The 144,179-nt window shown below is 47.9% G+C and overlaps 1 protein-coding gene across 2 annotated transcripts; it reads left to right on the plus strand.

Moving 5' to 3' along the window:
- Positions 1-7,172: 7,172 nt before the first annotated feature.
- Positions 7,173-109,998, plus strand: KCNB1 (potassium voltage-gated channel subfamily B member 1). Of its 2 annotated transcripts, none has more exons than XM_041732907.1 (3): positions 7,173-7,584; positions 8,798-9,530; positions 99,230-109,998. In XM_041732907.1, the coding sequence occupies exons 2-3, from the start codon at positions 8,964-8,966 to the stop codon at positions 101,237-101,239; spliced, it is 2,577 nt and encodes an 858-aa protein (XP_041588841.1). In that variant the 5' UTR covers positions 7,173-7,584; positions 8,798-8,963; the 3' UTR covers positions 101,240-109,998. The 2 variants fall into 2 exon arrangements, with proteins under 2 accessions (XP_041588841.1, XP_041588842.1); XM_041732908.1 differs by lacking the exon at positions 7,173-7,584 and adding an exon at positions 8,023-8,076.
- Positions 109,999-144,179: the final 34,181 nt, after the last annotated feature.

Below are 144,179 nucleotides of genomic sequence, written 5' to 3' on the forward strand. Positions count from 1 at the left end.
TGGGATCGAGCCCCGCATTGGGCTCCCCACTCCATGCAGAGTCTGCTTCTCCCTCTCTCTCTGCCCCTCCCCCAACTCATGCTTGCTCTCTCTCTCTGGCAAATAAAGAAATAATAAAACAATAAAAAAAAAAAAAGAAATTGTTTTAGGGGCACCTGGCTAGCTTAGTTGGAATAGCATGGTAATCTTGATCTCCAGGTTGTGAGTTTGAGCCCCCAAAATAAGCAAATAAGATGGAACGTTTTTATGATTTCTTGTGGTGTTGTGAGTTGCCTAGGACTTTGATGGATAGTTCTTCTGCTGGTCTCACTTGGGGTCTCACATGTAGTTGCAGTCAGATGCCAGGTAGGGCAGCAACATCTGACATGGTGCATTGGCAGGGACAACTGACATGCTGTGCTCAGCTGAGATGCTAGAACGGCTGAGCCCCTCTCTCTTCCTATATAATTTCAGGGCTTTTCACTTTTCACGTGGCCCCTCCATGTGTTCTCTCCGGCAGGGTATTTGGGCTGCCTGCTTATGGCTCAGCTCTCGAAAGCACAAAAATAGATGCTGTCAGAACTTCTTTGGGGCTTAGGTCTGGCAATGGCATCACTTTTGCCGTATTCTGCTGGCAAATATGAGTCACAAGGCCAAGCCCAGAGTCAATGTGGATTGGAAGGGGACAAGGCTTGCCTACCCAGAGGCAGGTTTGTGGGGGGCCATCTTTGAGAAGCAGCTACCACTGGGCCAGAGGTTGAAAAATCTTTGCCTGGAATGTGGGGATGTAATGGTGAGTGAGGAAGCTGGAAAAGCAGACAAGGCAAGGGTCAGATAGAAGTTTCTATGTCCAAGTTTGTGGGGAAACAGAAGCACCCTCTCCTTGTGAGAAATAGGGAAGTATGCAGAATTCTGGCAACTGTCTCCCCAAAATCCCAAATGCCATCAGTTGTCACCCCATCGCCATGGAAGGGGATGATGGGGAGGAGCCTCAGAGCCCATCTAGGACTGGCCCTGTGTCAGAAGGGCCAGCACTCTCCCTCGAGGCTTGTCAGGTATTGTCTTCAGTCTGGAGACTCAGAGGCCATGGCAGAAACCAAGGCCTCAGTAGTGTTTAGAACAATCTTTTACATCCTGAAGGTAAAAATCAAATTAGCTACTCCCTGCTTAAAATTCTCCAATGTGCTTGACATAAAATCCAAACACCCTCCCACAGCCCTCACCTACATGATCTTTCTCCTCTGTTTTCTTCTCCTACCGTTCTTGAACCACTCTTGCCCTCACACACTCCACTCTGGCCACATCCATCATCTTCCATCTCCTTCAACCCTCCTGCCCCAAGGGCTTTGAACCTGCTCTCCCTTCTACTTTTATCTTGGAATGCCCCTCCCTGCTCCTTTATGGCTTGCTGTTTTCTCTGATTTACCACTCACTTGCAGCATCACCACCCCCTCCTTTCCATTGTTCTTACATTCATACTTTTCTTATTCCCTGCTCAGTGATTATCAATATTAGATTATTTTTAAATGTCTCTGTTTATGCCTCTCATTTAAATGTGAGCTACTGGAGGGCAGGTTGGCTTTATCACTCCTGTGTTCCCAGCATGCAACATGAGCTTGACACATAGTAGATGCTCAGGAAATATGCCCTAAGTGAACAAGTGGTCTTTTCCTCATCATGGGAGAGTTTGTCCTTTATCTTGCATGGTGAAGAGTCATGATGGTTTATTAGAAGGGGAGTGACAGGGCCAGACTTCTGCCCTTAAAGGCCTACCCTCGTAGCTCTGGGGAGATTGCATTGGGAGAAGAATAAAAGTAGGAGAGAAAGATCAGAGAAGAGGTAGATGAGACTGGGAAGAGGTGGACAAGGGCAGGGGAGAGGAGGTAGGAGAGATATCAGTCCCCAAAGGGCAGGAGAGCTGGATGTCAATGAAATGTATCTTACGAGAATCAGTTCATTAGCTCTTGATCTCTGTAGCTTTGATTTCTTCTTTTTGCTGACTCGCTCCTTTTCCATCACATCTTGGAGTTCCCAGGCCATCTGCAGGAAAGAGATATTACTTTACCTTTAATTGCTTTGCTGGAAGCCCATGCCTCGATCCATCCATACCTTGTATTTCATCACTTTTTGGCCGAAGACCCTGGGAGTCAATGGCTTTGGCAAAACCCAGGCTACAAAGGGGTTCAATGGACTATGTGCAGGTTTACCTATCTCCTTCTGTGGGGCCCTCTGGGGGCACCCATATTTCCTCCCAGGGAGGGAGCCAGGACTCAGCACAGAGCACTACATGTAATAAACACTCTAAAAGGTTAGGTAGTAGGTGAGTGGGAATGGCCAAGTGAGTGGATGGATGGGTGGATGGATGGATAGATGGATGGATGAGGGGGTAAGTGAGCAGTGGACAGATACATGAATATTTGGGCTGGATGACTGAGGGGGGTGAATGAGTAGGTAGATAGATGCATGGAAAAATGGCTGAGTGAGTAGGTTGGCAAGTAATTGGGTATATGGGTGAGTAGGTAGGTGAATGGGTAAATAAGTAAATAGGTAGATGCATGGATTAATGGTTGGGTGAATTAATGGTGGAAAGATGGGTAGTGGATAGGATATGTGAATGAATGGAAAGATGGACATGTGAGTACATGGATTGATAGATGAGTGGGGTAGATAAATAGTTGGGTGCGTAGTTGGATAGTTTGGTGGCTATATTGTTGGATAGTATATGGATGGTTGAATGAATGGCTGGGTTGATAGGTAGGTGGTGGGCAAAATATGGAAGAATAATGGGTAAACGTTTGGATTGTTAAGAAAACCAGGCTCATCCTTTACCAGGAGCCTGGGCCAGAAAACCCAGGGCTTGATAAAGGCTAGTGTAGAATGGGCACTAGAATCAGACACCTGGCCACTCAAGCATTACCCAACTGCTAATAAGTCTTTATATTAGAATATTCAGCCCAAGGGTGAGAGAGCTAGAAAGAATCTTAAATGAGGTCAGATACATGCAAAGCATTTAGTACAGTGCCTGATATATAGTAACTGCTCAATATCAGCTGCTACTATTATGGTTGTTGCTACTACTGTTCTATTAACGTATACTTACTAGTGTTAGGAATAGGTGCTAAGCACTTCATATGCAGTCTCTCATTAGTCTCCTCAGCAACTCTGGGGGGTGGATAGATTCTATCACTAGCCCCATTTTACTCATGATTATGATTATTATTATTGGGTGTGACAAAAGAGAAATAGGCGAGAAGACTAGAGTCTGAGCTGATGGAAAATCCCCCAGGGCTGCTAGAACTTTGGGCAAGGCCACAGCAAAGAGCAGTTGTCCTGAGTGACATCCACTCAGAGATGTCAATGATTTCCCTTGAGCCTTTGGGTACCCCCATAACTACCCTCATAAAGCAATTATTCCTTCCTAGGGGTCTGTGGGGGGGGGAGGGGATTAATTAATCTTGTTCAGTGCCCAGCAGTGCCAAGAAACCTACAGACCCTCAGTGGGATTATAAATAAGTAATGGCCGTTATTACGAAGTTTAAGAAGAAAAAACTGACTTCAAGTGGATGCATCTCTAACTGCTAGCACAGTTTAGAAGGGATCCACTTGTATTTACAGGGATGAGTTGGGCTGATTTGATATCATGCAGCCTCGATAAAAATCTCAACACCTCTCAGCAGGAAGTATGCTGAGAGGGCCTGAGCAGATGTGGTTTGTGACCTGGTGCTGGCACTCAGGTGCCCACTCTCTGGTTGACCTTTGGAATGCTGTTCCCCTTGAGAGGCTTTTTATTTTTCCCCATCTGTAAAATGACGTGGTTGTACTTGAACTCTTACCAGGGGACCCCCTTCTCTGTAAAACATTCTGAATTTTATTATTCTTTTTGCCGTTTCCTATAAGTTCATTTTCTTTTCCCCTGTGTCTTATAAGTACATTATAAGGAGATGGTAAACTTTTGGTTTGTGGAGAAAGGATTGTATCAATTGGACTCTTTGAAACATAAAAGAAAATCTCACAACTCCATCTGGTTTAGGTGAAAAGGGAGTATTTACTAGCTCACACAGCTGGAAAATCCAGAGGCAATGGCTCCAGGCATAACTGGATCCCGAAGCTCTAATGACATTGTCAGGACTCAATATCTCAATCTCTGGGCTCTATTTTCCCCTGAATTGGCTTTATTTCAAAGCAATCTCTCCTCTTACGATGGCAGAAAATTCTAGGAAATGAAAGGCCAGATGTTTTCAAATAGTTAGAGACTTTTCATTCAGAAAGTAAAAATTCTAAACTGTGTGCTATGCAAGGAAACAGAGGGAGACAGAGCTATTTCCTTTTTTTGCACTTCTAAGATCCAGGTGTATCTAGATGTTCTTTATCTAAATCTGGAGCCAGGGGATCCCTGGGTGGCTCAGCGGTTTAGTGCCTGCCTTTGGTCCAGGGAGCGATCCTGGAGTCCTGGGATCGAGTCCCACATCGGGCTCCCAGCATGGAGCCTGCTTGTCCCTCTGCCTGTGTCTCTACCTCTCTCTCTCTCTCTCTCTCTCTCTATGTCTATCATAAATAAATAAATCTTTAAAAAAAAAATAAATCTGGAGCCAAACTTAGTAGGACTTGGGCCACCCAGAGGGAAGAATCTGAATGACATGGAATTTCCAGCACTAGCCTTGGGTTTGGGGAATAATCTCCCCTGTCAGAGCCTCATGGCTGTGAAACTACCCACCCATCTTCATCACCATCATCCCAGTCCAAGCCCCTCACCTCTGGCCCGGACTGTTACAGATGCCTTGTGAGGTTTCTTCTTGCTGCCATCTTTGTCCCCCAGCATTCCATAATGCACACAGCAGCTGGAAGAATCACTTCAAAAAATATATAAGCACATGGGACTTCCCTGTGAAAAATTCTTTCATGGCTTCCCATCAGGATGAGAAAAAAAACTCAAATTCACTCCTTAACCTTGAGAATAAAATTCCAACAAGGCTCTGCATGGCCTAGTCCTATCTACCTCTCTAACCTCCCTTCCCAAGGCCATTTCCACCTTAGGGCCTTTACTCTTATTGTTTCCCCTGCCTGGAACCCCTTCCTCAGAACTTCACATGGTTGTCTTCTTCCTGACCTCAGGTTCTGAGCTTAGATATATCACCTTGAAGACCTCCCTGCCTGACCACCCTATCCAAAGTTACTGGCATCTCTCTCAGACATGCTTTATCACTGCCTCTTATTTCCTTTTCTTCATGGCATTTATCACAGCCCAAACAATCTGATTTATTTATTTAACTCATTTATTAACTGTATTCCCCACCAGGATATAAGTCTGTGAGCAGAGGGATTGTTTGTTTTATTCTGTTCACTGTATATCCAGCATCTAGAGTAATGTTTGGCATATAGTAGGTGCTCACTAATTATTGGTTGAGAGAATAGCATTTCCAGACCAGCAAATACCTTGGACTTTTAAAAAAATTAATCTAGGGTTTCTCAACCTTGGCACTATTAATATTCAGAGCTAGAGAATTATTTATTGTGGGTGTCCATCCCGTGCACTGGAGGATGTTTAGCAGCATCCCTGGCTTCTACCCACAAGATGATAACATCTTGGACAAGGATCATGATGATGGAGATGATGAAAAGTAAACAGATTTTTAAAAATATAATAATATTGGGTTCCTGGGTGGCTCAGTGGTTGAGTACCTGCCTTTGGCTCAGGATGTGATCCCAGGGACCTGGGATCAAGTCCTGCATTGGGCTCCCCACAGGGAACCTGCTTCTCCCTCTTCCTATGTCTCTGTCTCTCTCTGTGTGTCTCTCATGAATAAATAAACAAAAAAATTTTTTTAAATAAAAATATAGGGTCACCTGGGTGGCCCAGAGGTTTAGCACCTGCCTTTGACCCAGGATCAAGTCCCATATCAGGTTCCCTGCATGGAGCCTGCTTCTACCTCTGCCTCTGTGTGTGTGTGTCTCTTGTGAATAAATAAATACAATCTTAAAAAAAATAAAATAAAAATACAGTAATATTGAGGCACCTGGTGGCTCAGTCTGTTAAGTATCTGACTCTTAATTTAAGCTCAGGTCTTGATCTCAGGGTCATGAGTTCAAGCCCTGTGTTGGGCTCCATGCTGGGTGTGGAGCCTACTTTAATATATATATATATTATATATATATATATATATAATATATATAAAACATATAATATATATACATATATACAAAATATAATATATATATAGTAATATTATGTGTAACACTATGGAAATGAATTCCTTCATTTTATAAATGAAGAAAAGGGCCAGAGAGGGGAGGGGCTCTGTGGCTTAGGCCCAGCTTTCTCTTCCAAAGCAGGGGGCTTACTGTGTATCCCTATCACCTGCTTACTTGTCATGCAGTAAATATGCATTTGGAAGAATAAATGAGTAAACATGGGGCCCAACTATGGCATCCTTAGGGAAGCCTTGCTCACCTCTTTAGGTAAATCCTTTGGTTCTATATTCATTTCTGGAGATTATTTGATGGCTCCAGGGGAGATGGTTTCTTTCCCCAGCCTGGTACAGGACCAGGCACACAGTAAGCTCTCAACAAGCAGCTGCCCAAGGGAACATGAATAAATGAATAAATGAATGAATCACCAGGTTCAGCTGACCCCTCACACTCTCTTCCCCTCACCCTACTTTATTTTTCGTCGTAGCAGTTGCCACCAGCTGCCACACTGCATATTTATCTGTTGATCTATTTCATGGTCCACCTTCCTCCACTAGAATCCAGAATTCCACCCTAGAATTAGATCTTAGAATCTAGCATGGAAGCCCATGAAAGCAAGGGCTATTTAAAATTGCAATCTGCCCCCACCCCACCCCTGCCTCTCTCTCCTCTGCTTCCTTCTCCTCCCAGCGCTGATCACCGCCTGACATTTTCTTACTTTCTTGTTTTTCGTCTCTCCAGACAGCTCTACAAGGGCTGAGCGTTTGTGTTAGGTGCACAGCTGTTTCTCAGTCGCTTATGCTAGTGCCTCACACACAGTAGGCGCTCACCCCTGCCATCTTCACCTGACAAAGCAAGGCCGGATGGCGAGGCAGCCAGGGAAGGCAGCCCAGGTGGGAAGGGCCGGGCTGCCAGGTGCAGCTCCTTCGCCCAAAGCCGCAGCCCGCCCCCAGCCTCACCTGGCGGCTGGCCCGGGCAGGCAGGAGTTAAGCGGCGCGCACGCTTCCGACCCGCAGGTGGCGCCGTCCCGCCTCGGTGCCCGGCTCCAGGCGCTCCGAAGTGCGGGACAGAATCGCAGCCAGCGCAGAGCCTAAGCTCAGCCCCGACTTGTTGATCTCGCTCAGGCAGCAGCCGCCGCCGCCGCGGGAGCAGGAGCGGGAGCAGGAGCAGGAGGAGGTGGAGCAGGAGGCGCCGCCCGATCGCGGACCTGCCACCCGCGCCCCCCGGCGCTTGCCCGCGCCCCCCGCCTCGGAGAGGGCGCCCCGGCCCCGCGGCGCCTGCAGCCCTAGCGCGTCTCCTGCCCGGCCGGCGTAGGCCGGGCCCGGCCCGGCCCCGGGTCCGCCGCTGCCCGCGGGCGGGGGCGCCCGGGCGGCCGGGGCGATGCGCGGTCCCTGGCCCCGGGAAGCGGCCGCCCTGGGGGTGAGTGTTGAGGCGCGCGGCCAGCAGCGGGGACACAGGGGGACACGGGCAGGGGGCTCGCCTGCCGCGGTTCGGCCTGTTGGTCTACCCGGGCTCCGCGGCTTCAGGCCGGGGGAGGGGGGATGTATGGGGGCGGAGGGGGGGGGTCCGGGCAAGGGCTGGGGCCTGCGGGAGCGCGAGGGGAGAGGGCGTCAGGCTCACATGCTGGGGGGCTCCGGGTAGCCCCCGAAACCGCCAGCGCGCGGCGGGAGGAGGGCACGTTTTGAAAAGGCCAGAAAATTCAGCTCCTTTCCCCGCCTCCCACCTCCCCCACCCCTTCCCTTCCAAGCCCCGGGAAAGGCGCAGAACCCGGAGTTATAAAAAGCCATCGCAGGAGAGGAGCGAGGAGGAGGAGGAGGAGGAGGAGGAGGAGGGGGAAGGGGGCGGGGAAGGAGAGAAGGAAGGATGGAGCAGGTGGATCCGCAGGACTCTGCGCGCCCCTCCTGCGGTGGGGTAAGGGGCACGGAGGGAGGGGCCGGACTCCGCGCAGGTCTTGGCTTTGCATCTTCAGGGCTCACTTAGTTACCGGAGCGACCTCACGAGATGCTCCTGTGGCTTAGGGAGAGGGGTCGCTCCGGGACAGCGAGGCTGTCTTGACCACCCCATCAGTTGTGACCTCCGACAGGTGGGCAGCTGAGATCCCCCTAGAATTCCCCGAGTCTTTTAAGGTTCAGAAAAAGCAAACCCGCTGCTACCCTCTAGAACTCACATTCTAATTATTTAGTAGCAGGGGGAAGGAAAAGAGGAGAGATCTTAAAATATATATATATAAAGTTTTTCATGCAGTGCCCCTCTCTGCCCATCGCGGGGCCTGGTGCGGGACTCGACGGGGAGACCCGGAGAGAAGCGAGTTTCAGCACTCGACGGGGAGGACAGCGCCCCGGGCGCTGGGTCGGGCCTGGGCGGCAGAAACCCGGGGTGGGGCCTCCCGGATCCCCGAGCGCCTCTGGGGGGTGCCTCTCCCCGCCACCCATGGGGTGGGGCGGGCTTCAGCACCGGCGGGAGGGACAGCGCCAAGCAGTTCAGCGACCCCCCCGCCCCCACACCAGGCCCTGAGCCGCTTAAGCCCCGGGAAGGTCAAGGCCGGTTGGGGCCCCAGTGGAGAGGTGGGGAGGGGCCGCGCCCAGCTCCCAGCTCCCTGCTTGCTGACCCGCGTCCGCTTCCTGCCCTGCAGCGGTCGGGATGGAGGTGAGAAGACGGCCGTGACGCGCGCCCGCGTGGCCCCCTGCACCCCCAGCAGCCCACAGCGCGCCCTGCCCCCCTCCCCCGCAGCGGCCGGCCTCGCCGTCCAGTGACAGCGGCCTGGGGGGGCAGGGGGGGCGGGGGCGGCCGGACCAGCGATGCCGGCGGGCATGACGAAGCATGGCTCCCGCTCCACCAGCTCGCTGCCGCCTGAGCCCATGGAGATCGTGCGCAGCAAGGCGTGCTCGAGGCGCGTCCGCCTCAACGTCGGAGGTCTGGCCCACGAGGTGCTCTGGCGCACCCTGGACCGCCTGCCCCGCACGCGGCTGGGCAAGCTGCGCGACTGCAACACGCACGACTCGCTGCTCGAGGTGTGCGATGACTACAGCCTCGACGACAACGAGTACTTCTTCGACCGCCATCCGGGCGCCTTCACCTCCATCCTCAACTTCTACCGCACTGGGCGGCTGCACATGATGGAGGAGATGTGCGCGCTGAGCTTCAGCCAAGAGCTTGACTACTGGGGCATCGATGAAATCTACCTGGAATCCTGCTGCCAGGCCCGCTACCACCAGAAGAAGGAGCAGATGAATGAGGAGCTCAAGCGGGAGGCAGAGACCCTGCGGGAGCGGGAGGGGGAGGAGTTCGATAACACGTGCTGTGCAGAGAAGAGGAAGAAGCTCTGGGACCTTCTGGAGAAGCCCAATTCTTCCGTGGCTGCCAAGGTGAGTCTGGGATCTGCGGGCAGTTGCGCTGGGGGCTCTTGCCTGTGTCTGCAGATTGAGGACCACAGCTGGGCCTCTCTGGCTTAGTTCCCAAATAAGACCAGAAAGGGGGAGGGGCTGTAGCCCAGACCTCAGAGGTGAGGACCAACTCCTTCCACCTGCTCCCATTTGCACTGGTTACCTCATCCCTTCATTATTCAATACTTTATACCTCGACTCTGTTGGAGAAAAGGATTTGCAGAGACATAAAATCCCACAGCAAGAGGGTGGACACTGTGAATAAGAAGGCACAGAGGGATGATAAAGCCTTGCTGGGATGGAGTTGAGGTTGGTCTATATACATAAGGCTGGCTTGTGGAGTCCTAGACCCAGGTGGGAGGAGGGGGGTCACCTGCTATTCTAAGACTTATCCCTGTATTTATAACCCCACTTTGCCTCAAGGAAGACATGAAAGCAGCTTACAGACGTGCTCGGAGGACATTGAGATACTGTCAGGCAGTTTTAACATAAGTAAGAAAAATGAGGCAAAGGGACTCTGAGGGGTGGGTGTGTGCATGCATGACGCATGCAGCTGGCCAAGGATGCTTGTGGGCGATGGGTCACCCCTGGTTTGTTCTTTCTTTATTTATTTGGTGAGTTTATTCCAAGAATGATTTGGTGCTGCTTGTAAAGATGCTTTGGCTGTCAGAAGAGGATGTAAATTTTGAAATAAGAGAGAAAAATGAGGCAATGGGAAAAATGAAGCAGGAGGAGGCAGGAAGGCTTAGATCACACCAAGTGGGCCATTGTGCTCTTTGGTAAAGGCAGAGGCTATGATGGCCTGAGAAAGACTTGGGGTAGGGGGCCAGGCCAGGGAAGGGGGTCAGTGGTTGATGAGCTGCTGCTTTGTGTTGGGCTGGGTTCCAAGAATGCCTCAGAGAGATGAGGCCTGTCTTCAGGTGGCCAACGTGCTGGGGTGTAAATGACAACACAGTGTGTGCAGCGCTTTAAAAGAGGTTGCGTGAGGCCTAGGGGGAGCCAGAAAAGAGAAACGTTGATGTCAAAATCCAGGAAGACCTCGTTGGGAAAGACATGTTGAACATAACTCACTCTCGAAGAGTGGGGCCAAGAGCAGGTGGGGCTGGGGTGGGCAGGTAGGTAAATGTGTTCATGGAAAAAGGAACAAGGCAGGAGGAAACGTATATACCAGCATCGTGTATTTGCTCGGGCTGCCTCCTGTCCCACTTGGCCCCTCCTTGTGGGATCCCTCTGGCTTAGTTGGTCCTCACTGAAGGTATCTGAAGGGGACCTGTATCTGAAGGGGACCCTCTGAAGTCCTGAAGGTATCTGAAGGGGACACTGTATCTGAAGGGGACCTTCTGGAGTCCTTTCCCCAGACCTGACTCCTCTGGGAGAGGCCTCTGAGAGTAGATGCAGGAGGGGGTGGCTGGTAGGAAGGTAGAGGGAGGCCTAAAGATTTTCTCCTTTCCCTGGCAACCCCCAAAGAGAATGTAGAGATTTCTAGGCCTGGTTTCCTCTTCTGTGGGCTGCCTCTGACAGTAATCCTGCCCTAGGTTTTGTGTCCAGAAAGCCTCCCTCTTAAGACAGTCACTCACCCTTAACCGGCTTAGGATCAGCAGACTTATTTTGCTATTTCCAGGCCTGACACGAGTTCCTCCTACACATACCCTGTTGAGGCCCAAACATGACTCTTCCCCCTCCCTGTTCTGTCCCTAAGACATGAGAATGAGGGGCCTGGAGGGTTGAGCACCCTCCCAGAGAAGAAGCAAGCAAAGGGCTGTGTTTGGGTTGGCAGTCTGGCAGCAAGGGGAGTTCGGGCTTGCAAAAGGCGCTGTTTGGGAATAAACAGCCTCATCTTGCCCTCGGGTTAATCTGCTCGCAGGGACGAGCTTCATGACCTCTCTGTGATCCCAGGCTCAGGCTGTCAGTTCACATTCCTGGCAGATGGACGGTCTAGGACATTCTGCAACCAGAGCTGAAATGGGGAGGCAGGCAGGCTCATTGGTCCCTCAGTATAGAAACCCTGACCACCATTGATCAAACATTTACTGTGTATGGAATGTAACAATACAATTAGTCCTTACGCTAGCTCTCTGTTATTATCCCGTCTTTCACAAATAGGGAGGTTCAGAGAGGTTGAGTAACTTGCCTAAGGTCACACAGCAAGCAAACAGAAGTAGCCAGAAATTCAAACCCAAGTGTGATTTTTTTTTTAAATTTTTTTTTTTTCCAAGTGTGATTTTTGAAGATGTTCTTTCCATAATGATTAAATGCCACAGGCTTCTCCCCAGTTTCCCTACTTCTTCTTTTGCCCCCTGCAATCCATTGCCCGCACAGCAGCCAGAGTGAGCTTTTCAAAATATAAATTGGATCATGTTATTCATCTGCTTAAAATCCTCCAGAGGTTTCCCACCACATTCAGAATAAAATCCAAACCCTCCACCATGGCATACTAGACCCTACTGAGTCGGTCTCCATGTCCTCTCTGAGTTCATCTGTTCAACTCTCCTGTGGTTCACTGGGCTCCAGCCCCACTGGCTTCCTTGCTATTCCTTAAACAGGGCAGACATTAACCTACCTCAGGACTTTTGCACTTGCTATTCCTGCGGTCTGGAATGCTCTTTACCAGCTTGTCCGGTGGCCAACTGCTTCTCCTCATTCCTCATTTGAGCAAGTCTCTGCTCAAATGACCCCTCCTCAAAGAAACTTTCTTGATCCCTGTCTAAAACAGCCTTCTTCCTCTTTATCTCGGCAACCTCACTCAGTGTCTTCCCTGCATAGGCTTTAAGCGCCATCTAAAATTGTATTTGCTTCCTTTTCTTCCTCCGCCTCCAGAGTGTGAGCGCCTTGAGTTATATTCACTGCTCTGTTCCCAGCACCCATCAAGGTGCCTGGCCTAGAGGGGCTCCAAATAACTACATGTGGACCAAATGAATGGATCAAGCAATCAGTCAGTCAGTGTATGTCTGGTTTTGGAGATCTGTCTCTCATTCCTCACTGCCTGCCTGCAACCCAGCTTCCTAGGCCTCTGGCCTCCTCTGATCATCTGTACTCTGCCCACCCCACACCATCCATCCCCCAAGTTAGATGCCTTGCTTGTCAGAACAGCAAAGCCTATGGAAATTTCTCAGAGATCACAGAATGAAATGGTCAAATGGAGGATCATTTCTGGGTGGTTGTGAGATGTAAGAACAACCGTACCTTGTATGTTTAGAGCAAGGACAGACCAGGGCTCCAGGCCCAGTCCCACTACTTCCCCAGTTTCTGGCCTCAGATGGGTTCTTCACCTCTGCAAGCAAGCCCTCACCTTTTACCTATAAAATAGAGATAAAAGGCCTACCTTGCAGGGTCGTCATGAAATCATGTTTGTCAAGATTTAAAACAGTGCCTAGCACATCGGAGTAGGTGGAGCTTGTTGCTATAAATAGGATCAAGAGTCCTTTCTCTATGACTGGGTGGGCTGAGTTGCAACAAACTCTTTCCTTGCGATAGCAGTACGGGGAGACTGAGCTGATGCTGTTAATAATTGATGGGATGTTCTGGCAACGTGGAGACAAACCAAAGTACAGACTCTAGCCTTCACCATCAGGGGAGTGAAAATCAAAATCCATTAGGCAAAAGGCAGTGTGATTGATTCTTGTTTGGAAACTTGGGTCAGCCCCATCAGAGCGGCGAGGTTGTGGTCCTGGGCCACCACGGGGTTTCCGCTTTCTTGGAAAACTTTCCAGGCTTTTCTTAGCAGGATAGAGAGGGAAATAATTTGCCAGGCCAGGAGTATCTGCCCTCCCTGGAATAGTCTCAGGGCATGTATTTCGGTCTGATTGGCTACTATTGATTATGCCAGGTACGAATAGCAGTACTTTATATCCCCTATCTCATCGAAATATCCTCGACAATCCTATGGTAGTCTGCCAATGTGGACTACAAGTAACAGAATAGAAAACTCAAACTGTCTGAACCTCCTCTACAAGGAGGAAAATGCATCACCTCATGTAACAACAAAAATTTCCAAGATAGCTGGTTTCAGGTTAATGGCTCCAAGATGCCATTAGGATTCTAGAATATTTCCATCTTTCTGCTTCTCCAGCTGCTACTGGTGGCTTGGTCCTCAGGCTTGATGCCTCATGTTGCAAGATGGCTAATGTAGACCCATGAGGTCCAACCCATGAAGAGGGACAATTCATCCCATGTGCCACCTTTTTCCCTGAGAGGCAAACCTTTCCCAGGAGCCCCATCAGACTCCTTTTCAAATCCCATTGGCCAGGATCAGGTCACATGCTCATGCTCTCACTGCAGGGAAGCCAGGGCAGGCAAGTGTCTGGCATTTTCAGATGCAGGAAGAAATGGCTTCGATAAGTGATATTAAGACTCTTTCACAAAGAGGAAATTGAGGCTATGAGAGGTGAAATCACTTGCTGGAACTCACACAATTAAATGCTCAATAAATATTTGTTGAAGAAATGAAAATGGCAGAGCTAGGGTTTGAACCCCAGCTGGTGTGGTTCCCAGCCTGTGTTTCTTAATCCTGGAATCTTGGGCAGATCATTCAAGCTGTCTGAACTTTAGTGAGCTCATCAGCCAAATGGCATTTATAGCAATGCCCACCTCCTGGGGCTGTTTCGATGACTCAGCGAGATTTCAGATGTAATTATAATTTGCAAATGGAAAGTACTTTATAAATGTGAATAATGATAATAATTATATATTATTATATTCAAAAGTGGGAGTGGTCCTTATTTAAAGATAGTGGTCAGTGTTTTGCTCACCACAGATCTGATTAAGAATCATCTCTGGGTGAGGGTAGGGCACCTGGCTGTCTCAGTCAGAAGAGTGTGCAACTCTTGATCTCGGGGTTGTGAGTTGTAGCCCCATGTTGGGTATTGAGATTATTGAAAAATAAAATCTTAAAAAAATAATTAAAAAAAGAATCCTCTTTGGGCTCCTGCAGATGTGATTCAATTCTCAGATCCATAGCTTACCAGGAATACAGCCTTCCCTTCTCTGAGTCTTAGTTTTCTTATCTAGAAAATGAGAAATAAAATGGAGCCCACTGGAGAGGGCCACAAGGAGATAATCTACACAAAGTGTCTGGCACATGGTCAGCATTTGGTAAATGACAACAGCAATTATTAGCATTATCAGGGGATTCCTCTATGCTAGCTACACCCCTGGTTGGCAACATCTCCTGTTCCAGTGTTGTTGATTGCCGAATCACTGCCCGCCCCTTGAGATTTCATGCCTGTAATGTGATGATGCTTCTGTTTCCTTAACCTGAGCCAGGGGGATTCGTGTATTATCGTCAAGAAAAAATGAGGGGCGGGGGGCGGTAAAAATGAAAAAATGAGGGAAACCAACTTGGAATCTATGGGCCCCTTCAGTGCTCTGAGTCATCTGGCTGAGGCTCTTGCCAGCCCCAGGTTGGTCATCCTAGATGTTTGTGTTTATTCCTCAAAAACAATATTGTAGAGATCTGGAATCCTGGCTGTGGGGTCACACTGTCCTGGGTTGGAATCCCTGCCCTGCTATTTCCTAGCTCTGGACTTTAGACAAATCACTTCACCTCCCATAGCTTCCATTTCCAAATCTGTAGATGAATATGGCAATAAAACCCCCTTCACAGGGCTGCCCAAGGAACTAAGTATGATAGTGGATGCCAGGCATTAAAGCTGTGCTCCAGAAATCCAGTATCCCCATTTGATAAAAGGAAACACAGAGGATGCTTCAGCGACCTGCCTGGGTCACAACAAGTCAGTGAAAGCTGAGGGACCATTTCCAGGCCTTTGGGACCTCACTGGTATCCTCACCAAGGCTCAAAGATCTTTCCCCTCCTTTAGGAACTTTGACCAGGATCGTACCTTGGAAGCTGGTCTCTTGGGGGTTTTGAAAGGCTACGAAATGTGAAAATATGAAAATGCTTATGGAGGAGAAGTGTTGGCCAAATGAGCAGTTTGGCCAAAGCTTCATTAACTGAAAGAGAACAAGCATGCAGTCAACACCAACTCCATACCCAGCACTTTGTGTACTTCCTAGGCTTGATGTTAGCATGGACAGGAGCCCTGATTTTAGAGCTGGATTGCCCAAGTTCAAAGTCTGTCTGTTCCTTTCCTCACTAACTGTGTGATTTGTGACAAACTACTGTACCTCTCTTGGCCCCGTCCCTTCACTCATAAAGTGAGGTCAGTGACAGAGCCTGTCTCACTGAATTGCTACCAAATTAAATGAGTTAATCCATGCAAAGGGCCTGGCACATAGAAAGCCTTTGGTGACTTTTAGAGGGTTTTGTTGTTGTTGTTAATTGACATCGTCTTATTTAACCCTCCTGATGATCTTGCCAAATAAATAAGCTCCTTTAAAAAAAAATTCTTCTTTTAAAATGACGTGCTCATTGTAAGCTGAGGTTATATAACTTGTGCAACATCAGAGGGGGAGTTGGGGCTGAATGGGGACTCAGCCCCGTTAGAGGAGATGCAGTGTCCCACCCAAATCCTTTTAGCTCTTACCACTTTGGTGCCACCAGCCCAACTCCCACCTGCCAACACCTGCAGTTCTTTGCCTTTAGAAGGCTTCCTCTGGCCAGTGGTGTCCAGTAAGACAGGGACCTAGTGCCCTATCCAGAGCAGCCCTCAACTGCTGACCAATGAGGGAAGCTATATAAACACCCCAGCTTCTCACCCCTGGATAGGGGTGTAACGCAGAAGTGCCCGGTCCACACAGGGCCCTGGAGTTCCTGATGCCCACAGTAGTTCCTTGGCTGATAATACACCCTGTTTGGCTCTTTCCTTCCCCTGTCTCATGGCTCTTCTCCCCTACCAGTGTTTCTGGGATCACTTTCCACAGAAGCTACTTGGGACTTGGATCCTTATCTTAGGGTCTGATTTTTGGGGAACAAATCACAGATCTGTGGGAAATGTCACGTCTTCAGTGTCCTGGTTGTCTTGTGAGCTAACAGCATCTGCCAATAAAACCCCTACCGGAGATCCTCCTAAAAGAAGAAGGAAATCTCCCACCTGACTTGAGAATGTTCCTGGCTCCTGATCCATGATGACCTTGCCCCTAAAGGCTACCGAGTGGAACTACTGGAGACACAGGGTCAGCATTAAGCATTATTATTATTATTATTATTTGCATTAAGCATTATTTTAATAGGTAATTTAATCGATAAGGGCCCAATCTTCTCCCTGAGGAAGAGAGAGATTCTCTCTGGTAAAGTGTCTCTGGTAAAGGTGGGCATGACGAGGTGGAGCCAGGAAGTCAGAATTCACATGCTGATGTCCAGAGCACAGTTCTCCTTAAAATGTTTCCCTGGTAACATAAATAGCAAATAAAATGTGATGTTACCATGGGAGACAGGGGCCTGGGTTCAAATCCTACCTCTACCACCTCCTGGCTGTACAAGCTCACGAGGCACCTCCCCTCTGTAAGACTGGGAACTAGACCTAATAAATAGGGCGAACTTCACAGAGCGGTGGCGTTCATCCCTGCTGCACACTCAGATCACTTGAGCTTTGAAAAACATTTATGCCTGAGCATAAATGCTTATGCTTATGCCTGAGCCCCACAATTAGAACACAACCCCTAGATGATTTCTTGTTTTATTTCTGGCGAAATACATAAAACATTAAATTCACTGTCTTAACCATTTTTAAGTATATAGTTGAATGGTGTTAAGTATATTTACGTTGTTGTGCAACCCAGTCTCCAGAAATTTTTCATTTTGCAAAATTGAAACTCTGTATCTATTAAACAATAGCATTCCATTCCCCAGCCCTCAGCCTCTGCATCCACCATTCTGCTTTCTGTCTTAGAAGTTGACGGCTCTAGGTACCTCATATAAATGGAATCATGTAGTATTTGTCTGTTTGTGACTGGTTTATTTCACTCAGTGTGATGTCCTCAGGGTTCATCCACATAATAGCCTGTGTCAGGATTTTCTTCCTCTTTAAGGCTCAATAATACTCCATTGTAGTACTTACCACACTTGGTGTGACCATTTATCAGTCCATCAATGGTTGGCTTGCTTCCTTCCACCTTTTGGCTGCTGTGAATAATGCAACTTTGAACCTGGGTATACAAATATCTTCTCGAGACCCTACTTTTAATTCTTTTGGGTACATATCCAGTACTGGAATTGCTGGATCACGTGGTAATTCTTTTTTTTTTTTTTTTTTTGAGGGACCACCATACTATTTTCCCCAGCAGCTGTACCATTTTATATTCTCACCAAGAGGGCACAAGGGTTCCAGTTTCTCCACATCCTCACCAACACTTGGTATTTTCTGTTCTTTCGATAATAGCCATTCTTCTGGGTGTGAGGTGGTGTCTCATTGTGGTCTTGATTTGTGTTTCACTAATGGCAAGTGATGTTGAGAATCTTTTCATGTGCTTGCTGGCCATTTGCATGTTTCTTTAGAGAAATGTCTATTCAAGTAACTTCCCTTTTCTAATCAAGTTTGTTTTTTGTTGTTGAGTTGTAGAGTTCTTTATATATTCTGGATATTAACCTCTTATCAGATCTATGATCTGTACATATTTTTTCCCATTCTGTAGGGTGCCTTATCACTTGGGTGATTGAGTCTTTGATGCACCTAAATCTTTAATTTTGATCAAGTCCTATTTGTCCATTTTTTCTTTGGTTGCCTGTGTTTTTGGTGTCATATCCAAGAAGTCATTGCTTAATCTGATGTCATGAAGCTCTCCTCTTACCTTTTCTTCTAAGAGTTTTGTACTTTTAGGTCTTACATTGAGGTCTTTGACACATTTTGAGCTAATTTATATGTGTGGTATGAGGTAAGGGACCAACTTTATCCTTTCTCATGTGGGCGCCTGGTTTTTTTAGCTCCATTTGCTGCTCTGGATGACTGACTCTTGGGGAGAGCCCTAGGGCAGGGGGCATCAGAGGTCCTAACAGGCAAAGGACCTATGTGCATAGTGCCGGGGACATAGGGAGGTGCTGTCCGGGTAATTGTTGACAGAGATAAGGGATAGTCCCTGACATACCCAGCATGGCTCTACCATTCCTCTTCCATTCATGAAAGCTCTGTGGAATGCAAGTGAGAGAGAGGGAAATACAAGTGTGGGTGACACCTGTCCAGATTGTGACCACTTCTCACTGCCCCACTGCTGTGTTCCTAACTCAGATTCCCATCCTCTCCCATCTGAACCACTACAGGAGCCTCTTCCTGTCTGTGCTTCCACCTTCTCACCCCACCACACCCCACAGTCTGTCCCCCACACACAGCCAGAGGGACTTCTGTTAGTCAGATCTGCTCACTCCCCTGCTCAAAATCTTCCCATTACTCCCATCTCCCTCAGAGAAAAAAAACTCCGATCCTATCTATCATCTGCCTGCATCTAGCATGTTTCCCCTGTCCTCCAGAGGACACCCTTCCAACCTCCTTCCCTACCACTCTCCTTCTGTCCATCACTACAATCTACCCGCAGAGGCCTCTTTGTTATTCCTCAGGCATACCACTCCCCCACCTCAGGACCTTTGCATTTGCTGTTTCTTCTGCCCATAGTCTTCCTGTAGATATCCATATTGTTCAGATCTCAGTTCAGATGTCATCTTCTCAGCAAGGCAATCTCTGACCACCCTATAAAGTAGGACCCCCAGTGTTCTCCATTCCCTTCTCTTGCTTTACTCTTCTCCACCTGACATAGCATGCAATTTATTATGAAATCACTTTTTCTGTCCCCTACTTGGGTCCAAGCTTCAAAGAGGTGGGCTTTTGTCTCCATTGTTCTCTAATGTACCCCAAGTACCTAGAACAGTGCCTGCCACAGAGGAGGCACTCAAATAAAGGTTTGTCGAATGAATGAATGATGTTGTCCTAGAGATAATTTAGAATACACACTCCCAATTAAAAAAAGGAGGGATCCCTGGGTGGCGCAGCGGTTTGGCGCCTGCCTTTGGCCCGGGGCGCAATCCTGGAGACCCGGGATCGAATCCCACATCAGGCTCCCGGTGCAGAGCCTGCTTCTTCCTCCGCCTGTGTCTCTGCCTCTCTCTCTCTCTCTGTGTGACTATCATAAAAAAAAAAAAAAAAAAAAAAAAAAACCACACACTCCCAATTAAAAAAAGGAATTTGTTTACAAACTTTGGGGCTTTCATTGTTATTACTAACACATTTCTGGAAGTCAGACTCCCATCAACCTCTGCCACACTTGGGATGCAGAACGCAACGTTTCTCAACTGGAGCTCGACTTCTCAGCCTCAGCGCTATTGACATTTGGAGATGGACAATTCTTTGTTGTGAGGAGCTGTGCTGTGCACTGTGGGACGGTTAGCAGCAAACCTGGCCTCCACCCACTGGATGTTGCATGGGAAGTGGGCATGACAGAAATAAAGGACGAGCAGCTGCCAGGAGGATGTTGCAACATTCTAGGCAAGAGGAGATCGCAGCCTTGGCAGGCGGGAGGGAAGAGGAGTCCGTGAAGAGTGGTGGCTTTGGATATATGATGGATGTGGAGGCAGTACCTGGGCAGACACAAACCCTCAAGCTCCATGGCATGCCTAGTCCATGACATGCGTCTCAGGCCCTGGCCATTTTCTAGGTGTGAGTCCTTGAGCCACATGGCTCAGCTTCCCTGTCTATAAAATGGACCTAATCACAGCCCTACTGCATGAAGACCTTCTGAGGATTTTTTTTTAAGGTTTTATTTATTTATTCATGAGAGACACAGGCAGAGGGAGAAGTAGATTCCATGCAGGGAGCCCAACGTGGGACTCCATCCCAGGACTCCAGGATCACGCCCTGAGCTGAAGGCAGATGCTCAACTGCCGAGCCACCCAGGCATCCCAACCTTGTGAGGAATAGATAAGGTGAAATAGTAAATAACAACAAGAAACATGTAATGCCCACAAGACCAATATCAGATGTTATGATTATGATGGGCTCCGTTTATTCATTCACTGAGATTTGCTGAGCACCTACTGCATGCCAGGCACTGTGCCGAGTGCAGAGGACACAGTAGAGAACAAAATAAAGATCTCAGTCCTCATGGCACTGAGACTCCAGAAGGAGAGAGAGTGAAATCAGGCAAAGCATAAACAAAAACAGATACTGATTGGAGCAAGGTAACTGTGAAAAAGGAATCAGGAAATAATCAGGAAAAATGAACACAGACTGGATATTTGATGCTCTTGAGAAATTAATGCCATTTTTTAGGTATGATAATGTTACTGTGGTTATGTTTTAAAATAGTCATCTTTTAGAGATACAAGGTGAAATATTTTAGATGAAATTACAGGATCAAACAATGTAATATTTTGGTTGGTGATACACCATGAAGAAAGGTCAGCAGGAAGGGGAGAACATGTTTGGGTGGGGACTTTAACAGGAATGATCAGAAAAGGGCTCACCAAGAAGGAGCCAGTTAAGCAAAGACCTGCAGAAAAGGAGAGAGGGAGGTATGTGGACTCTGGGGGGAAGAGTGTTCCTGATGGAGAAAATAGCATGTGCTAAGGCCCTGGGTCAGGAGTATGTCTGGGTTAGTCAAGGAACAGCCAGGTGATCACTGGCTGGAAGCAGAGTGAGCCAGCAGGGAGCTGGGGGGATAAAATTAGAGGGGTGACCTTGTCTGTCACTGTTGGACCTTGGCCTTTCCACTGGGCCTCCACACTGGCCTCCCTACCTCTTGCCTTCCTCCTCCAGTCCATCCTATGTAGAGAACCAGACCCACCTTTCTCAAGTATAATCTGCTCATGTCACCCCCTTTCAAAAACCCTTCCGTGGTTCTTACTATTGCCAGGATAAAGTCCGAACTCCTTAGCTTGACTTTCAAGGCTCCAGCCAACCTCTCACCTTCACCTCCTCTCACACCTTCTCTGTGACCTCTCTGCCCATACCACACCCACCTTCTTGCATTCCCGGACCACTTCACCCTTCCCTAGTCCTGCTCCACACCTCTGCCCAGGCTGATTGTTCTGCCTTGCACCCCCTTCTTCCTCTTGTCTGCTGCAGCCTCTCTTTCCTCCCTTCACCACCCACATCCTCTTCAGGCAGCACTGGCTGCTCCCTCCTCTGTGCTCCAAAAACCTGGTGTTCATACCTTCTTCTCACAAAACACTGTGAAGAGTAGCTTATGGGCTGTTCTGTGGATGCCAGGCCTAGCCCACAGAGAGATGGGGATGCTTAAAAAAGCAGGCTCTGCAACCTGACTGCCTGGATTCAGATCCCAGCTCAGTGATGATTCAAGTTGTGTGTCCTTGGGGGGATGATTTAACTTCTCTGGGCTTTGACTTCGTGATCCATCATTTGGGGAGTCTCACAACAGCCAGGGTGACAGTTCTCTATGAAGCACTCAGAGCAGTCCCAGGCACTCAGCAAGTATTCAGTACAAGATAACTATTGTTGTTGTTGTTTTTGCATAAGTGTTAATAAACGTTTGTTGAGTGAATGAGTGAGCTTGCATGATTGTGTGATGACTGATCAGAGGAATCTCTCCTACAAAGCAAAGATCTCCCAGGTGTACCCCCCTCTTTCCTCCCACCTTCCTTGTCTCTACCTGCGCACTCCCATGCTCACACTTCCTAGGCCAGAAAGAAGTGACCTCTAGCCTTCCATCCACAGCGAGGAGACACAATTAAATTCGACATGTGAGGTGTTTTCCTCTACAACAAGGCCAGTCTCCACCATAATTGCCCACTGTGGCCTGGCAGGCGGACTCTGTCTGAGAGAATAATGTTACATTTGCCAATCGCACACCATCACTCACATCCACCAGGTAATGGACCTGGAATCAAACAGCTTCTAAAATTAGACCATCATATTTCACTAATTGCTGCTCAGGGTTTATCCTTGAGTCTTTCAAGGCCCGTATGATCCTTGGGCCCTTGACCTTGGTCAGCTCTGCCTCTGAGAGTCCTTGTAAACCCAAGTGTGCCAGTGACACAGCCCATGATTGCCCTGCCACGGGTGTGTGGGAAGCAAAAAGAAGATAGACATAAGATGATGATACTGGACCTGCCTTGCATTTGTTCATCATGCCTGGAATTCCCACTCTCTTTGAAGGGATCGATTTTCTTTTGTCTCCCACGCTATGGATATGTTTACACATCACTTATTATTCCTTGAAAATAGTGACTGCAATTTCATTCAGTCATCCTCTCCTCTTCCTGAGACAATCTTTCTGGTTTCCCAGTTAGCTTCCATTCTGGGCTTCTCTGGACCTTATAACTTTATGTGGGTGTATGTGCATGTTTTGAGGTCCTGCTTCAATGCCACCTGTTGTTTGTGTGACAAATATCCATTGTGTATTACTGTATTCTAGGCACTGTGCTGGGGGTTTGAGAAGCACTTGTGTATCTACTATTAGGATTCTTTTGGTTGCAGGTAACTGATAGCTCAAACAAACCTATGCAAAAAATGTAACTGAAAAGTCCTGGGTTAGGAATAGCTTCAGGCAAGGCTAGATCTAGGGACTTAATTATGCCATCAGTACTTGGTCTCTAATATCTCTAGGCTCTGGCTTCTCAGCAGGCTATACCAACACGACTGGAAAGATAAGTTCTGGCAACTCCAGACTTCCATCCTATGGGAAAAGCAAGTTTCTTTCCAAATAAATCCAGCAAAATCCATGGGTTGATTTTCATTGCTCATCTCCAAGCCAATCACTTTGCAAAGTCTGGATCACATCTTAGTGACTGGGCCTGGGAAGAGACCAAGAGATGGAAGTAAAAGAGGTGGTACCCTAAGGAGAGATTGAGGTACTGCTACGAAGAGAGGGGGGAATAAAAGTAAGCTGCAAAAATAATCCATAGCCCTCATGAAGTTTCTAGCCACCTGGAGGGAGATGGGCATTAAACAAATAAAAAAGTAAATGACAGGGCACCTGAGTGGCTCAGGGGTCTGAGCGTCTGCCTTTGGCTCAAGTTGTGATCCCGGGGTCCTGGGGTTGAGTCGCACATCAGGTTCCCCCGCAGGGAGCCTGCATCCCCCTCTGCCTATGTCTCTGTCTCTCTGTGTCTCTCATGAATAAATAAATAAAATCTTAAAAAAAAAAAAAAAGTAAATGACAATAACCACACAGCATAATCTGTATGCTGTGAAGGAGAGAAGCAAGATACTTTGATAGAGAACAACAGGGTGTGGTCAGAGAGGGCCTCTCGGTGCAGGTGGCCCTTTCTGAGAACTGAACTTGACTTCTCTCCTTCCCAAATTGCAGAAATGACCTTTCTTTCACATTCTGTCTTTCTCTCTTACATCATTTAGCAGGCTCCCTTTTGGATTCTATTTTCTTCTGAGTTTGTTTTATCTCCCCAAGTAAAGCAGGAAATTCTCAAAGTCTAGGACTGTATCTTCTTCATTTCTGTGTTCTAAAGCAGGGTGGGTGGGCTGCTCATTTAGTTCATAAAGTTGTATTGGAACACCTGCCACATTCATTTATTTACCTATCATCTAAGGCCGCTTTGAGTTACAATAGCATTTAGGGGAAAAGTTTGCTGACCTATATTTTGCCATAGCCCCAGGGCCTGATGCAGAGGAGGGGCCTTGTCAGAGGGGGTTTGTTGGAGGGCCGGAGGGAGGAAATGAAGGCACTAGCTAGCTGTGTGACCTTGAGCAGATTACTTAACCTCTCTGGGCCTCTGGCTCCATATCTTGCAATGCCAGCTGCCTCTTCTCATCCTTCAGATCTTGGCTCATGTGTCACCTGTTCAGAAGGGCCCTCCCTGACCTTGAATGACCAATTTGGATGTGGTGGCATTTATACTCTTTGCACGATAAAATGTCTCATGGTTTATTTTGAGGTTAGGCCCACCTAACCAGGGGCAGGCGTCCTTCCCCTCCTCTTCACCAATGTTTTCTCTTGTCTCCTATGCCACGTCCCTGGTAGGATAAAAGGAAAGAACTCTGGTTTGGAACTCTGGAGGCTTGGCTTCATAATCCCAACACTGTCACATATATGAGCTCTGAGAACCTGGGCAGACAGCCCTTCAGCTCTCTGGCCTCAGCTTTCCCAGCTGAAAAATGGGTGTGAGGTCTGGTAGCTCTGCCAAACAGGAAAGACCAGTGCACCAGAACGTCCAACATGGTGCCAGGCCAAGCGCAAGTGCTTTGTTCGCATTGTTGGTTTTCCTTTCCTCCTCCTTTTCTCGAGAGGGAGAGGGAAAGATGGTCTACCCCAAACCTTGCCAGAAGCCAGCCTCTGACTACGACACCTTGCCTGCTCAAATGCTTCATGCAGTGACTGTGCCAAGGAGTGGCCGGAAGGTAGGCAGTTTTATCTTACATAAAGCTCTATGCAAATGCGAACCAAGGCAAGTCCCATAGTCCAGCTCCCTCTCCTTCCACGTTGCTGGCCCCAAGCCCCACACCCCTCCATAAAAATGTTAGACCCTTGCTGGCCTCATGACTGGGAGAATAGACCAATCCAAAGGGGTAATTTTCCAGACAGATTGGAGAAGTCCATGTGTGCGTGCGTGTATGCTGGATGCCCCTAATTACTGAGCGATATGCTGGCAGGGCTGGCTATAGAATTTGAGGGGGTGTAGTGCAAACTGAAAATGCAGTCCCCCTTGTTCAAAAATTCATAAGAATTTCGAGACAGTGACAGCAGAGCGTGCAACCAGGCTCAGGGCCCTTCTAATCACAGGGCCTTGGGGGACCATGTAGACTGCACCCCCATAAAGGCAGCCCTGCCCACTAGGAAGAAAGACTCAGAAGTCTTGGGGGAGGAGCAGAAGATCCTTTAGTCCTGGAGAATCTGTCAAGGAAAAAGTGCCTCCTCAGGGACCTGGAACTCAGATGGCCACAGGGGCCAGGTAGGTAGTGTTAACAAGCAAAGCAGTTGGTTGGGAGAACTGTGATACCTCAATGAGCGAGACAGTTAACACTCAGCCTCCGTGTCAGGAAGCAGGGGCTGGAGCATACACGCCCATGGAAAGAGGCAGCTGCCATTCAGCTCCAGGCTGAGTTCTGGGCCCTGCCAGAGGTTTCCTTTTTCTTTTTTTCTTTTTTTCTTTTTTCTTTCTTTCTTTTTTTTTTTTTTTAAGAATTATTTATTTATTTGAGGGGCACCTGGGTGGTTAAGCATCTGCCTTTGACTCAGATCATGATCCTGGGGTCCTGGGATTGAGCCCTGCATCTACCTCCCTGCTCTGCAAGGACTCGCTGCTCCCTCTCCCTCTGCCTGCGGCTCGCCCCCTGCTTGTGCACGCTCTCTCTCTCTCTCTCCTCTCTGTCAAATAAATACCTACTGTTTTTAAAAAAGAATTATTTATTTATTTGAGAGAGAGTGCATATGCAAGTGGGGGGAAGGGCAGAGAGAGAGAAAGAGGGAGAGAAGCAGACTCCCCACTGAACGAGGAGCTCAGTGGAGTGTTCAATCTCACCACCCTGAGATCATGACCTGAGCCGAGATCAAGAGTTAGACATTTAACTGACTGAGCCACCCAGGCACCCCCAGAGATTTAATTTTTCATTTGAGATATCCCAAGTTATTAATATTGGCAAATAATTTTAAAAAATTAAAAACATTTGAATGGGCCAAATTGAATAGTCCTGTGAACCACTTTTAGCCGTTAGGGCGCTACTTTTTGGCCTTTGAGGCACAGAGCCTTCTGATGGCTAGAAATAGGAAGAGGAATTGTTTCTTGCCTCTGAGGCTCTCCATTCTAGAAGGAAGAAATGAGAACAGGGCTTGGGTGACAGAAGCAGCAGGTCCTCCTCCCCTCCCTCCTGGCAGCAAGCACAAGACAGGGTGGCAGGTGTTTGTTGAATGAATGACTGTCCCAACCACCTGGGACTTGGCTTCAAAATTCAAGGCACCCCCAGCTGGTGCCAACACAAGTCAGGGAAATGAATGGGTAAATCCTTAACTAATTAGCTAATAGGAACCAATGTTCCCCTATCCAACCTCCAACCAGAGCAGGATGAAAAGACTGCTATAAGGCTGTAAAAAGCACTGGATATTAAGTCAGTAAACTGAACTGGTTCTGATCCTCAGATTCCTCATCTGTAAAATGGGAATAGCGAGGTACCAGGGGTTGTCCAGAGGACTGAATGAGAAAAAGCATGTAAAGTGCTCAGCAAAGTGTCTGGTATGCAAAAAATATAAGCTGGTGTTATTTTCATTTTCATCTTCCTGTCCTCCCCATCTGAGCATTTGGCTTATTTCTAGGGGCTGCGGGCCCATGGAAGAGTGTGTTGTGTAGAATTAAGCTTTAGATCCTTGCAAAGTAGTGTTGGCTCTACAAAATCAGGCTGGGAAGCTTGAGCATTTAGGAATTCTTGGCAGAGACTGGGTCCCCAGGATGGGAATTCTGATGCTCAAGGTTGGAATTAACGCTGCTCGAGATCACAGCAGCGACGTTCGTGGTTGGGATGCTGGCATTCAGGGTCACAGTTCTGGGCTTCAGGGTTAGAAGGCTGTCATCCATTGTCAGAATCCTCAAATCTGTAATTGGACCCAAGGAGTACATGGCCAGGGTATTGCCACTTGTGATAGAAACTCTAGCAGGCAAGGTCGGAACGCTGACATTCCAGGCTGGAACTCATGTTTAGAGTCTGAATTTTGAAGGTCAAGGTCAGGACATTTCAGTGGCGTTCATGATTGCAATTCTGGCAGGCACATCAGAACCTCGGTGTTTGGAGTCAAAACTCTTGTCCCTGACTCATTATTTTGTGGGCCTTGTCCCTCATGTGTATCATTCATGCTTCATTGTCCACCCCCTTGGCAGCAGTTCCCGAAGAAATGCAAACCACAGAAGGTCCCCAAACCTCTATTTAGCTGGTGGGATTCTGTGACTTATGCCTCTTTCTTCTTGGTGTTTCTGACACCCATCCACTCAGGAGGTATCCTAGAGGTGACATGATCCTCAGGAAGGCAGCTGAGCAATGACTCCACTGCCTCACCCCTGCCCAAGACCCTGACCTGTTCTCAACCCCATTTTAATTTGCTTTTTCTTGCTGGTTGACCTGGAGCAGGCCCAGGGAAGCAGCCCTGCCAACCCCAGAGTGGGGGCAGGGCTCCTGAATGATCTCAGCGCCCTGTTCTCCAAAGAAAGGCAAACGGTGTCAGGCAAGGGTCCGAAAAGATGCCAAGGGCTTGTGGCTTCCCCACCTGGGAGATGTGTGGCTGGCAGCAGCTTGTGGGGAAGTGGAATACTGTGCTGGTTGGTCACTGTGGTCACTGTGAATGCACTTAGTGCCAGCAGGAGGGAGAGTTTCATTGATGGTGGGACCCGGAGGTGCTACAAAATCATCTTTAAACTCTACTTACACTGTGCAAGTGCCCGTGATGGACACTCAGTGGAAAGGTGGTTGATAGGGGCGAGTGGCCGGGTCTCATCCCCTAGTAAATGACTATAGCTCTACTCCCCCACCTTCATGCTCCCCCTCCCTCACCTTCTCACTCCCCCTCCCCCACCTTCATGCTCCATTCCTTTACCTTCCTTATTTTTTTCACGCCCTTTTCACTACCTGGTATATTATATGTTTATCTGGCTCATCTCACTACATTATAAGCTCCATCAGAGAGGGACTTGGGCAGGGTTTGCTTACCCTGTCAGTATTAAATCTGTGCCTAGCATATAGTAGTTACTAAATAAAATTTGTTGAGTGAATGAATGAATAGATGGATGGATGAATTTACCCTTCAGATATCGTCTTAGAGAGTTTTTTGGGCCTCATAGCATTTCACTGAGTCTGCCTCCCATCTTATCTACTCATCTATACAGACGTTTGGATGGGGGTGAGAGGAAGTGGTAGTAGGAAAGGGCATTAATTTCATGGCTCCATGGCTTCTCATTGCTCTCAGGATAATTTCCAAAACCTTTATCCTATTACCAAGGCCCTATATGAACTACTACCTACCTTCATATTACACACATTATATGGCTCTTATCTCCTTTCGCAGATCCTCAGAACTCCATTCTGAGTCTTACTTCGGGGCCCTTGCACATGCTGTGCTGACTAGAACAATCTTGCAGCCTCCACCTTGGCCCCCTTGACCACCTTAATTCATCTTTTCTTTTTTTTTTTTAAGATTTTATTTATTTATTCATAGACACAGAGAGAGAAGCAGAGACACAGGCAGAGGGAGAAGCAGGCTCCATGCAGGGAGCCTGATGTGGGACTCGATCCCGGGTCTCCAGGGTCACACCCCAGGCCACAGGCAGCGCCAAACCACTGGGCAACCCGGCTGCCTAATTCATCTTTTCTGACTCTACATAAGCATCCTTCTCTTGACTTCCCAAACTTGATGTCATTTCCCTCATGATGGGCCCTGGCATTTCTTCTAAAAATTTGTCATTACTTCCCCTTGGTCAATGTTTATGGATTCCAAAGTTCAACAATGGGGGATAATCTTCCCTGAACGGAGGTTTTTTATGAAGGAGGTGGCCAGATCCCCTTCCTTTCTACTCAGAAAACTGTAGAACCTGGGCTTCCCAAAGAGATTTCTTAGCTGCCTTCCAAAGCCTGTCCCATATAGCCCATCACCATGGGCGCCCTGTCCTTTCAGTTACTTCTCACCCTCCACCTGTCCAGGTTGAGAGTAGGGCCTCTCTGGGGACTCTGAGGAGTTCAGAGCTGCAACCCAGTCTGTTCCTTCTACCTGGAATACTTTTCCTCTCTTCTTTACTCAGTTATTGCCTGCTCACCTTGAAGCTTCCCCTCCTCCAGGAAGCCTTCTCTGATTTCTGAAAAGGTCAAATCCCCAGTTATGGTTTTCAAAGTTCTGTGTGCCTCTCTTGGGTGGCCCTTGTTCCCATTGTAATTTCATATCAAGGCAAAGAATGATCTGATTACTACTTGCCCTCCTTGACTCAGAGTAGACTGTGAGCTCCCAGATGGCAGGACTTGTCTGCTGTGTTTGTATGTCTCTCCCACACCTGGCACTGTGCCTCCCTCCCTGTAAGCATTCTGTAAAATTATGTTGGATAGGTGGGTGGGTGGGTGGATGGATGGATGGATAGATGGATGGATGAATGGATGAATTCAAAGGTTATCACAGTAGGCAGGAAGCAGACATCATACTCTTTTGGTGGGGAGTGGGTAAGATAGTCTGAAATATCTAGGTGAGACTCCAACCAGAAGTTTCTTACTATCCAAATTGAAAGGAATAAGGGCACCAAATATCTTTACAAATAGCCACATCTTCTCTGGTGCTCAAAATGTATTGAATGATAATTACAGTGTCTTTTATTTATTTTTTTTATTTTTTAATTTTTATTTATTTATGATAGTCACAGAGAGAGAGAGAGAGAGACGCAGAGACACAGGCAGAGGGAGAAGCAGGCTCCATGCACCGGGAGCCCGACGTGGGATTCGATCCCGGGTCTCCAGGATCGCGCCCTGGGCCAAAGGCAGGCGCCAAACCGCTGCGCCACCCACGGATCCCCTTACAGTGTCTTTTAAGAGCTTTAAACCAAAGGTCCGTACTTTGGTTCTAAAGGGTGCTATTGAATTTTCCTTAAGCAAATGCTGCATATAAAGACTCTAAACCCAGGAAACAGAAATTCTGAGGGATCCCAGTGAATTCACCAGAAATGTGGTTTATTATGAAGCCATACTACCTTTAGTGGCAAGTGAATATGGTTCAAATCTCAGTTCCCCACTAGTGCCAGTGGCCTTGGAAAGTCACTTCCCTCTCTGAACTGACATTTTCTCCAAACTCCATCCTATAACCACCATGGTGAGTAGAAAGGCCTTTTTCCTGGCTCTTCCAGCAAAAGTTCCAGAATTGGCTCTGACTGGATGCACCTTAGTGATGTGCTCATCTCTGAAACCGTTTCTGTGGCCAGAGGAGAACATAAGTGAGGGGTTGGACCAGCCTGGGTCATAAACTGCCACTGGATCCAGGGGAAATACCTGAAATAGGTTTGCTTAATATTATTCCTTAAATTAATTCACTTATTTTATTCAAATCAGGTTGTTTTAAGGGGAAATTTGGTACTGTGAAGAATTGGTACCATTCACTATAAATCATGTTGTGAAATTCTAGCCAGATGCTGGAGCCTGACACCTGCTCTCTTTGAGTTAAAAGGGAGGATGTACATGTGTTAGAGAGGTGTTAAAATCCCATTAGCTTCAAACTAGACTTTCCCCTTAAGGGAGTCCGAAGGTTTGAAGGAGAATTGGCAAGGCTGGCACTGTTGATGCTGAATCAATGTGATTAGAGGTCTTGTCTCTGTACAACTACACCAGTCTTGGCTACACAGGAGAATCATCTGAGTCCCAATGCCAGGTCACCCCCAGACCAATTAAATCAGAATCTCTAGGGGTGGCTCCCAGGGATTGGTATTTGTCAAGGCTCCCAAGGTAATTCCACTGTGCAGGGAGGTTGAGAAATCCAGATTTCAATGCATCTACTACTGATGGTGTGTGTCCCACACTGGCATGCCCAGGGTCCGCTGGGCTGCAGGAAGGGGCTCACTGGGAGCCTGGGGTGCCCTGGCTGGTCCGTGTGACAGAGAGTAGGATCCTGTTTTTTTTCAAGGAATGAACTGGAGTCCAGGGAGGGTCATTTAACACTTTCCAATGGGAAGGAAGCACACATTCTTCTCCCAGCCTAGAAGGATTAGATTCTTGGGACAAGATTCAACTCTCTTCCTGATCCCACTCTCACTATCTGGCACCCACTGCTTGTTACCTGGACCGGCTGCTGCCTCTCTGCATCCATTTGTCAACCATCCCAGATCCGGCTCTGCTGCTCATCAGCAGTCTGACTTTGAGCAAGTCACTCAGCCTCCCTGGTCTTCTGGTTCCTCATCTGCATAATGGGGGCACACTGCTGAGCCTGTGATCCACAAGGGCATTTCCCCTAGGGGCACCTGTGAGTTTTCATCAGGGAGGCAGCCACAAGCTAACCCCACATCCAAGCCTTTGGTCAGGGGCTCCCAAACGTTAGCAGAATTCAGATTTCCTGGGTCTTCCCCCAGGCCAGAGAATCAAGGGCTCTTATGGCAGCTCTGGATCTACATTCTAACAAGGATCTCAGTTGATGCTGATGCAGGTGGCCCTTAAAGCAAACTTTTTTATTTTAAAGATTTTATTTATCTGAGAGAGAGTAAAAGCAATGAATAAGAGCCAGGGGTAGAGGGAGAAGCAGTTTCCCCGCTGAGCAGGGAGCCTGACATGGGGCTCAATTCCAGGACCCTGAGATCATGACCTGAGCTGGAGGCAGATGCTTAACTGACTGAGCCATCCAGGTGCCCCTCAAAGCACACTTCAAAAGCTTATTGCCCCTGCCTAAGGAAAGCCCCTTAGCCATGGCCTCTGCACAGCAGCCTCCTTTGTGCGGGTGAGGAAACAGGCTCAGAGAGACCAAGTCAGGTGCCCAAGACTCTGTCAGGGCTGGGATTCGAATCTCAAACCTGCCAAACTCCAAAGCTGATGTTCTCCTGTCTCTCACTGTCCATTTTTAAGTGGCAACTTCCACCCATGGCCCTCTTTCTCCCTTCCCTGCTTTTATGATTATTTCTCCATAGTAATTGTTACCTCTCGCTTTCCGCACTCCTGGCCCACTTGAATATATGCTCCATCCGAGCAGGGTTTCTGGTCTGTTTATGTTGAGTAGCTGACATGGTGCCTGGTACACAGCAGGTACTTACTTAATGAAGGGGTCATGGTGTACCTCCCTAAGCCTCCGTGTCCCTTCATGTAGAATTGAGCCCCTGGCTCGCTCCCTCCACCTGCTGAGCTGGTAACAGGGGCGTTGCTCACTGTAGAGTGCTGTGCTCAGGGGAGAGGGTTCAGCTCCCGTGGAGGTGAAGGTGAGGGAGGCCCTGCTCAGAGCCAGAGGGTCTGGGGCCTTTCGCAGTGAGGGTGGGGCCTGCAGGCCCAGCCCTCTCTTTCCCAAGGACTCTCTGCACCCTGCTCCTGCTTCGCTGTCCCTCCTCCCCACAGGGTCAGATCTCCCAGCCACCCTCCAGGGCTGGTCCTCGGGCCTCCCCTGAGGCCCAGCCAGGCCACCTTGTCTTTCTTCACCTTGTAACTTCATCCACCTTGCCTGGTGCTGGAGCCAGGCCCCATCCTGTCCTGGGTCAGGCCAGTGGGCCCAGCTCCTCAGGGGACTGAGGGCTGCTGTTCCCGGGTGCTACCCCCACCCACAGTGCCTGGTAGACTCCAGCCTCCCACAGACATAATAGAGGCCCCGTCAGCCCTGATATGGGAAGTGCCTTTTTTTTTTTTTTTTTTTTTGAATGTTTTTGTTTTTCAAACCCTAGATGCAGTGGCCTGTCGCGGAAAGTAGTGGAAACAGTTTCATCTCTGTTCAGTCCTTTTCTTCTTTCTTCTGAGGTTTGGCCCTATGCAGGGCAGGTGTAGGCACTGATGAGTTTGTGCAATGAGGGGGCCTCACCCACATCCCCTTTCCTGGCTGCTGCACCCCACACCCCACCCAGCTGCCTGGGGGACCGAAGCCTCCAACGCTCCAGCCTCCCTGCAGGCAGCCTGTAGCCAAGGACAAACAAATCAGGGAGGCAGAAGCTCAGCTTTCTTACTTGAAGGTGAGACCAACCCCAGTGTGGTCAAGCCCTTGAGCTCCCTACGGGGTCAAGCTGGGGCTAGCTGCCTGCAGAGACCACATTCCAGCACAGCTCCTGCCCTTCCAGGTCGGATTCCTTCCCTCTCCATGTCTCCTAAAGGCACTCCCTCAATGCATCTGCTACCTAACAATCCTCCCCTCAGGCTCTGCTTTTGCAGACACCCACCTAAGTCCTGAGAGGAAGTGATCAGTGTGTTTAAAACATATCCAAAGACAAATCCTAGGGACAGGCTGCCCCGCAGCCTTTTCCTCATCTTCCTCCATCTTCAGGATGGGCTCTCATTGACCAGGTCCCCACAAGCACACACCCCAGGCCACACTGCCGTGTTCTGCTGGGTTCAGGAGGTTTGCTTCTTCTGCTGGCTTGGTGGGGATGATAGTCAGAGCCGGCTGCAGACCAAGCATTTGTTTGTAGACTGCTTTTAAAGGCTGGCTGGGCCCTCCCTCCTCACTCTCTTCCAGGAATGCTCCCCTTCCCCAGTGCAGAAACTCTGGCAAGCCGCAGCCTTGTGTCCTTTTGGCCAGCATTTTCTAAGGTTTAGCCTGGCAGCCTTCCGCCCTGACCTTGGATGGTGTAATGAAGTTGGGAGAGGCTCCATGCCAGCTCCCCATTAACGTGGCCTTTGAGAGTGCCTCAGGGGCTCCCAAATCTTTCGGCCTGCTCAGGTCAGTAAATAGGGAGGGTGAGCCAGGCAGGGAGAATCCGTGGTGCTAAGACATGGTATGACCTTGGACAAGTGACACCCATCTCAGGTCCTTGCACCATAAAGGAGGGCATTGGGCTCCCTGCTGTACCCATTCATTAGAAGAACATTTGTCAAGTTCTGAATATATGCCAGGCACCCTTCTAGGTGCTGGGAACATAACAATAAGCAAAACAGGCAAAGTCCTTCTCCCGTGGAATAGAACATCCCTAGTCAGGAGAATAGAAAAAATGTGGGATTCAGAGTTAGAAAATATGGGATTTTGCAACTGATTTATTTGAGCCTCAGTTTCCTCATCTGCAAAATGGGGTTGTTCTGAGACATTACTGTGATTATGGATGCAAATGTTTTCGGTAGCAGCTACATTAAATATTAAGTACCTACTCTGTGCCGGGGTATATGGACAAAGCCAATATCCTTACAGTCTCTCCATGAGTGATACTGTAATAGTGGTGAGTGGAAGCTTTGGAGCCAGACTGGGTTCAAATACAACTCTGTTCTTTCTTCTGTTGTGTGACCTCGGACAAGCTGCTGGACCTCTTTGTGCCTCAGGCTCCTCACCTATAAGAGGGGGGTCATAATTATACCTAGATTCTAAGGTGGCTGGAAGGATGGACTTGGGTTTGGACTGCCACAGCCCTTAAAACACTGCTGACACTATGTGTCAACATAGTAAGCAGTCAGTCCAGGAGTAAGCAGTCAATCCAGGGGAGTTATTACAAGGTGGAAGTCAATCATCTCATTTTACAAAGGGAAAATGGAGATTTTAAGTGCTTGCCTGAGGTCATCGAGCAAGAAGGAGCTGACTGAGATGTTGAAGGAGCCTCCCAGAGTCTGGACCCACTGCCACAAGCTCCTTCACTTCCCTTAGCCACTTGGACCTAGTGAGGTCAAGCTGAGCTGCAGACTAAGACCAAGAGATTTTACAGCTTGGAAATACTGAGTGTGTACATAGGTACATCCATGAGCTCCCATGCACATATGTGCGGGTGTTTGTGTCTGTGAATGTTTGTTGGCCAACATCCGAGCATGCGAAATAGTTATCATCAAGAACATATGATATGATTCCATTTATATGGGCTCCAAGAGTAGGCAAAACTAAACTACGGTGCAAGACGTCAGAACAGCGGTTGACTTTGGGGATATTGACTGGAAGGGGGCCTGAAGGAACTTTCTGGTAGTGGAAATGCTGTATACTTTAGTTGGGGTGGGGGTTACACAGGTATATCCATTTATCAAAAGGCATTGCACTGAACAGTTAAAACTTATATATTTTATTGGGTATAAATCATACCTCCACAAATACAAGAGTATTGGGGAAAAATGATCAATAGAGATCTCATTTATTGAAAGCTAACTAACCACATGCCAGGCACTGTTCTCGGCCCCTCCAGGCATCTGTCATTTAATCCTGGCAGCAAACCCATGTAGCATGCCTATATGCACACACATGTCCATGGGTCCTGTGTGGACCTGTCTGGAACTCTTTCTGTGTAGGCTTATGAGTGGTTCACAGAGCACATATATACATCAATTCACTTCCACACTTGGGGGGGCTAAGCAGGCATACATGAGGGCACACGTGTGTCCACAGGAAGAGATGCCTGCTGGCACCTGTGTGCTACATGCACGAGCATCAGTAAACCACACTCTGTGCACTGTGCCATAGTTAGATGCTAATGGCATGCCTGCATCCTGGTCTATGTGGATGAATCAAGCACTGTTATCAGACAATAATGGCAGGGGATTGACAGCCAGCCGCCTGTGCCAGGGAGGAGTGGGGACTCATGGGCACCGGGCAATTAGCATCTCTAAAGGGCGTCTCGGATGAATGGTGGCTAATTTGCAGATATGGTCCAATCAGCCAAGCGCAGTAGGGAGATGACGGGCCTCCCCGAGGATTTGTGAGCTGCTCTTGGCTACAGGTTTTGCCCTGGGAGGAGCCCACATGCTAAGTGAGTTAACAGAGCCTGCCTGCCCACACCATTCCTGCTTCCGCAGAGGACTCAAAGACTCAGAGAGGGTGAGCAGGTTATCCAGGATCAAACAGCTAGTAGGCTACTGACCCAGGGACTAGGCGTGGGTTTCCAACTTTGCAGGCATTGCGTATCTCCCAAAGATGACTCACATCCAAAGGCAGCTTTCAAGATTTTCTCCCATTTCCTTGCACTAAAGGTACACTATTTTGTTAGTATTTTCCCTTTAACTGGCTCCATTTTTAAATTTATTTAAGTTTATTGTAAAACGAATCTGCCATTAATGGATAGCTAGTATCTGATACCCATAAATTGAAGTAGGGTGACCAGCTGTCCCTATCCCCATTTACCTAGGACTGAAACAATTCCCTGGACATGGAACTTTTCTGTTTTAAAATCATGATGGTCCTGGCAAACCAGGTTGCGTTGGTCAACCTGAGTGGAAGTTAAGTTTAAAAATCAACACTATGGAAATTAACTAGATCCTTAAACTGTAACTGGCTGCTGCAGCCCGCCACAGGCTCTGAACCTGGCTGGAGCCTGTTCTCTATGCTAAAAAAAGGGCTTGGTTAGGACTGAGAGCATCTTTTTGCCTGTAGTGCCAGTCCCGGGACTCACTCTGATTGGCTTAATTGAGTCAGTGCCCAAACTGAGCCCATTGTCATTGCCCAAACTGAGCCCATTGTCATTGCCAGAGGAATGCACAGTTCTGATTGGCCAGGCCTGGAGCCAGAGCCGGGGTCAGCCTCATGTAAGCCAGGTAGCTCCAGAGTGAAGGCACAGTTTCCCAAAAAGCATGCGAGGAATCTTTACCCGAAGGAAGCCACCAGGCAGGCCTGAAAGAGCTGATGATCCCTCTGCCCTCACAGGCCCTGGCTCAGTCAGGCCCTCACAGGCCCTGGCCGGTACTCCTTCCTCTCTGTGGGCCTCAGTCTCCCCATCTCTGAAATGGGAGGGTTGACCACAGTTCAACTAGGGTGATCTCTAAGCATCTTCCAGACTTCAACATTAGATTTGTCTTCCTTGGACCAATTATTACTGGAGTAATGGAGTTGTCGCTGTTGTTCTCCCTCTCCTTTGCTCAGAGTTGCATGAGATGTGGGAAGTCACGAAAGCAGCATAAGACATTTCTAGGGGAAAGTCAAATCAAACGGACGCAGACAATAAAGGGCATTTGTTGGATGGAATAAATGAGGTTCGAGCCAGGTCAAGGAGGGGGTCAGGATGTCCTCACACTGTCTGCGATCCACTCTGCTACGCCCTTCTCTGTCAGTTTGGTTCTTGGGCTGGGTGCCCTCCGGGGAGCCCTGAAGACACGTCCAGGAATCACATTTGCACACCATGCCCCCAGAGGAAAAGAAAACTCCCAGCATCCCTGCCAAGTCTCAGAAGCCAATCCGATTGGATGAGTTTAAGTCACGTGCTCCACTCTGACCAATCACTATGGCTGGAGGGCACGTACATATCCTGGGGATGCAATGCGCTGATTGGCTTATTCTGGAGATGGAATGCGCTGATTGGCTTATCCCTGGCAGAGGGGCGTTGGCTTCCTCCAGACCAACTGGCTCCTGAGTGGACCCGGGAGACCATTGCATGCTGGGAGTTAAAATTCCCAGACTTGCCCTCTGGTGATGACAGTGATGGAAGAGCTCCCAGGGACGTCTCCTCTTATCCTTCATTGTCGTTTATTTATTTATTTTTTTAATTTTATTTATTTATTCATGAGAGACACAGAGAGAGAGAGAGACAGAGACGCAGGCAGAGGGAGAAGGAGGCTCCATGCAGGGAGCCCGACGCGGGACTCGATCCCAGGACCCCAGGATCACACCTTGGGCTGAAGGCAGGTGCTAAACCGCTGAGCCACCCAGGTGTCCCTTCATTGTCATTTAACGCGAGGGGGAAACAGGCTCAGAGAAGAGAGGCTGGTTCCAGGTGGGTGTCACCTAGAAAATGTGGACTGAGATCTGCCTTTGGTGGAGTTGCTGCAAATCCCCCTGGAAAGAATAATAAGAATGCTTCCAGAGGGGAAGGGCAGGAGGAAAGACTGAGATGCGTGCACACCTACCACGGGCTGGATTTTCTACACCTTCGTGTCATTTAATCCTGTAGCCCCTGGAGAGTGGCTTGTGTCGTTGCTTCCGTCTTACGGACAGGAGAGGACAGGAGACGTGGGACCAAGCGGGCAGAGGTGGCCTGTGCAGGGTTACAGGTCAGGCAGGAGACAGCGTCGCCCAGGTGTGAGGTGCGAAGCCAGCTGGGTTTGAACTCTGTTTACTGTGCATCTACTATGTGCTCAGTACTTGCCCAGCGACCATCTCTTACTTGCGTGGTCAGTGGGTCAGCCCCATTTCGCAGATGCTCCATCTGTTCCTAGGAGGGCGCCGTGTTCTCAGAAGATGTCAGAGATCCCTTCTTGGATGCCAGAAATGGTCTGTTTTTCAAATTGTCTTGCCAGTGTGGCCTGCGTGACTCCTTTTCTGCTCTTTCTTTGTCTCCGGCTCCCTCCTCCTCCCCCACCCTCCTCCCCACCCTTTTCTGGCCCGGCGGCTCCCAGTGGGGAGCTTCTAAGTCTTCCAGGTTCCTGGTAACTAGCCCTGGGGCTGGGAGAGGAAGTTTTTCTGCGGAAACACCCAGGCCTTTGTCTCTCTGGGCCCCAGGGCTCAGCCCCGCCCCCTCCTAGAGAGCTACCCCCCTCCCCCCCCCCCCCCCCCCCCACCTCCACGCACTGGTTTGGTGCCAATGTTTGGGCTGCTATGGCCCTGGCCAGGCTCGAAAAAGGAATTATTTCGGTCTCCTTGCATAGTTCTCAGCCCAATTCCCAAAATGGGAAGTGGCCTGAGAGGGCCTCCCAACCTCCAGCTCTAGTGGAGGAGGGAGGAAGGGAGAACTTGGCGGGGGAGCAGGGAGAAAGAAGGGGGCACAACTGTGATGACACACTGCCCCCCAACAGACACAGACACACATACTGCAGCCCCTTCTCTAGCCCTGCAACCTATAAAAATAGTAAGCCTTTCAGATCTTCCCAGGCCCTGGCAATGTGTTCACTGTGCTTCAGAGGGAGAAGGGGTGGCTCCTGGGGTCCCACACAGCTTAGTGTGGATAAAGAGGTAGGGGAATGTGTGTGGACCCCATCTCCCTAGCTAAAAGAACACTTGGGTTAAGGAAAGGAGGACACAAACAGGAAAACTGCCTCAAATCCTGACTGGGGGATGGGCAACTAGCCCACCTAGAATGCTATGTTGTCACTCCTCCCTCCTCTTCCAAGAAGCTTTCCCTGACTGCCTATAGGGCTGTGTCAAGGTCTTGAGAGGCATGTTCTGACCCCAGTTATCAGTGAGCTCAGGACCATCAGTCCTATTCTTCAACATCCCTCCCAGGGTCCAGTTACAGCTCTGCTCAGCCTGGATGTCACTAAAGTGACCAGCTGTGTTACTGGCCAGGGGGCAGGGGTGGATCTCCCTGACAGTGTCTGACATCTGATTTGTCCCCTGCCTACCCAATGATCTGTCCAACTAACAAACTGATTGCAAGTCTAGATCACTGTCTGTCTGTCTTCCTGCCTGGGAGTTTGGTCGACTAGATGGATGGCTGTCTGGCTGTGTCTTTCTGTCCACACAGGTGTCTGGGTGACTGCTGTGCATCTGACTGAATGGATGGTGGGAGGTTCATTGGTCTGTCTTCGTGTCTGACTGAGTGGTCGCAGAACGGGCTAGCTCCTTGTCTGCCTGCATTGTCGGAGCTCTGACCGAATGGGTGCCTGACCGACAGACAGTGTGTCTGCCTACCTGACTGGCTGTTGTATCTAATTCCATGTACAATGAATTGCCTGTCTGTCCATTTCCTTGTTTATTTTTTTTTAAGATTTTATTTATCCATTCATGAGAGACACACAGAGAGGGGCAGAGACATAGGCAGAGAGAGGCAGAGGCTCCTCTTCAGGGAGCCTGATGTGGGACTTGATTCCAGGATCCCGGGATCACAACCTGAGCCGAAGGCAGATGCTCAACCACTGAGCCATCCAGGTGCCCGTTTCTTGTTTAAATGCTTTTCTGAATGTCTGACTAATTGGTCATCTGTCTGTCTGTCTGCCTGGATGTCTGACCCAATGACTGAATGATTGACAGTTAATCTGCCTGTCTGTGTGTCTGTCCGACTGGCTAATAGTCTGTTGGTACTTAGATGAAAGACTGAGTCTCTCTCTCTCTCCATCTCCTGGTCTGACTGACAGGATGACTGACAGCCTGATTGTCCACTACGGGTCTGTTGTATCTAACAGATGATGACAGAAAGTCTGTCCATCTGCTTGTCTGGCTAACTGACCATGTGTCTGTTGAAATGGATGAGTGACTGACCATCGCCTCTCTGTAGCTGACCCACAAGATGGCTGACAGGCTGATTTGCTGCTTTTCCACCTCTTGGTCCCCCTGATGTGCTCACTGGGTATTTGACTCCTGACTCTCCAAAGAGTTTGCAACTCATGGGCTGTCCTAGGTAGTGGTAGGGCTTGGATGATGCACATCTAGGACACCCCCACGCTTCTCTCCTTCCCTCTGTGGCTCTCCACTCTCTACTCTCAACCCAGAGAAACTAAAGTCTTTTCCAGAGAAGGGGGCAGAAAACTTAGCATCTGCTCAGTGTCCTCGATTTCAAGTGTTTGCACTCTGTGAAAAAGGGAGGCATGATGAATGTGTGTTCTTCACCCCAATCCCCAGCCCCATTTTCAGGGAACCCTCAGGGCCTTAAGAAGGCAACTTCATTCCTCAGCAAGGCCACAAGGACATTCTCCTGGAGTGTCAAGCCCTGCAACCTAGGAAGCAGGGGAGGGGGGGGCTTTACAAATCTTGACACCCGTGCTGTTCAGACATTGGGAGTGATTCCCAATCAGGATCGGGGGCAGGCAGCCACACTGGGAGGACAGGCTCCCTGGGTCAGTATGTCTCTAGCATCAGGAACTCCTTGGCCCCTCAGAATGAAGCAGAGCCAGGGCAGAGTGAGTAATGCTTTCCCAGGAGGGAGGAGGCACAGTCTTTCCCTGCTGGGGGCACTTCCTTCTAATGATAGAATTCTGTCCAGCTGCGGGGCAGGCTGCTGTCTGACCTCCATTCCTTAAAGACAGAAGAAGTCTGCTGATGAATTTTATTTGGGCATAAATATGTACATGAACATGGACATCTGGACAGGAAGGGACCTCTCAAGTATTTAGCTCTGTCTACATTCTTGTCTTTGTCTTTCTTAGGACTTCCCAGGTCCCCTCGGAGACAGCAGGCTGGACATTCCTTGCACAGGTGGAGGGGATGACTGATCCAAGCTCTGGGGGAGGTGAGAAGAGGGCATTCTGGGAGTTCTCCAGACCCCTAGCATTTAGAGACGGCTGTGTATCTGAGGTCAAAGTAAAGCTCAATGTGTGACCAGGATCAGGGCTCAACCAATGAGAAGGCTCAGGGTTTAGTGTATGACCTGGGTCATGGCTCAGCCTAGGATCAGGGTTCTCTTGTGGCCAGGGTCAGAGTTAAAATTAGGACCAGGGTCATGAAGGAATCTGGCCAGAGTCAGGGTTCAATATGACCAGAATAAAGACTCAGAGCAGGGCTCATTCAGGGGCTGGGGTTATATTTAGTCTGGATGCTTGGCTGTTTAAGAGTCACCTGAGGTCCTTACTCCTCAAGGACAGGAAGGCAGAGAGGCTGGGAAGCTCCTGGTGTTCCTGCTTATCCTTATCCCTCTTCCGCCTGGGCCCTGAGGGCATAGCTGAGGTGCCTTGTGAGCCCCTGGGACAGGGGAAGGTGCAGAGGGCTGTTCTCCAGTCCTTGCCTGTTCTGCTGGAGGTGGGACCAGAAGACCATCCTTATGTCTGGGGAGGGTGTGGAGGCAGAGGAGGGTTCCTGAAGAGGAGAAAAAGAAGAAAGTCATGAAGGGGCGTAGTTACAGTGTGGAGTCTGGAGCAGACCACCTGGGTTTCAGTTCTGGTCTGCCACTTACTAGCTGTGTGACCCTGAGCAAGTTACTCAACCCTTCTGTGCCTTAGCTTTCTTGTCTGTAGAACAGGGACAAATGTAGTATTTACTTCATAGGATTGTAGTGAGGATTGAATAAGTGAACACATGTAAAGTCCCTACAGAGTGCCTGGTTGGTTGTAAGTTCTCAATCAGTGTTGGCTGTTTTTATTAAGATTTTAGTTCCAGAGCCCTGCAGGGGCCACACTCTGTGAACAATCCAGGGTAGAAGTTACATCACTGAGAGAGGGCTAGAGCCCAGGCTCCAGCTCCCCAGATCTGTCGGCCACCCCAGTGTTAGGTTCTGATGGCTCCATGATCCACTCCGTTGTAACAGTAATGGCACTTGTAGTTACTTCTCTAATGGCTGTCTTCCCCCACCAACTAGGGTGTCCACTCCCTGAGGGCAGTTTCTTACCTTTCTTACTTTACCACTGTGTCCTCAGCACCCAGCACATACCTGCACATAGTAGGTGCCCAAGAAACGGTCACCTACTATGTGATCATACTAAAAGCAATCATTTACAGTGGACCAGGTACTGCACTTGGCATTCCCTCTAATTTTTTGATACAGCCTTTTAAAACTGAGAGTGAAAATAGATGCATACAGATGGAGAAGACATTTAAGTAATACCAGAGGATCTGCCACGGAAAGATGGAAATCTCACCTCCACCTCTCCAGGTTCGAAATCAGAGCCTTTCTTATACACCCTTATAAAATCTTTATGTGTTTGTATGTTCATATTCACGTTCCACCAGCTCCATGGAAATAGGGATTTGTGTCTATTTTGTCCATGTTTCCTCCCACTGCTTAGAACAGTGTCTGGCAAGTAGTAGGTTTTCAATAAGGATATGTTGAAAGTTCAATTTTTTTCTTTCTATTTTTTTAAAGATTTTATTTATTTGAGAGATAGCAAGAGAGAGAGAGGGCATGAGCAGAAGAGGGGGAGGCAGAAGCAGGCTCCCTGCTGGTGGTGGGAGTCGGACATGGGGCTTAATCCCAGGATCCTGGGATCATGTCCTGAGCTGAAGGCAGACACTTAACCAACTGAGCCACCTAGATGTCCCTTATTTTTTTTTTCTAATACCAATGGGATTATGTCATATATACTGCTCCATACCTTGCTTTATAACTATAAATAAGTTAATAAATCTTAGAGATCTTTCCACATCAGCAAAAACACATTAACCTCATTTGTGTTAATGGCAACATAATCTTCCATGCTGTGTAATTTATCTAACTAGACCCTGCATTGAGGCAGTTTCTGATTTTCATTTTTCCTCCCCCGTAATGATGACACTCTACTTCAGCATCACACCTCAATTTTGCAAGCAGTTATCTTTGATCTTGGCTGAGAAGACTGCATCTCAGAGAGGTGAAGATGCTTGTCCAGGTCACACAGCTCACCTCCAAACCCACCCTACCACCTGGGCCTTTTCTCTGCTGCCCATCAGCGCCCCTCCCTGAGTTTTCCCATGATTCTCCTCAGAGAAAGCTGCTCTGCAACACTTCTTGACTGGGCATGGTCCTCCCACAAGGGTCTCTCAGCCTTTGGCAGTGCCTCCCAGGAGCAAAGCTGGGCTCAGGAAGCTAGGAGTCTCCAGATGGACCCAGAATCCATTCCTCCAGAGCTGTGGTTAAGGCAGTGGTTCTCTACCTGGGGGGACTTGGGACCCCCCTCCCCAGAGGAGACTTGGCAATGTCTGGGATGTTTTGGTTGTCACATCAGGGGAATGGGTATTACTGGCAACTAGTGGGCGGAGGCCAGGAACACTGCTAAACATCCTCCAGACCATCCCCCACAGCAAAGAATGATCCAGCCCCAAATGTCAACAGTGCGGTGGTGGAGAAATCCTGTGGTAAGAGCACCAGACTTTCTGGGGTCCAAACCCTGGCCTGCCACTTACTGTCTGAGGGGGCTTAGGCTGGTTGTTTCTCCACTTTGTGCCTCTCTCTTGCCTTATCTGTAAAATGGGGATAAGAATAGTTCCTCTCTTCTGGATTTGTATATATTGTATTTGTAAAGTACTTTGTCAGGGCCTGACCAATGTAAGCTCTCAGTATATGAAACCATAATTGGAATCATTGCCCCGAGAGTCTGGGTGTCAGAGAGCTGAGGGAAGATGTGATCCGCAGAGAAAACAGGGCAATCAGGCCGTTCCCTGCTCCCTCAGCATGGCCTCCCCCAGGGATTGTGACCACAGATAGAAATAGAACCCCCTGGATGCTGTTGACCTCTGATTGGTCGGGAATGGAGGAAAAAAAATCACTTAGAAGACTGTTTCCATTTTAGGGGCTGAAAAGCAGCTCCCAGGAGACCCTCAGACATGGTGATATTCCAGAAGCTGAGCACTAGAGGGTCTTAGAGATCAACAGCTCCAAGCTGTCCATTTTACAGATGGGGAAACTGAAGCCCAACAAGGAGGCAGGACTTGCTCACACAGCAAGGCAGTGGCAGACCTGAGCTGGAAGCTAGACTTGGACACATGGGTCTCTTCATAGCTCCACTCTAGTCCACTCCTTCTCAGGCACAGACCAGTACCCAGTCATATTCACTCTTCCCTCTTTGTGGAGAGGCCCTGGAATCTACCCTACTTGGAAAGCAATGTCATAGAAGTATTAATAAGCACAGCTTCGATATCAGACAGGCCCTGATTTGATCCCAGTTGCACCAATTATCTATAATGCCCTTGGGAAGGCCACGTACAATTCCCTCAGCATTATCATATTTTGTTGTTGAAGGGATTAGAGACAGTGTGTAGGTAGACTGGCACATTGCTGGTGGCATGCAAATTGGCCAAACCTCTTTCATTTAGCAGTTCTACTCCTTTAGATACTCCCTCACATGTGGGAAATGGAATATATACCTGGATAATCTTTGCAAATTTGAGAGCAATCCAAATGTGGCACAAGAGGGGACTGGTTGAAAGCTCTCTGGGGCATCTGTACAAAGTCTTTGACACATTAATTAAAAAGCTTGAGGCAGCTATGTGTGTACTGATTTGTAACAACCTCCAACATACATCATTAAGTGAAGAAGTAAGATCCCGAAGGGTGGGCATAGTGTATGCTACCATGATTGTGGGGAAGAAAGAATGTAAATATAAATGCTTATGTATGCACAGCACATCAGTTAGAAAGACATGTAGCTGCAAGGGACAGAAAATTCAACATTGAATTCAAAATTGACCTCTTGTCAAGCCTCAAGTCATGGCTTGAACAAACACAAATCCAGAGCTGGGAGACTGGTGCTGGCACAGCCTCTCAAGGACTCAGTACATCCTCCTTCTTCCCAATCCCCCATTCTGGGCATGCGGCTTTGATCCTCATGCTCTCAAGATGGCTGCTCTGCCTCCCGGCATCAAGTCCACATTCCAGGCTGGAAGAAAAAGGAAGGGCAAAAGGAAAATACAAAGACAAAAGTCTTCCAGTTGCCTTGTCTCGTGGGGGTGAGAGAGTGGAAAAGAATGCCCTGCCTAGGGACTTCCACCTACACTTCAATGTACAGAGCACGGCTGCTCCCAGTTGCAAGGGAGTCTAGGAACATGAATATTTTTATCTAGACACATTGCTACCTGAGCAAAATTAGGGTTCTCTTAGGTGGAGGACGGATAGGCAAGAGGTAGGCAAGCAGAGTCTACAACTCCTAGTACGTCACTGGGTGGATCTGTAAGAAATGGGAATGGTAATCACCAGGGGAGTGATTGAATGACAACAAATGGAGGCAGAAGAGAGATCTCATCTCCCCTTGTAACTGTATATCCCTTTGTACCTTTTTATTTTAAAACTGTATGCACATACTACCTTCTCTCTCTTTTTAAGATTTTATTTATTCATGAAAGACACAGAGAGAGGCAGAGACATAGGCAGAGGGAGAAGCAGGCTCCATGCAGGGAGCCCAATGCAGGACTCAATCCCAGGCTGGGATCACGCCCTGAGCTGAAGGCAGACGCTCAACCGCTGAGCCACCCAGGCGTCCCGCACATATTACCTTCTAAAAAAAAAAAAAATTATGTTAAAAATACAATATTTAAAAAGGCAATGCATACAAAATGCCTGGCACATAATAAGCATGTAATAAAAGCAGCTTTCCATCTTTAATCACTTAGCATCAGCTGTAGATTACATTCCCAGCTCTTGCATCTAAGTTTTGTGACTTTGGGCATATTTCTCCCTCTTTCCATGCTTGAACAAGATACAGATAATAAATATTCTTTTAGCTGCTGGCAGGAGAATTCCTCCTAGGGGCCCAGTGCTATTGGGGAAGTGGCTTCTCCAGACCTCTTGAAATGACTGAGACCCTGTGGGGTGTGGATGGGTGGGGTCAGTGCTTCCCAGAAAGAGGGTAGGATTGTGTTACAGGAGACCAAGAGAAGAATTTGTTGGTGGGAGTAGGGAGAGGGAAGAGAGTTAGCTCTGGGTGGGTGTCCTTTCCAACATGACATCCTCCCCTAAAGACCAACCAAATACCCCTCACCACTGATTGGAATACAGCCACACAATAGTAAGTAACAGCCAACATTTATGGAGTGCCAGGCACTGTCCTAAGTGCTTTTACATAACACTAATTCATTTAACCCTGGCAACAGTTGTTGGAAGCATCTACTATTATTATCCCCATCTTATAGATGTAGAAACTGAGTCTTTAAGTCTACCAGAATGATGAAGAGTTGGATGGGGTTGGCTTTCTCATGGAAATTGGTATTGGGGGGTGAACCAGGGCCCAAATGGGGTCAGGACACTTGGACACAGGGGATCAAAGCAACAAGGATCTGGAGTCTATGAATCTATGGGATTTTTCAGAGTTCTGGGCGGATGGATGCAGGATTGACTTTGGGGAGTGTGAGGAGTTCAGACTGTTCTAGAAAACCCCGCTCCCAGCTGACAGCTAGTTCATGTTAAATGGCAGCCAGTGTCCCTATAAATATCAGGGTTGTGGGGTGGCTGGGGTGAGACCACAGATGGGATTATCCACTGACCACGTTTCCACTCCTCCGTCTTCACCTCCACCCCCTGAGCCAAGCCCCCATCATCTCTCACTCTCACCTGGTCTGTTGTGGTAGCCTCCTCCCTCGTCTCCCACCTTCCATCCTGCCCACGTCCTTCCCCCAAGTCCATTCTCTATTTGCAGCCAGAGGGATCTCGTGAACACTTCAGTGAGAACACGTCACCCTTCTGCTTAAAACCCTCCCATGGTTCCCATTTCACTCACAATAAAGTAACAGTTCCTACCAGGCCTTCCATGATCCAGCCCCTGACAATTCCCTGACCTCATCTCCTTCTACCCTCTCTCTGGCTCCTTATGTTCCAGCCGCACTGGCCTACTGCTCCCACCTCAGGGCCTTTGTACTTGCTGCTTCCCCTGGTGCCCTTCCACTAAGTATGGCTCCTTCTAACTTTATATTCAAATCTCTTTTCAAATATCATACCTCTCCTCTGCCATCTAAAGCAGCTCCAGCTTCATCCATTACACTATTCCCTTCCTGCTTTATTTTTCTTATCATCATGAGTCAAATTACACTTTCATATGTTCTCTTGTCTCCTCCTTGTTAACTTTCTGACAAGGCAGGGACTTTATTTTGCTTGGCTCAGTTGGCTCATAGTAGATACTTCACAAACATTCTCTCTATACATACATACAACAGCTTTGTTGAGATATTACTAGGGAAATGTATAATTCACCTATTTAAAGTGTACAATTCAATACTTTGTAGTATATACAGAGTGTGCAGCCATCACCATAATCGTTTTTAGGACATTTTTATCACCCCTGAAAGGAACCCCATACCTATCAGTAATCACTGTGCATTTCCCCACCAGCGGATGTCCCTGTCCTAGGCAACCACTAATCTATTTTCTCTTTGCCTTTTCTGGACATTTCATATAAATGAGTCATATAATGTACAGCCTTTTGTGTCTGGCTTCTTTTACTTATAATGTATAAGTATAATGTTTTCTGGGTTCATCTTTGTATCAGTACTTAGCTCCCCTTTTATGGTTGAATAACATCCCCTTGTATGTATAGCACACTTTTTAATTACCCTTTATCGTTTGATGGATATTTGGGTTGTTTCCACTTTGGGTTATTCTAAGTAATGTTTCCATGAACATTTGTATACAAATTTCTGTGTAGACATGGGTTTTACTTCTCTTGTGTATCTACCTAGGGGTGGAATTGCTGGGTCATATGATAACTCTGTGTCTAATCTTTTGTGGGACTGCCAGACTCTTCCAAAGTTGCTGCACCATCTTGTAGTTCTATATCCTGGCCAACACTTGCTGTTGTCTGGTATTTTTGTTTTGTTCTGACTGTGTATTTTTGTTTTTGTAAATAAATTGTTTTATTTATTTGAGAGAGAGAGAGCACAGAGGGAGAGGGAGAAGAGAAGCAGACTCCCCACTGAGTAGAGAGCCCAACGTGGGGCTCAATCCCAGGACCCTGAGATCATGACCTGAGTTGAAGGCAGAGATGCTTAACTGACTGAGCCACCCAGGCCCCCCATGTTGTCTGGTTTTTTATTCTAGCCTTCCTACTAGGTGTGAGGTGGTCGTTGCTGGTGGCTTAGATTTACATTTTTTTAAAAGATTTTATTTATTTATTCATGAGAGACACAGAGAGAAAGGCAGAGACACAGGTAGAGGGAGAAGTAGGCTCCATGCAGGGAACCTTATGTGGGACCCGATCCTGGGACTCCAAGATCACGCCCTGGGCCAAAGGCAGGCACTAAACCACTGAGCCACCCAGGCTGCCCTGATATGCATTTCCCTGTGAATTGAATGATGTGCTATGAGGTGAGGGATCCCTATCGGGGTCTGCCCCCTCAGCTGCCCTCCAGGCCAAGGCAGTGCTGAAACCTGGAGCCCAGGTGACCCTCCGAGGTCAGGCCAGGCTAGCCTTCCATGCTCACTCAAGTGACTGGTAGCCAGCTGAGTGGGCACCATGTCCTGACACCCTCGGCGGGTCTGGGCCACTGACCAGCAGTTGTGACTAGCTTTTCAGGGCTAAGCTCTAGAAACTGTGACATCACTGCAGTTCCCTTACCAGCATCACAGAATCCTGGCAGGGTCTCCTCTCCTTCCTTCTGCTCCTCAGCTTTTGCAGCGGCTGTGGTACCTCCTTTGTACATGTGAGGAAAGCAAGGCTCAGAGAAGTGATCTCCTGGCCCCAGGACACCAGCTGAGCCCTTTGCTAACTCAAGGTCCAAAGTGCCTAAGACAAAGTGCCAGCCCAATGGAGCTCATCCTCTAGGGAGAGAGACGGACAGCACAAAGTAGATAAACATATAAGGTAAATTTCAGGAACAGACGAGTGTGATGAAGAAAAATAGAGAAGGAAAGGGGATCTGAGTAACACGTGGGGGGAGCGGTGGTGCTGCAAAGTTAGATGGGCACTTCTGCAGTGTTTACTGAGTGCCAGGCGCTGTTTGAAGCACTTTCCATATCTTACCAAGTGAGGCAATCGGAGGCCTCTCTCTTACAGAGAAGATACATCATGCTCCCCTAATGTACACATGCTCTGTAGTCCTTGAATTTAAACCAGAAAAATAACTAGCCACGTGAATAGCTGCATGAGGGTGCTCTGGAAATAGAAGCAGCAAGTGCAAAGGCCCTGAGGTGGGAATGCCTTTGGTAGATTCCCAGTGTGTTGACCTGGAGTGCATGAAGGGAGGGTGTAGAAGGTGAAGTCAGCAAAGTTGGAGAGAGGCAGAGAGGAGGGTGCATAACCTTCCAGGCCAACATAGTAGCAGAACCCAGGTTCCAACACAGGCCTCAGGACTCAGCCCAGCACTCTACCAGGGCCATACTCTCCTCTTCTCTCAGCCACGCTCTCTATTCCATTTCCAGGAGAAGGCATTTCCTATGGGTCTGTGGGCCTCCTGCCTACAGGCTGGGAAGAGGCACTAGGACCCACCTTTCCCTTCCCTGCTCTGGTCCAACACCAGCCTTCATTGACTGTGTAGCCTTAAGCAAGAGAGTTTGCCTCTCTGTGCCTCAGACTCCTCCCTGCCCAAAGGAGATAATCAAAGGAGATAAACCCATCTCAGAAGGTTGGCATGAGCACTAAAATAAGCCAGGATAGATTGAGTACTTAGGTTGGAACCAGCAGGTACTTGAGAAATTGCAGATTTACTATCTTGACTGTTATGATTCAGTTTTATTTGTACTCGTGGCTTGTGATGTTTGTGATTGGCAGGGGTGGAGGAGCCTGTGGTCAGCATAACTTGGAGACAGGGATCACTGTGTCTGGGAACAGAGAAAGGGTCCAGAGCGCAGCCCCAGCAAAGGGAGTCTTAACCCCCACACGGGGTGGCAAGCCTGGCCCAGATGTCCACTGGTAGGGCCAGGTGTCCTCTGATGTTGCAGGCCAAACTCTAGAGCAATGAGCGAGCGAACCATGAGTGAGTGGGCTTGATGGGCACCTGTTACATGCCAGGGCCTGCAATGGGCCAGAAGGTTGCACACTAGGGCAGTCCCCTCCCACTCCCACTGCCACAGCCACTATCAGGCTTTGCCAGGGACACTCAACTCCTACAGGGGCTCCCTGCTCAGAAGGGCCCCCCACTTTGTTTAATACTCTGCTGTCACTGTCTTGAAACTCAGTAACTGCGTAACAAGGGACCAGCATTTTCTTTCTGCCAATTATGTATCCAGTCCTGGCTGACAGGAGCTGTGCAGCCCCCCTCCCTCGTCGGAGCCAGCCCTAATGGATTCTTTCTTTCTGATGGAATTTAGGGGCATTATTTGATCTAGCTGGCCTCATCAAGTGCCTCATGAGTTTTCTCAGGTCAAGAAGAGCATTTGCCCTTTAGAGAAATGGGAGAGCCCAGCAAATAGGGAGAGAGAGAGAGAGAGAGAGAGCCTGATGGTGCACTTAGCAAGGGGAGCTGAAGGGGTCATATTACCGGAGAGTCTGTCTCCCCCCCAGATTTCAAACAAATCATGCTTCTGACTCCCAGGATCCCAGAACCTCCTGGAAAGAAAGGGAAGTAACACCCCTGAATACCACTTTGTGTCAAAAGCTTCCACTGCTGTTATTTCACTTAACTGTGACTATTATTAATTATTATTGTTAGCCTGTTTTGCACAGGATGAAACAGATTCCATAAAGCAGGGCTGATTGCTTAAGATTCCACAGTTAGGGGAGGAGAAGATAGAGAAAGAAAAAATGGAGGCATGGGAGCGGAGGGGGCAGCAGAAAGCAGGACCACAGGAGGAGTTTCCCAGGCCCTGGGGCACTTTGCCTTTCACGGTAAAAAAAAAGTTAAAGCTTTTATTTTATAGCTGCATTGGTATAAAGACAAATATATTAACTACTATATTAAAACATTTCCTGCAGTCTAAAAGTTCATCCCCCCCCTTCTAATTATAAAAGAAATGAAAACATTGGGGAGGAGACCCCAGTGTCTGTGAGTTCTAGGCTCTGTGTCTCCTGTGCCTAACCAAGCCTCCAGAGACTCTGGCGCTGGCAGGGGAGAGGCAGGGAGGGAGGAGGAAGGCCAGAGGCTGCATCGCATATCACAGCTGTCTGACCTACTGTAATGAACAATGATGGGCAGCAGCTCAAACCCCCACCCTCTGCCCTTTAACCCAAGCCTTCACTCCTTTTTTTTAGCCCCCCTCTCCTTGCCTACCTGGCCTCACCCCTCCCTGGAAGCTCTGTCTCCCCCGACATCACCTGCCTGAAGCTGCACCCTCTCAGATCAGATCTGCCCCCTCACCCCAGCTGCCCCAGATGCCACTGCTCCACTTGACAGATTGAGCCTGTCTCTTCTGATTTATGCTGTCGCCTCTGAGGGCTACACCTGGCCAGCAGCCAGCAGCACTGTTACCTTTTGCTGCTATTAATGCAGCTATTTACCCCCAGTAAAGTGACCTTAATTTACAAGGCATTATGACTAATACCAGATGATTATGGCCATTAATATTTATGGTTGACACTCCCAGAAGGGGACCTGGGTGCTAATTGGCACTCCTCTCTGTGTGTCTTTTCTCAATGAGGCTTCCAATTTCTGCTGCTGTTCTGGGTTTCAGCCTCTCCGTTTCAAAGGGAAATATTGCGTGGGGCATTTCCTTATTTCTGGCTGATTCTCATTTCATTCCTTTATTTCCTCTGGATTGTGTAAGCAGCCTAGAAACATGTGGATGCGCTGGGGACTCCAGAATCCCGACAAAGGGCTGGGTCATGGCTGAGGGGAAGCTGGCTGTGTTGAGCTGCAAGGAGAGTCTGCTTTTGCCCAGAGGAAGTGAAGGGGAGGGCGGGCGCTGGGGAATGTGTACATTTGCCCAGAATCAGAGCCCCGCTCAGACACCCACGCCTTCCTCTGTCTCTAATCAAACATTTTCTGGTCTTTTTACATAAGATGAAATCTAAACCAACTCCCTGCCCCCAACGCCCCATCTCTGGTTTGGTTGAACACATGGGGGTGTTTGGGGCATCTGCATTTGCGGGCCAGATTGGAGAAGGCAGATCACACTCCTCCCCCTTCTTGCCTTGGGTTTTGGGCGTGCCAGGAGCTGATGTTGCCTGAGCTGAGAAAGGAGATGTACTTGTCATCCCTGCATTTCAGGTGGAAGATCTGTTTACAAATGGCAACGTGTTGCCATGGCTACCAAGGGCTTCCTTCTGAGAGATGGGGAGAGTGCCCTGCCTGGGATCCCCGCGTGGCCTTGCCCACTCACCTCATGCCCCATCAATGGGGCTAGGTTGCAGTTTCAGAATGCCTTTGGGGCTAGGTGGGCCCGTACATGAGTGAGTGACATGCCAAGAGGACCATGGAATGGAATGGAGCAGTGTATCCCTACTAAAGGGACAGCCACCACCCAGATCCAATGAATGGCTGCCATGCAAAAAAATGGATACAGTTTCTCCAGACCTCCTGATTATCCAAGAGATGTGAGAAATTTGGAGTATAGGCACATTGTCCCAATTATTTTTATTGTTGGCAAAGAAGGCAAATAATACATTTTTTTAAAGAACTGAGTGGGCCAAACAAAACATATTCATGGGCTGGCCATTTTGGCTGCCATTTTGCAGTCTGAGCAGGGCATGTCACTGACAGAATGACAGCCCACTCAGCATCCTTTTGGTGTCATGAGGGAAGAGAATCCAGAAAGACAGCTTTATAAGGAATTGGGACCCAAAATAGACTTAGATTTAGTAACTAGAAACTGATCAGCCAGTTCATGTGTCTCCAAATGATCATTTCAGATCTATCAGTTGGTGGTAATCCAGGTTTAGGAAAGGGGCACATGGATTCTGGCCAGCATCTGCCCCCAACTTGCTGAGTGACCTTGGACTACTCTGTCCCCTTCTCTGTACCTTTGTCTCCCCATCTGTATAATGATGGGGTCTTGCTGGTGCCAACTGGCTGCCCCCCCATGCTTATTCCAGAATGTGTCTACTCTGTGTGACACCCGGGAATTTCCTCTGTTGGGGTTTCAATGTCAAGAGTGGGTCTCCTCTATCCTATTCACTTATTCTTTGACATCAGAGTGTTGAACAACTACTGTGGCAGGTACTGGGAATGAGGATAAAGAAGTGGGTGGGATAGGCGAGGTCCCTGCCATGTGGGCGCATCTCCCACTGGAAGAGGCAGGCAAGATGGAGGAGCTCGTCTGCATTTCTGCTCAGCCACATGGCCAGATGGTAGGCTTGACTCATTCCCTGGATTGCTTTAGCCAATGTCCATCTTTCTTTTTTTTTTTTTAATTTTTATTTATTTATGATAGTCATCACAGAGAGAGAGAGAGAGAGGCAGAGACACAGTCAGAGGGAGAAGCAGGCTCCATGCACCGGGAGCCCGACGTGGGATTCGATCCCGGGTCTCGAGGATCGCACCCTGGGCCAAAGGCAGGCGCCAAACCGCTGCGCCACCCAGGGATCCCCAATGTCCATCTTTCTAGACTCATCTAAGCTACTATACCCTTTAAGGAAGCCTTTCCCAACCAATTCCTCTACCTGCTTCCACCTGGTACCCCCGTGATTCAGAATTTGATTCAGATTGGTCTAAGGCAGACCTTGGTCTGATTGGTCAGATTGGTCTTCAACCTTGGCACTGTTAACATCTGGATCATGCTGTATTGTGGGATGTCTTGTACACTGTAAGGTGTTTAGCAGCATCCCTGGCCTCTACCTGTTAGATACCAATAGCACCCCCCCGACACACACACACAAATATACACACAGATCACAATTATTATGACCAAAAATATCTCCCAGTGTCCCCTGGAGGGAAAAATTACACCTGGGTAAGAACTGCTTGTTTGAGACAATCATGGTGGCATCATCCCTTTTACTTATGCAGGGATATGTCATGCCAGTCACCAAGTCTGCTGGGAGGTTTCTGGGAGGGTTTTCCTCTATCTCAGGAAATGATAGAATGAGAGGATCTTCTATTTCCTGCTCTTGGATATGGTCATGTCTTCATGTGATGGCTAGAGCAATGGCAGCCACCTTTGATCCATGAAGTGAGCCAGTCTGAGAATGCAACCAAACCTCTGAGGATGCTAGAGCAGATGGTAGAGAATGTGGATATCTTTGATGGTATTGTTAAGCCCCTTGGTTATGGGTAACCCTATTTCAGAACTTTCTGTTATGTGGGATAATAAATCCCCTGCTTGTTTGAACCTCTTTTAGTCAGCATTTTCTACTTCTTAAACCAAGAGTATCCCTCTCTGATACATCATACTTACCCAACATTATCAACTTCTTCAGAGAGTCCTCTCCTGCTCCCCAAAAGAAATTAGGTCCTCCTTATTATTCTGAACTTTTCTTTGGTGACATTCATCCCAATATATGTTGATATTTTGTGTGTTTACTGAGACCTGTCCTCCTCCACTAGGCTGTGATCTCTGTGAGGACAAGGAGCTTGTTTTACCTTTCTTCCACTGTACCTAGTGACTAACCCAGTGCCTGGCACATAGTAGGCCCATGAAATAAATGGGAAATGGATGGATGGAAGGATGGTTGGACAAATGCACAAACAGATGGAGACACAAAAGGGTATATATTTACAGCTCTACCTGTGCACGTGGGTAGAAAATTCTCAGACCTATAAGCTCCAGGCTGAACCTAAGGCTTCAGAAGAAGGTAGAGCCTTTCATTTCATTTAGTGGCAAGGAGAAAAAGCCTGTGAAATTGCATCATGCAAATACTTCACAAAGCAGCAGCCTTGTCTTCTTCCTTGAACCCCAGCATCAGGGTTATTTGAGAAGTGGTTATAGAGTCCATGGCGCACAGAAGCACAACAGACATTAGCAGGATGGAATCCAGAAAAACAGCACCAATCTAGCCTAGAATCCCTGGCAAGTAGGGTCCTGAGAAAGATATTTGGCTTTTTTTAATTGAAATCTGATGAAATGTGGAGAATCACTCTATCAGCAGCAGATGGGGATGCTCTGGGCTGAAACCACCACCAGGACAGTGAAGGTCACAGCAAATGGGACCTTGGGCAAGTCATTTCCTCTTTCGGAGCCTCCATTTCTTTGCCTGGTTAATGGGGTGATGATATTCTCTTGCATAGAGTAAGGCTGTGGCATGGCTTCAGTGAAATGTCACAAACAGAGCACCTGGACACTGAATAATGCCCAGTAATCAGACTGGGTTCCGCTTCTCATCCCTGGTTGGGATATCTGGGAGGATTACCTGGAACAGGTGCCCTGGAGATTCTCATTTTTCTGAGAACAAGCCCTCAGGTGAATCTTTGGGGCTTGGGGTTGAAATCCTTCCTGAGTCATACAGGATGACAGTACGGGATTACCCATTTTTTCATTTGTGTGTTCTCCCTTCTAAAACTCTGTTGTCGGGATCCCTGGGTGGCGCAGCGGTTTGGCGCCTGCCTTTGGCCCAGGGCGCGATCCTGGAGACCCGGGATCGAATCCCACATCGGGCTCCCGGTGCATGGAGCCTGCTTCTCCCTCTGCCTATGTCTCTGCCCCTCTCTCTCTCTCTCTCTCTGTGACTATCATAAATAAATAAAAATTTAAAAAAAAAATAAAAAAATAAAACTCTGTTGTCATGGAAATGCTTCTCTTGGTCTCTTTAAAAACTGGTTTTAAAAAAAATAAAAATAAATAAAAATAAAAACTGGTTTTGTTGGGATATAATTCACATGGCATAAAATCCACCCTTTAAAATGTATAATTCAATAGTTTTTAGTGTAGTCACAAAACTGGTTGTGCAGCTATCATCACAATCTAATTTTGGAATATTCTTATCACCCCAAAAAGAAACCCTGTACCCATAAGCAGTCACTCCCCATTCCTACTTTCCCTCAGCCCCTGGCAACCACTAATTTACTTCCTGTAATCTATAGATTAGTCTTTTCTGGACATTTCATACCAATGCAGTTGTGTACTCTGTGGCCTTTTGTGTCTGGCTGCTTTGACTCAGCATTGTGTTTTTGAGGTTCCTACATGGTGTAGGGTGTGTCAGCACTTTATCCCTTTTCATGGTGGGATTCTATTCCATTGTGTGGACAGACCACACTCCATCTATTCTTCATCTGTGGATAGACATTTGGATTGTTTCTACTCACTGGCCATAAGGAATAGTGCTGTTGTGAACAGTCATGTACAGGTTTTTGTGTGGATATATAATTTTGTGTGGCTATGTTGGGTATATACCCAGGAGTGGAATTGCTGGGTCAGAGGGCAACTGTGTTTAACATTTTGAGAAACTACTCTCTTAGTCTCTTTCTACCCCACGAGATTGTATAGCAAGACTCAGGCCAGAGCTGTCCTTGGGATCAGGCTTTTACTGCCTAGCTGAGCTTTCCGAGGTCTCTTCCTCTACCCGATGGTTCTAAGGGATACTCAGCCCACAGTGAGATCTTGTAGATGCAAAGCCAGCTGTTGCCACTTCCAGGCTGTGTGTTCTCAGGTAGGCAACTAAACCTCTCTGAACCTCACCTGCAAAATGAGGACAAATGCCACCCTGGCTTGAAAAATAATCATGACAGTCAAAATCAGGGAATGTGTGTGAGAATTATTTGTAAAAGCTGAGAAGAGCTGCGAGATGTTGTTTATTCGTCTGACACGTTATGTATTGAGGGGCCTACTGTTTGCCAAATATTATGTTAGGTGATGGGGATGGAGTTATGAGCAAGGCAGACAAAGTACATGGCTTGCGAGATTTTGCATTCTGGTCTTTTCAGTCACAGATTGTGGCCAACTGCTCTGCAATCTTAAGCAAACCAGGCTCCTTTTTCAGGCCTCAGTTTATCATCTGTAGAAAGAGTCAGCTGGATCCATCCAGGTACAGTCGAGTCTGCTTCTCCTCTCAGTAAAATGAGCATGAATGTACCATACAGTGTAGACTTCTAAACTCCAGGCTACATCTTTGGGGGCAAAGCTGCTCAGAATAGTCAAAGACAGTCTGCCTAGGATGAGCACATGGGCTGAAATGAGCTACCTTCCCCCTCTCCTCCACAGCTCTGGGACTTAATGACACCATCATCCCCGTGCAGCAACCGGCCTAATTGGCACGATTCCATTACATCTGCTGGTTCTTTCCCATGACAGAACCCAGCCTGGTGGTCCAGACCTGGCTGCCAGGCCACAGCTGAGAAAGGGGCCCCCCCAGGAGTGTGTGTTCCTCACGAAGAACAAAGATGTAGGCAGCAACCTAAAATAGACGCGGAAAAACAGTGTTTTTTGTTTTCTCTCTGGAAGGATGACTGAGAGATCCACCACAGGGGACCCAGAACGTCCGTATTGAAAACACTGTTATTATAAGACAACCAGGAGGGAGTGGGGAGCCAAGGGTGCTGGTGGGTGACAGCAGTCCTCTCACCCTTGTACATACTCCACACTGGGGTCAGGTCCTAAGAGAACCCTGCACCAGACTTGATATCAAGAGTGATTCTCACTCCCATATCCCCATGTCACTGTGAACTCTAATCTTTCCTTGCTCCAAAATCTTCTGTGGCTCCCCATTACCCTCAGAAGTTGAAGTGATATATCAAGGTATTCAAGGCCCTTTGGGTTCTAATCCCAGATGACTCTGATGGCTTCTTCCCACTCCAGACTACTTATTGGCAGTCCTTCAGCTTGCCCTACGATTTCACACCTCTGGGCTTTTGTTTATCCAGAGCCTTCACCTAGAATGCCTGGATCTGTCCAGAAACTCAGTTCTTCTGATTGAAGCAAAGCAATTGCTATGCTCTACTCCTTTCATCCCAAACCAAAGACCTTAGAGACCTCAGACTTGGTAAGCACAGGCTCCTGGAGGCTGCATGTGGCCACGTAAGTGAATGAAAAGGGCCATGGAGCCTCTGGCAGATGGAATGCTCATGTCTTGTCTAGAGAGGGGACCACTATTCAGCCCCAGCCAGTTGCTGTTACATATGCACGAACGTGGAGCTTGATCTTCAAGTTTTTCGAGAGAAGTTGAAACATGGGATTTTAAAATGAAATTTCCCCAATTTTATAGATGTTAGCAATGAATTCAAATTTTTCAGAACAGTATTTAGACAAAGCAAAACATATCTATGGGCCATATTCAATTTATAAGTCACTCATTTTCAATTTCCCTCTCTTTGTTACCCACAGAACAAACTAAGTCACGATCTGGGTTCTAGGTGTATATATTTGGCCCTTATTCTTGGAGCTGAATCGAGTGCTTTCTCGTGGGCTGGTCTTGATAGTCTCTCTCTGCGATTTGTGCCAAGAACTCAAGGGAGTGAGGCAGTCAGGCTGTGGCTATCTGGGGCAGGAAGTGCCTGGTATGTTCCAAGGTACAGCAGGAAGGCTGGTGAGCTAGAGTGGTGGAGTAAGAGGAGAGAATGGCAGGAGATGAGGATACAGAGATCACCAAGTCCAGCCAGTTAAGAGGACAAATTGATGAATGAATGAATGAATTCCAAACTGCTTTCACTGGAATATTCCTATTTGCTGTGGGGGTGTGGGAATGGCTGATTGATCATGTTCTGGAGTCTTCAGAGTTATCCTGGAAGATAAATCTGTAGTGAACATCCCAAGCTGCCTTCAGTCTTTAGCTGTCATAATGGTGCTTGGTTAGAAGCCTCAGATGGAGAGGGTTCTTTATGAGAGTGGGTATGTATGAGAGAGACAGACAACCCAAGAGGAACCAAGACAAAAAGAAATGGCACTCACCAAAATAACCCTCAAGCCAAGCACCCTCATCCCAGCAAGACAGGAACTCCAGGTCTCCATGGGCCGACTCTGAGCTCACCAGCACAACCACCAGACTTCCTTATCACCAAGTCTCACACCCCCTGCAACAACCCCTGGTGAACCCACTGGTGATGGCGTGTGGCAGGCCTGCCACTGTCCTTGGCCACAGTCGGCCATGAGACTATTTTCTGCCTCGATTCAGGCGCTGGCATCCCAGCTGCCGGCAAGCGAGTCGGGTGGGGTTGCCATGGCGACCCTCGGGCATGGATTCCCAGAGATGCTCCCTGCATCCTCCAAGCCTGCCACTGCTGATTGCTGGGGGAGAGCGTGACTCACCGTTAAATATATCACGGCCGTCCCAAATTGGCTGCTCAGCCCCAGCAGCCGGATGTGGGGACAGGCAGCATCTGGGGGTGTGTGGGGTTGGGAGGCTGAGAGGTACGACCTTCTGTGTATCTTTGGAGCTTTCAGCTCTCATCACTCTCAGCTGATGCCTTCACCAATCCCTTCCTCGGGTCTTCTGCCTTTCCCAGTCTGTCTGAGTTTCAATCCCAGCTCTGTCACTTGCTAGCTATGTGACCTTGAACAAGAACATCCAGTTCTCTGAGCCTCAGAGTCCTCATCTGTAAAATGGGGGTGACGTGAGTGCCGAATGTCAAGAAATGCAGAGAGTCTGGGATTTTACTTTGCTTGCAAGCTAACAGGTGAGCTGCCAGTTTCATGGGTGCTGGCAGGAAATATGAGATTCTTGGGTCGGAGACAAAGGGCTTTATTACTCCCAGCACAGCAGGTGACATGAATTCACACTCCCATCAGTTCTCTTTGCCCTTAAGTTCCACGGGGGCACTGCAAAGCAGCCTACATAGCACACCACCTGGATTTGCCACAACTGGGGATCCTCAAGGTAGGAAACCCTCAGTCATAGAAGGGGGCTCCTGGCAAAACTGCCCAGCCTTTGCCCTGGAGAGAAGTGTTCTTTATTACACTGTTAAGAAACAGTTCTGCAAAAAAAAAAAAAAACAGTTCTGCCCTCCACCCCAGAGGGAGATAGTTTTTCTCTTCCAAGGCTGTTTGCCGTATGACAGTCTTGAGAAAATAGTCCATAGCAAGCTCTCCATGTCTCTTGCTCAGAAAACATGCAGACTTCAGGAGGCCCATGGAGAATTATCCCCCAACACCTCTATAGGGCTGGTGGGAGGAGCAAAAGAGTCCATGTGTGTAAAATGCTTTATACAGCATGGCATGAAATCAGACTTAATAAGTGTTAGCTGTTATCATTATTATTCTCAGCTTTTATGCTGCTCATGATATAATTTTTTCTGAGTAGTAGGAAGTCAGAGGTCTTCTGCCCAATGATTTCCCCAGTTTGTGACAAAACAATCACAGTTTCTAACACTTCTGACCAATATGTAACCATTTATCTTCTATGCTCCACAATGGCTTTAACCACTCCCAGCCCCTACCTCTGTATCCTACCTTTGACTTCCCTGGGTTCTTTTTTTTAGTGGCTTTATTGGGGAATAATTTATATACCATAAAATCCATTCATTTTAAGCATATAATTCAGTATTTCACAGAGTCATGCAACCATCACTATAATCCAGTTTCAGAACATTTCCAAAAGAAACCTTATGCCTATGTACATTCACTCCCCATTCCCACTCCCCAGCACCTGCCAATCTATTTTCTGTCTCTATGGATTTGCCTCTTCTGGTTATCTCAAATGGAATCCCACAGTGTGTGGCCCTTTGAGTCTGGCCTCTTTCATGCAGCATCATGTTCTGGAGGTTCATCCGTGCTGCAGCATGTATCAGTAGTCCATTCCTTCTTATTGCTGAGCAGTATTACATTGTCTTGGACAGACCATAGTTTTTTTGTTTGTTTGTTTGTTTGTTTGTTTGTTTGTTTGTTTTTTAAAAAGATTTTTATTTATTTATTTATGATAGAGAGAGAGGGAGAGAGAGAGAGAGGCAGAGACACGGGAGGAGGGAGAAGCAGGCTCCACGCTGGGAGCCCGACGTGGGACTCGATCCCGGGACTCCAGGATCGCGCCCTGGGCCAAAGGCAGGCGCTAAACCGCTGAGCCACCCAGGGATCCCCCAGACCATAGTTTATACCTAGTCATCCTCACTGGGTTCCTGAAAGAATTTTCCAACATAATGTTGATGAAAGCTTTTGCGGCACTGTCATTAATGGAGCAGGCGTTGACTGTTAACTGCTCCGATCCCTCTATTCCTGCTTCTTGGGCATTGTCCTGTTGTCGTGGGCCTTTTGGGAGTTCTAGCTAACTTAAAATAAGAGAGAGGGATAGTTTTGCAGAGTTCTGGAGACTTTTGAATCACGTGACAAACCCACTTCCATGGAGCCAGGCCAAGCCCTAGAAAAAGAGGCATTCACAGAGAGTTTATAGGCTGCCTTCTTGCACCTCTTCCCAGTTATCTCCATGGCAGCCCCACACAATCATTAAAAGAGCAGAAGGAAAGGTTCCTGGTGCTTTCCTATACAGTGGCCTTGTTTCCTTTGATATTCTTAACAGGACGATAACTACCAGATAATTCCATGAAAAATATCTAAAATCCTGAATTAAGGAAATCATCTATTCTCCACCTTTGTCACCTTCACACCTGACCACAGAGGATCTAGAGGAAGATTCTGTCTCAAATAGGGAAGAACTTAACACTACTCGTAGCTATTCCAGTTGATGAGACTGGGGAGAGATGGGGGGTGGGGTACCATCCACAGATGAAGATTTGTGGCCTGATTTATTAGCCTTTCTTCCAATGACTAGGCCTCTCTGTTATTAAAGTCCAACAACTGGATTTGGAATTCCTTCCAGTATGGGAAGGTATTCTTGTTACCTATCACTGTGTAACAAGCCACCCCCAAAATATAGTGGCTTGAAACAAAATAATTTATTTATGAGTCTGTAGCATGTGCAGGGGGTACATTAGGGGGTGGGGCTAGTCCATTTCTGCTCCATACAGCGTGTCCACTGGGGTAGCTCAACTAGGGAAGTTCAACTGGGCTCACCCATATGACATAGAATTGTTCCTGGCTGTCTCTTCTCTGTGAAGTAGCTTGAGCTTCCTCACAGCATGGTGACTGGGTTCCAAGAGTGATCATCCCAAGAAACAGGAAGTGAAAGATGCCAGATTCTCAAAGTTTGGGTCCTGAAACTGACACCATGTTGTTTCTGCCCTAGTCTACTCAACAAGCAATTACAGAGCCCAAATTCAAGAGGAAAGGGCATAAAGCTTGTCTCTTGATGGAGGAGTGGTGAGCAATGTGTTTTAAGACCCACATGACTGGAGAGTTATATCAGTAGGTCAAGAGGTTTTGGAGGAAAATGCTCCACAGGACTATTAAACCATAAGGGTCCATCCCAGCACAAGATATTCCTTATCATTCATATTGGCCAAAGTTGGTTTGGACCAAATTTCATTTTGCCTCATGGGCCAAGCCCGAAGCAAGTCCCTGCTGTGTTGGTTCTATGCCCCCAGGCCCATGCTGCTGACACCCCACCCCCAATAGGCTGTGTATTTGAAAATGCAGGCTTTCTTGCCCAGCCTTGGGTCACAATGTCTTTTCAGAATAGAGAAGCCCCACAAGTGAGTTAGGACAGTGCACATGTGGCTGCTCTAGGCCTAAGCACCTGCTTTAATGGAATCCAGAGAGAGCTTTCCAAACACAATTTCCCTTGCCTTTCACCAAAGCTTTTAGGAGAAAATGGCCAGAGCTGTCTGGATATCTTCCAGGAACGTACCAACAGTGAGTCGTAACCCCAGCCCGAACTTGGAGTGCTGCATGACTGGCTGGCTTTGCTGTTGGGATGACCTAGAAATCTTATTTTTTTCAGGCCCTGATCTGCAGGCCTGTGCTTATCTGCATGGGCTGTCTTAGCAGCAAATTGCCTGTGCCCAGGTCCTCTGAGGATCTTGTCTTGGATTTGGAGCTAGAAGACCAGGGTTTGAGTGCTGACTTCTCCTTTTAGTAGCTGCGGGACATCGAGCAAGGCATTTCACTTCTCTGAGCCTTGGTTTTCTTTTCATGCAGGCAGAGATACTATTCAAGGATATCTTGAGGATTGAGTAGACAATGTACTCAATATAGTCCACAGTGCTTCACCCCATAATAGCTGCTCAGTTAATAGTAACTATCATTATGAATGATTATTTTCTGAGGTTTTTGGAAATAGGAGCTACCCCAAGAGAAGCCAACTTTACATAAGATCTCACCTGCTATTTACAAAGAAATAATCCCTGGTTCCCCTTTGCTTCCTTGTAAACCACACATTTGGAGCTAGATTTCACTCTGCAAATTTTACCTTGGGCTCCAAAAAATTCGCATTGTGTTTGTTGGACTGCCTTGAGGAAGCAGAGTGTGTTTTGCCTCCAATCACAAAAACATAGTGACCAGTACTATCACTGCAGTGACTCAGACATATGGCCAGCAGGTGAATTGCCTAACCCCGGTGGGAAGCTAGGTTTGCATTTCCTGGAGAAAAAGATCCATTAGGCATTTCAGAGCCTGTTGGCCCAGTCAGAGCCCTGGGGAGTTCACCTGGAGACCTGGAATCCACACATTTGTTCCTCTGACAAGTCTTTGTTTAGTATCTATTGTATGCCAGCCCCTTGCTGGGTGCTGAGGATATATAGCAGCCAAAAAAAGGACCAAGACCCCACAGTTCATGAAGCTTGCATCCTGGAAGGGAAGGAAGTACAGTAAACAATAAGATATGATTAAATATATAATATCTACCCAAAGATGTAATATGTCAGAGGTAAGGGGATAGTTATTAATCAAGGCAGGTGAAATAGAGGGGTCAAGGAAAGCTGTTCTGGGGATGTGACACTTGAGCAGAGATCTGAAAGAGTAAAGAAATGAGATAGGCATAAGAAGATAGTAAGTGCAAAGGCCCTGAGGCAGGAGAGTACCTCGAATGTTTCAGGAGCAGCAAGAAGGCCAGTGTGGCTGGAATGGAATGAGGGAAAGGTAGAATGAAGAGAGGTAGGTCAAAGAGGTAAGGATGGGCCAGGCCATACAGGGCCTCATTGTTAGGAGACCAGGGGGTCTCACTGGAAGACCTGGGGGTGTTTTGAACCACGAAGAGTCAGATGATGTGGCTTAGGTTCTAGCAGGACCCCTCTGGAGGAATGTGGAAGCAGGAGCAGGAAGACGGTGAGGAGGTGATTGCATTCCTGCAGAAATAAAAGGATGGTGGCCTGGCCCAGTGGGCTGTCTGAAGTGAGAGGTGGGCGTGCGTGTGTCAGATGACCTCTTGGAGGCAGATCTGACAGGTCTCGCTGAGCCTATAGGTATTCCGTGATTCCCTGTTGTTGGTGGCTCATCATGCTTCCCCCGTACCAGGCTCAGCAGGAGAGCTGGCCAAATCCATCTGGCCTCTGCCCACCTGGTGAGAAGGGGCTTCTCCCATCCATGCCCTGGGACCAAGGCACCAAGCTGGGCCTACCCTGGTTTCCTCCAGGTAGTGTCTTCGAGAGAGCTCTGGACTGGAAAACCCTGCCATGTATGATATTCCCCAGCTGTGTGACCTTAGCCAAGTCACTTCCCCACTCTGGATCTCAGCTTTCCTATCTATAAAATGGGCAGTATGAAGCCAACCCTGCTGCCTCCTAGAGTAGTCATGAGAATCAAGGGAGGTGCAGGCTGGACACGAGCTTCAAAGGCAGCAGAGGGTGACATGCACATTGGGTCAAAGTCCTCTACATTCTTAGTAGGGCCATTTGATCATTTCTCCTGGGAAACTTTGACCTTGGTTCAGGTGAGGCCACAGCCATGGCTAAATCAGCATCTCTCACTTTGATCTAGTGGCTCAAAAGTCTGGGCCTTGGATTTGGACAGAACTGGGTAGAGAGCTTCTAGCTCCATACTGTGAGGGGCTGTTTCCAGAAGAGGCAGCGAAAAAGCAGCACACGGTTCCTCCCAGTATACAGCAAGACCAGCCTTAGAAGCTGGGAATTCCCTCTTGCCCACATTCAGCAGGAGCCACATTCCCAGTGGCAGGCCTGGCCCTGCCTCTTGCAGCCTGGTGAGCTTGTCACAGTCCCCTAGGAGCAGCTAAATGCGGAACTGTGGATTTGCTATTCCTCTCCCCTGAGCCTCCCTGGTCTCTCCCTGAAAAGAACTGGGACAAGGTCCCCTCAGGCCAAGAGAAGCCTGGGAGACTTCTATTTTTCGAGGCTCTTGGAATATTAATCTGTTTAAAAACAAACAAAACAAAACATCCCTAAAATTACAGTATATTTAAAATATTAAATTGAACAAATTTGTGCTTTGGACCCACCATTACAATGCAACATAATTGTGAGGCACACAAAATAACCCCAGGATTTGTGTTACTTATCTATATATTTATATTTGAAATTCATGGTGTTCTCTCAGAGAGAGCCAGTAAAGGAGGTAAGGGTGGCGTGGTTTGATGAACTTTATCCCATCCCTGTCACTGTGTCCCTGTTTGTGTATGTAACCCACTTAAAGATAAGGTCAAAATCCTAAAAATATTGGAATGTCAGTTTTTTGAATAGGTAGGTGATATATTTTCTTAGTGTAAAAGCCAAAGGGTTCAAAAGAGCACACAGTGAAAAGTCCTTCTCCTGCCCCTGTCTCCAGTCCTCCTCGCCAGAGGCAGCTACTGTTACCGATTTCTTCTGACCCCTTCCAGAAATAATTTATCCATATATAAGCAAATCCAGATCCCTATATACGTATATTCTTTTTTCCCTTGTTTTATTGAAAGGGGAGCTGGTTATACATAATGTTCTCATCTTGCTTTGTTTGCTAACCACATGTCTCAGGAATTATGCCCTATTTATGCGTATTGAGCCACCTTGTTCTCTTTTACAGCTGCATCATATTTCTTTGTGTGGATGGCCCACTGTTGATTTAACTTTTCCCTCTGTTGATGGGCACTGAGGTTGTTTCCAAACTTTCTGATCTAATAAACTATGATGCAGTGAGTGACCTTATGTCCACATCGTGAAGGCTCTTGTTTAAGACCCTTAGGGATTGTGAGATCTGAGAGGAATGGCCCCCTCTCTTCCACACTCCCAATCCCTAACTTCCTGAAGCTGAAGTTAGATTAAGGATAGCATCACAAAACGGGGGAAGAGCATCCCAGGCAGTTGGGACTGCAGTGCAAAGGCCCTGGGACAGAAATTAGCTCAATATAGTAGGAGAACAGCAAGAAAGCCATTGTGGCTGGAGTGGAGCCTGTGAGGGGTTGAGTAGTACGAGATGAGGTTAAAGAGGCCAGGGGTGATAGTGGGGGGGACACTAGTGGACCATGATGAGGTGGGAGTCCATGAGTAAATGCAGCCACATACATCTATGGGCACTGAAAAGACATCATATTCCAGGAGATAGGCATGGCCTTCTCCTGACCTCTGGTTACTGGAGAGACTGATAGTCCCTCCCCTCTTGGGTCCCTTAGACCTTTCCCCAAGGTCACTCACAGAAAGGAAAGAGCTCAGTGTTCTGCCACAGAGGAGGCCTCAGTGGACTTGGCTCTGGCCCAGCTTGTGCCCATACCGGCCTGGGCCAAGCATACTTTAGGAAAGATGGAAACCTGTCAGGGGGCTGGAGTGGGGCTGGGCATCGCCCAGTGCTCTCGCCACCCTAGCACACTCTTTGTTCCATCTTTTGGAGGCCAGCTCCCTGTCATTCTCAGCTCAAGGGTCACCTTCTCAGGCCACCAAATATGAAGTTACCTTCCCTTCTTTGCCCTCACCCACCTACCTGCCTTATCTGTGTCCTCACTGTTTAGAGCCACCAAGAAGCCTGGTGGATTCAAAGCCAGTCTGCCCAAAGGGAACTGGATCCTGCCCCTTATGAACTGTTCATAAGAACAGCACCCACCTTTTAAGGCTGGTGCAAAAAGATGCAACAGGTAAAGCATAAGGAGCATTCTGAGTAGGGCCCGGAACAGAGTGCCCACCGTGAAATGAAAAGGTCAGTCATCTGCCTTTTCACCAGTGCCAATCCCTGCCTTAAATCCTCTTTTTTTTTTTTAATGATTTTATTTATTTATTCATGAGAGACACAGGGAGAGAGGGAGAGACACAGGCAGAGGGAGAAGCAGGCTCCCTGCAGGGAGCCCAATGCTGGACTCAATCCCAGGACCCCAGCATCACGACCTGAGCCAAAGGCAGATGCTCAACCACTGAACCACCCAGGTTTCCCAAGCCTTTATCCTTTCATTCAATATTTGAGTGTTGTCAGGATCCCTTCCCAGCTGTTAGTTCAGGAAGGGGGTATTGCCAGCCGGGTTTAGCCCTGTGCCCCCACATACTTTTTAAAGAAACCTTGAAGGAGGAGCTGGAATTATTATGGATAGGAGGAGTAGAGAGAGAGCAGAGCCCATGCATGGCCCCTTGGAACAGCCAAGCCAGAGATGGGGAGACAACACGGGTTGGGGAAAAGAAGAGAAGAGCCAGATGCTGCAGGGTCTGCACAGCCACAGTCAGGAGTGGATTTATCCTGAAAGCACTGGGGAGCCATCGAGAACACTAAAGCAGAGGAATGACAGGGTCATATCTTGCAGAAAGGTACCTGGGATATTCTGGCAGACAGGGTTAGAGGAGGCCAAGGTGGAAACTGAGCCAATCAAAATATCATTGCCTTTCTCAGGTCAGACAGACTCTCTCTCTCTCCCTCCCCTTCTCCCCCACTTCTTTCTTCTCTCCCTCCCCTCCCCCTTCCTTTTTCTATTCTCTCCTTCTCCCCCTCCCTCCCCACCTCTTCCCCACTCTGGCTGGCCTTGGCACCCTTCCTCTGGCACAGCTCATTATTTTAATTCAACCCTGGGATATGTTCTACTAACCTGACATCTTGCTTATAGAAATCAAGAGAGGAGTTGTCCGGGGCCAAGGAAGGGAAGTTGCCCAGTTTGGTGGAAAGGTTAACAGGGCCCTATCTGTGGTTTGGGGTCTGGCTTGACAACTAATATGTGTCACCAACTCCGGCCAGCTGCCACTCTCTGGGGCCCTTTCCTAATCCATAAAATGGAGATATTAATAGTCCCTCCCTAATAGGGTTTGGTGAGGTTTAAATGGGTTAACACAGTGCTTTTCAAACCAAGGGTCAAAAAAGCAACTTAATGAGTCACAACCGCCATTGAAAAAAAAACGAGAACAAAAAATGCCCGAGTGCATTAGCATAGTAAGGATCCACGTGGTGGACAGAGTGTTTATTCCATGGAGAGGTGCTCTCTGGGTTGTTTTGTGAATGTGTCTCTTACTCTGGCTCCCCTTCTGGAAGGCTTGAAAGCTGCAATGAAAGCACATAGAGAAGTTCATACAGTAGGTCCTCAAACTGTGGCCATTGATATTTTCTTGAAGGAGCAAGAAAATATTTTCTGTTTATTTCACTGCTGTCAGTGATTTTTGTCCCTTTTATACACAAGGAGACTGACTGAGGCTCGGGGAAAGAAGAGGCTGTCCCACCCAAGGCCACTCCACCACGCTGAGCTACAAACCTTGGCCTGCCACCTGCCATCCTGTCTAGAATCTACAGGAGGCAGCACCTCAGAGGACAGAGGCCTCTGAGGCTGGGTCACCCTTGGCTGAACCCCAGAGGGAGCACAGACCCCTCACCCAGTGATCTTGGCTCTACAGTTGCTGAGGGAAAAAGGCTGTGGTTTTATTGGCTTCCTGCTGGGCTTTCCAGAAGCCAGCAAGTCTAGAGAAGTTACCTGTGGGGCAGGGGAAGATGGGGTGGCTGGTGCAGGGCTGTGAGGAGGGGCGGCCAGGGTGGCAGGGTCCACAGCCTGCAGGGACAATCAGGAAGATTCTGTGAGGCCATGACCAGGACCAAGCCATTAGCTGAGGGGTTAAGAGGCAGGAGGCCTGGTGTGTTCTGTTGCCAACAGGGCTGTGTGCCTGAGGGCTGGTTCCTTGCCCTCACTGGGCTTCGGATTCCGCATCTGTACAATGGGCATGGTGGCTGTGACCATCTTCAGGAGCTCACCACTCAGATGTCTCAGAAATGTTCCCGTGAATCTATGATTCTCATTCTGAGAAGTTTCCTCAGCTTGCCCCCACACCCCGGACCTTATATATTCGTTCAGCCAACAAACATGTATTGAGCACCTACTGTATACCAGAGAGCTGGGGATATATAGGATATATCAAGAGAGACACAGTCCCTGCCCCCTCATAAAACCTACATTCTCGTGTACAAGTCAAGAAGGAAATGACTAAGTGCTTTGAAAGCCCCGAAAGACGGTCTTGTGATAGCAAATTTGGGGGGCCACTTCACCAAGGTGGACAGGAAGGCCTCCCTGTGGAGGTGACATCCAAGCTGATACCTGATGGATGGGAAGGGAAGAGAGATCCAGGGGAGGAGCAGTCCTGGCAATGGGAACTGCAAGTGCAAAGGCCCTGAGGCTGGGGCAAGTTTGGGGCATCAGAGGAACAGCAAGAAGGCCATTGTGGCTGAAACAGTGTGAGTGATGGCGTAAAGGTGAGGCAGGAGAGGTAGTCAGGCCCAGCTCAGCTGGGGCCTTGAGGTCGTGGTGAGGCCTCTGGACCTTTATTGCAGGTGCAGTGGGATGCCATCAGAAGCTCTGAGCAGGGCAGTGACAGGATCGATGTACATTTTACAAAGATCATTCTGAGTAGAGAACAGACAGTAGGGGTGGGAGAGGATGCAGGGATGCAACAGTCCTTGCAGGATATGTCAGTGGCCTGGACCAGGTTGTGGTGATGAGGTGAGGAAAAGTGGTCAGACTGAATCTGCTTTGAAGGTGGGGTCTGCAGGACTTGCTGATAGACAGGAAGACTCTCAGGTTTGTGGCCTGAGCATCTGGGAGGAAGAAGCTGCCATTTGCCAAAACAGGAAAAACCCAGTAAGGAGCAGGTAGTAGGGGACCAACCAAGAACTCTACTTGACGTTTTTTTTGTTTTTGGTGTGTGCGTGTTTTTTTTTTCCTAAGTAGATTCCAGACCCAACAAGGGCCTCAAACTCACAACCCTGAGATCAAGAGTGTCACATGCTCCTTCGACTGTGCCAGCCAGGCCTCCTTCCACTTGACCTTATGGAGTTTGACAAGCCCATGGGATATCCAAGTGTCCAAACAAATCTCCTCCCACCCAGCCGAGCCCCACCAGCCCAGAAGGCAGGTGGAGGGGAGCACACCTTGTGGCAGAGATGAATTACCATGACCCAGTTTTATCTGCCTGTGGCTATCTGGGTCACCCAAACTGCAGTTCCTCACCCCTATCCTACCCCAGCCCCCATCCTTCTCAGTTCTGGGGACCCTGCTGCTCCAAGAACACCGAAGGAGGGAAACCAGAACATTCTTCTTCCACTGACCCTCTCTGAACCCTGAATTTCTCTGCCTCTTTGCCTTTGTTCTTGCTGTGTCCTCTGCCTGGGATTCCCCTTCCCTTCTACTACTCTCACGTATCCTAATTCTTTCCATCCTTTTATGCCTAGAAGCCTCCAAGAAACCTTCCTTGGTTTCCGCTAGAATAATGGGAACCATTTGAATGCCTACTATGTGCCAAGCTCTGTAAAAAGTAATTTAACTAGCTGACCTCATCTCATCTCTGGAGGTAGAGATTATCACCTCCGTTTTACTGATCAGAGTTAAGATTGTGGGAAGTGAAATCACTGTCTCAAGGCCATTTGAATTTGAGTGAAGTGGCAGAGTGGGGCTCAAACTCTACACTTTCTGTCATGTTCTATAAGGCAGTTTAGATACTTATTCTGCCCAAGGGCCTTTGTGCTCCTCAAGGGCATAGATTGAGTTTATTTAGGTTCTGCATCCCCAGAATCTGGCACAGGCTGAACGTAAATGCTTCCTGGTTGGATGAAAGGATGGGTGGATGGATAGGTAGATGGATGGGTAGATGGATATGTGAATGGGTGGACAGATACATGATAGATGGACAAGCAGATGAATGAATGATAGATGGTGGATAAGTAGATGGATGAGTGGATGGGTGGATGGATGGAGTAGAAAAGGATATTAAAGAGGTATGAGAGATAATTTCCATCTGAGAAAGCTGCTCTTGCACATTAAGTCATCAGTGAGGTTTCCCTCTGACCTTGGGAAGCATGTTGTTGGATGCCATCTCTTTTCAGAGAAGACAGGGAAGGCATCCACTGTTTATTGAGCACCCATTATGCACCAGACACCACCCTAAGAACTTTATATGCATTAACTCAATCAACCGTCACAAAAGCCCTATGATGAGAGTGCTGTTTATCCCATTTCTTAGATGAGAACACTAAGGCTTAGAGAAATCAATCCACCTGCCACAGAAGTAAAACACCCATGGATGATAATAACACAGCCTGTTGGTGGGATGTGCATTGGAACCTATAGTAGCCCTGGGGGAGGGGGTCCTCCCACCCCAGGGCCTTTGGACTTACTGGTCTCTGCTTGGGGCTCTCTGCCTTCCGCGTTTCTCCTAATCAGCTCCTTCTCACAGTCAGATCTTAGCTCAAACTCCTCCTCTCAGAAAAGCCATTATTGGCCACCCCACTTAGTATGCCCCCCAGGTATTCTCAGAATCACGTAGGATACAGATTTGGGCTATTGTGATCGACACTCAAATAGCAGCAGCTGAAACGATATCAAAGTTCGTTCTCAATAAGAAGAGGTCACTGGTTTTTGAAAGGTGGTGTCTACATCTGAGGCTCGTGTGACCTCAGCGAGGCAGGGGAGCACAGTGGAGAACAGCATGGGCTCCGCATCCAGCTCTGGCTGACTTCAGACCTTACAGCTCTCTCTCTCAACACAGACCCAATGGGACCTTGCACATGGGTCTCATCCTCTCTGAGCCTCTGCCTCCCCATCCGAAACGAAGGTTATCTCATGAGGGTCCCAGGAGCAAATCCCTGCAGTGTCTAGAGCAAGGCTCAGCAAACCAGGGCCCATGAGCCAAATCTAGCCCACTCTCTGTGTTTGTGTGGCCGGCAAGCTAAAAATGGCTTTTACATTTCCAAGGCACTGAAAAATATCTAAAGAAGAATGCCACTTCATGACAAGTGAAAATGATACGAAATTTAAATTTCAGTGTCCATAAAGGTTTACTGGAACGCAGCCATGCCCTTTTGCTTCTGTTTGTCTCTGGCTGCCTTTGTGCTGTGGTGCAAAGTGCAGTGGTTGTGACAGACACATGGCCCACGGCCTGAAATACTCATTGCCTGGCCCTTTACAGGAAAAGCGTGCTGACCCCTGGGCTAGAGAACATTGCTTGGTACACAACAAGCCTCAGTGTGTGGTAGCTCTTCTTACTCTGGTCCTTGGGAGGCAACTACGGGGTGGGGAGCCCATGGTAGGGCACCCCCTGGGCGAGGTACATGGTTATTTGTCTTCTCCTTCACAACACTTCAATTAGGTATGACTATCCTCATTTTATAGATGAGAACACTGAGGATCCAAGAGCTGATGGCATGTGTCCAAGGTCACCCAGCTGGGTAAGAGGCAGAGCTAAGATCTGAACCCACGGTCTTTTGATTCCCTGATTGTGCCCCTCTTCCTGCCCCCCCCCCCCCTCTGACTCTATACACACACTTCACACCCTACTGCCTGGGAGGCTCTGGGAAAATGCTGGCAGCTGGGTGTCACCAAGGCCCTGTAATGGGATCACCTTGAAGATTTTGTTTAAAATGCAGTTTCCTGGGTCCTACCACAACCTCCTGAATCAGTCTCTCAGGGAAGGACCGGGAATCTACATTGCTAGCAAAATCCTCCCAGGGATTTCAGTGTCAGAGTGGTGGCCAAAGGAGGAAGAGGTCCCCATGGCTATAGCTGTCAGGGAGGGCCTCCCAGGGCAGCGGACTGAGGAGAAGTTGGACCAGTTAGGGTAAAGGGAAGGGCATTCCAGGCAGGGGAACCTGCCTGAGCAAAGGTGGGAGGTAGGAATGAGGCTACTTTGTGCAGTGAGGGCTCGTACCCAGGGGAGGGCTACACACAAACCAGCCAGATTTCCATGGTGCAGGTGACAGGTTCTCCCATGAGCCCTGGTTTTCCCAAGAGATAAGGCAGCCCTTCCTCTAGGTTCTTAGAGTAAATTGGAAGCCCCCCACTCTGGCTTCCAAAGCCCTGAATGATCTGGCTCCTGCCTGCCTCTCTGTCATCCTCTCTGGATCCTCTTTCCCTTGCTGCTTCCACACTGGCCTTTCTGGGCCTCAAACACACCTTATTCCTGCCTCAGGACCTTTGCACTTGCTATTCCCTCTATCTTGCTATGCTTATCCTCAGACCTCAGCTTAGCAGGAATCCTCAGGAGGCCCTTTCTTGATCAGAGGCCCTCCCTCTCACAGATACTTTTTCCCCATTGCTCCTTAACTCCCTCTCTGCTATGTGTTTAGGTCAGCGGGTGAGGGGGAGTCTTCCTCTTAGGACAGTGAATTCCTGCCTCGTTCTCTGCTCTGACCCCAGAGCCTAGGGCAGTGCCTGGCACACAGAATGTACTCAGTATATGGTGACCAAATGGATATAATATGGGAAACATGCCCAAATCAGAGAAGGGCTGAGCCAAGCTTCTGGGCTCCCCTCTTGGTTAAGCACTCAGTGCCTAGGAGGCTGCTGGTTAAGGGTCTAGAGAGAAAACTTTGTGGCATGAAAGTGGACAGAGTGATGTTTTAGAATTCTTAAAACAAGGGAGTTGTTTGCCTTCCTCTGCCCTCTGGAGATGAGGACATACTGTCACCTTCTAGAATTCTCCAGAGCATTTCCCTGCCTCCACAGACCCTGGAGCTAATGGCCACCTAGCTCACCTCCTTGAGCAAGCCCTGAGCCAGGCTTCCACATGAATATTCACATCAAATCCTCACAACTCAATGACTTAGGAAGCATCACCACCCCATTTCCCAGATGGGGAGACTGAGATTCAGGAAGGTGAAGGAATTTGTCCGAGGTTTAGGGTGGAAGCCAGATGCTAGACCCCAGTTTGGACCCAAACACTGTTTTCTCAGCCCCCGTATTGTGCTGCCGCCTTGGGCCCCACCATTCATGCCCCTCCTCCATCCCACCATAGGCAAAATGCCATCATCAGGAAGTCCTTCCAAGAGCTAGCTCAAAGCCTCAGCCCATCCCCAATGGAGAGGATTCAGAGACCACCTACCTTTCTGTTTCCATGGTAACTTGAGGGTTCATTTCTAACCAGAAAGGCATGGAAAGTGGTAAGCAGAGAGGTCACAGAAAACCCCAAAGGAGGTCACTTCTCAGAACAAAGCTTCAGAGAATGGGCTAGGGGTCAGGATGCATGAGTTCAAATCCCAGCCCCAGCACTTCCTTCTCTGTGTGACTTTGGTCAGGCTGATGACACTCTGTGTTTCTGTCTGCCCATGTTTAGAGGAGTCTTACCAGCCAGGCACCAATGTCCAGGGTGCTTCGAGGTTTGAACAGAAAAGTCAAAGTGGGAGCTGGTGAACTGGGGTCTAGTGGGATCCCCAGGCCTAGTGGGCAATTAATCACCAAGTAGAAAGACAATGAGATCCTATGGGTCCTTCTCAGGAGTTGATGTAGCCCAGAAGAAAGACTTGATTTTTAGGCAGGACATCCCAACCTCAGTACTATTGATGTTTGGGACAAGAAAATTCTTTGCTATGGGTGTGGGGCTGTCCTGTGCATTGTAGGATGCTTAGCAGCCACCCAACCTCTACTCACAAGGCCAGTAGCCATCACCCACCTCCACCCTACTCCACACCCAGGGTGACAATCAAAACTTTCTCTAGGGAGCACATTGCCTTTAATGGAAAGGAGAATCATGGGGGAAGTAATTATATTAAACCAGTGTGCATCCCAATATGCAAATGCATGGTCACGACAAGGACACCAGAAAACACCATGAAAGTGTCAGATGCCTTCACTCTACATAGAAGCACTGTGAGTGTGACAGTGACAAAAACAGAGAGCCACAGGTGTGTTGGCAGCTCAAACACCACAACTGGCATTGCCATCAGCCACGTGATTTTTCTGATGTGGTGACTAACTCTTGGTAAAGTTCTGAAAAGAAGAAAGTACAGTTCTTCTGCTTTATCCAGTAGTTGCATTTCTGGAAGATTCTGGGTATATTAAAACCTTGGCAGAAGATACTTGGTGTGTTTATTTATTTATTTATTTATTTATTTAGATTTTATTTATTCATGAGAGACACAGAGAGGCAGAGACATAGGCAGAGGGAGAAGCAGGCTCCCTGTGGGGAACCTGATGTGCGACTCATCCCAGAACCCCAGGATGGGATCATGACCTGAGCCGAAGGCAGACACCCAAACCCTGAGCAACCCAAGTGCCCTGATGTTTGGTGTGTTTATATGTAAAATGAAGTCAGAGTCTAGGTTCAGGATTGTCTCAGGTGTTCTGGCAGGCCAGCCCCAACCCATTTGGTGGCTGAGGCATGCTTTCCCATTCTGGGGACATCGCCTTGAATTTCCAGAACATGCCTTGAGAGCCCTGAGAATCTCCGCATCCAGCTTCCAGCCAACAGTCAGTCTCTGAGTAGAGGTCTGTGTTTGTTATCTGTCGCTCCATCCATTCTCAACTTAATGGTTTGTTTATTTACACTGCATTAGAGTTTTTGCACACTGAGAGTAGTCTGTCCTTTTATCCAATTTGTGCACATCCTTAGTAATTACCATGGGAAGTCAAGGAGGCAAAACCAGCACAAATGATCTCCTGACCAGTCCTCACCAGCCTTGCTACTCCTCCCTACTGGAGATTCCCAAGGAAGTCAGCAGCCCCTTGCTGGATCCACTAGGAATTCTCCACCATGCCAGACTAACTGTGGACGTTAGCCAGCTTCCACGAGTGCTTATAGCCAGAAACAGGGAGCTCATGGGGTCTGGAACCCCTGCCGGCTATTTCTTAGAACTGGAACCATAATGAGCTTTTCTAAATGCCAGACTTCTGCTGGAACTGGGTTTCTTATCCCAGCATAAGAAGTGGGTTTCTCTCATTTGAGAAGGAAGAGAGACAGAAAAATTCTTCATGTATTCCTTCCCCTTACCACCCCCCGCCCCACATCAGATAAACACATCCTGCCCCAGAAGGCCACATCTGAAATAAAGTTCAATACTTTTTGCCTTTTGGACTTCCAGGTTTTGGGTCCTTGCAACAGAAAGGGATTTTCAAGAGTAAATGACTAAATGTTCCTCCTCTGTGGTCATCCTTAGGCCCAAGCCCCTGAGCTATGGGCCCCTTACCCAGTGTTCTTTCTAGTCCTCCTTGCCACCTGCAGGGAAGGTCTTCTCAGGCTGCAGGTGAGGAAGCAGGCCTCAGGGAGGGCTTGCTGCGCCACACACAGCAGGTCCCAGAGCTGCTGCCCCCAGCGCCTGCCCTCCTGACAGTCACCCTGCTTCAAAATCATTTTCTGTCTCTCAGGGTGGAAATAGCTGTTTACCCTATTTTCTATGAACAGGTTTCCAAAGAGGCCTCCAGAATGTGTGTGATCAAGCCAACAAATTCAAAAATACAGCACTTATTACGGAACTTAGTATTAACCAGCCACCCACCCGCCTGGCTCTAATTAAAGGCCTGTCTGTCTTCTGCTTTACAAATCATGGCTTTCAGGGGCCTATAATTTAACCAGTTGCAATCAAGGCCTGGCGAGTTGAGAGTAGAAGACTGGCTGCCCCACTCACTTCCCATCTTACTGAGACTGGTGATAGAGAGCTTCCCCCACCCCTTGACATCACCCCCCTCCCCGGTACTGGTACCGTTAGTACCTACAGCCTTGGGTTCACGCCCTGACTCTGTGGCTTGGAGTCAGGTGAAGCACTCAACTCAGGCACAAAAGCTCAGGGTCAGCCTGATCAATGTGTCCTTTTCTCTCAGATTCTAGGATGGCTCAACATAGCAGAGACTGCTTTTATGGAAGACTTAGATATTTTGTTCAACATGAACTTTTTGCATTGAGTTTGATTTTCTAAAATATTGCATGAAAATGTTACTTATTTTGGTTACTGAGTTTTAGGGACTCCCTTAAATTCCTTCACCTTCGGCTTGGCCCTGCTGCCACTTCATGGAACCCCTGTCCAGTCACCCTAGCTCCCAACTGCTGTTGTTCTGTCTTTTAAGCTGGGATACTAATAGTACCTACTTCATTGGGCTACTAGATCTAAAATCTTTGGCATACAGCTGGAGCTCAATAATGGCTGTAAGGGAAGAGAGAAAGCTGTAGGGGCACTGTTGGCATGGGGACAGGATTGAGATGAGAACTCATGACCCAGAGCTAGTTGGGCAACACGGGCATCTCCCATCCCTGGCTCCCACCCACTGACAAGCAGCATCCCCACGCCATCACTGTGATGATCAGAAATGCCTGCCCACCCTCCTGTTTCCAGAATGCCTCCCAGGGGGGCAGTGCCACCACCACTGGGCTGTGTGACCTTGGGCAAGTTCCCTAGCCCCTCTGAGCCTTTTGTTTTCTTCATTTGTAAAATGAGAGTAACAGTATCTCAGAGGAGTGATTTAAGTGTTTGGATATCCAGTGTGTGGTAGCTGCCACTGTGGTTATTACATCGTTTGTATTCAAAGCGATAAGCTCTTCTTGGAGCAGAGGCTCTCTGGTGGCAATTTGTGGGGGAGGAGGAAGCAGCTCACAGATGACTTGTCAAGGGAAGGGAGCAGATCTAGCCTGTTAATGTGTATTGTTAGAACTGAGCTGCATTTACGTATTTTAATTAGTTGCCAGCATTAACAATTTGGAAGATTTCATGGGGAAAAACTGGATTTTTGTTTGTTTGTTTCTCTTGAGAAGTTGAAGAATCAGGCCAACTTTGTGCCACCTCTGTCCCCTTCTGGAGCTGGTGAGAGGTGATCGGAGCACCCCTTGCCCCTCCAGGCATTTTACATAGGCCCACTCCAGCTGTTTGTGCTTCTTGCCTGGCTCCACTGGGTGGCTGCGGATTCAAACCCCCCCCCCCCCTCCCCACCACCCTGGGCTGGCCACAAGGGCCAGGGAAAGAGCACCACTCAGGAAACCGGAAGGAAGGTTTTTAAAAGGAAGCATGGGATTGGGGCTGGGTTGTCAGGGAAGATAAGAAGTCCTATAGGAATTCAGAGTGCCTCTGAAAGTGGCTGTGAGAATCAGGGTTTTTGTTTGTTTATTCAATCTCTGAAAGCTCCTTGCAAATTGCTAAGAGCTAGGAAAACGTTAACATTCTAGGAAAGGAGGCTAGGAATAAGCATAGCAGGAGCAAAAACCTGGAGGCTGGAATTATCCATCATTGCCCAAGCAGACAGTCAGGTGAGGGACAGAGCGCCAAGTCAGGAGCCCCTGACTCTGGGCCTGGTTCTGCCACAGACCAGCCTGGTTAGTCACCCCCCTCTCTGGGCCTCCAACCCTAGAAAGGGTGAAAGAAAAAGGAAGAGTTGAACCGGGAAGGGCCCCTTAGGCTCAGAAATTTTGAAGGTTATCTTCTTCGTGACACTCTCCAGGATGCCAGTACACAGTCGGCGCTTAAGCAGAACTATAGTGTGTTAGTATGCAGCTGTGCAGAGTTGTGTAGCGATTTGGCTATGCCCAGGGCTGTGTTCCCCAAAGGCAGGGGTTAAGAACAGCTCCCAGAACAGCCAAAGAAAGTGGTTGTGTTTATTATAGCCTCTCCTGGTCTACGGGCTGGAACTCTAGGGAAGATTCCAAACATAGGCCAGAGAGAAAAAAACAATGGCTGAAGAGCTTCGTGTGCCAGGATGAGAGCTGGGGCCCCTCAAAGAGCTCAGGAAACAGGATTATGGGGACAGGGTCTGGTTCAAGTGTGCTCTCTCTGGAGCATCTGGAGCAGCTGATGCAGGGCCTGATGTGTTTGAAGGACGAATAAGGAATTGATTCAAGTAGTGGATTATTTAAAAGACAAACATAGGAAAGGAAGGGAGAGAGGAAGGGGTGAATGGATGATAGAAGGCTAAAGCGTGTCATATGCCGGCTAAGTACATGGAAGGTGGATGGATCCAAAATGGAGAAGTAGTAGAAGGAGGACAGAATTGGAGGGAGGAAGATGAGAGCAAGAAAGGGAAAAAAGAATGGGTAGGTGGAGGGATGTGGAGATGAGTGGAAGGAGGAAGCCTGGTTCTGCCTCTGAGAAACAATCCATGAATAAGCGTTTGCCAAGTTCCTACTGTGTGACCGGCTCCACGCAAGGCACCATGCAGAGCAGTGAAATCAGTAGAGAAACCCTACCGGACCCCACACATATCCACAACGAAGATTCAGAGGCTGGCCATGGCCCACCGCCACTTAAGTAAGAGGGAAAAATCACAGCAGTCCTTCCTTTCTACCTATAAACTGCGCTCCTCCATCGTAGTCTCAGAACCCAGAGGAGAAAAGAATGATCCTGGCTAGGCTCCCTGTGCGGCCTAGGAGGGAGGCTCCTTGGAAAGTCCTAGAGCCCACCTGACTGGCAGCTCAGTGAGGGCAGGAACCAGGTCCCTGTGCCCCACAGCATCCTAGCATCTATCTAGCCGAGCCCATTCTCCACAGGAAGGCCATCAGTGACTTTCCTGTAATGAATGAATGAGTGGATGAGGGAGCGAATGACTGACAGTCTTGAGCAGTGTTGCCTATGGCTGTAGGTAGATGCCATCCTCTTTGCAAACTTCAGTTTTCTTGCCCCGACAACAGAAGGGCAGTGGAACCCAGCTTGGATGGTGAAAGTGCCATGTAAGCTGGCGAGAGGTTTGCAGGTAGAGAATGCGACATTAACAGAGGTAATAGCGGTAGTGCCAGCGTCAATCATAGGAGTGAGAATGACCCCAGAGGAAATTATGCACAGTAGCAGTGATGGTGTTATTACTGGCGGTGGTAATGCAAGTATTAATGGAAGTAGTAACAGTATTGGTGACAGCAGTGCTGGTTATTTCCTGGTGGCAGTAAGAATAATACTGCTGGTGGCAGTGGAGAAGACAAGGGAGGAGGAAGACATTCCAGAAGGAAAAAAAAGTTCTAATTTCGGTTGCTAGCGACAGAAATCCAATTCAAATTGGCATAAGCGAGAAAAGAAAGAGAGGAGTGAGTGATAAGCTCAAGCAACTGGAAAGTCCAGAAGTAGCTCTGGCTTCTGGCCCCACATATATAGGCCCTCCAGCCATCACGTCAGGACTTGTCATTGCAGTTCACTCTCTCTCCATCTTTTGTCTCTGCTTTCCTGTGGGTGAGCTTCACTCTCAGGCAAGCTCTCTGTTTTTTCTCGCTTCCCATCTCCCAACTAGATAGTCCCCCTCAAGAAAAGAACTGCTCCTCCCTAGCAGCCAAATCCTCCTAGGATTCACTGTCATTGGCCCATCGTGGTCACATGCCCATCCCGGAGCTAATCACCATGGCTAGGAGGGTTGGACTATGCAGGTTGAATCAGCAGGGGTCACATGGCCACTCTTGAGCTGGAGGTAAACTGGGTGGTGATAGAGTGGAGGAAAGAGATGTGCATGACAGGGGACCAGTGGGTGGCCTTCAGAGGTCAGGGCAGGTAAAGACAAAAGAAGTCAAACAGCCTGGTGGTTGGTAGGTGCACAGCAATTAATTTTTCTCCTGCCTGGGCTCTGAGGATAGGGAATAGCATACATAAGCTGTAGGATGGAGCAGACCTGGGTTCGAACCCCAGCTCTGCTACTTGCTATCTGTGTGGCCTTGGACAAAGCACTTAACTTCACTGTGGGTCAGTTTCCTCATCTGTAAAATTGGATGGTAGTCATGGGTTCTTTAAATATTAAACAATGTAATGCATGGAAAGTTCTTAGAACAGAGCCTGGCACATAGTAAGTGCTCAAAAAATGGAAGTAATAGTACCAAATCATATGAATTGTGAGGATTAAAATCTCTTCCCTCTGCCTGGGTGCCCCTCTCTGAGATCTTCATACAGCTAGGATCCTTCTCTTTCAGGTCTCAGTTCAGATGTCATCTCCTCAAAGGAGCCCTCCCTGACCACCATAGCTAATGACATCTTCCTATACCCGGTCTCTCTCTCTATGCCAGGAGCCTGTGTTTGTAGTGCCTAAAGTGACCTTGCTGATTCACGTTTCCTCATTTAATATCTACTGCCCCCCACTTCCTGCTGCCCCAGAGTTTCCTAAAGACGAGATCTACTTCGGTCGCCGCTGTGTCCTGAGAATCCAGAACAGGGCCTGGCACAGGAATTGGGATCCATAAATGTTTCCTGAAGGAGTGAATGGATGGATTCCTCTTTTCTTCTCTGACACAATGTCTTTGTACAACATTTCCCCCAACAGGGAGGACTATAGGACAGAGATGCAGGAATAGGGGAGGGGTGCAGAGATGCATTCCCCAACTTAACAGGGGTGGAGGGTGGGGGAGGCCTGGGTGAGCCTGCCACTTCTGCCCCTCCAAGAAGACCTCCCTTTAGTCTCTGTCCCTGGCTGTGTAAAGGGTCTCAACTCCGGAGAGCCTTGGGAGGCCAGGGACACCCACCTTGACTGGGGTCATCCCCAGCCAAGGTCAGGCTAAAGCCGGCAGGACAGGATGCCTTGGATTACACATCTTTACACATCCGGCTGCTTAACCGGATTAGTACAGACACCACGCCTATCCTGTCCAGGCACAAGACATGGGCCCGGGAGTACAGGTCACAGGCCTCTCTCCCTCCCACCCCTCAGGCCCATCCTGGCCTGGAAGAGCCTCCAGACCCACCAGAAACTGGGCCAGGACTGCAGACAGTATGACTGTATCTTCTGTGCATTTTCATCACCATTTATTGAATGCCTACTGTATACCAGGTTTTATAGTATCTCAGTTGATCCTTAAAGGTGGTAGACTGGGGCTTTTTCTTCTTAATTCAGTTCCTCAGTAGTTATCAAGTACTAACCATGTTCCAGGCACAGGTCAAGGCTGGGGACACAGAAGTAATGAAGACAGCCCCTTCATTCGTAGAGCTTTTAGAGGGGGAACAAGCAGTCAGTAATTAAAGATTTTTAAAATGCACTTCAGCTCCTCAATCAGGAGGTGGAGGAGGAAGGGAAAGGAACCCGTAGATCAGCAGGGGACATCCCTTGATCCACACCCAGGCTCCAGGTTGGCAGTCTGTGCCCCTTAACTCCTAGCTGGATGGGGGAAGTGTTATTGTCAGGAAGGGAGCAGAATGTGGACCCTCTATCTCCACAAATTTTGTTGAATGACTGAATGTTTTGCTATTTTTCAAAAGCCTTCCGTAGCTCCCCATTACCTACAGGGTCTCATCTGGATCCCTCAGGCTTCATCCACAAGCTGTCATGATCTGACCCCAGGTGCTCCTGCAGCCTCTCCAGGATGCTCCACCCTGTCCTCCTGTCTCAAGAAATGCCACTATCATCTTCCTGGTTGCTCAGGACAGTACCTGGGACTCTTCCTTGACTTTGCCTCACCCCACACATCCGAACCATCAGCAGATTGGTTAGTTTCCCCTCCAAAATATGCCTTGAACCTGTCTTCTCTATTCTCAATAGCCACCATCCTTCACCTGGACACCTGCCTGTCCTCCTTACTTAGATTCCTGCATCTATCCCAATCCACCTACAGGCTGTTACCAAACACACCTGGAAGCTCTTTAAACCCACATTAGGCCATGTCACTGGCCTGCTAAGAAGCCCTCTGTGGCTCCTGTGGTTCTCAGAATAAAAATGTTTCATCAGGTCTTTAAGACCTTCCTCACCTCTCTCTGCAATCTCATCTCTGACACCCATTGCATTCCTCCCAGGCTTCAGTACACTGTTCTCCTTTCTCTTTTCCTTTTTTTTTTTTTAAGAGTTATTTATTTATAATAGACAGAGAGAGAGAGAGAGAGAGGCAGAGACACAGGAGGAGGGAGAAGCAGGCTTCATGCCGGGAGCCTGATGTGGGACTCGATCCCGGGACTCCAGGACCCTGCCCTGGGCCAAAGGCAGGCGCTAAACAGCTGAGCCACCCAGGGATCCCCTCCTTTCTCTTTTTCTTATATGTCAATTTCTTCTCTGCCTCAGGGCCTTTGCACTTGCTGCTTCCTGGAACACCCTGTCCTCAGATCTTGCTATGCCTGGCTCCTGTGCATCCTTCAGATCTCCACATGAATGTCACCTCCTCAGAAAGACCCTCCTGGGGCACCCTATTGTTTGTTATGCCATTGTTTTGTTTAATTGGCAGAGCAGGTGGTGGAGATTGGGAAGAAGCTTCAAGAAGTCTGGAAGCAGGAGGGGCAGGGGAGAAAAATGCAGCCAAGGACTCTAAGGAAGCAACAACATGGCTTCCCCACAGACCAGGACAATCAAGCCACGGTATTGATGGGTGAGGGGCTAGAGCAGACAGGGATCCCATCCACACGTCCTGATTCAGAGCACTCCGTGGACCCAGTGGCAGGCCCAGCATTCTGAGGAAGCCATGACTGTGTCCCTGGCACTGCTAAGTCCTTTCCCTCATCACCGGCTACGCTTGCAATGATTTATTCCTAGGCTCACAAACGAAGATCCCAGCAGAGATCCCAAGCAGGCCTCATAAACAACTCATGTGGTCTATGTGGAAGATTTTAAAAAATACACAGTCCTGGACTAGCTGGCGCTCAGATCCAGCCCAGTTGCCACAAAGGAGGACATCTCCAGAGTACCCAGAGCTTCAAATTTTAGAGTTTTTTTTTTTTTTTTTTTTTGAGAAGCTGGAAATCTGAATTCATAGCGGAAAAAATGTTGCTAAATAATTCAGTGTGAGGGCCCAAACAACCTGCCCACAGGTAGGTGGAGCCCTCTGGCTGGCAGAGTGGCTGCCATTCACACTTATGGCCACTCACCCCTCACTGGCACTGAGTGGCAGGCCGTGGGGTAGTATGCATTCTGCACCCACAATTTTCGTTACTGCCTCACAAACACCCATTTTACAAATGAGAAAACTGAGGCTCGAAAAACTGACAGCATTACCCATGCCAGGGCCCAGCCTGTATGTAAAACTCCCTTGCACAACCCAAAAGCTAAAGAGGTTCCAGCGTCTGTACTAAGAACATCTATCTGCTTTGTCTTATTTCATCTTCCAAATCTACTCATCTCCCACAAAGGGAAATCGAGGCTCAGAGAGGTTACGTAATATATCAGAGGTCACCAAGCTGGCAAGAGCCAAGATTGCAAGCCAATTGCAAGTCCAACGTCAGAGTTGGCGGGCTAACGCCTTACTCTCCATTCAGGAAGGTCACCTGTATTTTAAATCAATCAGTAAGTAAATAAGTAAATGCTAAGACTTCAGGTCCTTCCCTGGGAACCCTGGGTTATAGCAAGAACCCTCAGAGGGCATTTTTTGGAAGGAGTGGGAACCTCAGGAATTTTGTTCAAATGCAGACATCCTGACAGCTGGTTCACTTTACCTGCCAACTCCTGAATCTTGGTTCCTGCTCCTGCCAGACCCCAGTATGGTTCAGAAGATTCCAAAAGGAATCCAGAATCTGCCCAGCAGCTTAGAGCTCAGGGGGTTCCCTGCTAGTCCTTTGCTCTATCATTTCTTGGTCAGTGGAGAAAAAAGACAGTATTTGTTGAGGACCTTTTAGATGCCAGGTACCTTCTCTATGATATCACAATGTGATTCAGCTACCTCCTGGCTGTGTGATCCTGGACAAGTCACTTTACTTCTATGAATACGTTCTCTCACCTGCTAAATGAAGGTGAGAATTGTTGGCCAGGTCACTTTATTTGCAAGGGTCAGAAATCGAACCCAAATTGTCCTAACCAAAAAAAGGTATTGATCAGTCCATGTTAATGGAAAGTCCAAGGATCCTGTTTTCAGGAATGGCTGTATCCAGGTGCTTAACTAGTATCATCACCAACCTGCCTATGTTTCTTGGCATAAAATCCCTTAGCACTGGCTATATTCTTTGAAAGATTATTTTCAAAGGTCCAAAGATGACTCTCTGGCCCCTGCAGGTGGACATTGTGATAACTCAGCAGCCCCTGATAAAAGAGAGCACTTCCCCAATAATTAAAAAAACAAAACAAAAAAGCCCCCAAGATAAAACTTAAATGGCCAGTGTGAGTCGTGTCTACACTGCTAAACCAATCACTATGGCCAGGAAGAGGGTGGTGAATTATCCTAAATGGTAAACTTGGGCTTCCTTCTTACTCACTGGGACTGGGGAATAGAGGCAACTTCACTCTATATGTGAGAGTGGAGGAGCGTTGATTCTCAAAAAATAATGCCACACAGCCCAAAATCATATCCACCACAGTCATACCTCCTGGCTACTTGTGAAGCTTGAACAAGATAATATATTGAGCTTGTTCTTAGTACATGCTCAGTTAATAGCTTGCCTTTGTCTTCTCCTCTCGGACCCCTGAGTACCCAGAGTTAGGTGGGCCTGAGTTCGATCCTAATTCCGATGTGTGACACGGGGCAAGTTATTTAGTTGCTCTGGGCCTCAGATTGCTCCTCTGAAAAATGGCAGTGATGAGAGGCCCTACCTCCTGGGATGGTTGTAAATAAATGCTTTGGGACATGGCATTCAGTAGGTGCTCTGTAAGTGGTAGCTTCTGCTCTCACCAGCCTTCTCTCTCTATGCACACCTGCCCCAGCCAAACTGTGCTGGCTGTCTTTCCCCACTTCCAAGGCTTTGCACCTGTGGTCACCTCTACCTGAACACTTCCTCCTGCTGGAATCCATCCTTCAAGGCTCAGTCCAAATAATTCCTCCTCCATGAAGTCTCACTGCTGTAAGCCTTGGTTTTCCCAACTGCAAACAGGGATTATGATATTATATCAACCTCTTAGGGCTGATATAAGGAGGAAATGAGACTAGTCATGTAGAGCAGCTGACACGGTGCCTGACATGGTAAGAAAACAATAAATGTTGGCTTGTTATTGTTATGTCATTGTTATTAGATGTTCAGCTGCTAATTCAAGCTTGTATTTCCCTTAGTCCTCACAGGGTGAGGACTCAATGAACATTGCATTTTGGGTGGTCCTGTTGGGGCCCTGGCTTCTAAACCCATCAATCCAACCAACCAACCAACCAACCAACAATTCATCCATCCATCTACCCATTCACTTTTCATTTAAGGTACCAGAATTTGTGGAGTGAGAACACCATACCAAACTCTGTGCTGGGCAATGGGGATCCAGCTTTGCAAGACAGACACAGTCCCTGCCCTCACAGTGCTAGTCTGGGTAGGTAGGGAAGCAGAAAATGAATGAGTGAACAAATAAATAAACAAGACAACTGCAGTTTGTGGCAAATCACCAAGGAGGAAAAGCAGTGGGGGAGGAATGAGTAGCTGGGGAGGACTTTTGTGGGTTTTTTTTTTTAAGACTTTATTTTTTAAGTAATCTCTACACCCAATGTGGAGCTTGAACTTACAACCCCAAGATCAAGAGTCACACGCTCCACTGACTGAACCAGCCAGGTGTCCTAGGAGGTGTTTATTTTGAATCAGGTTGTCAGGGACAGCCCCTCTAAGGAGGAAATATGAGGGATATGAAGGAGCCAGCCATTGAGAAATCTGGAGGGAGAGCTTCACAGGCAGAGAAAACAGCAAGTGCAAAAGTCCTGAGGCAAGAATGCTCTTGGCATGTTGAGGAGCTGATAGATGGCCAGTGTGGCTGGAGGAAAGTGGGAAAGAGCAGAGGAGAAGAGATCTAAAAGGTCAGCACAGGGGGAGCCCAGGTGGCTCAGCGGTTTAACACTGCCTTCAGCCCAGGGTGTGATCCTGGAGACCCGGGATCGAGTCCCACGTCAGGCTCCCTGCATGGAGCCTGCTTCTCCCTCTGCCTGTGTCTCTGCCTCTCTCTCTCTCTCTGTCTCTGTCTCTCATGAATAAATAAAATCTTAAAAAAAAAAAACAACTCTGCTTTAAAAAGAAAGGAAGGAAAGAAAGAAAGAAAGGTCAGCATGGGGGCCAGAGCAGACAATGGCCATATAAGCCCCGTAAGAGTTTGGACCTTGGGTTAAGTGCAGTAGGCAGCCACTGGAGGGCTTTAAGAAGGGGAATGATAGGACCTAGTTCCTACCTTATAGATGGACATGTAACTTACTCCGGGAGAAGTTGAAAAGCCTTCTCCGAGGTGACATTTCTGCCAAGTCTTGAAGGAAATGAGAAAGCCAACTGTGTGTGTGTGTGTGTGTGTGCAAGAGAGGGTGGGAAAGAGTCTCTCCAGGCCCAAGGGACAGCAAATGGGAGGTGCTGAGGGCTCTGCTGACTTTGCCTTTTAAAACAGGAAAATGAGGGGATCCCTGGGTGGCGCAGCGGTTTGGCGCTTGCCTTTGGCCCAGGGCGCGATCCTGGAGACCCGGGATCGAATCCCACATCAGGCTCCCGGTGCATGGAGCCTGCTTCTCCCTCTGCCTATGTCTCTGCCCCTCTCTCTCTCTCTCTCTCTGACTATCATAAATAAAAAAAAAAAAAAAAAAAAAAAAAAAAATTTAATAAAAAAAAAAAAATAAAAAAAAAATAAAACAGGAAAATGAGAGGCTAGTGGGGGTCCAGAGAAGGAAGGTGTTAAAGAAAAGGTATATTAATGACACTTGTCATAGACCGTAGGGCAGACTTCCCTCAGGACATTGCAGCAGGTAACAGGCAGAGAGTGCTGCAGTGAAGGGAGAGGGGTTGGGCCCGAATCCCAGGACAGCACTGCCAAGTGGGAGTTTCAGCTGAGGAGCAGGGTGGCTTCGGTGCTTGGAAAATCCCTGAGAGGAGAAGGTGGCTTGTTGGGGGGATTCTGGCTGAGTATTTGAGGGACTCTTCTGGGACACAAGAATGATTATCCTCATTATCCAAAGCGGGCCCTTGGCAGGGCATGAAGGGAGACAGGGGAAGACTGCTGCCAATAATAAGAAGCAGAGCGTGTGCTGCACTTTGCATGTGTCTTGAAGACCCTTGAACTTCTGCCCCTGTTCCCTCTCTCGCTTCATCCTCTCTTATTCTTCACTTCAGTCTCCCTGCTCCAACCATGTTCCCACCCCAGGTCCTTTGCACTTGCTGTTCCCTCTGCCTGGAATGTTTTTCCCACTGATGGTCACATGGCCAGCTCCTTCTTATCATTCAGGTCTCAGCTCGAATGTCACGTCCACTGAGAGGCCCTGCCTGACCACCTCAGGTAAACACATCTCCTACTCATCCCTTTCCTACCAATCTGCTGAATATTTTCTTAGCAGTTACCATCACCCAAAATCATCCTATGACCTGTTACTGTTCATTGCATCCTTCCCTCTACAAGATGGTCAGCTCCACACAAGCTGGGTTTCAGCCTGATTTGTTCACTGCTGTATCCCGAGCCTAAGATGGTGCCTGGTGCATCATTGAACAGATGGGTGGATGGACAGGTGGATGGATGGACGGACAGATAAGCAAATGAACAAGATTAATCCCTATAAAAACCTGACCATGTAGGTATTCTTATATCCTTTTTATAGACGAGCAAACCTAGGCTCAGAGAGGCGACAACAATGGGGAACATTGATTGTCCAGGGGCAGGACTTAAACTCAGGTCCCACTGACTCCACTCTTCTCTTCAGTCCCCCACCAATGAATAGTAATAATAGCTCATGATAATAGACCCCACCTTAAAATGGTCTTATATGAAGCTCACATCTTCCTTCCAGTTTAAAACAAATATGCAGCGAACATTCCCTGGGCCCTTGTTATATGCCCGGCACCACATGCATGATCGCATAGAATCCTTAATGAAGTAGGAACTGTTTGATCCCGTTGCGCAGGTGAAGAAACCGAGGCTCAGAGAGGTTAATTTTTCCAGGGGTTCACAGCTGGAAAATCAGGAAGCTGGAATTAAAACACAAGTCTGTGGGACACCTGGGTGACTCAATTGGTTTAAGCATCCAACTCTTGATTTCGGCTCAGGTCATGATCTCAGAGTTCTGAGATCATTCTCTCTCTCTCTCTCTCTCTCTCTCTCTCTCTTTCTCTCTCTCAATAAATAAGAAAATAAATAAACTCTATTAAAAAATAATAAAATGGGGCAGCCCCGGTGGCACAGCGGTTTAGCACCGCCTGCAGCCCAGGGCATGGTCCTGGAGACCCTGGATGGAGTCCCACGTCAGGCTCTCTGCATGGAGCCTACTTCTCTTTCTGCCTGCGTCTCTGCCTCTCATTCTCTCTCTGTGCCTCTATGAATAAATAAATAAAATCTTTAAAAATAATAATAATAATAAAATGAAGTCAAATGCAGGCCTAGGTTCTTTTTTTTTTTTTTTAATTTTATTTATTTATTCATGAGAGATACAGAGAGAGAGAGAGGCAGAGACACAGGCGGAAGGAGAAGCAGGCTCCATGCAGGGAGCCCAATGCGAACTCTATCCTGGGTCTCCAGGATCACGCCCTGGGCTGAAGGTGGCGCTAAACCGCTGAGCCACCCGGGCTGCCCCAGGCCTGGGTTCATTAACCAATACATTTTAGTGCCTCCCTCCCACTGGACCTAGTTTATTCATTTTTCTACTCATTTATCATGCTTCTTCCTGTGTTTGATGAATGAATGAGGACAGGGTTCACTGTCAAAGACAGGATGAAAATTCATATTACAGAGTCTTCCGGATGACTTTGACCCTTGCAGTTAACTTTTTGTCAGATCTGATGAGATCATCATTGTTTTTAACCTTGTGTCGTCACCGCTGGTTGAGCTCATACCAGAAGTATCAATTTAGCTGTTATCTTGATGCTTACCTGGGTTCACCTTACTAATACTTCCAAGCTGTTGTTTCTTTACAAGGATCTCTGTAGGCCATTTGCCTTTGTCTGCGAGGACTAGTTTGCTTAAAACCAGAGAATAGAATCTGCACTCCCAACTCAGCTAGATGAATTAGTCAGGCTACTCTCGATTACCCTGCAGTGATGAGGAAACACACAATCTCATGACTCTACACATCAACGTTTTATTTCTCACTGTGCGATTCCCACTAAGGACCCAGTAACAGTGCAGCATGGCCCTCTTCCAAGTGGTGGTGACTCAGGATCCACTGTCATCTCAACACGAGACCTCCATTCTTGCTGAGGAGAGGAAGGGAACTCACACCCACTCACCCTCAGCCCAGAAGCCATCTACATCATCCCGGTGCAAAGCCCATTGGCCACAGCGAGTCACATAGTTCTGCACAGAGGAAGTAGAAGCCTCCGGTGTGCCCAGGAAGAAGACAGGAATGGGAGAGGAATGAGTGCTAGAAGTCCCTTCCATGCCAGGCATACACTGCAGGGCTGCCGGCAAAGATGTGAGGGTTTCTTTGCCACCCTGCTAAATGGAGGTTCCCCTTCTTCCTCCAGGGCACTTCTGTTTCCCCGATAGCTGTAGAGAGCAAGCAGGGTGCCAGTGTTGGTTCATGGACTCGACATCAGTAAAACTGGATTTCTTCTTTTCTTTTCATTATTAAAGTAGAAATAACAGGAATTTCTCTTTTTAAAAATCTGCTTCCAATGCTATTATGTTTATTAAATCTATCCTGGTTATTTTTATTTGTATTATGGTGAGACCACTTAACGTGATATCTACCCTCTTTACATTTTTAGTGTACTATGTAGAATTGTTGACTCTGGGTACAGCGTTGGATGGCAGGTCTCTAAGACTTACTCATCAAATGCCAGTCACTTCTTTCTGCACCTCCCGGTGCATCATACTGTGGACATACCTGCATTGGAGACCATCTCCTTATAGCCCTTGTGAAGCATTTTATAGGTTTCAAAACACTTACTGCATCCCCAAGAGGAAAGCAGGGTGTAGATCTCAGACTTCTCTGTCAAGGGAGGCAATGATGCGAATCACTTCTGGCCACAGGCAAGCATGACCTCTCCACGCTATCCCTTCCCCTGCCTTGGCAAGAATGGAAGTCACATTTGGGATGATAGAGCCTCTGGTTCCCTGAGTCACCGCTTGAAAAGGAACTATGCTGGAGAGCCAGCAGATTCTCAATGGCTGTTCCATGAGAAGGACCAGAGATGTGAAGATACTTGCCTAAGGATGCCCAGCCAGAAATAGAAAGTAAGTCTCTTGACTACCCATGCATCCATTTCACCTCAATGTGAATCTCTAGTGAGACTAAAATGCTACATGAAAAAGATCTGTTGTTAAGCCACCCAAATCTTTCCTTCTAAATATATTTTGGACCTTAACCAGCAAATCGGGCTATTGTGAAGAATGACCATGGAGCCATCATTCTGACACTAGCCAGAGTGGTGTCCAATCCCAGCATCCAGACCAATGTATTTCGCTTCCTTTAGCACCCTCAACTGCCCTGGCCAGGCTCTCAAAGGCTACCCACTCCACTCCCCATCCTGCCAGATTCAGGGGACAAAGGGAAAGATTTGTAGCTCAGCAGAAGCCATGGACACTGTCCTTACCTAACATTCCCTGTGCTCCTTGTTTTTTATTCACTACACTGCTCACTGCAGCAGGGGTGGACTGATACCATTCATCACTGTTGAGACCAAGAGTCCCTTCCTCAACTCTGTGTGCCCTCAGCAAATACAGGGAATTGGCGATCACTCAGGCAGGAAGAACATTACTCTGATCACATTTCTCACTATGCATTCCTCCCTATGCATTCCTCCCTCTGCTGGGACCAGAGTCAAGTCTCCATCACCACCACCACCACCACCACCAGAGGCATCGTCCTCAGAATGGCAGGTCGTAATGTCACCAGCTCCCAGAATCCCTACTTTAATTTAACAAGGCTCATGGGAACTTAATTCACCTGTTAGGAGAAGGATGCCCAGCTCAGATCTGGTAGGGAAGAGTCAGATCATCTGGGGAAGATGGTTCAAGTGAGGACATAAGCAAAGAACCATAACCCAGACCCTAGGATTCTGGGATTAAAAAGGTCCTCAGGTGTTAAAACAGAAGGGCTTCAGAGCCTAGAAGACATAGGATCGAACCCTGCCTCAGCCACTTCCCTTGTTGTCACACTGGTTATTGTCTTTGTAAGCCTTAGTTTTCCCAGTTATAAAATGAGGGCAAGGGGTACAGCACAGCCTGCAGGTGGTTTTCAGAATGAAATGAGATTCTTCATTCCATAAATATATATTGAGCATCTACTGTGTGCTCTGAGGACCCAAGATTGAGAAAAATCAAACACAAACTTCTGTCTTCAAGTTGCTTACATTCTACAGAGGTGGACATTATTGTGAAATTGCAACATCGATAGCATTATAAAGAGAAAGACATGTACTCTGAAAGACTGCAATTACAAATTTGACCTGATTAAATCAAGTTCAGGGATGGCTTCCCTGAGGAGGATCACTTGAGCTGAGCTAAGAAAAATGAGGAGGAGCTGACCAAGCAGAGTGGAGGAAAAAGCATTGCAGGCAGAAGGCATAGTGTGGGCAAAGGCCCTGTGGCAGGAAGGATCATGAGAATGGTGAGGGACCAAAGGAAGACTAATGTACCTGAAGTGAAAGAGCAAAGGGGAGCATGGTACAGGATAAGCCTGGAGAGTTCAGCAGAGTATAGACTAAGTGATTTTAACAACAAGACCCCAAAATACAGTGGTTTAAACAAGATAGACATTATAAGGTAGACTAGGAGTTGGCAAACTTTTTCACTAAAAGGACCAGTCTAGGGCTGGGATTAACTTCCATCTCAGATCCAAGATAGTTCAGCTCCGCCCATCACATCTGCCTCCCAGCCAGCAAGAAAGAGAAAACAAAGGGCAAGCATCATTTCTGCTCATATTCCATTGGTCACACCTAGTCACATGGCTTCATCTAATTGCGAGGGAAGCTGGGAAATACAGTTCTTATTCTGGGTAGCCTCATGTCCAGCTAAAACTGTACAATGGATGAAGGGAAGAACAGATATTGGGGATGTTTAATGGTCTTTGCCACAGTGGGCCAGAGTTTCTTTGGGGGAAACCAGGAAGGAGTCTGTTTGCAGTGGTCCAAACCAAGTGCTGGTAGCTTGGGGCAGGGTGGTAGCTTGCAGGTAGAGAGGGAATGGAACGGACCCAAAGATGTTTGTAAGCCAGAATTGGCAAGACTTGGTAATGGATTGGAGGTGGAAACAAGGATGACCCTAAGTTCCTGGCTTTCACAATTAGATGCAGATCTCGTCTGGAAAGTTCTTTATACACAGTAGCAAGGGCAGTAAGTGGTTGCTGTCTTCAGTATTATGTGTGTGGGTACAGGATGGCAAATCCAACACCTACAGTGACCTGATAGATAACGAAAGGAGTGAAGGGGCCTGTGGGAAACTGGGGAGCCTGAGCCCTGTCTACAGGGGCCACTGCTTCTTAGCTCCAGGCAATGGTTGTGGTAGGGAATGCAGGTTGAGTGTAGACATCATCTGACTTTCCAAGGGAATGTGAAAATCTGGATTTTTATGTGAAATCTTCCCAATTTTGAAACTTGAGCAAATAAGTAAAAATAAATTTTTCAGCCCAAAGGCCTCTGATTTATAATGCCTACAATACCCCCCAGCAATGCCACTGTACCCCCTTTCTGCCTTTGTGACTCCATTGCCCCCTTTTGAAGGCTGTTGCCTGGCTCACCCCAGAGCCTCTGCCTTCATCCATTGTTGTCCAGACACATCCTGTCCCTTTGTGCCCAGGAGCGCCACCTGCAGGCTCTCGACTCCCAATTTCTCACCAATCCCCCACCGGTGGCCCCCACTGCAGTGAGGAGAGGGGGGCAGACCATCAGTCTGCTCCCAATCCCCTTAATCGGATCTGCGCCAGTGACCCTTCTAATTAAAACTCCCTGGCTATAATCTCCCTTTAAAGCTAGGGAAGCGGAAGGGCCATAAAAGGAGCGAAAGGTTTGCTGGTCCGGAAGCTGCCTCCTCCTACGCCCTTGAAACCATCTTGTGAAACCGTCTTGTGGACACCCACAGACCAGAGATCAAGTCCCAGATCTACCTCTTCCAAGTTATGTGGCCCTGGAAAAGCCACTTCGTTCTCTGAGCCTCCCTTTCATTCATTTGCTTGTTCATTCATTTACCAACTATTTAGGGAGCACCTACTCTGTGCCAGGCACTGTGTCAGGAGTTAAGGACACAGCAGTACGAGATAGACTCAGCCTGGGTCCTCATGAGCCGACGTTGTTTTGCAGGACCCAGAAGCGGAAATTTCAGCTCAGTAAGATCAGTGCTATGATGGGCGAAGCTTCGGAGCTGTGGGCGTCCAGAGGATGGACATGCCCAACCCAGACCTGGGGGTCAGAGCAGGCTCACTGGCCGCTATGTTGAGGGCTGATGGGGCAGTAGGAATCAGCCAGGAGAAGTGGAGGAGGAAGGGCACAGAAGGCAGAGGGAACAGTATGGTGAGGACTTCAAAGTATGTGCAACCATGGCAGTGAGGCTTAGGAACTATAAGTGGTTTCACCTGGATTCAGTATAGAATATGCAGTGGGAAATTCAGGAAATAGTCTGGAGAGTGAGAAGAAAGGTAGTCAATATAAAAACCCAAACCTATCACTCTTCATCAGCTCCTCCTGCCTCTCCAACCTCATCCCCTCCAACTCTCCCTCTTACTCAGCCCTCACCTACACTGAGCTGCTTTGTGTTGTTGGATAGAACCAAAATCATTCCCACCTCAGGGCCTTTGCACATGATATGCCTTCTGCCTGGAATGCTCAGGTCTTCGAACAATATACTCCTCATCCTCAAGTCTCAACAACCAGGGCACCTCCTAAAATAGGTCTGCCCTAACTACCCAACTTTATGTGGACACCCTACCTACCCCCTTGCTTCCCTACTGATCCCACTGGTTTGCTTTTCTCAATAACACGTAGCATTTAATACTATCTGACATCATCTTGCTCTTTTATGGGTTTATGGATTGTCTTGTCCATCTCTCCCTCCCAGCTCCTTGAGGCCATAGAAACAGTCTTTCTTATCCGTGTTGCATCCCCAGCAATTAGCAAAGCACCTGATAATTACACATACCAGTTAAATGTGAAGAATTAGAACTTTATCCAAGAGTTTGTGGAGCCATTACAGGATTTACAGCAGGGCTATGGGTTGGTTGGAGTCTTGCTTCTCTCCTAGGACCTATCAGGCTGGTTGTGAGGATCAAAAGCAATGGGATATTCTTTATGGAAAGCAAAAATTTTATAGTTTTATTAAGGCTTATTTTACATATCATCTAATTAACCATTCCTGGTGTGCAGCTCCCTGACTTTTTAGTAAATTTTCTAAGTTGTGCAACCATCACCCTAAATCAATTTTAGAACACTTTTATCACCCCAGTGACATCATTACAACTGTTAATCCATATTCCTACCCTGCAGCCACTAATATGCTTTTTATCTCTATAGATTTGCCTTATCTGGACACTTTACTTAACTGGAATCCTATAGTATGTGGTCCTTCATGTCTGGCTTCTTTCACTCAGCATCATGTTTTCGAGGTTCACCCACATTGTAGCCTGTGCCAGTCCTCCATCCCTTTTTATGGATAAGTAATATTTCATTCTAAGGATATACCACAGTTGATCACATCATCAGTTGATAGACATTTGGGTCGCTTCCACTTTTTTATTTAGGGATAATGCTGCTATACACTTGCTTGTGCATGAAGAGCAGTTTCCAAATAAAAGTACACTTATCACAACGAGCCCTGAATAATGTACAGAATTGTTGAATTACTGTACTGTATGTTGAAACTAATATAATACTGTAGGTTAACTATCCTGGAATTAAAATTTAAAATTATTAAATCATTTATGACACTTGTTTAAAAAAAAAAAAAAGGCAATTTCTAAGCCCTGATCATCTCTCAGCTTGCTAGAGCTTCTAATGTCCCTATATGGGTTTGACCCCAATGGGCTGCGTACCCATGAATGAGTCCCTTCCCTTCTCTGCTTGAGTCTCCCCATCTTTCCACACAGGAGCCTGTGCCCTTTTATGCACAGATATTCTGTGCCTTGTTCACATTCCTGGAAGAGCAGGGGAGTATGTGGAGGAAATGATAAACAGTTTGTATTTATAGCTGCTGAGCCAAAGGTGGGCATCCCCGTGATCAACCACCAGAGCTGACAATTAGGAGGAGGGCCTAGCTCCAGGACCCCTGGATCCCACCCTGGGAACTCCCACCTGCTTTTCTCTTCCCCCAGAGGACCAAAGCCTCTGCCCCCATTTAGTGCAGACAGGTGGGTTCCAGGATCCAGAATCTCCTCACAGGGAGGGAATTTGAGGACTGCCTCCAAGTCCCTTGTCCTGATGTTTGCCTTTGCTCCCTGGGTTCCTGGAGTCCTGCCCAAACTTGATTGGGCTCAGATCCCAGGAAAACAAAGCTGGAAATGCAGAGGCCCAGACAGGGGTTTGACAAGGGCTGGGAGGACTCTGGGTGCTGGCTGGTCCCCCCACCCCTAGGGTCCTTCCCAGAGACCAGGTCAAAACTGTTTGTTTGGGTTTCAGGCTGTTTGTGGGATGTCTGCTGCCTTAGCAGGCACTGGGGCCCACAAACCTCAGCAACCAGTCCAGGGGCAGGGAATGGGCATGATGATAAATCACCTGGATAATAATTTAACAACATAACACATATTAAATAGCTGTTATATGGTAAGTGCTCAGTTACTTTCATCTCCTTTCTAGAGATAAAAATGGAGAAATGGAGGCTCAGAGAGGGGAAACGATTTGTCCAAAGCCAACAGCCAGGGATAATAGTGTCAGGACTCAAACCCATATCCAAAACCAGCTCATACATTAAATATAAGGCTACAGAGTGATGACAGCAATAAAAGCTGATCTAAGGGCCTTATGAATTCATTGAACTCTAGTTGCAGCCTCCAACCCCCCCCCCCCCACTAGCCCAAATCTTACAGATAAGGAAACTGAGGCACAGAAGGTTTAACTCCCACTTGGAAGTTCCCCAGCCAGGAAGTATGGCCCTGACTCTAAAGGTTTCAGTGGGTCTAAGAAAGGAAACTTTTCTGGGCAGGGGTGGGGGGGGGAGGGAAGACCCTCACAGCAGGCAGGGAAAGAGGCCCAAGGTGCTCTGACCCTCCCAACACAACCCTGAGCAGCAGATGGCCCTCCCACAGCAGCCAGTGAGGCCTCTTCCCCCTTTTCTTCTTTCCTAGGTGTCCTGGGGCTGAGAGGAGGGGAGGGGAGGGCACATTCTCAGGTACACAGGTGGTGCCTGCCCTTAGAATAACAGGCCCTAAGGACTGTACATAATATGTGCATAATATGCCGGGTGCATAATTCATGCATCTGTCAGCAGAACATCAATTATGTTGGCCTTCCCTGGAGTTGTCTAGGGGTTAGAAACTGGAGCAGGCTTCCCTTGCTAGCCTGGGGGGAGGGGGAGCAAGAATGGGACCTCCCAGCTCTTAAAGGAACAGGCTTCCCAGGAATCTGCTCCTCCTCCTACAGGCTTCCTTCTTTGGAGGGGGGTAGGGGTTGGTCTGTACCCACCTAGAGCAGTAACCTGCAGGGCTCACCCAAGGCCCTGGCTGGCTGCCCCAGAAAACCAGACCCACTCTGTGTCTAGCCCTGTGCTAATAATTCTACATGCATAATCACTTTGTCCCCCTCTCTATAATTTATGAGGGACTGGCTACTGGTATACTCTAGGGTTTCTCTGCCTTGGTACTATTGACATTTTGAGCCAGATAATTCCTCATTGCAGTCCTGTGCACAGCGGGGTGTTCAGCAGCATCGCTGGCCTCTACCCAATGGCTGCCAGGAGCACTCCACCCCCAAGTCATGACAACCAAAAATTCCTGTGGCATTTGTCAGATTTTGAGGGGACAAAATCACTTCTCAGTTATGAATGACTGGAATATCCCCATTTCACAATATTTATAGGAAACTGAGGCAAGGAATGTTTCAATGCCAAGGCCACCCAGCCAGGAAACGACAGGGTAGCAGAGCTGGATTCTACCTTTAGAGCCCACACTCCTAACTCTGGAAGGAGTTCCCAAAGTATGCTGCCGGAATGTTTTATTCCAATAAGCAGCTATTTATTTTAATGAATATTTAACGCATCTTTCCCTAGTACGCAAAATCAGCATCTTTGCAAATGTCATTTCTTAGGACAAGGCTGAAATAGAGACAAGGTGAGCAGTGTGTGGTGGTGGCATTTGGCTACTGAGTAGAAGAGTAGTACAAGCAGCAAAACAACATACAATAGGCTGTCAGTCCTGAGCCAGACAAAATAGTGATCTGTTAGGGGCATATTAGCCCTGTATTTAAAACTCTCCAGGAAAGGGCAGCCTGGGTGGCTCATTGGTTTAGCATTGCCTTCGGCCCAGGGCATGATCCTGGAGACCTGGGATCGAGTCCCACATCGGGCTCCCTGCATGGAGTCTGCTTCTCTCTCTGCCTGTGTCTCTGCCTCTGTGTGTGTGTGTGTATGTGTATGTGTGTGTGTGTGTGTGTGTGTGTGTGTCTCATGAATAAATTAAAAAAAAACTCTCCAGAAAAGAAAAGGGATGAGAAGAAATTGTGGTTACCCCCAGGGTGGCAAAGGACCCACAGACAATGTCAGCATTATTGTCACATACCGTTTCTTCACCCAGGTCATGGGTTCACAGGCATTCACTTGATTATGGTTTATAAATATATATAAATCTGATATACTTTTGTATGTATCGGATATTTCTTTTTGTAAAGTGATTACTGAGCACTGGGTATAAGGTCGATGAATCACTGACCTCTACCTCAGGGAGGGTCCACATGGGCCGGGTTTTAAAAGATAGATTGGAGTTCACTGAACAAAGAAGAGACACAGCCATGCAGGATTGACCAACAAACCATGTAGCCAGAGAAGCGTGATATTTAGGAACCTGAGGCAGAAGAGGCCCAAAGAGAGGGATCAAAGTAAAAATGTAGGCTTGACAACCCCGTGTGGTGAGTGGGGATTCATTGCAGAGAACGGAGCCTCTCATGCCCACCCGAGCAGCAAGGGTATTGTCCCATGGGACATAGCAGGCCATTTCGGGACAGGGCAGGAAGCAAAGAAGAGCTGGACCACTTGGAGGCTGGGTGGACTAGGCTGATGGGGTGCTGTAGACTGAGAGACCACCCCCTACAAGGATGGACGGCATATATCAGATGCTCTCTGTGTGCTGCTGGAAGCTGTCCTAAACACTTTGCCCATGTTAATGCATTTACTCCTTGCAGCAGCCCTCTGAGGTAGACACTGTTATTTACCATCCCATTTTGCAGATGAAGATAAAATGAGGCTTAGAGTGAACAACTGGCTCAAGGTAAGCAAGCAGCAGAGCTGGGATTCAAACCCAGAACAACCTGACACCAGACCCCAAGCTCTAAATTGCCACCCCTACACCGTCTTTCAGATCTCCTGTGTCCTTACTGCCAACCCCCGGCCTGGAAGTATTAGCCTTAAATCATTGCAGTGTCTGGGCTTCAGTTTGTACGTCCGTACAGTAAATGGATTTGAATCAATGACCTTTTTAGCTCAAACATCCAGGCATCAAGTGACTAGTGAGATGTGAAAATACTCTTGAATGTTGAGGAGCATCCTGTAGACTCAGGGTGTTAGGATGACCAGCCTATTGGAGATTGGTAACTAAATCCCACTCTCTTCTCCTTGCAGATCCTTGCCATAATTTCCATCATGTTCATCGTCCTCTCCACCATTGCCCTGTCACTCAACACGCTGCCAGAGCTGCAGAGCCTTGACGAGTTTGGCCAGACCACAGACAACCCCCAGCTGGCCCATGTGGAGGCCGTGTGCATTGCATGGTTCACCATGGAGTATCTGCTGCGGTTCCTCTCCTCACCCAAGAAGTGGAAGTTCTTCAAGGGCCCACTCAATGCCATTGACTTGTTGGCCATCTTGCCATACTATGTCACCATCTTCCTCACCGAATCCAACAAGAGTGTGCTGCAGTTCCAGAACGTCCGCCGCGTGGTCCAGATCTTCCGCATCATGCGTATCCTCCGCATCCTTAAGCTCGCGCGCCACTCCACTGGCCTCCAGTCCTTGGGCTTCACCCTGCGGAGGAGCTACAATGAGTTGGGCTTGCTCATCCTCTTCCTCGCCATGGGCATCATGATTTTCTCCAGCCTTGTTTTCTTTGCTGAGAAGGATGAGGATGACACCAAGTTCAAAAGCATCCCAGCCTCTTTCTGGTGGGCCACCATCACCATGACAACAGTTGGGTATGGAGACATCTACCCCAAGACTCTCCTGGGGAAGATTGTCGGGGGGCTCTGCTGCATTGCAGGGGTCCTGGTGATTGCTCTTCCCATCCCCATCATTGTCAATAACTTCTCTGAGTTCTACAAGGAGCAGAAGAGGCAGGAGAAAGCAATCAAGCGGAGAGAGGCTCTGGAGAGAGCCAAGAGGAATGGCAGCATTGTATCCATGAACATGAAAGATGCTTTTGCCCGGAGCATCGAAATGATGGACATTGTGGTTGAGAAAAATGGAGAAAATATGGGTAAGAAGGACAAAGTGCAAGATAATCACTTGTCTCCCAACAAATGGAAATGGACAAAGAGGACACTATCTGAAACTAGCTCAAGTAAGTCCTTTGAAACCAAGGAGCAGGGGTCCCCTGAGAAGGCCAGATCCTCTTCTAGTCCTCAGCACCTGAACGTCCAGCAGTTGGAAGACATGTACAATAAGATGGCCAAGACCCAATCTCAACCCATCCTCAATACCAAGGAGTCAACAACACAGAGCAAACCAAAGGAAGAACTTGAAATGGAGAGCATCCCCAGCCCTGTAGCCCCTCTGCCCACACGTACAGAAGGGGTCATCGATATGCGAAGCATGTCGAGCATTGATAGCTTCATTAGTTGTGCCACAGACTTCCCTGAAGCCACCAGATTCTCCCACAGCCCTTTGGCATCACTTCCCAGCAAGACTGGGGGCAGCATAGCCCCAGAAATGGGCTGGCGGGGAGCTCTGGGTGCCAGTGGCGGTAGATTTGTAGAGGCCAACCCCACCCCTGATGCCAGCCATCGCTCTACCTTCTTCATTGAGAGCCCCAAGAGTTCTCTGAAGACCAACAACCCCCTGAAGCTCCGAGCACTTAAAGTCAACTTCATGGAGGGTGATCCCAGTCCACTAGTCCCCGTTCTGGGGATGTACCATGACCCTCTTAGGAACCGGGGGGGCGCTGCAGCTGCTGTCGCTGGACTGGAGTGTGCCACACTCTTGGACAGGCCTGTACTGAGTCCAGAGTCCTCCATCTACACCACAGCAAGTGCTAGGACGCCCCCCCGATCACCTGAGAAACACACAGCAATAGCATTCAACTTCGAAGCAGGTGTCCACCAGTACATTGATGCGGACACAGATGATGAGGGGCAGGTGCTCTACAGTGTAGATTCCAGCCCTCCCAAGGGCGTCCATGTGAGCACCAGTCCCAAGTTCAGTGTGGGGACAAGATCAGAGAAGAACCATTTTGAAAGCTCCCCCTTACCCACCTCCCCTAAGTTCTTGAGGCAGAACTGTATTTACTCTACAGAAGCATTGACTGGAAAAGGCCCCAGTGGTCAGGAAAAGTGCAAACTCGAGAACCACATCTCCCCTGACGTCCGCGTGTTGCCGGGAGGAGGAGCCCATGGAAGCACACGGGATCAGAGCATCTGAACTACCCCAGCTGCAACAGAGACTTGTCGCAAGACCTGAGAGGCGTGCTGTTCAGCTTACCTGCCACAGAGCTTTTCCACACGAACTCAGAAAGGCTCTGCAAAGCCCCCCAGACAGAAGTGAAACTCCAGAGGAGGCTCTCCAAGGGCCTTGAGAGCCATGACAGGTACGACAGAATGAAGTTGGCCAAGCCACAGGATATGGTGTCTCCTTGTAACAAGTCCACTGCCCTCTTTGGAAGATAACATGGGCAGAACTCACAGCCACCACTACCACATGCTGGACCTAACCAAGGCCACACACTCCCCACTTGTCTGTCATGGCTCTCCATCACAGCCTCGGGGTTGGAGGTGGGGGCAGCATCACCATCCCTCCTGGCTTCAGCTGGAGAAGGATTCTGGAACAATAAGTGGCTGGGTTGACCAATTTCGTTTTGGGTGTTACCTGGCCACCTCTAGGAACTCCTGTCCATCACCTCCTGGATGGATCCCACTGTTAGAAGGCTACAGAAGATACTCATGTCATGGGGAAATTTCTGCGCCATAAGCCACGATCCCAGCGCAAAACCCTTACTCAAATGTCTTCATTGACTTCAGTGTTCCGTAGTACCTGAGATTTTATTTTGAAATATCATCAGGGTGAGTTGCACCACTTGTACTTGATTCTAATCGCCCCCTGGCAATCTGGGAAGGGTTCAGACGGCAGGCACTCAGCCAACAGTAGGAACTGTGAGCATTGCTTTAGGGTTGTATAAGGAAAACACTTTCTGTACATCACTAGTGTAGACTCAAAAGATATGCAAGTGTCAAATATGCAAAAGAAATAGCTTATTCAAAGAGACTGTATGTTACCGAAGAACAGAATAAAATCTGATTTTTTTTTTTACCTGCAAAAAATGAAAGGAAAAAAAAGAATCCCCAATTGAAATGCCCAATTCAGACTTTTGAATACTTCCTGCTGCAGCAGGGAAAGCATCTACTATAATAGAAATTCTTTTTTGTTTCCTGTGGTATTCAAGTTTTAAAAAAAAGTTAAAATAAAAAGCACTTTATGTTTTTCAAAAATAGGTTCTACCAGGGACAGTGTCAACATCTTGCACTTTAAAACAAGCACTATTTCCCGTGGGCCACTTTTTGGGACTGTAGTTGGGTGGTTGCTCCATGCCTGTGTCCGGCCACGGTGGGGGATTTTGTGCTGGTATTGCCGTCTGCCATGTCAAAGTCTGTGGGCTCCTTCCCTGCCCCTCTGAAGCTTCCCATTAGCCCCCTTTGCGAGGAAGGGTACTTGAGCCCTTGTGTGGGGCCTCTCACAGAGTCACGTGTACCAGAAACATGCACATCTCAGAAGAGTACAGTAGATGGTGGGCATTGGGTGTTTACTCTGTTCTCTTTCTTGTCAACCAGCTGTTGGTGTGTTTTCAGTGTCACTGTCTGTACGGAAACTCAGCCCTCCTTTCTGCAGCCATCAATGCAGCCAGTACAGACAAAAGCAATAAGTATTCGTGTGCATTGTGAATGGTTCTGGTGTATTTCTTGGTGTTGGTCTTCCTGTCCTAGTTTGATGACCTGGCGTTGGCCTGCCTGAGTCGGGTCCAGGATGGAAGTGTTGGCCATTCCTCAGTTCAGAAACATTGGGTTGAGCCACTGATCAGCATGATGCCATGTTGTTGGCCCATCTGTCAGTAAAGATGACCTGTCGTTGATCTGCCTGTCTTTAGTACAATGGACCGATGTCGTTCTCTTAATACAACATTGATGGATGATGTCCCAAGTCCAGTAGTGTAGATCTGCCAATCCACAATCCAGTGACAGACATGCGTCTTCCTGATGGAACAAACATGGAGTGGTTTGCCTGTCCTTCATACAATATGTTACTGGTCTGCCTGTTAGTATGATGGCACGATCCATCTGTCAGTACACAGATATCACAGAGTCCTTCTGCGTGCCCTCTGTACAGTGGCATGAGGTTGGACCACCTGTCACAGGTATGATGACATGGAGTCATTCCACCTCCCTTAAAAACACAGTGTTCTCTACTGAATACGTAACTGGTCCATACTGCTTCTCAGCGTCTCCAAGGACCGCGGATCCCTCCGAGTGTGTGTGTTACTGCACAAAACGAGGCCGAAGTATCTTGACGCTCCGAGGTTTCTTCAGAGCACCCCAGCAGCACCTGCAAAGGGGCAGGGAAAGTGGGAGGTCATCCCGTGCTGGGGGCATGCCAGAGAGAGGAAGCAGCAGTGGGCCCGAGTGCTTTGCAGGGCACACGGTGCGGGCTGGGGGCCTCCAGAGGAGCGGCCGCCGGACAGTCCTCCCCAGGCCATGTCAGCTCACCTGTCTCTTCCTTGTTTTTATCACCATTTCCGTCGGCCGTCAGCACAAACGTGAAAATTCAGGGAAAACAAACAAATGCTTTTTGATAAAAGTAAATAGTTGTGATTTCCGATTCAGATATTTTTAGAGCTGATGCTATCTGTAAAAAATTAATAACAATAATAATAGAGTCTATTTTACATATCAGGAAAGTGAACATGTTTAAATATAGCCATATATATAGCGAGAAGGAACTTACCACCCCTTCTTCAAATCAAGGCATTTCATTTGTTGGTTGAAGCAGATGAGAAGTGTACAGATTGGATATGGTTTTTCTTTCTTTCTTTCTTTCTTTCTTTCTTTCTTTCTTTCTTTCTTTCTTTCTTTCTCTTTCTTTCTTTCTTTCTTTCTTTCTTTCTTTCTTTCTTTTTTTTTTTTTTTAAACTAATAACCAATTGGTGCAACTCTCCTTGTAACCAAAGGCCCTTTCTGCCTTGTGTGGTCACACAGGACCTGGCCCTCTGTTTCCCGTGTAGTTTGTCTGACCTTAAAGTAGCATTTTATTGAGTCACTTTTGAAGGACGAATTCAGAAGTATCATTAAGAACCTACCTTTTCAGGCTTACTAGCCAGAGTCCTATAGAGTTCTTATAGAAACAGAATAATTGAAACTCAGCATATACTATGCTTAGAAAGTATTGCATTTTGTTTTGGTTTTTTTCTTTTACTTGGTGTATGTATTGTGGGAATATAGCTTTTATCCTGTGCCCAACTCAAAATAGAGTATTGTAAGTTTTCCCAGGCCCCACCTGCCAAAAAAGGAACATACCCCGATTTTTAAAATGTTGTACACCTTACCTGTACCTGTGTACATGCACTGGGAAATCTACCTAAGAGTCTCCACGGAGAAGCTGACCAAGACAGACAGGTCCTCATGGAGGAGAGGAAAGAGCATGGTCTGCAGGCAAATAAGCACTTTAACTCAGTGATCCATGTCCTACCCATTCCTGAACCAACAAAAATGGGAAAAAACAAAAATAAAAACAAGTCAACCCAAAGAAACCAAACTAGGGGCTGGAGCTGGTGAATGCCTGGTCCCTTTGGCGAATTCGGTGAAACCCTGGTCAAGAACCCAGCGGACCTTGGCTTCCAACTTCCACCATTAGCAGTAAGGGCTAGGGACCAGGTCTCTGTGTGTCCCCGATCACACACGGGGGAGCCTGCGACCCACGGAGAGAGAGGTGGGCGAGCTCTGGAGGAGTCGGCTTGTTTTCACTTTTTTATCTTTGGGTAAAGACAAACAACAGGACTTTGGTGCAGTAGATTTCTCAGTGCCTTCTCTAGGAATTTTATCTTAAGCACACTTCATGGGGAAAGAAGAAAAGAGGATAGAACACATTGTCTCCGTGAAGTCCCTTTCTCTAAAAGCACTGGGGATCAAGAAGGAAGAAGACAGAAGAGGGGGGAACAGCAAAATCCTGAGGAGGCCATTCCTTTCACCTCACCCGGCTTGCCCCCGAGTAGCGCTGGTGACGACAAACTTTGCCAAACTGACTCCCAGCTCTCCTCCACCGCGTCTTGGTGACTGTAGCTTCACCCCTGCCCTTTCTCCTAATAAGACCCACTTTTCTGAGGAGAAAACACCACCACCAACAGTATTCTCTTCTGTACAACTGTGATGTATTGATGTTTGTAACATACCTGTCTTGTTCCAAGTCACGGCTGGAGTGTCTCGTCCACGGACAAGGGTTTGAAATTTAAACTTCACCATGGACAAGGGTCACTAGAGCCAGGTCTCCTTCTTTCTCCCCCTTCCTCTCTTTCCTCCCCTCCATGCCCCCCTTTCCTTATTTCTCTGCCAGCTAGTCTCAAGTAACACAACCCCAGGCTTCAGCCTCCATTTAGGTAACTTTGAATCCATCCAATGAGATTGAAGTGACATGCCTCCAGGGCATGATCCTTTGGGAAAGGGCTTTTCCAGTGAGGAGAGGAAGAAGGGGTCACCTCTGGGTCCCCTGCAGCCCTGAGCTCAGTTTCCTGTTTCTGGTTTCTCCCGGCTTATATGACAGCATGCAAATGCTTTCCCTCAGCCAGGGGGGACCCAAACCAGCCTGGCTCCGCCCCCAAAATAACAGTTACCTCTGCATTTTCTGTTGCCATGTTTCTGGCTCTAGAAGTATCTGATGCAGGGCTGTATTGTAGGATATCCATGTGTCTCAGAGTAGTCTATTTTTTATCTGTTGGGATAAAAAGTATGTAGGCATATGTGTGTTTTTAGCAAATTTGTAATAGGGATATTAAGTCTCATGGCTTCTTTTGTAATATAGAATAACATTTTAGGAGTTTTATGGTTGGTCATTCTCATAGCTGATATTTTCTGGTCTTTCTCATTTCCTCCCATCACCCCTTGGGCTTTCTTCCTTTTGATTCTGACTTTCTGAGGATGGGGAAGACATTGGATTCTGACTTCCTCATGCAGGCATTTCCTGACACTTGGCCTCGAGTCTGTGGACACTGTTACTATCCTCATTCTGTCTGTGTGTTTCTCCTATTTATTGTTCTTAAGAATCCAGGGCACAGATGCAGGAGTGAGACCAGGGGAAGCAGGGCTACGGATGGCCCTCAAAATCAGGATGGAATGTGGGCTGGTTCAGCTCCTTCTCCCCCACCCTGCTGGCATTTTGAAGAGACTGAATTTTCTCATCCCCAGAGATCTTGGGACTGAAAATCTCATGCAAGCAAACTTCCCCCTGAGGTCCAGAACACACCCAAGCCCCTCTTGGCTGGCCTGTTGCCATCTCCAGTCCCCCACTCCCCTGTAACATCAATTGGATCCGAAGGCCAGAGCATTTTCAGGTTCTTACAAACCTCAGAGAACTTGCTGGGCCTCAGATCTCATCAACTTCTTATCAGTTCCTTATTTTAATCCATTTCCAACATCCTCACAAAAAAAAAAAAAAAAAGCAAATAAAAAAAATAATAGACAAGCTTGCAGCCAAACCCTGAGAAGACATGTCCCCCAGAATCTGCTGTCTCATCTCCCCTTCCCTCCCAGCTGCCTGCCTCCATAGCACCAGAGACTCGTGGCAAGGGCAGTGGTGTCTTTCCAGCTTCCACCTATCCGGGCCCTGAGGAGTTTCTGTACTGTCTTAATTCCACCAGGCAGCTTCCAGCCTCAGGGGGGCAGAGGACATCTCATGAAGCAGGATCTTCAGCAGAAAGCAATTCTCCACTCTTCAACTCATGCAGGAAGATGAAGAAAGGCCAGATGATCTCCAACTTGCATTTATTTAGGTGTTCATACCCCCATCTGCCTCACTATCAGCTTCAGGACTCTGGCCTCTGCCCAGATCAGAGTTCTGAGCTGAATCCAGGCCCCCATGGCAATGAACCATCCCCTTGGATAAACTCCAAGAGGAAACGAATCCAAGGACAAATGTAGAGTTTTCCCACCTCCAAAATTCCTGGTAATCTGGTTTGAACCAGAGCCCAATAAAATAGACTAGATTTTTTAAAACTTTTGCACAGGAAGGAAATAAAATTGTCTCTCAGTAGTTCACTAGGTTTGATGCCCAGATAAGCAAATACTCTATCCTGTGGCTGTTTTCATCTAGAGAGAGATTGGGAAGTTTGGGTTTCTATCTACTGCCCCTGGTTTTCTTAACCTGGAATTTCTCCTGAACATCCCCAAATACCAACCTGAAGAAGTGGATTCGGAAGAGGCTCTGGTGAATCCAGTGGTCCCTCATCTTTTTCCCCTCACAATTGTGACTGTTCATTCCTCTCTGCAAAGATCCTGAAAAGATCCAAGGGCTGGCCAGGATAAGGGTGGGGGGGAGGGGGGCAGTTCTCCGGAAGAAGAAACCATCTGCCTGGAGGAGGGCTGCGAGCGAGGGAATATCCAAAAGCCACTGTTTTGTGAGAGAACCAAGTGGTCAACTTCAGCTGGGATTAAGGAGGTGCTTCTCATGGGCAGGGCTGCCTCACCATGGAAGTCGGTGCTGTGTTGGGGCATGAGCTGCTTAAAAAGAAGCTAGATGATGCACAAAATGGATGTTGCAGAGGGCCCTCACATTGCATGTCAACTGGACTGAACAACCAGGGAAATCCATCCCCCTCCCCCAGGGAGGTCTGTATGTGATTTGGACATCTGGGTGCAGGCTCAAGGCATCAGGCAAAAGGAGGGAGTACAGTTAGCAGAAACTCAAATTCTAGGATCTGGAGTTCTCTGCAAGGGTGCCAGGGAAGGAAGTGGCAGCAGGATACCCTGCTTCCCTGCTGCTTCCTATCTTGGGCAATTTTAATGACCCTGCCAGTCATTCATCTAACCCATCCCCAGTGCCCTAACAGGAACCACACTGGGTAGGATAAGGCTTAATGCTACCTTCCCAGACCAGCCAAGAAATCGTCCCATCTCTGGCTGGCCATCTCATGGTGCTTCAGCTCTTCTGCCCAGACCCTGTGGCCTCATAGACCTGAGGCTTTTTGTACAAGAGATGCAATTATCTTTTATCCACTAGCCAGCCGTCTAACTGCCCAGGCAATAGCAAATGGCACCACTCCAAAAGGGCTTTTTTTTTTTTTCTGGCAAATAAAACAAAATCCCATTCAAGACATTTGAAATTCCCCACCCAATGAAGCAAGTCCAGAAGGACCAAAAGAGAGAGGCAGCTGTAATCCAATTTTGCAGCAAAACAAGGCTTCAGCTGCCAGTCTCCCACATCTGTAGCCCCTTCCTGAGTGAATCTGGATACTGCATTCTCCAAGGAGAGTATTTTATACAAGAGGTGGTTTGGAAGAGGCGAGGCTTCCCTTCCCCTAATTGTGTATTGTGGGCTTGGAGGAGGTGAGGCTTTGTCCTCAGGGTGACCCCAAGTCCAGGCTGTTGTAGGTGGTTTTATCATGAAGTGAGGCAAGACAATAGGGTGGCATGAACTGACTGAGCAGATACTCTCTCCCAAAACAAAATGAAACAAAAACCCAGTTCCCAAGATCCCCCTTTGAGGCTCTGTCCTGCAGAAATATGTCACATTGGTGGCTACAATGGCATGACAATTCTGGAAAACGAAGGAGACTCCCAATTCTGTCTCAAGATGCTCTCAAGGGTCCTACACAGACCATCCCACACTTCTTGCCTTCCTGAGCTAATCCAGGTTTGGAAAACACAGAAGGAAGCACATGAGAAGATGCCTAAGAGATTCAGACTTCTCCACAGCTTTGGCTTATGGCCCCCTGATCTTCACTAGGGTTTTGGGCTCTCTCCGATAGGCCTGACATCGAAGCTCCATGTGCCTAATGGACAGGAAAGAAGAAGGTCAGCAGCTGCTGGGCTGGGGGCAGCTGACCTGTTTGCTCTCCAGACCTACCCTGGCTTCAGTCCCAGGCCAAGGGCTGGCAACGTCATTTTCTGTGCCAGGAACTCAGGGTTGTCCCCCAGTGTAGGCCTGCGGCACATAGTGGGCACCCAACCAGTACTCTTTTGAGTGAGTGAATGTGTAAACGATTGGCTTCTGAGTGAGTAAATACAGGAATTCATTGGTTCTTGCCTGGCTTGACGATATTGCTAACTGGGAAAGAAGGAGATGCCCGCCCCCCTGTAAACCCCACCAATTAAAGCCTGTAAGCCCCACCAATGCCATTTGCCCCTTGACTCAGCTGGGGGCAAGTGAATGTCCAAATTTGACATTCGTCTGCCCTAAGGGTCAGTCTTCTTAGAGCTACGCTTCCAGGGGCCCCACAGGGCAGCCCCAGGCTCCTTCCTACTTTCCTATCCTGCATTCTCAGCCTCGTGTTCTAGTTTAGCTCACAAAGAAGGGATTTTCTGGGGGCAGGAATTTGGGAGCTGACATCTGGAAACTGGATTGCATTCCCTGAGCCATGGAAGTCCAGCTGGAAAAGAGGGCCAACCCGCCCTCCGACTTTGAGAGCCAATGGGTTTTCCCCTATTTTCCAAGCCCCAGTGCCCCCCTAAGGTCGTGTGTGCCCCAATTCCATTAGCTAAGACCCTCTGTCTCTCCCAGGAACCATGGTGTGATGTTGAGGCTTTCCTGCCAGCAAAGCCATTCTGATCACCCCACCCATAATGGGGGCCAAGCCTATCACATTAGCCATAAAAGACCAATGTCCTTAGCCATTCTTTTCTCGGGGTCGCATTTGTGGGTCCTGTTCATCTCTGGTCAGTTGATGTCTCTAGTCCTTCCTGTAAAGGTGAAAATGAGCATTGTGTGTGTGTATGTGCATGTGCGTGCACATACACACACACAAACACACACACACATAAACCAAACAACAAAAAAAACGGTGTCTTTTTATGCATGTGATGAGATGAAATTGTGACCTCCAGCTGCTGTCCTGTCTTGTAAAATATGTCCAAACGTTTAAGAATTTCTAAGCAAATGGTCCTTTAATGAAGTATGCACAGTTCAATAAAAAGGTATGGAGAAAACAAGCTTGGTGGAGTTTGTATTATTTTCTGGAGGGCTCAGGGAGATGGGGATGTGAAGATCTGCGGGGAAGACTAAATCCCTGGGGACCTATAGGGGCAGCACTGGCCGCATTTCTCCACCTGAAAGAGAGAGGGTATGAAAATGTAACTGGCTTGTCACCCCAATATGCAAGCAATGGTAACACACCCCATGCTGCATTCACGGACCAAAGTCCAAATTCTGGTTTTTTGGCTCTTGTGTCAACTGGGCCTGGACATTCTTGGCCCCACCACCTCTCTCTCATCAAAACGTCTCACAGTGCCTATGGGAGTCACACACATGACTTTGACGATCCATCCCCCTTCTCTGCTTTACTGTTCTCCGTAACATCACCCCAACACACTATATTTTATTTATGTTTTGTTTAATGTTTACTTCCCTTCAAACAGAGCGTAAATTCCTCCCTCCAAGAGAACATAAATTCAAGAACTGGAAAGCAAAGAGAATAAGGACTGGAAAACAAAACAAAACAAAACAAAACAAAAAAAAAAACCCAGAACAGAATATCCAAGGACCATGTGTGTGTCTTTCTATGTGTTTTGCTTTGTTTTTTTTTTTTTTAATTTTACCCACACAAATAGTAATATACCATAAACACTGCTCTGCATATTGCTTTTGTCATTTAATATATCTCGAAAATCATTCTGCATGTCTGTATTAATGCATGGAGAGCTCCCTCATTCTCTTGGGAGCCTCTGTTGTGTTCTATTGTACACAGTAATTGCTAGTCTCCTACAGCTGAGCATGAACATTGCTTCCAAACTTTTGTAATAACAAACAGTGCTGAAATGAATGGCCTGTCAGCGGTTCCTGTGGGCTCTGCCTCCAAAATAGATCTGGGATCTGTGCTTCCCGTCCCCTGCGCTGCTGCAGCTCTGGGCCACACCATCACCATCTACTGCCTAATGATGGCAACAGCCTCCAGACCAGGTTCTCTGCTTCCACCCTTCATCTCTTTCAAGCTCTTCTCAGCACAGTGGCCAGAGGGATCCTGTCAAACTGTCAGCCTGATCATGTCACTTCATTGTCAAAAAGTTCCAAAGCCTTCTCATTACATTTTGAATAAAATCCAAAATCCTTGGTGCTGTCTGCAAGGCCATATATCCCCTGGCCCCACTTGTCCCTTTGATTTCACCCACACACACACACAGCTCTCCCCTGAGGGTGCAAGGTGCCATTGTCACTGGCCTCCTCACTGTCCCTCAAACATGCGCAATGTGGAGTCACCTCATGATGCTGCTCCTTCCCAGCCCCCCTCCCCAATCCCTCAGTCCTCTTAGATCCCGTCTTTTTACTCTTCCCTTCCCTCACTCCCCTTCAGACACATTGACCACCATTCAATTCTCCAATATACCAAACACACTTCCATCCCAGAGTCTTTGCACTGGCTGTCCCCTATACCTAAAACATCTTTTCCAGGCTAGCCACATGACACATCCCTTCAGTACCTTCAGGTGTCACCTTCTCAGCATCCCCTTTATCTGACAATCCTAGTTATAATGGCAACCTACCCCCCCCCACACACACACCTCTCAAAATCTGTCCCCTTCTGCTTTATTGTTCTCTATAACACCATCTCTGACACACTATATTTTATTGTTTACCCCCCTCCAGTAGAGCATAAATTCAAAAACTAAAAAGTAAAGAGAATAAAGACTGAAAGCTACAGAAGATCCAAGAACTGTGGGACAAGTACAAAAGGTGTGACATTTGCATAACTGGAATACTGGAAAGAGAAGAAGGAAAGGAACAGAAGAAACACTTGAAATGATAATGACTGAGCATTTCCAAAACTTAATGTCAGACCAAACCACAGATCCAGGAAGCACCACAAAGCATAAATTTCCCCAAAATAACTACACTAGGCATGTCGTTTTCAAACTAGAGAAAAAGATAAGAAAAAAATCCTGAAAGAATCCACAGGAAAAAAACACCTCACCTATAAGAACCAAGGATAAGAATTACATACGACTTCTCAGAAACCATGCAAGCAGGAAGGGAGTGGAATGAAAGATTTCTAATGTTGAGAGAAAAAAAAAAAAGCCCACCAACCTAGAATTCTATACCCTTCAAAACTACCTTGGGAAAGGCAGGCAAAAATTGAAGGAATTTGTTACTGGATGACCTGTCTTGCAAGAAATGTGAAAAGAGTAACACATCCTAGAGAGGAACGCTGCCAATTAGCAGATTAAAATGTCTGACACAGTGGTGTGAAGAAGAAAAATGAAATTGGGTAAAGAGAGACAGATGAGGTACAAAATAGCAACCACCTCACAAGGCTGATGTCAATATTAAATTGAATGATCTATATAAAGCACCTTGTATAGAGGTGGGCACAGGTAAGTTTACACAAACGGCCATCAACGTGGTTTCGGTGCTGGCTCAGGGCACACACGCGGATTAGAGACCCTAGGGCACCGCTCCCCTGAAGTTTACAGCTTGAGACAGCATTTCATAAACTGGGACCCACTCATGATGCAGGGGTTCTTAAACTTTGTGTGCCCTGGACCCCCCAGGCAGTCCAATGAACCCCATGGACACCTTCTCAGAAAAATAATTTTAGTGCATGAAATAAAATGCATAGGTTTACAAAAGAAACCTATTCTACTGAAATGCAATTATCAAAATGTTTTATGTGATGTAGTAATACATGTGCTTCTATTAATAAATAACAAGATCTCGCAGTGGGTCTAGTAATTACCAAAACACTGAGGAAGGGAAGGGCATAAGTGCTGTTTTTGAGGAATACAAAATAATCTATGATCTGTATTAGTGAGAATGTCACAAGAACTGCTAATACTACCATGATTTGTTGCCTGTATTTGTAACCGAAGGAAATGTTACATGTCAGCTGGAGGTCAGTGCAAATAAAGATACAGAGTTTTGTCTCATGCAAGTTCACAGACCCAGATCAGGAACCTGTATTCAAGGGGACTTTGGAATTTATTTCATGGGTCATGACTAGTACTTTTTTAAATGAAAGAACAATTTGACTGGAATAGAATAGAATGCATTGCTCACAATGTGAGTCCAGATTCATGAAATTTCCATTTCAATTGTATGTGTTACAGGTCATGATGCAAAATGTACTTCTTCCTCCAATTCAGAAATAGCTGAGCAGCAATGACATGGGAGAAAGCAGGCCCAGCACAGCCACTACCACATTGCAGGTGCAAACATCCTTGTCCCTCCCTCCAGACCCCATCTGCCCTCCTGCCCACACACAAGTACACACACGGGCTCCGAAAAAGGCTGTGTTGTCAGGGGTTACACAATTGTTTCCTCCACCCTCCTCGGGGAGAGGAGCAGGTGTGGCGATGCCCATGTCCTGAGCTCATCGCCTGTCTGGGGACATGCCCCTCCTGATGGCCACATGTCCCCATAGCAAATATTAGGCGAGCTTTTGTGAGGAGCCAGCTGGCGGCATGTCTGGAGGTGCCAGGCTGCAAAGGTTCAGGGCTAAATAAACTGTCCCAGAGGAGACACCACAGGAGAGGAAGGCTGGGCAGGTAGTTTCGTGCTTTTCTGGATGTGTGTGTTCTTCTTATTCCCAGTCCTGGATAAGGAGAGAGTTTGGGAGAAGACATGGCAATTAGAAAAAGAAAATTTTCTAAGGGAAGCTACTCTCTGGTCTCCCGAGCAGAAGGGAGTCTGACACTCGCAGAAGTGCGATGAAGGAAGAAATTATTTGTCAGATGTGTTGGCAATTTCCCCGCCCCCATGCTAATAAGCAGGAACTGGCCAAAGGAGAAAAATGGGCTTGGGGTGGGGGGTACATCAAGCTGCAGCTCAGTCTTGTGGTGCTGAAGAGAAAACTTGGATCTGAAGTATCTGAGTTCAAATTCTAGCAACAGCACTTCGTTGCTGTGTGACCTAGGGCCAGTCCTTTTCCATCTCTGGGCCTAGGTTTTCAGGTCTGTAAAATGGGAAAATTATAGCCGCCACTTCAAGGAGCTGCAAGGGCTTCAAGGAAAAGACATAAATTGCTTGGCCCAAAGCTCAGCATACAGTGAGCACTCAATAATGGTAGCTGTTACTATTACTGTAAGTTTTATTGCTACTGCAACCTGCAGCCTACATCCATTCCTTAATGGAAATCTATTGTCTAGCTGAGCTCCTACCAATGCCAGAAATCACAGAGAACATGAAGTCATACTACTTAACCCTTACTGAGCATTTACTGCAGGTCAGGCACACTTCCCATCCCTTTACGTGATTTGCTAATTAATTCTTAGCAACAACCCTATAAAATACAACCTATGAAATTATCATTATGGGTATCATCATAAAATTATCATCACCAACAACTCTGTGAAATGATCATCATCCCTATTTTATAGATGAGGAAATATGTCGGTTATCTTCTGCTAAGTAACAAATTATCCCAACGCTCAGTGGCTTAGAACAACCGTAATATTTATTATCTCACACAGTTTCTGTGGCTCAGGAATTTGGGAGTGGCTTAGCTGTATGGCCCTGGAACAGACTCTCTGATGAGGTTGCAGTAAAGATGTCAACCAGGACAACCATCATCTGAAGGCTTGACTGGGCTGGAGGGCCAACTTCCAAGATGGCGCCCTCACATGGTTGGCAAGTTGATGCAGAGCTGTTGGCAGGAAGCCTCAGCAATTCACTGCCTGAATTTGTCCATAGGGTTCCTTGAGTGTCCTCACATACCACTGAGGGCTTCCCCAGAGTGAATGATCCAACAGAAAGACAGAAGCTACAATGTTTTTCCACACTTATGTTATTGTGACAAAATACACATCAAATAAATTTTACCCTCCCCAGACATTTTTTGGAAAGATTTTATTTTTATTTTTATTTTTATTTTTTATTTTTGGAAAGATTTTATTTTTAAATGATCCCTACACCCAACATGAGGCTGGAACTCATGACCCTGAGCTCATGAGCCATATGGTCCTCCAACTGAGCCAGCCAGGCACCCTTCTAACCATTCTTAAGTGCATAGTTCAGTGGCATTAGTTATACTCACACTGTTGTGCAACCATCACCACTATCCATCCCCAGAACTCTTTCATCTTGCAAAACTGAAACCCTTGCAAAACTCCAAACCCTTTAGACAACAAATCCCCACTCTCTTTCCCCCAGCTCCTGGAAACCACCATTGTACTTCCTGTCTCTATGAGTTTGATGACTCTAGGGACCTCATATAAGTAGAATCATACAGCATTTGTTTTCTTGTGGCTGACTTATTTCACTCACCATCACGTCCTCAAGTTTCATCTACGTTGTTGCCCGTGTCAGAATTCCCTTCATTTTTAAGGCTAAATAATACTCCACCATCACAATGTCTTTTTTTTTTTTTTTTATCCAGATATGGAAGTCATGCACACTGGCACTTCTGCAATATCTCCTAGGCCACACAGGTCAGCCCTATTCACTGTGGAAGGGGATGACCTGAAGGAGTGACTACGAGCCATGAGAATCACGGGAGGCCATCGTGCAGGCTAGCCACTGTAGAACTAAGGCCCAGGGGTTTTGAGATTTACCTAAGGTCACAGAACAGGCAAGTGACAGACTCTGGATTTGAACCCTGATCCCATGACACACACTGATGTATAATTACGTATTAGCACTCCCCAATCTACACCTCAACGTGGCTTCCACTGGGGAAGGAAAGAAAGGTCCTTGGTGGGGTAAAGACTCCCCTAGCCGAAGGTCAGAAGGCCTGGCCTGGAGTCTCAGTTCTGGCACTAATTCACCAAGTGACCCCAGGTGAGGCCCTGCCCCTCTCGAGGGCTCAGTTTTCTGGGGTGTCAGGCAGGGGCATAATAACTACTTCCCAGGTTGTTGAGGTGAATAAAGAAAATGAGTATACTCTATAAAGCTTAATCCACAGAGATATGTGAAAATAATACTTTCCCTTCTTTTTAAGTTTTTTTTAATGTTTACTTATTTACTAGGTAATAATTTCACATGGTGTCAATTGGAAAGGTATGAAAGGATATGCAAGGAAAATCTCTCTCTCACCCCATCAGGTCACCACCCAGGTTCCCTTTCCAGAGACAGCTACTCTTACTAGTTTCTTGTTGAAATGTCACATTGCTTTATTTTCTTAAACTAACCTAATTCCCAAGGACCTGCTAAGCAGGGGAGAAGGTTGGCTCAGCGCCCCTGGGTCTCACCTGGAACCAAGGCCCTAGATGGTGGAGTGGGAGCAGCACCTTCTAGTTATCCATGATCTAACCACCTCAGTGACTTTGGAGATGTCCCTGTCCCAGGCATGCGGAGCTGGGATTTGAACCCAAGTCTGGAGCCCAAGCTCTTTTTTTTTTTTTTTTTTTGACTGAGAGAGAGAGAGAGTACCCACAAGCAGGGGAAGTTATAGAAGGAGAAGCAGACTCCCCACTGAGCAGGGAGCCTGATGTGGGACTTGATTCCAGGACCCAGAGATCATGACCTGAGCCAAAGGCAGACGCTTAACCAACTGAGCCACCCAGGCACCCCTGAAGCCCAACTCTTAAGCCCTTCATTACCTCACTAAATTCAGGGAGTTGATCCTTTGTAGCATTTGGGAAAATATCAAAATTGCGAGCACATAACTGCCCAAAAATGACGAATAGCACTGTCCGTCCCTGGAATAATATGCATTACTTAAAAATTTAACTGTGGACAGTGTAGAGACATTAAAAATTCTTCGGCTATAAGGTAAAGTTAAAACTAAACAAATTCTAGACACGGCTAAGGCACTACATCTTTTAGGAAGTTTTGTTGATCCTTCAAAGGCAGGATGGGCAGGAGGGGGAGTGGTTTCCTGGCTTCCCACAGCCTCCTGAACCTACACCATTGCAGCCCTTGTGGCAGTAAGCTCTAACTTCCTGTGACTTCAGTGCTGGTGAACCCAGAAAATTGGGAGCAAGTTGGCCTGGGTTCAAATCCTGATTCCCCTACTTCTGGTGTGTAACCTGCAGCATGAACTGATACTAGCAACAGCTAGTTCCAAGGGCTGTGGTGTGGATTAAATGTGTTGTATCTTTGTAAAGTCCTTGTCATAGTCAATCATGTGTGTTTGTTACTGCAGCTTGTCCCTTGCCCAGATTGCAAGTTATAAGATACAGGATGACTGAGGAATATTACTCTAGATGGGCAATCAGGGAAGGCCTCCCAGAGGTGGTGATCATGAGACAAGATCTGATTGACAAGAAAAAGCCAACCACACAAAAAGCTGGGAGAACAACATTTTTGGCAGAGGGCGGAGCAAGTGCAAAGGCCCTGAGGCAAGAATATTCTCCAGAGACCAGCTTCACTGGAGAGGGATGTATGAGAAGAGGGGTAGGCAAGAGGTGGGAGAGGTCAGCTGGGACCCATCACGCAGCACCTTGTCAAGCAGGGTTACTTTGAGCAGTGGGCAGCCACTGAGGGGTGATCAAACCATGCATAACACAGTCCTTGCATCCAGGAGCCTCCCACATAATAGGAGTGGTCCCAGCCTAAATCTATAGGCATCTGCTTATCCAAGGCTCAACCTGGAGCAGCTCGGCCTGGGGAGCCCTACTATCCATCCTTGTCTCGGCCTCCCTGCAAGCTAGACTCAAGACCCCATTAATATAAATGAGGTCCTCTGCAGACTCGATTTCCGAATGAGTCCAGCCATTCAAGATCTCTATTCCAGGAAATGTGAAATTTATGTAACGAAAATTAAAAGAGAAACTGGGGAAGTGACTCCTTAAGTGCCTACTTCCCGGCTAAGTGAGCCGGGTCTGTCGCATCTGGCTGGAGATGGGTGAAGGCACCACCTGAGGGCTGCTGGGAGACTGTGACCAGGCGGAAGGCAGGGAACATGTTGGCTACGGGCAAGGGGTGAAGCCCCAAGACCCACTTCCTTCCATCAAAAAAAAAAAAAAAAGAGCCACAGTAATAATAGCTCATGTTCACTGCTTCATGCCCAGCCCTGTTCTAAGCGCTTTACTCACATTTGTTGTCACATTTAACCCTCATGACAACCTAATGGGATGGGCACTACTATTTTCCCCATCTTACAGATGGCAAGACTGAGGCTTATATTGGAGAAAGACCTCATCGAGGTCACACAGAGAAATGGTAGCTAATTTGGGACTCAGACCTTTTGTCTATTACCCCCACAGACCCTCTTGTCTGGAGCTTAGACAATGTGCAATGGAAGAAAAGCTCAGGAGTCTGAAAGGCCTGGGTTCAAGTCCAAGCTCCGCCTACTAAATTGTTGTGTGACCCTGGACAAGCTACTTATCTCCCTGAGGTTGTTTCTTTATGATCATAACCCTTTTCCCACAGAGTTCATCTCTGAATTAAAGGAGATAATATATGAAGATGCCAAGCACAGGATTTCAGGTGCCATCTCAAATCGGCTTAATTCAGAATTTTTAAAAAGTAAACTCTTAGGAACGCCTGGCTGGCTCAGCAGTTGGGCATCTGCCTTGGCTCAGGGCATGATCCTGGAGTCCCAGGATCGAGTCCCACATCGGGCTCCCTGCATGGAGTCTGCTTCTCCCTCTGCCTGTGTCTCTGCCTCTCTCTCTGTGTCTCTCATGAATAAATAAATAAAATCTTTTTTTTAAAAAAAAGTAAACTTTTAGAACTGGAAAGTCTTAAGGTAATGGCTTCAGGTATGGCTGGATTTAGGGGCTCTAAAAATGTCATAAGGCTAAGTTTTGTTTTGTTTTTTCACCTCTCTGCATGCGATGGATCCTCAACAGGAGCTCCAGGGTTATATCATTCTTACACCTAAATATCTTTCTTAGAAGAGAGCTCTTTCTTCCCCCAAAAAGCAGCAAACGAGCCAGAATTCACTCAGGAACAATGTGGATCCTACACGCATCCCATAATCAATCTCTATAGCCAGATGGATAGACTGTGCTGATTGGGTCACCCGAGTCACATGCCCAACCCTGAGATGGGGGAGGGGCACAGAAAGCCCAGGTTGGACCACCTGGACCGTGCTGGGGAGAGACCAGGTACCCTAGAGAAAAACTGGGAAAGACAAGGAATAGATGCTGGACCAGAAGGAATACCAGATGGTACTCCTGGCACATAGTAGGCCCTAAATAAAAATATATTCCATCAAATGAACAAATATCTACACCAGAGGACAGTTGTAAGGATAAAACTAAATAACATATACAAGTCCCTCACATGCAGTTAGCACTTAGCAGATCTTATCTCCAAGGAACAAGAAGTGCTGGGACTGGGTTTGGATTCTGGTTACGTGCTGATGAGCACAGACACTGGAAGAAACTGGAAGGAAAGGCTTCCTTTGCCTCAGCCAGGCCTCCCTCACATTCATTTTCCGTCCCCGGGGGCAGAGGAGGGCCAGGACCAGGGTGAGGAGAGTGAGGCACTCACTGTGGCATAAAATGGGAGGAGGGGAGCACCAGATAAATAAATCATATTTTTTTATTAATTTCAGAGGTAGAATTTAGTGATTCATCAGTTGCATATAACTCCCAGGGCTCCTGACGTCAAGTGCCTTCCTTAATGCCCATCACCCAATTATCTCATCCCCTCACCCCCCATCCCTCCAGCAACCTTGTTTGTTTCCTGGAGTTCAGTGTCTCTTATGGTTTGCCTTGCACTCAATTAAGATAATCATATTTTTAAAAAATCAATATTAAAGCAAAAATCCATGATAAAATATTAGCATTTTGGATAAGGATATATTCACATACACACATTTACATATCACTTATATCCAAATGTCCAGACACAGGCACATATAGACATTTTCACAGACATGTTTTTATAATATTTACTTATAAACATGCACAGGGCCACTACACATCACACCTCTAGGATGTCCCATTCCATTGCAATCTGCATGGATGGCGTCCCCTGAATTACACAGGCACAGCCTCTGTGGCTGAACACAGCGGTCCAGTGCATGAACAAACACGTACAAACATCTCCATCCATAACCACCCATCTACCACTAAATGTGTGCCACATAACATCACACATGCAGACTTGCCAAGAGGTACAACCACATGATACAGTCTCATACATGCTCACTTTCCTGCCTCAGGGCCTTTGCATTTTCTATATTCTGCACACCTAGGATGCCCTTGCCCCAGTTAACCAGGTAGCTCCCTCTCTTGCCTCCTCCAACTAGTGCCCAAAGGCCATTTTCTCAGTGAGGCTCTGATACCCTCACATCATACTGCTGTCTGAAATTGCAACCCCTACTTCACAGTCCACATCCCTCAACCTTGCTTTATTTTTCTCCTGAATATTTACAATCATCTGACCTAGGATGTTTCCTTTTTATCGTACTTAATGTCTATCTACCCTGCTAAAGTGTCAGCTCTGCTCAAGCAGAGATTTTTGTCTGCTTTGTTCCCTGCTGTGTTCCCAGCCTCTAGAACATTGCCTGACACATAGTAGATGCTCAATAAATATTTGCTAAATGAATGAAAAAATCCAGGAAAGTGGAGATCCCTGAGAGTGATGAAGCCAAATCCCCTACCAGCATGGGAAGAAGGCCACCTAAAGTCACATGTAAGTTGATTTCGAGAACTACATAACAACGCCAGGCACATTCTTTTTTTTTTTTTTTTTAAGATTTTATTTATTTGTTCATGAGAGACCCCAAGAGAGGCAGAGACACAGGCAGAGGGAGAAACAGGCTCCCTGTGGGGAATCTGATGCAGGATTCAATCCCAGGACCCCCAGATCACGACCTGAGCCAAAAGCTCAACCACTGCACCATCCAGGCATCCCTGCCAGGTACATTCTAAGAGTATTCTCTCATTTTAAAAAGAAACTTTTATTTACGTAATCTCTACACCCTGTGTGGGGCTCAGACTCACGACCCCGAGATCAAGAGTCACACGCTCTTCTGACTCAGCCAACCAGGTGCCTCTTCTCTCATGTAATCATCCCAAGTACCCTATAAGACACTACCTATAAGACACTACTACTGTCTATGCTCACTTTACACTGGGTGGGATTGAGATACCAAAAGGCTAATTTACTTGTACGAAACGTCATAGTACAGAAGTGGCAAAGCCAGGGTTCAAATCCAGGCACCTTGGCTGCACACAGCCCAGACTCTCCCCTACACACACACACACACACACACACACACACACGCACACACGCACACACGTGCGTGCGCGCACACACACACATGCACATACACAAACTTATGTATCACCAGGCTCTTCCAGCCTTTAGGTAACTCTCAGAAACAAGACCTCCTTCCCACATACTGAGTGTTTTGGGTCCCCCCTCCTCTGCCAGTCCCTGTCCCCATTGTCCTCACTGGATCCCAACCAAGCTACACCTCCGCCCTAGTGAAGCAGGAAGCTGTAGGCTGTCCAGTTGTCATAGAGATGGCCCCAGCTCCTGTAAACAGTCTTGCCTCCTGGCTGCCTGGCTGGCTCACTCTTACCACTCTCAGAGGCTGCTCCCTGGGCTTACTCCTTGCTTGAATGCTTCTGGATGGCAGGGGGGGCCCAAAGGTCCACACATCTATCTTGTTCCCACCTGGGGGCCACAGGAAGCTTGGAAGCAGGGCACCTGGGTCCTCACCTCCCTTCTTATCCTTTCCTGGCAATACGACCCTGAGCAGACACTTCTCCCCACCCCCCGCCCCTGCTTTACAGGATGGTCATGAAGGGTTAACGAGTTTAGTCATTCATTCAACAAATAATTATTGAGCACCTACCATGTGCCAGGCAATAGTCTAGGTGCTGAGGATACAGCAGCGACCAAGAAAGACCAGGTCCTCTGGGAGACAGACGATAAACAAGTTCTGGGAAGAAAATAATAGAGATGAATGTGTATGACTGGAGGAAACAGGGCAGGCAGTACTTTACTTAAGGTGGTTGGGGAAGGCCTCTCTGAGGAAGTGACATCGGAGCTGGACCAGAATAAGAAGACAGCCATGCAAAGATATAAGGAAAGAGTATGCCAGGAAAAGCCGCATGTGCAAAGGCCCTGAGGCAGAGCTGAGCTGGCCTGTTGAAGGAACAGAAGACCTTTTCCTCAAAATGATGTTCATAACTCTAAGAAGGTAGGCCCAATGTGTGAACCTGGACGTACTAATGCATTTACACTGCACAGCAACACTATATTATCATCCTCATTTTCCAGATGAGGAAATTGGGGCTCAGGGATGTGAAATCATTTGGTTATTGCTAATATGTGGTGGAACTGATCTGAGCTGGCAGGTGAGAGAGAACAAATGGGAGAAAGGGAAGCATAAGAGAGGAATGGAAAGAAAAGAACAGAAGCCATCTCTGGCCTGTCCCCCAAGCTGGGCTGCACTCGGGTCTCTGACAGAACCAAAGTGGAATCTGGGGAGGCCGCCCCACCCTGGAGAAGGGCCTGTGGCATTTCTGAATCACGGTGCCATCCGCCCCAGCTTGGCTTCTCTCCGGCGATCCAATTACTAAATGCAGCCGCATTCTTTAAAAATGTCTTTCCTCTTATGTAATGCAATAGTGACAAACGCCAAACAGATGGTGCTGTGACAAGCTTTTTCAGAGTTGATTAGGAGCCCATCTTTCAAAATTAATGTATGGGCATTTAAACGAGTTTCAGCTGGCCACAAAACCCCATCAAAAACCCATACAAGATAAATCGCTTGATGGACTGGCCATGCTCACCTCCTCCCCAACCAGTGGCTGATGTGACAGGTGGTCGAGTTGACTTGTGAGCAACAGTCAAAAGATACCTGGTTTAGGTGGAGTGGAGAAATGCCTCGAGCTTCTCAGAAGCCCCAAAAGCTGGAGTCTCCTCAATGGACTACCAAGACATGTTTTTTCCAAACTTTTACGTCTTCTTCAAGTGAGCAGATCATCTCTCTTTCCGGAGGGAAACGGGTTAGTCACAAATTATGTCAGATGCTGCCAGCGAGCTGTTCCTCCACCACCACCACCACCCTTCTTCCTCAGTGTTCAAGGATGAGATCATTTCATTCGGAGCCAATTATAGATGGAGAACACTGGAGATGTGCAAAGAAACCTCCTTGGAGCCCTTCCCTCCCACCATCACAGGCTGTACCCTGCCAGGATGGGCAGGAACAGGAGGCTGGGTGTCCTGTCCCAAGTTCAATCTCAGGGTTTGTGAAGGCCATGCATTCCTAAGCCACGGCTTGCATCTGTGAAGCTCGGATGCAGGGCCGTTGGCTAAATGAAGTGTTTTGGCCTCAGGAGTTCAGAGCTGGGTTAATCCGTGAAGATAATCACTATATAGATGGGGGAACTGAGACTCAGGAAGGAGAAAGGGCCACACGGCAAGTTGGTGGCAAAGCCAGATAGCCAGATAGTAGCCCCTCCACTTCCCATGAGGATGGCTTCTGTTGCCTTGGGATTTGCCCATATCCCATTCCTGCTGCTTCTGATACCAGCACCTTGCACATCCCTTGAGGGAACTATCCATCCTTTCCCCATTCTTGATCTAAATGATTCAGGAAGGACTGATCCGTCTCCTATCTCCAGGGATGTGGCCCTGGCGCAGACCCAGTCAATGAGAGCAATCCATTTCCCACTGCCTGATGGGCAGGTGAGATGAGCCAGGCAAATAAGTAGCAACCCCAGGACTTTAGCTAAGGATAAAGCTATTGGTAAGGAGAAGCGCTCTTCCTCTTGGTGATGCTGAACCAGGAAGAAAGTCTAGAGCTCCCGGGAGCCATCTCTGCCACCACAAGACAACTGCCTAAGAATAAAACCAACACAGAGGAGAGCAGAGCCAAAAGAAAATAATACAAGAGCTTCAGCCTTTGAAACCCCAGATCCAGCCAAAGCTGAAGGCCGACCTATTCTAGATATTTTAATTGCACAAGTCAATAATTTTCCTTTTTTTGCTAAAGTTGGTTGAGTTGAGTTTTGGTCACTCATCCTCCAAAGGCCCTTTACTTGAATTCCTTAGGTGTGGGGCAAGGTTCCAGGAATACCACACTGCTTGCTCCCCCACCTCCCTCCTCAACACATTTCTGATCTTTTTTAAGTATTGGCTGGATGGAGATACCTCTCCCTCCCCAGCAGATTCCCCAACACTGCACAAGCTCCAGCAACACTCTCCAGAGGGAGATGTAGGTAAATGTCCCATTTTATGAAACCCAAGAGACGGCTCTGCCTTCTGGGCACCTGTAACCAAGCTGCTCACCACCACAGCTTCTGCTTTCCTGTTTGGTCAAGAGCATGGGCTCTGAGTCCCAGCTCCAGCATCTCCTAACCAGGACACCTTGTTCTGATGAGACCTTGCCACTTGACTCTCCTGAGCCTCGGTTTCCTCTTCTGAAAAAGGGGGGAAAGAGCACCTAACTTACATGGCCTTTGAGGGTTGAGTAAAACAGGCATCGCTCTTTGGGGGCTGCAAAAATGGTACCTATGAGGGACTCCAAAATGTATATTGGGCAATTCAGGCACTTACATCTGGCTTGGGAAGACAGCAACTAAACTCACAAAAGGATTTCCACACACGCAAAAATGGCCTCCTGCAGTCAAAGCAAGTGTAGGGGCAGAGGCAGGGAAAGCCTGCTTCTGGGGAGCCCGGCCTGGTTGTAAGTCAAGCCGCGCTGGCTCTCTCCTGCTGGCCAGTCTGTACCTCTCCGGGCTCCGCTGCCCCAGGCTCGCATGCACAGGTGTCACTCAAACATTTGCCCAGTGACTCATTCGCACTCCTGGACAAGGGAACAGACAGTGATTCCCAGGAGTGCCCAGAGTCCTGATTTAGGAAGGAGGACATAGCAGTATCAACATGTGGGCCAGTCCCTGGCAGGCCCCAAGGACAGCTGAAAGATATACCCCTCCCCCAACTCCATCCTTGGAGCCGCGGGACCCCAAGGCAGGGAAAGCTGGACCAGCACCACCCCAGCAGGGAGCAAGCAGCAGGAGCAAGCCACAACTCCCACAAATTCACCATCCATTGCAGGAGTGCTTCCCAAAGTGGGACCATCTTTGAGATGATCTTACTGGAACCCCGGATGGGGCATTACATAATTGTCTCTCGTGTGGATACACGCTTTGAGACGGATGAACCTGGAAAACATAATCCTAGGTGAAAGAAATCAGACACAAAAGACTGTTTGTATGACTCTCTTCATATGAAATATCCAGAATAGGCAAATTCGTAGAGACCAAAAGTAGATTAGTAGTTGCTTAGGGCTGGAGGGGTCTGATAAGTGAAGAGTAACTGCTCCTGGAAGGAGATCCGTTGTAAGGAGGGGACCAAAAAATGTTCTAAAATTAGACCGTTGGATGCTTATAGAATCCTTATGGATATACTGAAAAGAGCCGAATGGTACACTTTAAATGAGGGACGGGTATGGCATGTGAGTTTTATCTCAATAAAGATGTTTAAAAATATATTAATATCTGATGACTCCCAAATGGAGAAAATCGGTCCTCTTTCAAGTCCCTTATAATTCTTTCAATTTGTCAAAGAATAAATCCCCGTTAGACACGAGTGCACCTTACCATCTCTCAGACACATGCTAATTCCTTGTTTGAAGGAGATGAGAACAGGCTTCATGCTCAGCTTCTTGGGCAGGAAGTATCTACCCAGACTTGCTTGGTTTCCATTATATTTATTTTTCTGATTGCCTTTGTGATATGGCAACCAATCATTCATCTATTCATTCATTCATTTTTTTATTCAACAAATATGTACTGAGCATTATTCCATGTTCTAAACAACAGGGGTAAAAAAATAATAATAATAAATAAAATAAACAACAGGGGTCACAGCAGGAAGCAAGGAAAGACCTTGCCCTCACGTTGCTGATGTATTATTACTCATGCAGGGAATCTTAGCAGGAGATGTTGCTCTTGGGTTCAAATCCCCCTCGCTGCCACCGACTGTGTGACCTTGGACAAGTGACTTAACCTCTCTGTGCCTCAACGTCCTCACATGTAAGGATACTAATTGCACCTAACTCAGGATCCAATGAGATCCAATGACCTATAAAGGGTCAGGGCAGTGCTTGGCACATGATAAGTACTTCATAAAAGTTAGCTATTATTATTTATTTTTATTTCTAGCTGTGATAAAACATTTCCTCTTTAAACACATGTATTTAAGCATAAGCTTCCTTTGAAAGCAAATGTATTTCAGCAAAAAGATAGGGATGGGGGCACCTGGCTGACTCAGTCAAAGGAGCACGCATGCAGCTCTTGATCTTGGGGTTGTGAGTTCGAATTCCATGTTGAGGGTAGAGATTGCTTAGAAATAAAAATCATCTTTAAAAAAAATCTTCTTTAAAAAAGAAAGAAGTAGGGATGGAGAGTAAAAAAAAAAAGTAAGATAAAATAAAAAGGAAGCCTGCAGGTAAGGAAAACAGGGGAAAAGCCACGTGAGTATGTTTAGGAGATGAACTTTGGGAAGCCCTGAACTAGTGGGAGATGTCAGTAAGGCTATGACTCAGCTGGCATGGAGGGGAAGCATAAAGCTATTTTCAGTATCAACATAAGGACAAAGCTTGTTCCCCCAGTGTCACATTTGCAGACTTCTCCCCTACTCCCTCATCCCGTGGGATCCCAAGCCCTGGGGGTTTCCCTGCCAGCCAGGGAGTCTTTGGAAATAGGGGATCTGGACAGTTAGGGGGTCACAGGTGCTAGATGAAGACGAGGCTGTGGACCGCAGGGGCAGGAAGTCTCGGAGCTGCCTGAGCCTCTCCCAGATCCCTCGGCAACAGGGGTGGCCGGCCGCTTGCCACTGCAACAGCTGGTTCCTGCAAGACATGGGGCAGTCTCAGTGGCATCGGGACTCTCCTGGGCTCCAGGGACATTTGCCTTGTCCCCTCCTTCCACTGTGCAAAAAAAGTTTTAAATTCATAGTTTATGGCTGTATTGTATAAAGGCAAATAGAATCCAAGCTAGATTTATAATTAGATCTTCATCGTCATTATTATTGTTAATCTTTTTTCTTCTGATTTTAAAAGAAATTAAAATTAAATCATTTTTGGGGCACCTGGGCGTGCTCAGTCAGTTGAACATCTGCCTTTGGCTCAGGTCATAATCTCAGGGTCCTGGGATCGAGCCCCACATCAGGCTCCCTGCTCAATAAGGAGTCTGCTTGTCCCTCTCCCTCTGCCCCTCCCCCTGTTCATGTGCACTCTCTCTCTCTCAAATAAATAAATAAAATCTTTTAAAAATATAAAATAAAAGAAAAATAAATAAAAAAGAGAAAACTATAGAATGGATTACCATAAAAGTCAGCACAGTGGTTTCCTTTATGGGGAAGGGAAGGCTTGTGGTTAGGAGGGGCATGAGGGTCGTAGGGGGCTGCCCAGGGTCTGTTCCTTCCCTGGGTGGTGACTATCTCAGGATGTCTCTTCTCCAAACATTTGTTAACCTGTTCATATATGTTTTAGCCAATTCTTTGTAGGTGTAATTCAAATCTTTAAAAAAATGCAACATAATAACTAACAATAATAGCAAACACTGATGGAGCGCCTATTACATGCCAGGCACTGTTCTACCGGCCTAAGCACAGTGCTTGGCACATAACAGGTACTTTACAAATGATAGTAGTTGAAGTTACCGTTCTTTTTGCCATTCTCCTTACATAAAATGGAGTTCATACCCCGTCTCAAAAGGCCTCATGAGGTCTGAATGAGTATTCACATGTAAAGCACCTATTTGGCACCCAGCACACAGTAGGTGCATGACTATGGCAGATGTTCCTTCTGCTTGTCCCAAACTCACAGACACTTCTCAGGCTAAATAAACCCTCCTGAAATCCCCAACTGACAGGCTAATCCCTCCCCAGGCCCATGCCCTTTGCATGCCCGCCCTCGCCAGCTGCCCATGGAAAGAATCCGGCTGACAGCTTCTCTCCATCCTCGCTTTGATCCCCCCCCCCTGCCCAGTCCTGCCTGGTGAGCTCATGCCCCAATCAGACCTTCCATCACCTGTTCTGTGAGCCTGGCCCTGGGTGGGGTGGGGGCAGGGAGAGATGCCTCTCTCTGGCACAGCCCTGGCTCTGCTTTCCATGCTGCCTGTCCCTGGTGGGGGCAGGAGTTCCTGTGACCTCCATCTCAGCCTCACCAAAACACCACGCTCTTCATCCTGGAGTATTTGCATCCAAAAGAGAAATTGGAGTGTCATCAGAGCTTTAGGGCTAAAAAGGCTTATCCAAAGATGGATGGATGAACTGAGGCTCTAATTAGTGAGCATCTAAGCCAAAGAACAAATATATAATGGGAAAATTGGGGGTCTAAGACAAGAAAGTGGGAGAGAAGCTACAGGAGGGTGAACAGAGAGGGCCTCCCTGGAGTGTAATAATATTGGCAGCCATTTATTTATTGTGTACCTACTGTGTGTCAGGGTCATCATACACATTACACCTAATTTTCACAAAGTACATATTATTATACCCATGTTATAGATTAGATGTGATGATAGCAGCTTCCACTACTAACCATCTACGAGGGGCCAGGTGCTGTACAAAGGGCTTGGGATCCTTCCAGATCCGTCTGAGTGGGTGGTGGTCAGGAGGAGGGTTTGCCCAGAACCACACTGCTGGTAAGGGCCAAACGCAGAGTTTGAACCCAGATCGGGTAGGCCTAATGCCTCTTGTTCAGATACATCTGTCCCTAACACCCCATCTGGCATCGACATTCCCTGCTCTAGGTTTGCAGTGAGCAGGGCCACTCACTTTTAAAAGGAAGGAAATTAATGTACCCTTGTAAATGTGAGAACAACTCCCTGGACAGCTCTCATATAATAATCCCCGCACTGGGAAAGCACTGTTAGTGGGAAACAGTCTAGTCTCTTGCGCTTGGCTCGCAACAGGTCTAATGAGTTCAGGGTCAAATCCCCTTTCTGCTGCTTGCTGGGTGTGTGACCCTGGGCACCTCTTTGCATCTCTATCTCCCCATCTGGAAAGAGGGGATCCTAAAAGTATCCACTTTAACATTTACTTGGAATGTTTCAATGGCATCATGTGTGTTAATGATGCCACCACTCCACTTCCTTCCACACTCCTCCTTGTTCACTCCCCTCGGGACATGATGGTGAACACTCCCACCTCAGGGCCTTTGCACCTGCGTTCCTTCTGCCTGGGATGCCTGCCCCCAGTTATCGCCACAGCTACCTTCCTCATTTCCTTCAGATTCCTATTCAAATGTAACCTCCTTAGTTAGCTAGTTCAAATGTAACCTCCTTAGCTCACTTTCCTTGAAAAATAACAAAATCCCTCCCCCAATTTTGCTTTCTTTCCCTAAGACTTATCTCACCTCTGACAGATTATAGATTACTTTGCCTAACGTCTGTCTCCACATAGAAGAATGTTGTTTCTGTAAGAGAAGGAATCACACTGGCTTTGTTGGTTGCATCTCCTCAGTGCTCAGAACATTGCCTGGCATGTGCTCAACAAATATTTATTGAATGAATGAATTTTTTTAAGGATTTTATTTATTTATTCATGAGAGACACACAGAGATAGGCAGAGACATAGGCAGAGGGAGAAGCAGACTCCCCACAGGGAGCCCAATGCAGGACTCGATCCCGGGACCCCGGGATCACGCCCTGAGCCAAAGGCAGACGCTCAACCACTGAGTCACCCAGGTCCCCCAAATGAATGAATTTTTAAAAAGGAGCTTAGAATCATGCTCAGCACATAGTAAGCACTCAATAAATATTAGCTATCGTTAAAATTAGCATATTAAGTATTTTGTAAGACACCTGACCTTGAGGGAGGCAGTCTAAGAAGCTTATATAATCCAAACCTGCTGTGTGATCTTGACTAAGTCACACTGCCTCTCTGAACCTTGATTTCTCCATCTGTAAAATAAGGGCAGCCAAAGCTGGCTCTTAAGGGAATTGTAAGGATTCAGTAATAATACCAGCTCCCTTTTCTGTGAGTGCCTTCTGGGTCCCAGCAACTATGCTATCTCTTCAATTTGCACAATTTCGCTTAACTTTCACCAACACCCCATGGGGAGGCCCTCTTATTAGCTGCATTTTCAGATGAAGAAATGGGAGTTCAGAGAGGCTATGAGATTGCCCAAGGTCACACAGCTGGAAGAGGCAGGAGCTGCTCCTCCCAGGACCCTCGTGGGCCCCACCCCAGACAGGAGTCAACATCTCACTCCTACAGCCCCTTTGTCTCTCAGGTAGCAGAGACACCCCAGAGTTTACAATCACATTTCCCCAAGCCCAAGTTCTACTGCTTACCCTCTGGCCGCCATCCCCATAGCAGCGCCGGCTCCTGGCATTCTGGGCCGGCCACTCACACCTCACACAAACCGTGTGGCTCTGGGTCAGATACCTTGTCCACTGGGCATGGGGTGCCCTCACCTGCCGGCAGCTGGGAATGGGTCCCAGCTGGAACTGAACACAGTACCTGCAGCCACACAGGGAGACATCACCCCAGACACCTGTGAGCATTTATGGCACACCTACTGGGAACCTAGTCTTATGAGAGCCCAGCTTGGTACAACTTCTCCCCAAGAACAGAAACCTTTCGGGCAGCCCACTCTTCATCAACAGGTCACATAGGACAAGAGACTTAGTTCTACTCCTTGAAACTAACGTCATTGAGGACTTCCACGTGTCAAGCCTCTTCTAAGCATCACATCCAAAAGACTGTGTGGTTTATTTTTCAATCTATGTCCCACACTCATGCTTGCCCCAGAAGGGCAGGAACTCCTGTTTGTTCTGGTCACGGTTGTGTCCAGCTCCTAGAATAGTATCCGGTTCCATAAAAATTCCCTGAATGAACCATTTAATACAGAAAGCCGGAGAGGTAGGTGTTGCCCCACTTTACAGATTAGGAAACTAAGCATCAGAGAGAGAACTTGCCTAGAGTCACACAGCTACTAAGTGGCAGTGCCTAAAATGGAACCACCTAAACCCAAAAAAGCCCAAAGTGACACTCTGAAACGCGCCACTGCATTTCACAAAAGATCCTATTTTATAGAAAAGATGTGTCGTGAGAAGTATTTAAAAGGGCAGTTCCCCATTCTGGAGTATCTGAAATAAGAGCCAATTACAATTTTACTTCTACCCAACTTTTTCTACAATTAGCAGTCAATGCCACCCCCGCCCCCATCCTGCCGCAAGAGACGCAGCCTGTCAAGGACTCTGGGGAGACTTGGTGTGGGGCTGCTGCCCTCTGGTGGCTGCAGCCTCGGCGAGGCCTGAGGAGCCAGAGCTACCCCCAGCCCCTTCCTCTCTGAGCTGCCCCAGAACCCCCCAGGAATCTGTCCCTTACCAGAAGTCTGTAGAAACTGGAATGTTTGTCTTCCCAACATACTTTCTATTCACCATTTGGTGGTTTATTTGGAGAATTCTTGACCTCACCCTGTGAATACCCTACAAGCATCTATGTCCTTTTTTGCTCTTTGCTGTAGCCCCAAAGCCTAGCCCAGTACCTGTCATGAAATAGGCATCTAATAAACATTGAGTGAAGCAATGAGCGAATGAATGAATGAAGTTGAATGGAAACCAATTTTTTTGAGACCAATTATTAAAGACTTCAAAATCCATGTTATAGATATAACAGGACAAGAAATGGGGATATGCTGATGCTACCAAAGTAAAAGAGAGACATGATGGCAGTTTAATCCAAGAAAAAGTGTTCACAAATTTTAGCTTGACTTTGGGTTCATTTGCATTAACTTACCCTTCCGTCTCCTGTTCTATGGGGACACCTCGTTTTTTCCTCTCCTTTCCGTAGCTGCCTGTGGTTATCAGAGCAGGGACTGTGGGCCAAGGAGAAAAGAGTTAGGTGGCTCAGCACTCCCCAGACTATGACACCACATGAAGCAGGGTTTTGGTGTTTGAGCTATTTGAGCTGGTGTTTGAGCTGTTTAGATGGCAGCTCAAAGGAGACTGTGGGATCTTGTACCTGGGTAGGTGGTCCCCACTACTACCCTTATACAATGCTAGAGACAGGGTCAGATTGATTTTTGCCACTCAGGGCTTAGCACAGTGGGTTATATAGTGGGTCTCAATAGAAGTTTTTCAAATGAATTTTTTTAAAGATTTTATTTATTTATTTATTTATTTGGGAGAAAGAAAGTGCATGTGAATGGGGGAGGGGCAGAGGAAGGGAGAGAGGATTTTAAGCAGACTCCCTGCAGAGTGAAGAGTCCAACTCGGGTTTCGATCTCACGACCCTGAGATCATGGCCTGAGCTGTAATCAAGAGGTGGATGTTCAATTGACTGAGTCACCCAGATACCCCTCAAATGAATAATTTTGATGAATGAGTGAGTAAAAAAGAGGAGATGAAAGTTCATAGCTGAGTGTATGGATGAATGGATGGATGGATGAATGGAAGAAAGAAAGGAAAGAAGAATGGATGGATGATGGATAAGTAGACAGGGAGGTGAGAGGATGGAGAAAAGCAGAGACAGAAATTATTGGTAGAAGAGCTGATGAATGGAAAGAAGGATGGATGGAGAGACAATGACATGTGGATGGATAGACAAATGGAAAAAAAAGAAATAGATGGACCGAAAGGTGGACAGATGAGTGGATGAATGAACGGATAGGACGTTGGAAGGATAGAAGAAAGGAGGCATAGTGGGATGAAAGGATAAATGAATTAATAAAAGTATTTTGTTGAGCCAACTTCCAATTCTTTTCCTTCCTGAAGCAGACAGGGAACGAAGAGGAGAACAAGGAGTCGGTCCATAACAGAGTAGAGATTCCTCAGGAATATAAAGAAGCCAGAGGACATCCCTTTTGTGTCTTGGTTTCCCCTTCTGTAAAATCAGAATAGTAACATTGGCCTCACAGGGCCAAGTATTGTGGCAAAGTGCCTGGCACCCAGTAGTAAGGGCAGACAGGAAGGTCTTCCTGGAAAACTAACGTCTATGCAGGAAATGAGTCCGGCAAGGTCAGATGTGGTGGCAGGAGAGAGGGAGAAGGACTTCGGTCACTCTCTCCTTCCATCACCCTGTTGTCACCACCTTAGTCCAGCCACCATCCTCCTTTGCCTGCACCTGTGCAGTTACCTCATCCCTGGGCTCCTTGCTGTCCTCTGACCCTTTTCAGCTGTCAGAAGGATCCTTTAAAACTCAGGCAGAGGGAAGGAGACGAGGCTGCAGGAGACTGGAGCTTAGAGACCTGATGAGGAGTCTGGGCTTCACCCCTCTGGTGCTGGGTGGCTATTGGAAAATTTAAAGTAGGAAGGTGGCACCATGGTAAGATTTGTTATAGAACGGCCTCCCCTCCCACCAGGCTGTAATCTGGAGAGAGACTGGAAGGAGACAATGTGGCCCCCCCTGCCTGCTCAGGAAAACCACTCTCACTTGCCTTGGTCAACTTATTCTGTAAAATGGGCATTGCCTAGTCTTTTTTTTTTTTTAAAGATTTTATTTATTTATTCATGATAGAGAGAGAGAGAGAGAGGCAGAGACACAGGCAGAGAGAGAAGCAGGCTCCATGCACCGGGAGCCTGACGTGGGATTCGATCCCGGGTCTCCAGGATCGCGCCCTGGGCCAAAGGCAGGCGCCAAACCGCTGCGCCACCCAGGGATCCCCGGCATTGCCTAGTCTTTATGCTGCTTCTAAAAACTGTGTATTAGGCAGCCTGGGTGGCTCAGTGGTTTAGCGCTGCCTTCAGTCCAGCGCGTGATCCTGGAGACCCGGGATTGAGTCCCATTTCGGGCTCCCTCCGTGGAGGGAGGGAACAACAAACACCTCTCCCTATTAGCATTCAGGTGGGACTGACCACACACACCCAGTTTCAAAAGGAGCCCACGTCCTGGGTTGGCCAATCAGAAGAGTCCATCGCTCTGGCCTTACTGATTGGGTCAGCAGTGGATATGTGACCCAGGTCAAGCTAATGAGACTTCATCCTAGGACATTTGCTGAAACTAGGGGCAAGGACCTTTTCTGTCAGCTGCTAGGCTAATCAGAGGGAAGCCTAGAACTATCAAAGGCCATGAGTGAGGGGGGTGGGAGCCTGCCTGACAATGAGGCCAACTGGAGGAAAACAGAGCTGAGAGATGAAGAGAGATTTCTGGCAGTGGTCCTTGAGTTCCTGGATCCAGCCATGCCTGAAGGCAGGACCTAGAATTTTAGTTACTACAAGCCACACCTTTTTGCTCAGGTCAGTTTAAGATGGGTTTCCTACCACCTGCATACAAACCGAGGCCTGACTGCTTCACACTGGGAGACGAGGAGAAAAAAAGACATGAGATGCCCAGAGGAAATCAGAGCTTCTGACCTCACTCCTCCGGTGAGGAGGGCAAATGAGGGTAAAGGAAGACAAAATCCTACCCTAAACTCACACCCCATACAGGAACTCACAGAAGGCTCTCAAGTCCATTCCCCCTGACACCTGCCCCACCCCGGGGGGCCACTCCAACTCGCTTAAAGACTGTTGGCACTCCACTCCCTGGCCACACAGCCTGCCTGCTCTTCCAGCGGGGGTCAGGGAGCACCCCCGTTCCTCGGCTCCTGTAGGACGTGTCTCCAGCGGCCGCGGTAGGAGATCCGACAGGGTTTGACACAGCGACTCCAGCCACTCCACTGGCCACAACGCAGGAGAGCGCTGGAAGAGAAGGCAGGCAATGTCTATGGAATTTGACCAGCAGCCAGGGCTTCACCTTCCCCACAAGTCAAACTCCCCGAAATACCACATAAGAGCTCTAGATCTCTTGCAAACCTGAGTCCGTGCCTTGCTAGAAAGTTTCTCCGTGACAATTGTTTATACATCTAAGTAAACTTAGAATTCCATGTTATATTTACCCATCATCCTGCTGGTGATCATTTGGACTGTTTCCATCACTCATTCCTCCAATAAACATTTCCCAAGCTCTCAACAGCAACTGATGTCACCTCTCCGTGCCTCAGTTTCTTCCTTCATCAAACAGGAAGAAGGACAGTATTCATCTCGGAGCGGCCTTGAGGATTCAGTCAGATACGAATATCGAGTGTTTGCTCCCAGCACATAACGAGTGCTCCGTAAACACTAGCTCTTCTATAGCAGTAAATGAACCACAGCACAACCAACAACATGGAGTGGAAAGAAGCCCCTTGCAGAAGCTATTCCTGGTGTGTAGGATTTACACAAAGTTTTAGAACCTGCAAAACAGTGCTGTACAGTGTTCAAGAATTCATACAGGGATCATATATATGAGAATATATGTGGTCGATCCTCATTATTCACAGTCTGCGTTTGCCCACTTGCCTTTTGTTAAAATTTATTTGTAACCCCCAACTCAATACTTGGGGTGCTTTTGCAGGCATTCGCAGATATGTGCAGAGCAGTAAAAAATTTAAGTCACCCGATGTGCACATTCCCAGCTGAGTTCAAACAAGCCAGGTCTGCCTTCTTGGACAGAGGCTTGCAGGTGATGGTGGGAAGCTCACAGAGCTCCAGCTCCGGGGCCAGTTGCACGAGTCGCAACGGGTTTGAATCCCAACTCTGGAACCTGGTAGTGGGGCAGCTTCGGGCCAGCCACTTAGCACTTCTGAACCTCATTTTCTTCTTTTGTAAAACAAAGAAAATAAAATCTACCAAAATGAGTTTTTTTAGGTTCAGATTACAGTCTATGTGAGATATGTATGTATTTATTTCCCCTAGAAGCAATGATTCAGTATTCATTAATTCAGTGTTTGCTATGATTTCATAGAACAAACTACTACTCTAGGGACACCTATATGGCTCAGTGGTTGAGCGTCTGCCTTTGGCTCAGGTCCTGATCCTGGGGTCCGGGGATCAAGTCCCACATTGGGCTCCCTGCAGGGAGACTGCTTCTCCCTCTGCCTGTGTGTATGCGTCTCTCGTGTCTCTCATGAATAAATAAAATCTTTTTTAAAAAAACATAACTACTGTGAATCATGAATAGGCACGCATGCTCTCTCTTTGTATGTGTATGTGTATATTTGTACATAATATCAATTGTATATATTTATGTATATAAATGCATGCATACATATGCATGGGAATTGTAAATACCAAATTCAGCATAGCAGTTACCTCTGAGGAGAGAAGGAAGGAGGGCTACTGAGGTGAGAGGAAAGGAATACAGAAACGCTAGTGGCATTCATCAAGGTTTACTTCTTAGCTTTTCATGAGGGTTTATTATATTATTCTCTCTATATTGGAGTATGTCTGAAATAGCTCATCACAATAAAAGAAGGATGCTGCTGGGTGTCCATGTCCTTGAGATGCTCGATGTGCCTACCACAGTTGGGGGCCTAGTGGGGAGGTATTTTCTGATGATGGAGCCCCTGGGACCTTCAGCATCTTCATCCAAGTCCACAGTCCTGGATCAGGACTGGACCAAGCCAGACAGAGAAGGCCATCAAGCTGAAACACAGGATCTGAGGACTTCACCAGGAAGATCATTTCTACAGATGTGCCAGCAAGCCAACAGCAACACACACACACACACACACACACACACACACACACACACAGCTGCCAGTACTGTCAGAATTCATTCACTCACTCCACAAATATTTACCAAGTCTGTTGTGAGACAGGCACTGTCCTGGGTGCTGGAAATACAGGGTGAACAAGAAAGATGAAGTCTGTCCTCATGAAAAGCACTCATCAGTTATGAGACAGGGCCCAGTTCAGCAACATGAAAATGTGAAAGAAAAAAAAAGTGCGCATCCTTGAATTGATGGAATGAGGTTATTGTGTTATAAAAACAGACAACGTTGCTTCTGGCACCTCAGGAAGCCACATACTCCTTGCATAGATCTCAACTCTTAGCAGAGTTGAAAAGCTCAGAGGAAGGAAGGAGGGAGTGAGGGAGGGAGGAATAAAGTATGACAACCTAGCAATCATCGATTGCGTTCTCCACCCACCTAGTAATGACGTCAATTATGTCACCGGTGCTGGACCAGGCAAGTCACATACTGACTTCACGTGTTCCTCACCACAATCTTATGCTCTCCTGGATCCTCTTCTGTTCTGTGCCCTCAAGAAACCTGTGCATCACGGAGGCTCCCTGGCCAGCTGGCTGCCAGTTGAGTTCAGGGGCCCACTGACAGGGAGGAAAGTGTAGCCCAGGTGTTTATTGTGTACCCCCAGTCCCCCCACTCCTTCCTCAGCCTTACCCCTGGGTGGGGGGAGCCTCAGCCATGGATCCTGCTTTCACCAGGCTCCCGAACACCGTTTCCTCCCACACCCAGCCCTCACCTTTGTGAATAGTGCCCTCATCAAATTCTCTTCCATTCAACTGTTCTGGGCATACCATCTGTCACTTGCCAGGACCCGGGCTCCAAATGTATTTGCACTATTGTCAAATCCATATCACAGGGGAGGCAAGTGGGGCTTAAGGGGGTGGAATATCGGAGTCGTGGCAAGGCGTTGGCGTCAGACACACTTGGATTCAAACTGCAATCTCCCAGGATTGGCATAATGACAAATGAGAAGCACTGAGCAGATTGTAAATGCTCAATACAACAAGGGTCTTGATGCATTTATTTAACAACTATTGAAGGCCTACTGTGCGCTAAGCATTGGCCTGGGTGCTGGGAACACAGATGAGCAAAGCGGAAACAGCCCTGCCCTCAAATAGCTGACACTCTGTGGGGGAAACGGACAGTAAACAGTATATCATTAAATTTCAATGATTGATGCTCTGACAACAAAGCAGAATAAGAGCAGCCGTGGTGAGGTGATAAGACACTTTTAGATGGAGGAGTCACAGATGGCCTCCATGACAAAGGACATCCGAGGAGGTGAGGAAAGGGGTTGGGTAGACATCTGGGAGAAAAGCGTTCCAGGCAGAGGGAACAGGCAGTGCAAAGACCCTGAGGCAGGGTCAAGGTTGGATGCTGAAGGGACAGTGAGGAATACAATGTGACTGGAGCAGAACAAGCCAAAAGAAAGTGGTAGGAGGTGATGTCAGAGAGGGAGGAGCAGTGAGAGCTCATGGAGCTCTGATGACTACTGTAAGGAATTTGGATTTTATTCTAAGTGTGAAGAAGAGCCATTGCCAGTTTTTGAGCAGAGGAGTGATGACATGATCACACGTCAGGTTTTTTTTTCTTTAAGATTTTATTTATGTATTCGTGAGAGACACAGAGAGAGAGAAAGGCAGAGACACAGGCAGAGGGAGAAGCAGGCTCCATGCAGGGAGCCCGACGTGGGACTCGATCCTGAGGCTCCAGGATCTCACCCTGGGCTGCAGGCGGCGCTAAATCGCTGCCCACAAGTCAGGTTTTGACTGGATGTCTCTGGCTGCTGGGGGGGGCGGGGGGGGGGCGGTGAGAGCAGAAACAAGGAGACAAGCAAGACCACTAATGCAATTGTCCAGACAAGAGACTGCTAGAAGAGATGAGTTCTTGTCACCGGGACTTCTCACAGGGTGGCTGGACAACCTGGCAGGGAGACTGCAGATCCCATTCAGGCTCTGGCTTGGCAGCTGGACCAAGGAGAAGCACAAATCCCACCATGATCCCTGGCCCTGCCCTGACCCGACCCGCTGAGCCAGCCAAGCAGGGGAGCAATTTTGCAGAAAATTAGGCAGATGACACCTTACAATAATCTTTCCGTGTTGCCAGCATCTGTGAAGTCACCAAGGAGCATGCACACATGACACTCCCAGGGAAATGTCATCACACTTCACCTAGCTCTAGGGTCATGACCTTGATACATTCATGGGATTATTCAAAGCTCTTGCCCCCTCCAGTAGAATGTCAGCTCCATGGAAGCAAGGTCCTTGTTCCCTGCTGAATCCCAGCACCAAGCACAGTTCCTGGCACAGAGGGATTCAGTGAGTAGTGAATGAGCGGAGCAAATCTTGCCTTAGTAACAATGAAAGAAATAGGACCACACTGGGACACCTGGGTGGATCAGTGGTTGAGCATCTGCCTTTGGCTCAGTGATCCCCAGATCCTGGGATCAAGTCCCACAGGGAGCCTGCTTCTCCCTCTGCCTGTGTCTCTGCCTCTCTCTCTCTCTTTCTCTCTCTCTCTTTTTATATCTCTCCTGAATAAATAAAATCTTTTAAAAAAAGAAAAAGAAATAGGATCACAGGTTGGCATTGCAAAAGAGACCACCAGATGGCAGTATTTCTCAAAACAAAGGCCATCCCAGTCTTCTGAGTAGAGGAGAAATCCTAGCTTATCAGTGTAGCTTAAAAAGAGGGGTGGGGAGTGGTTTAAGGTTGCTCACCTAGCCCTGGAGACCCAGATAACATCGTGCCATCCGAGCCTGCTGGAGCCGGGCCAAACGTCCCACAGTCCCCTTGGACCCTCCTTGGACTTCTAAAGACCCAAGCTCCCGGTGAAATGCCTTTCTGCACCATGCAACCCCCGCCTTCCTTGCTGAACCTCTGCCCAACCCCCTTCACTGTCCATCCTTCTCACTGCCCATTAAGATTTTTCTGGAATGCAGTCCTGGCTCTAGCCTGTTGCCTGAAATCCTTTGGTGTTTCCTGTCTCCAACTGAGATGGTTCACAAAAGGTCTTTTTTGCTAGTGGATCAGAGAGATCCTCAAGCCTAGTAGCTAAAAGTCTTAAGTGTTTCCCACAACACATCCGCAGTCACTCCCTTTCTCCTCCTCCCATTTCATATCTCAGCACGCTTTCTCCTTGAATTCCCTGAAATGCACGGTCTCCCACAGCTCAGTTTGGGCCAGCTGTCTGCCCTCCCAGCCTCCCTACCCTCAACTTCTGGTAGAACTAGCTCAAGTTTTCTTTTGAGGAACCAACCCTTCCCCACTCTCCGTCTACATGGTCCGAATAGGGCTGTATTCCTACGATGGAGTATGTGACCTAGACACATTTAAACTGCATATTCCTTCTCCCTAAGCTCAGTGATTGATGGGATCAGGGATGAGCCTGTGACCTGATGGGGCCTAACAGAACCGTCCCTAGGGTTTTGGGAAAAGGATGCTCTTGTTTCACTAGGGACATCAGTTTGGAGCTACTGGCTACTATCTTTGCCACTACTTGGTGACAGTATGCCTGAAAATGAAGCTAACACAAGCAGAGCTAAAGAGTGGAAAGAGAGAATCCTGATGACATCCTTGGAGTCCTTGGATCCAGCCATGCCTGAAGCCAAAATCCATAGATTGTTTTTTCAGTTACTTGAGCCAATAAACCCCCTTGTTCATTTATATCAGTATGAACTGTGCTACAACCCTAAGAGCATTGACTGGTACAATGAAGACACAAGTGCATAAACAAGGACATTGATCCTTACAGGATTGAAGTGAGAATGAAAGAGTATAAAATACATGAACACATTTGGTAAACTTGGAAAATGAAAATGGTTTCTATCCTTCACAGCCTTACTAATAGCTCCAGCCCCACTCTCTCCCTGTCTTCACCCCATTCTCACTAATCATTGTTGAGGCTCATCTTGCTCTGACTGAAATTCTTTATTTCTTTCATAACTACTCTGCCTCCCAAAAATAGACTGTAAGCCTGAGGGGAGCCAGAGCCCCATCTTCCTAGGCCCAACTGCTTCTAGCTGGGAGGACACACAACAGGTGGCCATCTATTATACTGAACTAGATATAGGAAGCCTCAAGGTCTCCTCTTTCTTTCTTTCTTTTTTTTTTTTTTAAGATTTTATTTATTTATTCAGGAGGGAAACAGAGAGAGAGAGGCAGAGACAGAGAGAGGCAGAGGGAGAACAGGCTCCCTGCGGGGGGCCCAATGAGGGACTTGATCCCAGGACCCAGGGATCACTATCTGAGCCAAAGGCAGAGGCTCAACCACTGAGCCACTCAGGCATCCCAAGGGTTCCTCTTTCACCTGCAGGGCCAAGGCTCTCTCTGCCAACATGCCAAAGTCCCTCCCGCCCTTGAGCAGCTGTATAATACTGTGATCTGGAGCCAGACTGCTTCCTGAGCCAGAACCCAGGAGGAGGAGGAGGAAGGAAGAAGAAGGAGGAGGAGGAAGGAAGAAGAAGGAGGAGGAGGAAGGAAGAAGAAGGAGGAGGAGGAAGGAAGAAGAGGAGTTCAAATCCCAGATCTGCTGCTTAATAGTCGTGCCACTCAGAGCAGGGCACTACCTCTCTGTGCCTCAGTTCTTCATCTGTAAAATAGACACAACAATCCTGTCTATCCTGTCAGATTGTTATGAAGCTTAAAGGAGACAGTTTATTTAAAGCACTTAAAACAGTACTTGCAGGGCACCTGGGTGGCTCAGTCCATTGAGTGTCTGCTTTTGGCTCAGGTCATGATCTCGGGGTCCTGGGATCAAGGCCCGCATCCTGCTCCCTGCTCAGTGGGGAGCCTGCTTCTCCCTCTCCCTCTGTTCCCCTGCTCCTGCTCGTTTTCTCTCTCTCTCTCTCTCTCTCTCTCTCTCTCTCTCTTGCTCTCACTCTCTGTCTCTCTCTTAAATAAATAAATAAGATCTTTTTTAAAAAGAAAAAACATACACTTTTTTCTCCTTCCCATCTCTTGCCTCCTGACTACTCCTCATGCTCCCCTGGGCGGTAAGAAAATTACCCTCTCCCTGATCCATTCACCAACCCTTGGTCATTCTGCCCCCAGATGCAAGGGCAGATCCTAGGCCTGCTGTCTTTTTGCCACCTTCCCAAAGGAGCACAACAAAGAGGAAGGTGCAGTTTTGAGGCTCCAGGGCCCAGGAGCCCAAGCTCTTTATGCAAAGGAAAATGCTGGAGAGCTGATAACTTCACGTGATTCTGTGGGTGTGGATCAGATCGTGGGAAAGTGCCACTGATCCCTCTGCCTTGGTCCTCTTCCTGGGCCCCTCACTCCTGGGCTGTGGCAGGGGAGCCCCTGTGGGTGCAGGGAAACCAGTGATGTCAGACCCAAATTCCGAAAGACCCCATGGCTGCATGCGCTCTCTGCATAGAAAGCAGGTGAGTATAAAAGATGTCCTAAAAACAGTTCTTCAGCAAGTTTAATCTGAGGGGTAGGATCTCATTTGCTATGATTTAGGAATACACTACACCCAAAATGACTTTTCCTCTCGCTGTTACCTGAAGGTCCACTGTTAGCCACTCACACTCGTAGGAACTAGCCCTAGGAGCTAGAAGAGGTAGGCTCAGATCCAGATCTAAAACCTGCTGGATCGCCTTGGCTGGCCAAAACCCTCTCCTCTGAGCTATGCTTTCCCCCCCTGCTGAACCCCAGTGTGCTGGGAGAAAGTAGTCAGATTTGATGAGACACCCAGGGCAGCCGAAGGGCACAGAGTAGCTAGATGATCAATAAATATTAGGTCCCTTCAATTTTGAATTTTTAAATATTATCCTCTCTTTTAAATGTAAATTCCTGAAAGAAGCCCCACTGATGTCTCGGGGTAGAAGAGTCCATTCATTTTTCACCCTGACAAAGGAAAGTTGGATCACATCCACTTTACAGGGTGCCGCAATTTAGATTTTTGTCTCCAGTGGATGTGAAAAATTTACTTCTGGAATATAAAAAGGGCAGAGTCCTCCCACTTCCAGACTCAAAAGCAGCCCATGGGGTGCCTGGCTGGCTCAGTCACTGGAGCATGCGACTCTTGATCGTGAGTTCAAGCCCCATTCTGGGCATAGAGTGTACTAGAAAGAAAGAAAGAAAGAAAGAAAGAAAGAAAGAAAGAAAGAAAAGAAAAGAAAGCAAGCAAAGAAAAACCAGCTCTGATTTTAAAGCCTGGCAGATACCACTCTGGCAGGGTTTTTAATATGTAGCCTGCTTAGACCCTGGTCAGTTGGCTGGATCAGGACCCTCTGCCTCCACTCACGAACCCAAATTTTAACCTGTGCCCTGCCACACCCCACACCCCCAGTTCCTCTGCCCTTCTCAGAGCACCCAGCACCCGATCCCCTCTCCACACTGGGTATCCCTCCGCTCCAAGCCACTCTAGGCTTCAACAGTTCCCTCCATTCTCATCACCTTCTCCCTGCACCTTGTGAGCTCCCTGCCCTTGATGCAACAAGTGTGGTACTCCCCTGTCACACCCCTCCGTGCCCCTATCCCTGCCCTAACCAGCATTGCCAGATAAAATACAAGACGCCCAGATAGATTCGAATTTCAGAAAAGTAATCAATTTTTAACCTAAGTACGACCCATGCAATATTTAGGATATACTTAGACTAAAAAAATATATATATATATTATTTATCTGAAATATATTTATCTCAAATCTGGGCTTTCTGTATTTTTATTCGCTAAATCCGGCCACCCTACCCCAACCCAAGCCCTCTCCTTCCTCGCACCCCTGGATGCTTCCCCTGCCCCTCTGAGCACCTGCGCCCTGTCCCCTCTCGCACCCCTCTGTGCCCCCACGTGCCCATGGCTATTCGGTGCCTGCGCCCCGCACTGGTTCTTCTTGCACGAGTCCCCCTCCCTCGTGCCCACCCTCCTGGGCCCATATGAGAGCCTTGAGCCCTCTCCTCTCAAACCCGCTTCAACCCTGCAGCTTACTGCTCCAATCTGCCCCCTGACGCGCGCCCCTGACCGTGCCCCGTGCACCTGTGCCAGCCGGCGGCGCCCTCTCCGTGCGCGCAGGAGGCCCCCTTGCTCGCGCGCCCCTGCACCCCAGGACCCCCGGGAGGGCGGCTCCCTTCCTGCTTCCCGGGCGCCCCGCGCTCGGCCGCTCCTCCTGCTCCGGGGCGCACCTGGGCAGCCCCGTAGTCCTCGCAGCAGTCCCGCGCCGCACACCTGGTCGCAGGAGCAGCGCGGGGACCCGCGGGCCCGGGACACCTCGGCCACCACCGCCAGGCCGAGCACCAGGCGCAGGGGCCGCGCCGCGCTGCGCAAAGCCATGGCCCGCGGGGGCTGGGGACCGGACGGACGCCCACGGGGACCGACCCCACCTGGCCCGCCCCGCGCTGGGGCGGAGGCTACCAGCCAGACCCCTCCCCAGACCCACGTCCTACCTGTCGCGGAGCTGATGTCCACCGCCCGGCCCCACCCCACCCCCAACTCGTCCTGTCCCAACTTTGCACAGCGAATGAAACCAAGGCAACGATAATAATGACCGCAACAACTTTGCAGGGTGCCCCACTGCCCCCAAGTGCCAGAGAGACAGAGGAAATACGGAAGTTCGCCAAAGCAGTGTCCTGTAAGAGATAAGAGTAGGACAGCATGTGGCAGTAATGCTAGGAACAGCTACTAACCATAATTATAATAGCAATGATACCAACAAGAGCTGCTGATATAATTTTAAAGATTTTATTTACTTTGTCATGAAAGACACACACACACACACAGAGAGAGAGAGAGAGAGAGAGAGAGGTAGAGACATAGGCAGAGGGAGAAGCAGGCTCCCTGCAAGGAGCTGGATGTGAGGCTCCATCCTGGATCCCAGGATCAT

This window comes from Vulpes lagopus, chromosome 18 (genome assembly GCF_018345385.1).
Source record: "Vulpes lagopus strain Blue_001 chromosome 18, ASM1834538v1, whole genome shotgun sequence".
In the NCBI taxonomy this organism is placed as follows: domain Eukaryota; kingdom Metazoa; phylum Chordata; class Mammalia; order Carnivora; family Canidae; genus Vulpes; species Vulpes lagopus.

Excerpts from the sequence above, each read along its gene's own strand:
- KCNB1 (XM_041732907.1), top strand. The coding sequence starts at position 8,964 with ATGCCGGCGGGCATGACGAAGCATGGCTCCCGCTCCACCAGCTCGCTG. Across the intron at positions 9,531-99,229 it reads ATTCTTCCGTGGCTGCCAAG|ATCCTTGCCATAATTTCCAT; the intron begins GTGAGTCTGGGA and ends TTCTCCTTGCAG.